Below are 141,479 nucleotides of genomic sequence, written 5' to 3'. Positions count from 1 at the left end.
ACAGCCCCGAGAATGACGAGCCAAGCCGAGCACTGGTTTGGCTAACGGGGGGGGGGCATTCGGGGGGGGGGGGTGGGAACTTTGCCTTGTTTTTTCTCTCGGTTGACAAAGATTCAGCTGAATGAGGCGCAAAGTCACAGTGAGTCCGGGCGACATCGGGAGCCCTGACCGGGGCAGGGGAGCGGGGCGGCAGGGGAGCGGGGAGGCAGGGCAGCGGGGGCGGCAGGGGAGCGGGGCGGCAGGGGAGCGGGGCGGCAGGGGAGCGGGGAGGCAGGGGAGCGGGGCGGCAGGGGAGCGGGGAGGCAGGGCAGCGGGGAGGCAGGGCAGCGGGGCGTTAGGGGAGCGGGGAGGCAGGGGAGCGGGGGCGGCAGGGGAGCGGGGCGGCAGGGGAGCGGGGCGGCAGGGCAGCGGGGAGGCAGGGCAGCGGGGAGGCAGGGCAGCGGGGGCGGCAGGGGAGCGGGGAGGCAGGGCAGCGGGGAGGCAGGGGAGCGGGGCGGCAGGGGAGCGGGGAGGCAGGGGAGCGGGGAGGCAGGGGAGCGGGGAGGCAGGGGAGCGGGGCGTTAGGGGAGCGGGGAGGCAGGGGAGCGGGGAGGCAGGGCAGCGGGGCGTTAGGGGAGCGGGGAGGCAGGGCAGCGGGGCGTTAGGGGAGCGGGGAGGCAGGGCAGCGGGGCGGCAGGGGAGCGGGGAGGCAGGGCAGCGGGGCGGCAGGGGAGCGGGGAGGCAGGGCAGCGGGGCGGCAGGGGAGCGGGGAGGCAGGGCAGCGGGGAGGCAGGGCAGCGGGGCGTTAGGGGAGCGGGGAGGCAGGGCAGCGGGGCGGCAGGGGAGCGGGGAGGCAGGGCAGCGGGGCGGCAGGGGAGCGGGGAGGCAGGGCAGCGGGGCGGCAGGGGAGCGGGGAGGCAGGGGAGCGGGGAGGCAGGGGAGCGGGGAGGCAGGGGAGCGGGGAGGCAGGGGAGCGGGGCGGCAGGGGAGCGGGGCGGCAGGGGAGCGGGGCGGCAGGGGAGCGGGGAGGCAGGGCAGCGGGGCGGCAGGGCAGCGGGGCGGCAGGGGAGCGGGGAGGCAGGGGAGCGGGGCGGCAGGGGAGCGGGGAGGCAGGGGAGCGGGGCGTTAGGGGAGCGGGGAGGCAGGGGAGCGGGGAGGCAGGGGAGCGGGGCGTTAGGGGAGCGGGGAGGCAGGGGAGCGGGGCGGCAGGGGAGCGGGGAGGCAGGGCAGCGGGGCGGCAGGGGAGCGGGGAGGCAGGGGAGCGGGGCGGCAGGGGAGCGGGGAGGCAGGGCAGCGGGGGCGGCAGGGGAGCGGGGAGGCAGGGGGAGCGGGGCGGCAGGGGAGCGGGGAGGCAGGGGAGCGGGGAGGCAGGGGAGCGGGGCGGCAGGGGAGCGGGGAGGCAGGGCAGCGGGGCGGCAGGGGAGCGGGGAGGCAGGGGAGCGGGGCGGCAGGGGAGCGGGGCGGCAGGGGAGCGGGGCGGCAGGGGAGCGGGGAGGCAGGGCAGCGGGGGCGGCAGGGCAGCGGGGGCGGCAGGGGAGCGGGGAGGCAGGGGAGCGGGGCGGCAGGGGAGCGGGGAGGCAGGGCAGCGGGGCGGCAGGGCAGCGGGGAGGCAGGGGAGCGGGGCGGCAGGGGAGCGGGGCGGCAGGGCAGCGGGGCGGCAGGGGAGCGGGGCGGCAGGGCAGCGGGGCGGCAGGGCAGCGGGGCGGCAGGGGAGCGGGGCGGCAGGGCAGCGGGGCGGCAGGGCAGCGGGGAGGCAGGGCAGCGGGGAGGCAGGGCAGCGGGGCGGCAGGGCAGCGGGGCGGCAGGGCAGCGGGGGCGGCAGGGCAGCGGGGCGGCAGGGGAGCGGGGCGGCAGGGGAGCGGGGAGGCAGGGGAGCGGGGCGGCAGGGGAGCGGGGAGGCAGGGGAGCGGGGAGGCAGGGGAGCGGGGCGGCAGGGGAGCGGGGAGGCAGGGGAGCGGGGAGGCAGGGCAGCGGGGAGGCAGGGCAGCGGGGCGGCAGGGCAGCGGGGCGGCAGGGGAGCGGGGCGGCAGGGGAGCGGGGAGGCAGGGGAGCGGGGCGGCAGGGGAGCGGGGAGGCAGGGGAGCGGGGAGGCAGGGGAGCGGGGCGGCAGGGGAGCGGGGAGGCAGGGGAGCGGGGCGGTAGGGTTTCTGCACTCCTCAAACACCCCCCCCCCCAGGATTGTGGCACAGAAGATAAACCCCGGGTCATCCAGCTGAGTGGCCAGCTCCTGTCCACAGTGCCAATTATTCAGCTTACAGAGCAGCGGGATGGAAGGAAAAAGAGAACGAGAGAGAAGGATGGAGTGAATGTGGGGAAGGAGGGCTGGGAAGCAGGAAAGATGGGGATCTGTATGACGTCACCCACATGCCACGGACATTTCTGAGACACAACAGTCCGGCCCGACTGAGGTAACGCCCCCCCACCCCCACCACCAAAGCTCAGGCAGGGTGACTAAGATCATGTGATCGCTGCCACCTACAGACTCAGCATCAGTGTGTGAGGCTCCATCCTGCTTTGGCTACCTGCTGTTTTTCTTTCCCCCTGTTTAGTGAGAGAAGCCCCCCCCCCCAAACACAAAAATAATTAGAAGCTCAGTCTGTCAAACACAAACCTACGTTAAACGCAATTAAAAACGCTCAGCAATGAACTGATAAACTGGACCAAAAAAAAAACAAAAAATTACAAAAAAAACAAAGTGCAAAGCAATCATGCAAAAAAAAAAAAAAAAAAAACTAAAATAAAAATGTGCTTTTTTGTGTTTTTTTTCCCCATTACAGTTATTAAATTCTGGGATTACAGATCGTTAAAAAAGTTGAAAAAAAGAAACATTCAAACGGCCACGCAAATGCACACGTTTCCACCCCGCGCCGCGGCTTATCGGCGAGGCCTATGAATTAAGACCACAGAGGGAAACAAACAGCACTTTTAAACGCTCACTACGGCTAAGTAGAAAATTGGCTTAGCGCGCAGATAGCGAACTCCACAAGAAAGGAACACGCGAACACGCGAAGGAGCCTGCAGCGATTGAAGCCTCCGTCTCTCTGATGAGCCCCCGCGTTTGATTCGCTCGGCGGTCCCCGCATAATACGCTAGCTTAATTTCACACCGTGGATCCACAGAACGACAACAAACACTTTAATTAGAAATAAGGTGTGGGGGGGGGGGGGTGGCTTTAATGCTTTCTAAGCGTTAAAAGCAGCAGTAGGTGAAGGACTATGATAAACAGCCGCGGAAATGTTTGGCGTTGCAGATTTTTTGTTTAGCGTTTATTTTCATGAGTAGTTCGTGGTGCTTCTTTTTTGTCCATGCGCCCCACCCCCTCCACCGCTCCTGCTCTTACCGTTAAACCCCTCATAGCTTGTTTGTCTTGCCTCCAAGTTGGGCTAGGCTGCTAACCCGCCAGCCATTTCCACAGGCTTTTGGGCGACGGTACCCAAACGGGCTCCTGTCATGTGACATGGGTCCACATGCGTCGCTCTGACCAATAACCCATCAGCCAACGCCAGAGCTAATTGTCGGACTGAAAATGCGGCACGACGGCTGCCACGTATCAGAAGTCTTTAACTAACTGAGCTTAATTAATTAACGAGGTTGGAGTTAACACCAGCATATGCACATATTGCCAGGAAGCTAGACCCAGACCTGTGGATGGCCCACATAAATAAAGTCACATGACACTACAGGTACAGGACTGGAGGGGTGGGGGCCAAGCTAACCTTGAGGCCGCCGGCTGCCTCCCCACAGCTCAGCAACACCAAGTTGGCCCGGTCGCCCTCGCTGGGGAACGGGGACCACAGGCAGGGCTCTTTGTCCACGGCCGGCCACCAGCACACCGCCATGTCCTGCAGGCCGTTCAGGCCGATTCTGCGGTCCAGCCGACGCCCTACCGGGCCGGGCAGGTCGGCGCAGGAGACCTGGAGGGGTGGTGGAGCAAAAGAAGGGGTAAGAAAGCCAGAAGGCATTCGCAAGCAAGAAAAAATACATGGACACCCCCCACTGCCATTTCACCCCAGATTTTAATATTTAATCCTTATTTCTAATTTCAATGTCCCCGAAAACGAAGGTGTTCAGAGAGAGGAAACAAACCCACACGTGACATACCAGGGGGGGGGGCAGGCTGCAGTGGAAACGATAACAATAATAACCAGCTCTTTTCTGCCAGCACATTCTGGGGACTCGTCCCCGTATGCTGAAGTCAGCTGCTCTCTCTCTCCCTGCGCATCACAAGGTTATGGCTGGAGCTGTGCAGTTGAGGGGGGGGGGGGGGGGAGACAGAACAATCTGTCCCCCACCAACCCATTATTGCATCAGCCTGCCTCCGTGGCACTAACATAGGTTTGAGTTTCACACGCTAGATTCCGCGCTGTGCAGCCAATGCAAATCTGCATTCTTAAATAAAAGAAAGAAAAATATTAATAGTTCAAAAAAAAAATGCACTCAGGTTCCCCCCCCCCCACCATCTCGCTAGCGGTTGCTGGTCAGCAATAATCAAAACCACTTTCGGGAGGATTAGACTGAAAGCTTAGCCTACTGGACCAAACCGTGGCGGGGGCCAGGGGGGGCCCCTTATCAGGACCCGGCTTCTGGAGCCAGTCGCACTGCAGGACAGATTGCTTTCATATTCCCGACCGCGGTGCGACAAAGGCTGACAGTAATGCGATAACGGCTGCGCGGGGGCCTGCAGAGGGCCCCGGCACTATTGTGCATTGTGTCGGGCCCGGCACGAATCGGGCTCATCCGAATCGCCGTCCCCCTCCCCTCCGCGCACCGAAACGGGGCTAATGCTTTCTAAACAAACAGCCAATCAAACAAACGAGCAAATAACCAACAAAGAGGTCTGCTCGATGTAGACGTGGCCCAAATCTTCGGCAAAAAAAGGCTCTCCGTTACGCCGGGGCGGGGCGGCCTTGACCCCTTTCCCATCCTCTCCGCTTTCCTGTCGGCAGAAGCCCAACTGACGCCACAGAAAGAAAGAAATGCCTGCAAGCGCCGCCCTAGTGGTGCCCCTGCGCCCAACAGCGAGGCTGAGGCACATGCATTCCAGTCGCTGGCGCCACCTGCAGGACGCATCATCGATGCGCGTTGAACTTTTCCACAGGCTGTTGGGCGACGGAACCCGAATGGATTCCGGTCATGTGACATGGGCCACACTCTGGCCAATAGCCTGCCAGCTGACGCGAGAATGCAGACACACGCAGACATACGGCCAAATAAAATTATTCCGAGATTAAGCTGTTCCAGTCTTTACCGGAAGTGGGAGGGCCGAGTGATCTCATTCAAAAAATTACGTAAATTTTGACCTAATTACTCCATACTCAGGCCTGTAAAAGGTGTCAATGATATTTCCCTGGATTTAGACAGGCTAGTGATGGAGCAAGGCATGCTGGGAGATAATCACCTTCAGTTCCGAGGGCGAGAGCTTCTCCACTCGACGGCTGAGCTCCGGTGAGCCTTGATCGCGTTTGTTCAGCTGGACCAGGCAGACCTGGTTCCTCTCGATGAAGGTGAGGAGAAGGAAACGCTCCGTTATCAGGGCTGGGGAGGCGGAGAGAGCCGGTGGCCTTGGTCAGCAGCCCGCAAGCACACACACACACACACACACACACACACACACACACACACACACACACACACACACACACACACACACACACACGCCCGCGTGCAGGAATACATGCACAGACAGGTCCGCATTTTTACAGTACCAGTCAAACGTCTGGACAAACCTGCCTTTAGTGCATTTGTCTCTATCTTAGCTATGTTATTCACCTTAGAGTAAAAGGCCTAAAGGCAGTGAAGTAACACATGTCAAGTATTGCAGGATCAAGAGAAGTGTTCCATATCTCAAAATTTTATCAGATTATAGACTCTTCAAAAGAGCCCCCTTTTGGTTCAATGACAGCACAGCAGACCTTTGGGATTCATTCAGCCAGATGTAACCACCTGGAATGCTTCTCCAGTCCTGAAGGAGTTTCCACAAGTTCTGACCATAAGTCGGCTACCTTACTCTTACTCTTCGATCCAACTCATCCCAAACCAGCTCTATAGGGTTTAGGTGGGGGGGGTGTCTAGACTTCTGAGTTTCTCTCACAGAATTATAAAATATTTTATTTCTAATTGTACCACAAGCAAAACACAGCAAAATTGATCACTATCATCAGCTGATGATAAGATGAAATGGAATCTAAATTAAGACCTTAAGTGCTGAACCCTGGACTGAAAAAAACATAAAGAGCAATGAAATATCACACCAGAAACGTTTACACGTTTCTAAAAATTTGCCTGGATCCAGTAGTTATTTTTCTCACACACACACACACACACACACACACACACACACACACACACACACACACACGCACACACAATCACTGGTCCCAAAAACAACATTTTTATGAGAAAGCTTGACTTTGTAACCCAACACCATCTTTCAGAGCAGAGAGATGCTGTTCCTTACCCCTGCCGTAAGCAGACAGCAGATGTGACGAGTTCCCGCCTAGTCCCCGGCCCCCCACCCCCCCCACCTCGTAATTAAGGTGTCCCATGTCACTGTGAGTGAACGGTAAAGTGCACGGGTGGGACTGCGTGCTGCTCTCGAGTGTCAAGCGATTAAGAGCGAGTTAGGGTGTAAACAAGCAATCGATTCTGAAACAATTAGGTGTGATGGGCTCTGCGGTCGTTCTTGCCGCCATGGTGCAGGCACCTTCTGTCACAGAGAAGCAGAGAATGGGAGGAAGTACTCCAGCCCCCCATTACTTATGGGGCGCTTAGACGAGAGAGGATCTACTGTCCATTATGTTTGGCTGTGCAGATCCCTCGGGGTGGCAGCACTCAGCGCCCAGGTGCATGCTGGGATAGCTGTCTTGGGGCGCAGAGGTGACTCACCATTGCTGATGGTGCCTGCTGGTATTCGGCCCACTAGGGCCCTGTCAATGGAGATCCGCTCCAGCTGCGGCCCAGTCAGGGTCAGGGTCACCAGAACCCCAGACCTCAGCAACAGCTGCAGGTAGGAGGATAGGCAGACAAAGAAGTAGATGGTAATGTTAAGATTGGTATAGGCAGACAAAGAAGTAGATGGTAATGTTAAGATTGGTATAGGCAGACAAAGAAGTAGACGGTAATGTTAAGATTGGTATAGGCAGACAAAGTAGTAGACGGTCATGTTAAGATTGGTATAGGCAGACAAAGTAGTAGACGGTCATGTTAACATTGGTATAGGCAGACAAAGAAGTAGATGGTCATGTTAACATTGGTATAGGCAGACAAAGTAGTAGATGGTCATGTTAACATTGGTATAGGCAGACAAAGAAGTAGACGGTAATGTTAACATTGGTATAGGCAGACAAAGAAGTAGACGGTAATGTTAAGATTGGTATAGGCAGACAAAGAAGTAGATGGTAATGTTAAGATTGGTATAGACAGACAAAGAAGTAGATGATAATGTTAACATTGGTATAGGCACCAAAGAAGTAGATGGATAGGTCTACAATGTTGTCCAACACAACAATACCATTGAGAATCTCTCTCCACCTGGAAATCATCCTGTTTTCCTCAAAGTCTTCATTCTGAAAACCATTTAATGATTTTTCCAGGAAGGACCAATAAGAAATGTGTAGCTTTATTTTCAATACAATCTTACTGGTGTTGTATCTAGATACCACAAACAATCATGGCCCTTCACTGTCAAACCTGACCAATGAGATCCTGCAAAGCCTGACCAATCACAGTCCTCTTTGTCAAATCTGACCAATGAGATCCAACAAAGCCTAACCAATCATAGCCCTTCAGTGTCAAACTTGACCAATAGCATTCAGCAAAGCCTGAGATCAAGCAAATCAAAGGTTCAGCGGATGGGTAATCTCTGCCCATCATTCTACCCCGACGGACGGTGTCCTCTCTTCAACCCCATAACCTGAACGAGCCGGAGGTCCATCTGCTGACTCTCCGTAACACAGTGCTATGTCAAGGTGAATCACTGACAGAGAAGTGTTCTTTCCACATGATATGCCATGTTTACCTGTATTTCAGAGCCTACACAAACTTATAAATAAACAGGTAAGAGGCCAGAGGGAACAGCTGTGCTTCTTTACCATCTTTTGGCAAAGAAATCTGTTTTACATGCTGGTTTTACGTCACGCAGTCCAGGGCTGCTGGTGACTATTGAGTGCATTTCATCTCAGTTTCTCACTTGGCTTTATTCCCTTTCAGTGCTGCCTTGTATCATGAAAACTATTTTTATAAGTAAATCCTTTAATATCTTAAGCAAATAAAATCCATCCACCGATCTTTCAACTACTTATCTAGTGCAGGGTCATGGGGGGGGGCTATCTCAGGCAATGCAGGGCACATAGAGGAACAGCCTGACGGGATGAGGATCATCAGAGGGGTGTGGATACCCCGGCAGATTCAGGGGGCCCAGCACCAGCCCGGGGCCTTTCAATATGTAAAATTATACTTGAAATTGAATCAGAGGGGCCCAGAATCTCTAGGTATAACTGTGTGTGTGTGTGTGTGTGTGTGTGTGTGTGTCTATATATATATATAGACACACACACACACACACACACACACAATGAGCAATTTATAGATTCCAGTTCACGTAACTGTGTGTCTTTGGACTGTGGGAGAAAACCCAGGACTCCAGAGGGCAAAGGAATTAAAAGATCCAATTTCAAATAAAACTCACAGTTGTATAACCTGATAATCATGCAGCCATTCTTCAGATAAAGCGTAAAAATAGATATTTTTATACATTATTTGCTCTGGGGTAGTAGTTGGGTATTAAAATGGCATAACTGACACCTGGTCTATTTAATGCCGACGGGCACTAGCAAGTTTTGGAATATATGGGGGTCGTTACCAACGAGAGGCACGTCATGCGACAGGACGCTTGTTACTCAGGGGTGTGAGGGGGCCCACATGGAGGAGGGTCTTCCTCTGTATTTTGGTGTATCAGAGAGGCTCGCACACACTTCTGCATAAAGATCTCGGCGCGTTTCCCCCGTACCTGACAGGTCTGCGCGTTCCGCCATCGCCAGTGGACATATGGGCTGGACTGCAGCAAGTCCTATCAGGAAGTGGGGGGTAGATCGAGAAGAAATGGGATGAGAGGGTCAGGTCAGCCATTCCCAGGGATGACCCAGGCTGCTGTGGTCTGGGGGGGGGGTCTGTTTCTGGTTTCAGAGCGGGGGGGCAGGAGGGATTAGGGAGGGACGCAAACACAAAGCTGCGTCTGTGGCGGGCTTTGGAGAGAGGCCACTCTTACCTGCGGCCCCCGCTCACTGATCCCCTCGCATATTAGGGCTGCTGACAGAGACGGGGGCCCGGAAGAGAGGTACTGATGTGGGGGCTTATTTACAGCAAATACCTCCAGCTCCTTGAGAGAGTCCCGCAGCTTCTCAGGACGCTGGTTCTTAGGGGTCCAGGAATACCCGCGACCTGGTGAGGAACAGAGGACAGCCATGAGGACAAGGTCTGTCCCCCCGCACCCCCAACCACCCCCCCCCGCTTCAAATCTCTAAGCCCAGCACAGCAACCCCCAGGTCCTGAAGCTACAGGAGGAGCATGGCTTTTCTCATGTGACTAGCAGTTAAGAGTCTGGAGGAACATCTCAGATAGAAGTGTCCTTATACCACGTCCAATTCAGCACTCTACAACAGTCAGTGATGACAGTCACTTAGGTAAAAGGGGACACAGCCATCAAACGGTGCTTTATCTGCCATTTGTATGAGTACATGTACATTGGAACCCTTCTTTTCATAAGATCCATGTTCTCCTTTGAGAGACACATACAAGAGAGATGGAGGCTTTAATTCCGAGCACAGAGTAATTTAATCAACATGCCTGGAGCATTTCAGGGGTCTAAGCGCCTTGTTAAGGGCCCAACTGACTACGCAGCCAGTGAGGGGATTTGAACCAACGACCTTCTGATCAAATGCACAGAGGCCTACCCTGCTGAGACACACATCACCCCCACTACTGCGCACTTATAAATATGAATAAAGATATAACTGGCACTCAAACATCCCGGTGTAACGGATGTCCACGCTCAGGGCAGAAAGCTGGGGAGCATCTTTGATGGGATGCCTGTCCATTTCAGGGCGCATACAGAACTGTGTAAAAATCTTAGGTCAAAGAAAATGATGTTTAAATGATCTTCATGTTGGTGTAAAACTATGTTATTATGCCTGTCAAAGTGTGTCAGCTTTGCCCTTTCAAAGCTTCTGCTAAAAAATCGCCCCAGTGTTTGCAGCAACCATCCAATACACACAAATTTTTTTATTCAACCACTAGCGCACCTCGTGTTAGCTAATCAATATCTCATTGACTTTTTAATTAATTTAGTGAAATTTAACAAATAAATGGAACGGCTGAGGTGCCCCTGATGAGCGGCGTTCATCTAACCATCCAAGTAGACATCAGTAACATTTTGGAGAACAGAACAAATTTTTACTAGTTTTTATTGCGTTACTCCTAATTTTCACATGCTATAATGCTAAATTCTGCCTTTTGTTCTTAGCAAAAGTGCACTTACTACCCGGATAAATAGCTTTAAAACTTTTCCTTTGACCGCTTTTTGACTTTTGCACAGTGCTGTACGCGAATACAAGATCATACTCTGGGTAGTTTATAGACACCAATGAGCCCGGCTGCATGTCTGTGGACTGTGAGGGAGAATCACCCCGTAAGCCCAACCAAACAGGTGAGAACTCCTCACACACAGAAAGCGGCGGGACTCTGACCCCCAACCCAGGGCGCGTCAGGCGGCCCTGCCGGCCGCTAAGCTCCCGTGTCATCCACAACTGCCGAGTTAAATGGTTTGCCCCATATCGGCGAAAATCCCCCATTTCCAATCAAGCCTCATGCGACCTCTGATGTGAATAAATATCAACAAATAAGTTAACAGCAGCCTCGGGTGAATTCTGCTTCTGAATATACATTAGCATTAATAAGGAAAAGGGAGAACACGCTTTGAAGATGCTGCAATCAAATCCAGCCTTTTTTTTTTTAAGCCATTAAGATTTTTTTTTTCCCCCAAGCGTGAAAACAGGTAAATAAATTAATTCATACTAGGGGAGGGTGGTGAGGCAGTGTGCCTCTTCTGATAAGGGTGCTTCAGTCTGCTGGGGGCAGACTGGGAGAGGCTGACTCGGAGGCGTGTCTGGATGACGGCCATACTGGTATCAGGGTAGGATGATTCAGTGCGTGACTCTGGAGCCTTCCTGCTCCCTTTCCGCACCCTCCCTCACCGACCTTGAGGAAGCCGTGCATTCTGGGAAACCGCGCAGCAGTTTCAGGCCACTAGTGAGCTGGAGACCGCCTCCTACAGGTCAGGCAAGGTCATCGCTGCTCATCTTCATATGATGGAGAAGAGAAATGAGCAGGATGTACCCTCTGCCAACTGCTGCTTCTCCTGAAAGTAGTGCTGCTCCAACAGGGTAGCTGAAATAAATGGAAACCACGTTAAATGTGTGTGTGTGTGTGTGTGTGTCTGTGTCTGTGTATGTGTCTGTGTGTACACACATGTGCTAGGGGAGCCCTCAGCGCCTCCCCTTGAACTCCGCGCCGTGGCCCAGTAGAACTCCTACCTGCCCCCCCCCACAACCCCCCAGACAGGAAGCAGCCCTGGCTGCAGTGCTCTGCCACTTCAGGACACTTCCAGGATTAATGGCATTAATCAGATAAAGGAGCTTTATGATATGCTGAGGGCCGGGGCACCTGCTGAGGGACAAGGGAGCCCCAACCGGGATCACTGCAAACCTAGAACACCCTCTAGTGGATGAAAGGCAAACTGCAGCTTTACTCCAACACAGAGTGCTTCTAACCTGGAATATATTGTGCGAATTTGTTTATACTGTGCATCCTGGGTCACAGTTTTTACTGAAGCTTAGAGTAATGTGCCTGCTTTGTGCCTGTACAGAATACCTGTGACTACCTAGCAGTGGGACATGCATGTTAACACTAGGCAAGAATATTTACCTGGTTTTCCCTTATCGTAGTACTGGTATGTTCCAATATCGGTGTCTGTAGAGAAAAGACAAAGGGAGACAAGCAGGTACATGGTTCTGGCATTACGTGACCCCCCCCACCCATCTCTTATCTAATAATATGTGAAAAGATGGCTTTCAGTCTGAATATCAGGATGTGTATTATTATTATGAAGCGAAATGAAACTGATGAGAACTCCTGCCAACCACAATGCACGTGCTTACTGACTGAATCGGAGCAGGATGATGAGAGAGAATGGGATCCTGCAAACCCAGGTGATCTCAAGCCTAGCAAGGAAGCCTAGAGGTGTGGGGAGGGGGGCAGGCGGGCAAATTACCCGAGACGTTCAGGCCGCTCCGGGTGGACCACAGATGTAACTCCGCCAAGCAGAACGCCATCGATCCCTGACGTTAAATGGACCCAAAAGACAAAGAGGAGACTAAATGAGACAGGGTATGTTTTTGTGGAATACACACACACACGCACACACACACACACACACACGCACACACACACACACACACACACACACACACACACACACACACACACACACACGCCAGAGTCACTTCAACCGATGGCAGGTGTGAACCCAAAAAGACGAAATGTTGTAATTAAATCAAAAGATGCTTCAACAAAATATTGGTATTGGTGCATAATTATGCAACCCGCTTCTTGTATGTTTTTTATTTTTTAGACTTTTCCCTAGATTTGTTTGTTTTTCAATCAAATTCTACAGATTATAGGTCACGTTAAAGGTGGGAAAAGTTTTTAAATAATTTTATCGTGGTTTTTTTTTTTTTTTATTTACGTATCTCAAAATCCTGGCATTTGAACAGGGGTGTGTACACCATTTATATCTACTGTATATATTTATATCTTTGTGGGGACCTTCCATTCATTTCTATGGGAAAACTCTAATCCCAACATGACAATCTTAACCCCTACCCAGCCCTAACCTTAACCAAAAGCAACCAAAGAAAATACAAGACTTTCGGGATTTTCCGTTTTGTGATTGCATTCACAGAGTTTTATAAAAACTGGGAGCCTCCTTGTGGGGACCAAAAAAAAGTATTCATAATGTCAAAATAGCAGGTTTTTTAATCACATCGTGGGGACATTTGGCATGGGTGGGTGCACATGGGTGGGATTATTCAGCTCCCCAGGTATGTGTGTCTATCACAGGAAAAAACACCATCAATACCTGACAGTAGGAAAAGGGAACGTTTGCAGTTTACCAGAGGAAAGGGAAACAAAATGCGGTACGCTGACCGATTACCGCTTCGAGCTAAATGCGAGAGACGCGACTCGAGTCTTCTGTCTTGCGGGGGGTACATTGTGTGCAGGCAGAGATTGCTGGCATCTCCACTGTCAGCCCCCCAGCCCTAAGCGCAACCAGCCTCATATCTGTGCCAACAGACGTCACACCGAGGTCAACACCACTAACGTCTCAGAGCAGATGAAATCGCCATCTTGTCACCACACTCGAACACCAAATACTCTCATATCTTACGGCCTCACTTAGGTTTTCACAACATTGGCTTAAACAAAAAAAAAATCATACGTAAAATATATAAGAAAATGCATCTAAAATCATTTCTCAAAAAAACTCTCCAGCAAAACCCATTTTCGAATTTCATTTCCCGGTCGAACCGAGGTCCCTGCTGAAAGACACGTAGATTATTTGGTGGCATGAGCGCCGTACCATAGAGGCTTCACAAGCTCTTATGGGATGTAAAACATGAAGATCACTGTCCTGCTCCTCTAGGGTGGTTGTGATAACTGAGAGGGATAAAGCCGGGTTAAAACTTCGACAGAGCCTCAGCCCTGGGCAGCCCAATCCTTATCAAAGAGCGACAATCTTAGAAAAACAACACTCAAAGTGAAGTGATTTAGCTCAAGCACATAGATTATAGTCTGAAAGCCTTTGGGGACCATAATTCAGGTCCATTCGCTACCTGCTGTTTCATGTTTCATGCCTAAGAGTTACGTGGTTGTCCACATCCCCCTTAGATACCTCTGTCCCATGCTGCCTGCGTAGCCCAGCCAGTGCAAGTCTGGGCCGTGGAGGGTACTTTCCAGTACCCAGAAAGTGCAAGCATGATTATCTAAAAAATCCCACCTCGGCCGTGGCGTGCAAGAACATAACCTGCCACCAGCACCAGCAGAAGATGGTGGCACTTTAGCGTGAGCTAGCTAGCCTTCCGTGACCACTCAGAAGGCGCCAGGATGCTCACACTGCAACACTCACTGCAGAAATAATGAAAAAAGAAAGAGTATTTTTTTTTTGTAAAGATACAGAGTATCCATGAGTACTCGTTTGATCAGTACTGACGGGTCATCTTCTTGCAGAAAATGGAGCAACCTGGCCATCCATGGCCAATTGTCTTTGCATGCAAAGAAGCATTCGTCACGGAGTATAGGGTGTGCGTCGAGATTCCCCGGATGAACAAAGGTGGGCGAGACCCTGCGCCACCTCGCATTCCAGCGGCCGGGACACCCAGCCAGGCCCGAACATCAAAGCCACGTCAGATCTCCTGTGACCAACACCTCAGCCTTGAGCAGAGATTTCCACTAGGCTAAAATAAACACGCACCAACAGACGAATGCACGCAAAAGCACTCCGATCTCAGGTGGAGTAAAGCGTTCAGCTTTAACTTGAGGATTGCAAAGAATTCATTTTTTTGTTGCTTCAAAAAGGAAACCGGAGACGAGGTAATTCAAAGCAGAAGTCATTCCAAACTGTCGTTTTCCGAACCTGTCTGTTTATTCAGCAACTTCATAGTAGTGCTCCCACTTCAAAAAGCTTTCCCACACACACACACACACACACACACACACACACACACACACACCTTGTCTACCTTCAGTGACAGGTTTGTCTTTCTGAACGCTTCGGTTCATGAAGAGGCCTGGTGTTTTAGCTTTGGGCCACTGGTAACCTGGAGCAACTCTGCAACATCACAGCGATTCTACGCCAGCCGGCACCTGTCAGACAAATTCTAATCCCAGTCCTGGGGGGATCCCATGCCTTTTGTTCCCCCCGGGGAGCAAACCTGACCTCCTACTTGAAGAGGCCCTGCATATCTATCCAAACTCACAGGACAGGATGGGAGGTGGGACTCAGTCTTCCTTCTCTGCAAGTTGAGGGCCTTCGACTTCAAAGACGACTCATGTCTCTTTCAAGTTGGGCTAAGAGACCTGAGACCGCTCTCCTTCCTGCCCTCGCTCATTGTTCCTCACTTCTGGCAGGACTCAACTGGGGAAGAGCTTGTTTTACAGGCCGTGATCTCCTGCCACATGCCCCACTTAGCCTGTCATCTTTTACAACAAGTCTCCACACACCTCAGGCACTAGCCGTGCGGAAGCGGCGCTGGAAGTCCGTGAGTGGCATGTGGCTCAAGCCAGCCCAGTAGCTCAATTTTGCTCATCTCGGGGGGGGGGACCTCTTCATTGTCACAAGGCAGGGAGGGTGGAATGGGCTCCCAGATTTATGCGGGCAGAAGCAAAACAAATTGATGTCTTTGTAGGTTTCATGTTGGTATAACCGAGACTTCGGACTCGGGGTTTCACAGGCTGTCAGACTAAGGTACAGTGTATGTGTAAGAGAGAGAGAGAGAGAGAGAGCGAGAGACAGAGAGAGAGAGAGAGAGAGAGCGAGAGACAGAGAGAGAGAGAGAGAGATGAGATGTGTGAAGCAGAGCAGGTGGAGTTCACTTCACGTTTTGATAAGAAGTCCAACCTCATCTATTCCCTGCTCTTTGTCTCTTTGTCGTTTGCCGTAACACAGAGGACAGGTCAATCGTGAGCATCACGATTCCAGCAGGTGTGAGGGAGCGGCGTCCCAACTACCACCTTGACCTGAAGAGACCCGTGGAACCTCCACGCTTCCCATTTAATCACCTACAGATTAAATTAATCACCTTCCCCGTTAACGGACTGTTTTTCTTTTTTTAACCTGCCGTCTTCCAGCTATCCGTCATCTTTAATTATGCCAAACATGCTGTGTCCTCAGTTTGTGCCAGCACAAAGCCCACCGCTCAGACTTCTGACGGGCACAAAGAGACAAGAGAGAGAGACCCGGGGAACTTCCTCGTCTGAAACCCAGAGAATAGAGGCTTCGGCTGGCCCTAGACCACAGAAACTCCGACTCAAGTCAAAGGAAAACCACCCTGCCCGACCTGAAGTTAAAACACAGGCTTGGAGGAAGACAAGAACGGTGACAGACATGACACCAGAATGACCTGGTCCCACACCTGAACCTGGTCACACAGCTTCCCAACCCCCCAGGCCTCCAGGGCACCCAATCTGCATTAACTCACCTATTGTGGGTGTGGTCTGTACATCACCTTGACAGACAGGTGCAATTAAAGGTCTAAAGACCTGCTTTGGTGACTGACTGCCAACGCTGCTCTCATCACGCAAATGGCGGTGCCTCTCCCATCCCCCATCACCCACAGCAAATCACTCAGGTTTGGGGGTCAAAGATGAGGATGTTGTTCATCAGCACACTTCCAGCAAAGGCTGGGGTGATGCCCACTCCCCTGGCTCAGATGGAAGCTGCCGTTTAGTTTCGATTCATGACTCAACTTTCGGTAAGATGGTACACTTGCCCTCGCTACACCTGCTAATCTTGATAGGTCCCATTCCAAAGATGTTCTAGGAGAAAAACTGGAATGTGGAGAGCAAAGTGAGATGTATGGTGAATGGCTGTTTAAAAAAAAAAGAGAGAGAGAAAGAAGAGTTTTGAGACTTTGGCCATTCGAGCATGTGTTTGTGTCAAGGAGTGGCTGAATGTCAAAGCTGCAGGAGCGTGAAAAAATAAAAATAAAAGCACGAGGGAATGGAGAGAAGGGGCAGCATGGTGGTGCAGTGGTTAGCACTGTTTCCTCACACCTCTGGGACCCGGGTTCGAGTCTCCGCCTGGGTCACATGTGTGTGGTTTGCATGTTCTCTCCATGTCGTTGTGGGGTTTCCTCCAGGTACTCTGGTTTCCAAAGACATGCTGAGGCTAATTGGACTTGCTAAATTGCCCGTAGGTGTGCATGTGTGAGGGAATGGTGTGTGAGTGTGCCCTGCGATGGGCTGGCCCCCCATCCTGGGTTGTTCCCTGCCTTGTGCCCATTGCTTCTGGGATAGGCTCCGGACCCCCCACGACCCAGTAGGATAAGCGGTTTGGAAAATGGATGGATGGAATGGAGAAAAAAGAAGCCTCCAGTGATTACTGCTATGTCATGATAAAGGAGGGAATGAGAGATGAGTATGAATTAATACTTTTTCGATTGTTTTAGCACAGGTACGTCATGAACCTCTTCAGGTGTGAACAGTGTTTCTCAAGGGGCGGTGCTAGTCTACTGGTAAAACTGACTGATACATGAGGTAAAGAAACGCTCTTAGTGGAAAACAAAATGGCGGAGCTAGGAAACCTCCTGCAGCCCCCCCCCCCCCCCCACCCTGAAATCCTTAATAGGTGGTTTGGGAAGGGGGGTATGTAGGTGAGGTACAAGGAAGGAACCCAGCCAACTGCTGTTAGCAGGTTTCCACAAAGGCAGGCAGGTGCAGATTTGATGTGTAGAGAGCGGAGTCTCTTTCAGATTTGATTATACAACAGGTCTCTTTAAATTCATGTAATATAACTTTTTGTCATTTTCATATGCACTATATGTAAGTCACATTCTATTAATTCCTTAAAAGGGCAAATGATTTGCTTCCAGGGAAATAAACTCAGCAACATATCATACCTTAAAATTAATTTTAAAAAATCACATGGGCCACTCTATTAAGAAATCTCCACTTCCTAATGTAAATGTGGAGTTTGCATGTTCCCAGTATCAGACTGGTTTCCTCTAGGTCTTCTGGCTTCCTCCTGCAGAACATGCAGTTATGCTCATTGGGGTCTTTAAATTGTCCATAGTGTGTGCGTGTGTCTGTGTGTTTATGTGTGTCTGTGTTTGTCTATCTTGTCTCTAAGATCCTGCATGCATTGTGTACACACTCTGCTAGAACTGAACAGACAGGCTCTTAAAGACCTTCAGTGAAGCAAAGTAATGAATTCCAGCCCAGGACCTGTACCAGCAATCCATGATGTCAGGCCCAAATCTACAAGCAACTTACAGGTGGGCCTGTGGGCCTTCCAGTAGATCAGTATCGCTTTGGGGTCAGCTGACTGACTGCCGTGGGAAAGCTCCTTTCCAGGGTCGAGCTGAGACAATCATGGAGAGACGCTTTAACGACAGAAGAGCTGCCAATGCTAGGTGCCTCTGCTCTGCTTCTATCCCAACCACAGACTCACGGGAGCCGTGATAAATGTTCAACCTTTGCTTAAACCCTGAAATCATTCCCTTTGATTGAGCCCTAAGTCCTTCTGTCGAGTTGGCTTGAGGTATCGGAGGTGAAGTAAACTCAGAAAATGGCGAAACCCTCACGCTTTTACCCATGACGCCCTCCTCTAGGCCACAATGGCAGAACGTCATCCTCAGGTCCAGTCGGTGCCTGGAGACCAACTGGAGATGTGGCAGAGAAGGCGGAGCAGGAGAAACAGCAGCACTTCCCTTCGCTGGTGACGGCATGGTGCGAAGAGGAGCAGACGTCTCCAGACCTTCAGCGGCACACTTCGGCAGCTGTGCTGCTTCTCCAGAGAATGGAGTGCGAGTGAAACCAGGCCAGACTCCATTCGTGGGTGACAAGGCTTGTCAAGATGACTCAAACACAAGATCTATGCTGTGGTGGCAATGTCCCCCCCCCCAACTCCCCATGCCCCTAAATCCCCACACATTCCTCCCCACACAAATAAACAAAACCACAATAGGCAGACAGGTCCCAACTTGGGAACACGGAGGTCCCGACATCCTGGGACACACCATCACATGTGGGGGGTGCTGGGCTGTCACAGAGAGTGTCACAAACCCCTACGTCAGACACAAAGGTTTGAGGTGTGCAAGAAGAGAGAAAAACATACTGCCACCTGCTGACAAAAGCACACATTGTGGTAACTATTGGCATATATCCCCCCCATGTCTCTGGGGAACACATGTGCAATCTAAAGTTGTATCAACGTCATTACAGTGGATACTCATTTCAGGGTGTATTTAATACCTTATTTATCCAAGAAAATTCTGATAGCATTGTGAGTGACATGTACGGACAGGATTTCGCAAAGGAAACAGTTGTTTAGGAAAGGGAAGGGAGAGATTTTTGTATTCGCGAAGGGTGGCGGCTGCCAAGTACCTGTCATCACCAGTGACAAACCAGTCTAACCTAATAGGAAACCGGGCAATAAATGGAAATTAAAATACTGCTTGGCATTGTATGCCAATCCAACAAAATTCACCTTGATGACATTTAAAAACTCCTCCAGTAAAAATAACTGTCATTCAAAACAGTGAAAGTTAATTACAGGGCAACACTACCAATATATATAGAAAATATCAAAGGATCGCCGAATGAACAGAGTATACAACTGAAGTAATGAAACTGATTTTTTTAAACAAACGACGCCAAAGGCGATTAATTCCAAAAAGATACAACGTCTCCCCCTAGCGTCCGAACATAATTACTGTTATTAGACAACTACTAGTTCGCGACGAGACGATTCGGTTAAACGACTGGCAGTGGGACCGAAAGTGGCGGGTCGCGGCCTGCTGTCTCCGAGCCGGCTAACCATGGCCACCGCCACGTACAGCGCCTCTGTTATAGATAAATGACGCTCTGAGGAATTTTTACCCAGCAGCCTGGTCATGCTGTCTGGGTTTGCAAGTGCAGACAAGTTGCGGTAGAATAGGAAACCCATTGGTTCAACAATGAGCCTATTATTGCAGTCCTGGCATGGCTCAGTCTGGCACACCGCACTTACGCCCTAGAACAGAAATCTGTAGCGTTTTACAGCACAATAAGTTCTATATTCCCGGTCTAAACAGGAGTGTCTTTAACACGTGTTGGGAGGTATGCGTACTACTTATGTAAACTACTGATTGCGCCGGTGAACCAAGGGAAATGAAAAGACGGACACCAAATATATTAAAGGCTAGAAAAAGAAGGAGCGAGGTTCTTATCAACATCGTCAATATAGCCAATAATTAAAAAACACTCGATTTTTCCACGCTCATTTGTCCTATTTATCGTATGTACATTGTATGCGGAGCTGTAAAGAAAGCTGTCATTTTCAGGAAATGAGGCATATAGGCAAAGGAATAACTTTGGGTTGAGTACTGGGGGGTTGAGGTCTCCACCCATTTAAGGGGGTCCAGAGGGGTGTATTGGCTGGTTTTGATTATTGAGGGGATTACAACCCCCACCCCACATTCCCCTCCCTGCGTAATGTATGCTCATGGTTACAGGCGAGCACAGACATCTTAGAGAGAAAGAGAGGGAGAGACAGACAGAGAGACAGACAGACAGACAGAGACAGAAAAAGAGACACAGACAAAGAGAGAGGCAGAGAGAGAGAGAGAGACAGTCAGACAGAGAGAGAGACAGACAGAGAGAGAGATGGAGAGACAGTCAGACAGAGAGACAGACAGAGAGAGAGACAGACAGATAGACAGTCAGACAGAGAGACAGACAGAGAGAGAGACAGACAGATAGACAAAGAGAGAGACAGACAGAGACAGAGAGACAGACAGACAGAGAGACAGACAGAGAGACAGATAGACAGAGAGACAGACAGAACACCCCAAGCCATCAGTCAAAAGCTGAGGGCATCCATTTCTCTCCAAAACAAGCAAGACCCTCTTTGCCAAATACCAGCAGGCCACTGATTTCTCCAGATGGGAGACTTTCTCTAGGAGATGCCAACAAACAAACAGAAGTATCTGCCATACACTAATTATCTCCTGCTATTACAATAATGAGGTACATTAACCGAATCGCTAAATAATAAATAAAAATAATATATGCAAGAATAAACCAACCTCCCTCGCAGAACAGCTATAACACTATAGCCGATATACCAACGTTCAGTAGTGCCTCAATGACGACAACTATTAAGTGACTGGTTGACATTAGATCCATTTTGTCATAATGGATTTTGTCAGGAAAAAACTATTGATGCAGTTCAAAAATATCTTTAATTCAACCAATTTCTGTAGTAATTCCTTGGCAGAGTGCCCTTCAGTGAACAAGAACCCAGAGACCCTGCTCTGTAACCCAAGCTCGGCCTCTTCTGCTTGAACGTTGTAATGACCCTGTAATGAGGTCTTGCAAAATTCAGAGGTGGGATCAACTGACATGACATGCAGAGGAAGGGGGGGGGGGCTTATCTGCCAATAAGAATCAGGGAAGATACTGGAAAATAAATCCAGTATTTTGGACTTCCAGCATCCAACCAAAAGGAAACAAATTTTCTCAACCAGTTTTCTACTCTGAATTAGTAAAAGCAGATGGTTCACAACTCCAGTATTACGAGAAATGAGTATGGGGGCTACACAGAACACAAGCCTAATCAGAGCAGTCGCCGTCACTAAAGGCCCATCTCACCCCAGCAACCAACTGTCCCCCTACCACCCAACAGGTGCTACAGGGCTATCCATACCCGCACCAGCAGCTTCGCTAGAACCTTCTTCCCAAGATCTAGCTCACAACAGAGCAGCAAAACCAAAAGGTGACATCTTACATAACAAATACAACAATGGGACATTGCAGATTCATCTACATTAATATTCATTGCGCAATATGCAAAGATGTGTAATAAAAGTTCACTAGACACAATTCAATAACCTGTTAAATTGTCACTTGTCACTCCTTTAGGTTTGTTGTTTATATAGTCCATTACTTATTACTTTAATAGCGTGACACCCTTTATATATTGTTTACTATTAGATATGATTTACTTCTTTGCATATTGTTTACAGCTTGCATATTTTTTTTTTACTTCATATTGGCTATTTCATTGGCTTGGGAAATCATTAATGCAATTCGGTTTTGTGTAACACAATAAACATCTGTGAAACTGAAATTGCTGAATAAATAGCGCTGGAATTGGCACACGTGTCAGAATAATCATTCCATTTTATAAAGAAAAAGAATTTGGATGAGGTTTACTTAAGTATAAAGAACTATTATGTGGTGAATTATAAAATATTAAGATGCACGGTAATATTATAAAGTAATCGAAATATAGGTTTTTCTAATCGATTAAGTATTCCAGGAAAATCAGGAGAACTTATTGGTTAATCCTCGTGAAAACAGAATCGAACTGTTTCATTCATGTTACTGATAACATAGTATAGATACTGCATACCTGCAACTCATACCAGTACACGTACTAGTGAATAATAAAGAATAGCTAATCTTTTCAGTAATGCTACTGTAATTTAGCTAGAAATTTCTACGAGTATTTCTGAAATTACTGTCTGCTCTAATTTTCCCCAACATTATTTCAAGAAAGTGCACATTTAGGAAACCATTTTAAATAAACACGCCAATTAATACCAGACAGATAATGAAACATCTTTGGCGTGGATTCATGAACTGGGAATAGAAGGGTCGTCCTGCCAAGTCGAAGCCCAAACAGAGAGCAGTGATCGCCGCCCCCCGGAGGACGCTACACGTGTGCGCAAAGCGGAAAGACACCCACACTTCTTAATGTTATCCGAAAACGTGCATTTTACAAGACGTCTAATTTTCCAGGCAGCTTTTAACTTCTCGATTTAAGTAAAAAAAATACAGCTGTTGTCCTAGAGTTTAGGTCGGTCTTAACTTACCTCCAGAAGACACGTATTCTTCAGATTTTACACCGCATCCAGATCATAGAAATAATATGTAATATAACCATCACACAGTTAACTCAGTCCTTTAGATGGGAGGCGAAAATTGTGCGGATTTAACTGGTGCATGCAGACGTAAAGGAGCCATTACAGGGAAAGCACTCCTCTTCCTCCGGGACCAGCGGTTCAAGGGGGGCAGGATTGAATCCTCCGTGTCTAAGCAACCGGGGAAGCAGGAGCGGTCCAGCCCCCAGGCTCGTGCCTGCAGAAAGCAGCGCCCTTTATCATAGTCTTCCGGGTTAAATATGGGCCGTTATATCGTCACAAAATCAGTTTACGCTGGCTGCCCAGATAATGGTTACATTACACAGAAATACATTTCGAATGAATTCATGATCATTTGTGTTTATTTTTTATCCATGATCAGATACATATTAAAAATATATCATGCACATATATGTGAAGTATTGATTGCAATACTTGGTTTCAGTCAGTTCACCAAGTCGAGTGTTAATAATGACCGGGACCTTCAGCTTCAGATTTCAGTAGCAGCTCTGGGTGTCCCTAACAAAGAGGAAAGTTTGCTCGTTATGCATCGCTTCGTACTGGGTAATGTAGTCGTTTTGAGCGGTCATCGTCGGTCGGCAAGTAGCGCTCAAACTACATTTCCCAGCATCCTCCCATCATCCACGTGTATGACGTCTGGCCACGTCGTTCCCCGTGACAACTTCGGAACTAGATATAGAGGTGACCCCTCCATCTAAGACGGAGTTGGAGAGAACTTGTCGTGAGCTAGTAATCGCGGAAATGGTGAGAGATTGTGTTTATGGTCTCCCTAAGTACTCTTGTTTTTTTTTTTAATGGAAGCCGTTATACATTCAATGCTAAACGTCTTAAAATAGCATAATTTGAAGGACGAAGTGGATGTTGCTTAGCTAGGTGGTTATCTAAACGCGTCTTATTTTTAACTTTGTAATGCCTTTTATTGAATTTTCCATAAATAGCTCTCTAGTGTCTAGCTACTTATAATGTTCTCTTAATGCATTTATATTAATCGGCGTAGTAGCATAAAATGGCTGACCTTAATTCGATGCATTATTTAGTTAACATGACTATTGCCCGTAACCGAGGTCAAATACGTATGTAGGCACCCAGGAAATTGGTGTTTTTGTAATTGAGTTTTGTGTCCTTAGTTAGATAACGGGATACGCAGGCCACCAATCGGCGTCCTCTGTAGCAGTTGGGAGAAAATGATTGGATGCGTCTGTTTTAATTAGAAATTCCATTCATTTCTTCATTCATTCATTCATTCATTCATTCATTCATTCATTCACAGTGTGTGGCCAAGTAGCTAAATATAGTTTGCTGGGGTGAAAAACGAGCATTTCTCACTTTATATTCATTTGTATTCCAATAACACACGCCTATTATTCATTAAGAAATTAACGTGTGCGCACCATATAAGTGTCAGGATATTGGTGATTTTTACTACAGTACTTAACCGCTTCCTACGTGAGTCGGATCTCATGATCCGTATGCAGAATATCGACGTCCTACTTTTAAACGCTCTATAGGCAGCCTGGACTGTTGCGTTTGCGCTGCTGAAGTTGTCACGTTTGATCGTTCTTCGCTAACCGTAAACCTTGTGGTATTCATAGTCTGCCTGTCTGTCTGTTTGTCTCACAGGCCGACCCCATTAGAGTTTTGGTTACTGGTGCAGCCGGGCAAATCGCCTATTCTCTTCTCTATGGCATCGCTAAGGGTGATGTTTTCGGCAAAGACCAGGTAATGGTTGCCTTCTGATGGAATTACTTAATAAGCGGCTTTTTTAAACGTCCTACCTACAATAACCACATAAACTGGACTCAAATGTAATGACAGCTTTTATGAGTTATTTGCATAACTACTAGAAAAGGTGTTGCAGACATTTATTTTTTTGTGTATTTTTAAATTCCTCTTCTACCAGCCCATCATCCTCCTCCTCCTCGACATCCCACCGATGCTGCCGGTGCTGGATGGTGTTGTCATGGAGCTGCAAGACTGTGCCCTGCCACTTCTGAGAGGTTGGTTTCACTCCCCCATCCCTTTTGAAGCCACTTTTCACTGTTTCCTTCACAAATGCAAAGCTGATTCTTGCATCTGTGTATCTGAAGGCATCTGTCTGTCTGTCTGTCTGTCTGTCTTCTTCTGACGCACATTCTCATTTCCCCTCAGAGGTGATCCCAACCGACAAGGAGGATGTGGCGTTCAAGGACCTGGATGCCGCCGTCTTGGTGGGCTCCATGCCCAGGAAAGAGGGTATGGAGAGGAAGGACCTGCTGAAGGCTAACGTGAACATCTTCAAGTCTCAGGGGGCAGCTCTGGAAAAGTTCTCCAAGAAGACCGTGAAGGTAACAAACCATCAGCGAGCCAGGATCAGACTGTGTTTTTCGCACAATGTTAATGGAATTTTCTAGAGTCACCTTCCCTACAATACTTCCCAGAGTTCTTAGATATTGGTGGAGGTGTTTTGTATTATTAATTTTTTCGCTTGTTTTTTATTTATTTATTTATTTTTTTAACAACTCAGGTTCTGGTTGTTGGAAACCCTGCCAACACGAACTGCTTGATTGCTGCGAAATCTGCCCCATCCATCCCCAAGGAGAACTTCTCCTGCCTGACCCGTCTGGACCACAACAGGGCTCGCTCTCAGGTGAGCGGCCTCCCGTATGGGTGAACCTGGCCTTTGGGAACTCATTCCATGCATACAAATGTCGTCTTACAGCCATGTAGAGGCGCAACAGTCTGGTTGGATACATTATTGATGAGCAGACCTTGCATCCACAAGGTTTATGGAATAATCATGTTTTATGGCTCTACCGACATGCTTGTGAGGCATCTTCAGGTGTCTCTATGACACACAGTCTACAGCGTGAGGTCACCAGGCTCACTACTTACACTCTAGGTGGCGATACGTGTGGGCGTGCCTGCGGACAACGTGAAGAACGTCATCATCTGGGGGAACCACTCCTCTACCCAGTATCCTGACGTGCACCATGCCAAGGTCAACATCCAGGGTTCAGAAGTGAACGTCTTTGATGCTGTGAAGGATGATAGCTGGCTCAAGGGCGATTTCATTTCCGTGAGTTGATTCTTCTGCCTACATTATATAAACACTTGGTTCTGTCAGTCAGCATAATAACCTTTTCCAGCATATCTTGCTTCTCTTTTGCTGCTGGTATGAACCCTCTGGGGTCGACGGCGATGCTGCGTATCTTTCTCGTGTATTTCAGTTCATAATTTGCTGAGATCTTATTGTAGAAGCATGAGAAAAATGCTGACTAAATCCGTAATCTGTCGCTTTTTTTTCAAAACGTCCACTGTCGGAGGTGTTAAAGTTTTTAAAATTAGGTTAAATCGGCTAAAAAGTAAACCATGTCGCCTTACTTTGTTTTACCTGCATCGGGGGCGTGTAGTGCCGCCCTCACCTGATGATCGCTATTCGCATTTTAAATAGCTGCATTAGCGCACATTTAAATCGCATTCGCATGGTAATTTGATGAATGACGCAACGGTGAAACACGATCCAGATACATCCTCATCAGCGCCATAAAAAAGGGGGGGGGGGGATGTGCCCAGGTGTGAATGGCTCATGGATACACATGAGAGCTCTGACATATTCAATGAAGGAGACCAGAAATAGTGACATGAGTTTGGTTTTTCTTATCCAACTGAATGTTGCAACTACACCATTTAGTCATCTTCATGTAGCCAAGACTTTGGTGATCAGATATCTGGGATCAAAACAAACTGCCACCATTGCTTACTATGTACTTTTTATAATGTTTCTGCAAGTGTTCCAAACTGCATTTCGCAATGTCTATACTTTTGATGTCAAATTACAAACTTCACATAAATCTGACATATTTACAAAGTACACTAAGATTAAGAGTTTAATGCCAAAACAAATATATAAGAAATAAACTTAATTCGTGGCAAATAAATTGATACTGAATGAAATGTGACCTTGGCCCAGTCAGTGAACCCAAACGGTTAACACTGCACATCTTGGACTTGTACAATGTAAGCAAGCTTGCATTGGGGGATATTTAATTCTGAGTACTATCCATAAGTCGAAGATATTGACTTTTTTTTTAGCAGCGTTCTCAAGGATTGCAGACATTTGAGGGAGACAGATAGAAATATGAATCTGTCCAGTATTGTAATGTCAGTTCTTTTGTCTGCTTCTGTAGACCGTGCAGCAGCGTGGAGCTGCTGTCATCAAGGCCAGGAAGCTCTCCAGTGCTATGTCTGCAGCAAAGGCCATTTGTGACCACATGAGGGACATCTGGTTCGGCACTCCAGAGGTCAGTTTCATCCACTGGGTGTCCCCCAGGTCACATGGGCCACCCGTCCAACAGTGCTGTTTCCCATTTTCTTTCACTGTCCTCTAGGGGGAGTTTATCTCCATGGGTGTTTACTCCAGTGGGAACTCCTATGGCGTTCCTGAAGACCTCATCTACTCCTTCCCAGTTGTGATCAAGGTATGGCTCATGAACTTCGCGAATGGTTCACTGTATAACATCTCTAGAGGTTCTTTCTCCAGGGACACGATAGCGATTTGGACTGCAGTCGATTATTGAAGCGTTGCCTGTTCTGGGAATAAGATCATTTTGGTCTGAAGGTCCCATTTCCCAGTGTCTTGGAATGGAGGTCTCTTACTTCCTTTCTTTTTTCCCTCCCTCCCCAGGACAAGTCCTGGAAGATTGTCGATGGGCTGCCCATCAAGGACTTCTCCAGAGAGAAGATGGATGCTACAGCAGCAGAGCTGGTGGAGGAGAGGGACACCGCCGTCTCCTTCTTGGGGGTCTGACTAGGACCACCGCAAATCTCAAAGCAACGTTTAGACCCCCAGAAACCCCCTGACTCTCGTCTGTAAACAACTCCAGCTGTTTCCTGTGTGTTTGTGTCATATGTTAAGCTTTAATTCAGAGAGTATTGTAACAACTGGTCCAGATGTGGGTCAGGAGCCTCTTGGGAGTTTTAGTCAAGTACTTTAATGCACTAGTTACTCATGACAGTGATAACCTGTTACATTCGACAATAAAAACACAACCCTACAAACATGTCCTGATTATTTTGTTGCCGTCTGGAGTTCCTGTTGTCAGTCGCTGGACTATCTTTGGCAATATTTAGTGAGTTACTATTGAATGAATGTAACTATGTAGGATTATACAGTAGGAGACAAATATATCTTTTGGCTGTAGAACAGGGAGATGGGAAAGTGGGTGATGCAATGAAGGAATTTCTTTGCTATCTCTGTGATATTAATAGCTATGTCATACAGTACAACAGCTGGGAAATCTTATCCAGAAAGGGCCGGTGTATTTCCGGGTTTTCACTGCAACTCCCTAATTAGATCACTAACTAGAGGACTGATTGGCTGAGTCGTCCTCACACCTGGGTGTGAACAGCTGACCTGAAGGTTATCCCAAAAACCTGCACACACACCGGACCTTTGCGGGTAAGATTGGCCTCTCCTGCAGTACAACTATATCTGACCATCGATTGTGAGTATGTTGGAGTATGAAGTGAGTTTAAGGGTTTCAGTGGAATATATTTTTGTATAGGATCTTTTACAACAGAGAGAGATGTTTTCCATGGGTGTTTTGTAATACCAAAATTAAAAATAAGGACCAGCTTCACTCCCAGTTTTATTTCCGACTTTTTGTGCTGGATCATAATATTGAGTCATTAAAATAAAAAATAAAAGGCCACACTTTGCGTCCTCGGTTACGTTTATGTCTTTTGAGATATCTCCACATGGATGTGTTTCGGCAAGAAGGCACTGATCTGAAACGCGTGTGTTTGGAGACGTTTAAGGATAAACCCCCAAGTAGGGAGACAAGAAAACCTCTGGGTGTCCAACATTAACTGGCTGCTGCCCCCCCCCCCCAGACCTGCTTGCTAAAAGCAAGGTGTAAATTGTGGTCAAGGGCAAAGTCATAAAATCCATGCCCCCCCCCCCCCCCCCCCCCCATCTTACAAACAGATTATGGAAAGAGCTGTAAGTTTGATTTTAACACCTTTTGACTATAAAGATTGGAAACACACAGATGTAGGATTTCTGGAGTACTGGAACCTGTTTCCTCACACGTGCAGTCTGGGGGGGGGCTGTCACATGACATAGATGTAAATCCCACAGTCCAGTGACGTGCAGTTTGATTAACTGTTTTCTGAATTTCTCAGTGTGTGAGTGTCTGTGCTCTGCGATCGACTGTGACGCTGTACAGATGTTTCCTGAGCACCAAGCACCCTGCACTGTATAAGCAGCTAGAAGATGGATTGTCTAGCGTTCACTAAAAATGCTACTACAAGCTTTCTAATTTTCAATTTCATGAGCAGTTTTCCTTTATTTATTTGAGAAACATTATTGAATGACATTTGAATGTGCATTTCAACATCTTGCAGAGGGTAAAAAGCAACGACTGGGAGAGTTTAGTATTGGGAGGGACAAAACTTAATAATTCAATGGCAAAAGTCAATTCATAGGGGTATAAATGAAGTCAAATTAAATATTGGGGGTACACATTCCCTCCAGTTGTTACTCGCCTGATAGCAAGCCACCGTTGGCGTTCGTATTGAATACCGGTTATTGTAACGCTATTCCATTACATTCCACATGGTGTCGCACGAGCGCTACTGAAAATAATTTGGTCCCTTAATCCCCATTATTCAGGAAAAGGAAACACGTTTCTCGAATTGTACTTTCAGTGGTGTATTTGCATGTGTAAATTTGTATGTATTACATTGTCGGAGCCAAATTTCCCATAATGTAATAAAACCCTATGACTTCTTACGCAGTGGGGACGTTTTTTTAAAAAAAGCGTGTGACTGCAGTCAAGTCAACAAACTAAAACCAAACTGTTTTTGGTTACGATTGAGGTTAGGGGTGGGTAGGAGTTAACGTTGTCATAATGAGGATTGGGGTTATGCCCATGGAAACGAATGGACGGTCCCTACAAATAATATTAGTGTATGTGTGTAAGACGCTGATTGGTTGCCGTTAAACATAAATTCTTGTGATTGGTCAGGTTGTAATTCCGAACGAGGTTCTTACTATCAACGGGCGTCTATGTAACAAGCATAAACTGTAATGTATCTTTACGAAGATAAAGTACTAAGTTGATGTTTCACGTGTTTATGCCAAGTCATCCCTCGGCAGTCATCACAAATTTCAAATCTGAAATAAAGGCAAGAATTACAATACATGCAATGTCTGCTTAATAAAATCGTTGCAACATAATTAAGGTACACCCATCAGTACACACAAATCGTAAAGTGTTGCGCTCACAATAAAGAATTTTAAAAGTCCAATACTCTAATACATACTCTCCTGTTTCGTTTGCTTTTTAAACTCACGCGTATCTTTACCGGGGGTGTTTCATTGCGTCGCAGTCACATGACGAATTCATGCGCGATTCGAAGGACCGTCGCAACACAATTTAGCTTCTGCTTGTTTTTTGAGTTCAGGATGATGATGTGCTGCTAACCTCATAAAAAAACAAAATACATAGGAACCACGGCACTGGCTGACTGCAGTTAAAGATAATTAGTGGCGGAAGAGAGGATACTTTCCTGCCCTACTTGCATACCTATGAACCGAGGATGGACTCGTGTGCTGATTGGTTCGCGCAGAAAACGCATGGAGAGATTTCATTGGTCCGGGTTTTTCGAGTTCGCTGTTATAGATAAATTAATAAATATCAACCACAGTCTTGTTATTGGCAAAAGTTTGAATCAATTAAAAACAGAATGCGGGCCAAAATCAAACAAGCGTATTTCAGGTGTATCATATTGCAACATACATATTGTTAACCACCCGCGACCGTATTATGCGGCAAAGATTGTGAATGGATGGATGGATATTAATAACCAACTCAGATATAGTATGGAATATTTTGATTTCACTACTGTATTTTTCATATACAGCCTTACAGATTTGTGTTGAAAAGACACTTGTCCAATGTATCTTCTGTGTTCTTGGAGACGGAAACTAAATACATAAATAATGAGTCACAAGTAAGTATGTGAGTTATTACCCTGTAAACCGGTTTACATATTTGTTTTAAGTACCTGTAATCTGGATGTTGTGGATCACATGGAAGTGCTACAGTAAAGCAAAAAAAAAAACACAACTAAATTCACATAAATTTCTTTTTAACGAATAGAAAAGAGTGGCTCGATAATTCATTTGGTATCACTGTTTCCCGCGTTGAGGGTTTGAATCCCGCCTCTTGCGTTTTCTCCACTAGTTCATGTCCCTCAATCATTACCAGGATAAGTAAGTGATCAATAGATGGACAAATATTGAACTGATTCACTCCACTTTCACTGCATTAGATCTGAATGTTCCTGCGTGACAGCCAATTAGAATACAAAATCTTCGCGTGTATTAGTATTAAACTTGGGCTCGCCCTCGATCGCCGGAGTGCATCCTGCAAAGCCACAGAAGATCGAGGACGCCTTAAATGTTTAAGTGAAGGTTCTTTTAAAAGGAAGGAAAAGGGCCTCATTTTCGCAAAACTTGAAAATGATCCTTCGTTTTGCGTGCTGCCTCGACGTAGTTATCTGAACAGGACATCCTGGACTCGGATAAGGAAGTTAGGTCAGCCGGCTGAATACAGCATTTAAAAGGTAGGTAAGTACACTCCCGAAAATGGCAGTTTCTCAATGTCTAATAAGTTTACAGACTGGAATGGCAAATGGGAATTGCATGATTTTCATGCTCCATTCCTGGAAATTATGATCTGACTCTGACTTACAGGTATGATGTAGGATGATGATGATGCTCATGGTATTTTTCTCCCTATTGATGCTAAAAGCTAAGCTGAAATGCAGGCTAGCTGGCTGTCTGGGGCTGCCCTGTGTTATAATAACACGCTCGGAGCGTCCGAGGCTCCGCCAATCCCAGTAACCTCCCGCGCTTCCTGGACCATTAAGATGGTTAAAGTGCCTTCATTGATTAACCAGGCACAGTAAGGGGGAAACGGGGATTTCTGCGTATTTATCATTACTGGGCGCCCTAAAAATGCGGAAGGAGAATGGGGGTAAGATGCTAGAGTCCTGATTGCAGGTAGGACTGGGAATGCTGCTTTAAAATGGGCTGAACTGGGGAGCCATAAATCAGTCGTAGGTGTTTGCTTTGCGGCCGCATGACACGCAGCTCTGCGGGGCCGCCGGCCGCTTTGCGGAGTATCGCAGCCGTAGTATTTCGCAAGGTCGTTTCGCCTTTTTACCCCCCCCCCCCCCTTTCTAGCTCAAGTGGGAGGAGAGAAAAATATTCCGATTATCGAAGTAGTCGTGTTTGTCCATGCAGATTTGTCAATCTGATATCGACACGCTAAATGGATGGTAATCTTTTTTTTTTTTTTTAAAGAGTAAAACGCCCCCCCACGTCGATGAGAGCTGCTTATTACTTGATGCTGTCAAAATGAAGAATTTTCTTTCCCGTCTCGCATGTGCACTTTTAAAAAGTTGCTCGGATGGTGCCAGTTGCGTGTGACCGAAACCAGCAGGCCGTCGGATGGTTTATATTATATATCTTATTTACGATTTATATTTAATAAGAGAATATTTCATTAAAACGCGGAGATACGTTTGAAATTTCATGAATTTGAGATAAAGGGATTTTTGAGATGGCTCTTTTTATGGAAGGTAAGTGTTTAAAAAAAAAAAGAGAGAAAAAATACGGGGTTTAAGTGAACTTTTCAGACCGATGTGTCTTTCTGGATGATCAGTGTAGGGATCACATGTATTATGCTATATATTAAGTGATTTGTAACAAGTCTGAAGACATCACAATGAGATCTGTGTGTGTGTGTCATATATATGCGCCACAATGCACCCTTTAAAATGTGCTGCTTACTTAACTTTCATGTAACTTCTGTGTATCATTTAATCTTTTTCTTTTAGCGTGTTATAAAATCGCCTCGCGTGTTTCTTTGTACACTACAGTTAGTACAGTATTTGTAGTAGATATTTACTTAAGCAAAGCCAATCTAAATCCATCCTCGTCTTATTATTTAATAATTGAGTCAAAGCCGCTCTCCTTCGCCCCCGTAAAGCCTCCTCATTCTTTCGCTTCTCATCTGAAGTGAAAACGCCTCATTTCTTGCAGCCGTTATAACCTGCCGGTCTGTTCATTTACCGTCGTACTGTATTTTGGATATACTGTATTTCTGAGCATATACGTTATAACACCTATATGCCAGGTCGACATTGTAGTCAATCTTCTGAATCGTAACCTTGGGTATTTACGCTGGCATCCCGTTCAGGGTCCCCTGTATCTGTGCTTCTTCGGATAGGCTTCAGGCTCCCCGAAACGTTGCATTACCTATGCTGTGCATGGATAGATATACTTTGAATAATTTAAATATACTTTATAATACATTAATGCATCCAGTTATTCAGAAACTCGTGCAATACTGGGTCACGACGGGAATGCAGGCTTTCCCTGAAAAAGCAGGGCATCTGCCAGGGCTGTTGTTATTTATAGCCTGTACCTGTAGAGATGTAGAGATCTTTTCTGCTCTGTTTGGATCGGTAACTTAATTCCCATTAGGTGTTGCAGGGCCACCCACGTTATGGCTGGATTGGTTTAGTTGCTCCTCTGGTGGCTTGTATCACCGGACCCCGGGCCATTAGTGCGATTGGAACCATTAAGCCCTTTAAAGGTACGCGTGCTGCTTCTGGGTTTGGGCACCAGTTCTGCATTTTGGGGTTTGGTTCTAATACAGCTACTAGTGAATTAGCCAGTACTGCGCTGTTTACCGAGCAGATCGCGAGAAAAATACAGATCGCTGAACGGAGCAAGTCTGTGTTCCAGGAGTGATTTGGTCGTTGAGTGCATTTGAGCAATGTGATTTATGGAAGCGCAACACATCTAATCTGGCACGGAATCGACCTTTAATGATACGAAAATGACTAGTTGAACAGTTTTAACGAGTAAAGGCTACGAAATTGTTATGGTTACTTGCAATTCTTACTCTGCTAATACACATATGAGAATCGTGAGTTATATGGGGTCCTGTGTTTTAATGGTCACTTGGAGAAATCGGCAAATGCAGACAGCGAGTGAAAAGAGTGAGAAACGTGACTTGCTCTAAAGCCAACGCTGTCCAACGCTGACGATGAATATTTTGTGGTAAAATAAGCTCCGTCAGAATACATGAAAAAAAAACAAATAGTGTCATTGGAATGAAAGACGATGGAAAGGATTTTGAGTTAGGGGATGCTTTTCTGAACTGTACCATCAGCCAGAAAGCTTAAATCCAGATGTGGATCTTAGTCAGTAATGCCTCCGACGTGCACTGTCAGAAAAAAACGGTACAGACCTGATACAGTTTTGCCCATTTCTGTTCCTTAAATTACCCTACAGCCAGGGTATAATTGGTAGCCCCAATGACAAATAATTGTATTCTCAAAAGTCCAAATTGGTGCTTTTTTTCCAGACAGTGTACGGGGGTTAGCAAGCGTAGTTATGTGACGTGTTAACGGAACCCAGCTGATAATCGAGGAAATGATAAGCAAATGCTGGAAGAATGCAAGTTCTGTTACTGGGGCTTGGTGTGTGATTCAGTGGCTTGGGGGGCTGGAACTGTGAACGGAAGGATTAGTAGAGACAGGTCTGGGTTTAGTGGCGGAATATTTTGTTATAATTTTGTCCATATCAAACAATATTGATAATTATATGCTGACAATTAAACGGATTCAAAGCATGGAAAAAGGCAACACATTGAACAGACTGCAAACTGAAATGCAATTTTAAAAAATCATATGAAAATAAGCTGTTTCTTGTGGTAGGGCGTGATACTTGAAAATGCGGTCTGTAGCTTTTGTTAGGTTTTTCTCCGAATCCCTCGCCGCTGTTCATACCAGGGAATGGGTTTCACTAGGGCCGGGCGCGATGCCCTAAAAATACCACAGCATTCTCGGGTATTTTTTACAGTATCGATATTCATCGCAATATTGTAAAATTGCGCTAATATAGGAAACGGAAAAATGTGACATGTGGTTTTGAGTTTATTAGTAAAACAATTTGGTGATCAGTTATGGAGTGTGTGACAGGTAAAATGATAAATGACACCAGCAGCAGTGTGAAAATTGTGCACTATAACTGTTAATTATGCAAGGAAACGAGTGCGTGGGCTACATCACAATACTCACGATATTCAAAGTGAGTACTGACGATATGAATGTTCATAATCATGAGCGATATGTTATCGATATGCTGCTCGGCCCTAGACAACGTGACTTCGTCCTTGGGCCCTTGAGCGAGGCTCCCAACTCCCTGCTTTTTGAGGGACCGTCTGACGGTGATTTCTCCAGAAGTCTCCGTCATTTTGGATAAGAGTCTGATAAATAATTTATTTTATTTAATTTTCGATTTAACCATCACGAACTCATGAAAAAAAATCTAAATTTGCTTGTTCCTAGTCGAGTCTCCATGCACTTCTGCTCACATCACCATCACCAGTCGCAACAAGCCATTGCAACAGGTCACCAATTGCAGTGACTAAATTAGTTTTTCGTCTTTTGGAGTAAATTTTATTTTTAGACTTTATGTGTGAGGTGTGTGAATGGACTGGCTCCCGTGCTTACAAAGGTAAATTCCGTGCCTATTGTAATTTTCCCTATGAGCCCTTCCTACATTGATTCTTTGACATTTAGAAGACAACGAGGTTTCTTAACACAATGTCCAGTACGTCTCAGTACGAAAGGTTGTCAGTTAATTAGGAGAGTTCATGCATATTTCGTCATAGCCTCAGGTGGCGTCTTGCGAGAAATTCTAGAATAGTTTTTCTAACCATACTCGTTTACCCCCGGTCTGTCCGCAGGTTTCAGTAAAGGTGTCCCCAGCAGTATGATGGCCCAGTTCCAGGAAGAAATGCGGAAACAGCTAGAGACCTCCATGGACAAGGAGCTGGAGAAGCTGCTCTCCATGTCCGAGGGGGCTGACGTGGAGGTGGGTGTGGAACACTCGGGGGGGCCCCCTTCCTGGCCCTTCAAGTGAAAACAGTCCCATTACCAGGAAACAAAAAAGTCATAATTAGTTATCTAAACATATAGGGTCCAAAGTCACCGGTTGAATGATTCTCTTGTGTCCACAGCGAATTTGCATTTTGGCATATGATGAGGAACAAGGCATCAGCTCAAATATCATTGGTTTTGGGAATAAGAAGCTAATATGATGCAGTCTCCTTCCTTAAGAGCGCACGCGGACTCGCAGGCTAATGCACAGAGGCTTTCTCTGTTCCCTGACGCTTTGGATCCGTGATCCGGCCTCTGGAACGCGCATATGTTTCCAGTTTCCTGGTCGGGCCTCCCAGGCGCGTGCCTCATCGCCCGCGGAAATGACTCGCGCGCTCCGGGTCCCACGTCAGCGCGGTTTCTCTCGTCTCGTCCCCCTGGTTCCGCTCATATGAGACTCTGCAGAGTTGCCATGTTAAAACAGGGAAACGGAATAGTTGTCATAGTTCATCAGACGAGACATTTATTTATTTTTATGACACACCCACAGTTGCCAAGGTGTAATCCAACATTTCGCAGTGGGCGTATTTACCTATCAAGCAGCTCCAGTTCCTGTGAAATATCTTGTAATATATAATTGTAATATAAAATGTTAAATTGCTAAATTGTAATGACTCATTCCGTCATTTACTATTGTTTTTGTTGGTGGGAAAGCATACAGAGATTCGTGGTACACGTGCAGTGACAATGAAGATATTCTATTCTAAATAAATTTCAATGCAAGTCGTTTCTTATCGGCATGTGTGTGTTGCTCCGTCCTAGTGCAAGGCAGTGATATCTGCTTTAAAAACCTGGCAAATAATTATAACATTTTCAAAATGTCTTAATACTGTTGCTTTAATATGTCATAGAATCGATTTGCTTTCTTGTTATTTACGCGTCCTCCGTAACACTTTCCATCCTGTTAGTCTGCTGTAATGTCCTTTTAAGTAACAGCCAGTCCATTTATGATGTTATGGTCCAGGAAGTGACCTCATTTATGGTGAGAAAACAACAGCCCAAAGATCGGTGTTGGTGATGAGTTTTTTTTTTTTTATTTTATGGTATGTTATAGTTTTAGATAAGTTTGCCACTTTCCACCCTGTTATTTAAGTATTATAAGAATGAATAATATACTATAAACATTTCAGAAGGTTTTTGAAGAAGTTTTCGCCCTTATTTCGGCACACTGGCTAACCTCCGAGCTCCATCCACACTGCGGAGATGAGATTAGAGTTACAGATTCAGACAGTCCTACTCGCTGAGTCGTGTGCGTCTTTTATTTGCGTAACAATCTTTCATGTGCACGGCGCAGTTACAGACAGACACGTTTGCAGTGTCACCCTGCCTACACAATTACGGTACGGTGGTACATCCATCTTCTCAGCGATGCCTCGCGTTTGAGCATATGTCAGAATGTCATGCTTCACGCTACTCTGCTATTACGCTACCTGTCTTCCTGTCAAGGCTCTGCTTTTGTGCTTAAAATACGGTAGAACAGACACGTTATTAAAGGGTCTGGAGCGTACAGACAGCGAATGGACTGATCTCGGCTCACCTGACTGCCTGACGTCGCCTTTGCTGCTCCCTGTTGCAGGTTTCCAGGAAGAACTTTGAAGGCTTCAAGAAGCTGTTCCACAGATTCCTGCAGGAGAAGGGTCCATCAGTGGAGTGGTCCAAGATTAATAGGCCTCCTGAGGACTCGGTCAGTTTCAATCAATTACATTCTTCTGCACCCCCCCTCCCCCCTCCCCCCAACTCATCTCACCTCCATCAACTTGGGCAGTAAACATTCCCTTTCTGCCACATGAGTTATCCGCTGCTGTCAGAAAGCTTTGGGTAAATTCCGAACGTGGCCATGGTCCATTCCTTGGCGTGGGGTACAATAGGTGGCGAGGTGGGGGCGATAAGCTGGACCTGAAAAACAGGAAGACGTTCCTGTTCTAACAAAGGCAAACCATTAAACTGAAGGATTCTTCTGTGTAAAAGTGTGACAACCAGTCACTTAGGCTTGACATGTTGGGTATTTAGGACCCACACCTGAGACGAGGTCCCCAGGTGCCAGGAAGTGTTGCACTTGGGGAGGGGTAGGGAGCGCCCAAGGGATGGAAGTGCGTTGCACCTTCACCTGGAAAATACTATTAGGGCAATGAAGACAAGGGTGGAACAGATGGATGAAGATCTCAGCAGCGGCAGTCCTTCAAATTCTGTAGCCTCCATTTCGTAGCGTTGACTTATCGGAATACTTAGTCCACTCTGTATTCACGGTACATGAAAAATACATTGGAAACAGGTTGTACTTGGTTTCTGATTCAGGAATGTAGTTCTCCCCCAAGGCACTGTGGGAAGTAGTATAGCCAGCCCGGCAGATAGGCAAGACTTGTGTGTTTACGCTGGACATCTGAGATTCATTTCCCTCCAGCAGTATGGAATGTGTCTGCTTTAGGCTGATTGTGAGAGATGACCGTGGAGGTATGTGCATCTGAATGGGTGTACCACAGTTGTAAGAGACACTTGGCATGCAGAAGAGCAAGAGATGTTTTGGATTTCGGAGTTCACCTGCGAGGAACTTGCAAGAGCAAAGGGACGGGCAGAGGTGAAGAGGCACAAACTTCTAGGAGCACCTTTGATTTTGCCTTTCATTGCTCTGTCATTCCCTAACCCCCCCCATCTTGGTGACTCGTGTTGTTCCAGATTGCCAACCAGGAAGCTGTTTCTGTGCCTCTGCTCTCATGCATTAGTCAGTTTCGTTGCATGAACGACATTGGTCCTCGCCTTACGTCTTACAGAAGTCTGAGGGAGGGGCGGGTTTTAGGGGTGGGGGGGGGGGGGCTGGGCTATATTTATCTCCTTTGTCTAGTGCGTCAGACATCCATCTTCCTCACGTCTTCAGTCCACCTGCTGTCATGGCTTCTCCCTACATCTCCCAATATGCTGCCCCCCCCCATCCATTCCATTATTGCAGCAGGTTTAAACCTCCAGAGAAAAACCTACTGACTGAGTGAAATTGTTATCGATGTCCATTTAAAGAAAATCAATGCAGGGCTGCTTTCATTTTTTTCCCTGCTGTCCTCTAGCGGACTGGAGTTTTTTATTTTCATTATCCCATCCTGGGGCCCTCGGAAAAGGGCTCTTTTTTCTCAGGGACCCCTTCCTGTTGGTGTTTGGCTTGGGCTCGTGACCCCGACCCTCTGAGCGCGAAGGTCCCAGTCTGCTCTGAAAAGTGCGAACATAAATCAGCATTTTCTTTTCTGTCACCCCCCCCAAGAATGAGCCGATATCAGCATTCCTGCTGAAGCGGAAATCCCAGCTTGGAACCAGCTCCATTTTTTTTTTTTTATTGCCAAATAATCTCGTGTGATATTTTATTTGAGGTATCTGTAAAAGACCGGCTGAATGTGCACCTTGGCCACATCCTCTTTGTCTTCAGACCGTACAGGGTGTGATTACTGCACTCTGCTGTTATGGTAAAGCAGGTATAAAACTGCGTGGGCATCCTTAGCTCCAGGTGTGTGTTTGCCGTCTACCATAAATGCTTTGTGCTGTGGAAATGTCAAGTGGGAGGGGAAGACGCACGCTAGGGACCAGAAGGGCATTTGCTGGAAAAAAAATCTTACAGATTATACCGGTCAACAATTTATTTTCTTTTTGTTTAAATCAAAACAGATGATTCTTACGGTACCGTCTGTGCCGGATTCAAATATCTAATCGTATATTGACAGTATATGTGTAAGCTGGAAGTGACTCACCTTAAAAGTAGAAGTGTATGATTTCGTGCTGGTCTTGGCCTCAGGAACGCCCCTCTTTAGAGGACAGACAGCACCCTAGGACTGTACTTGGGGGGAGAGGGAGAGGGAGAGGGAGGGAGAGAGAGAGATAGAGAGAGAGAGAGAGAGAAGGATCCTCCCCACATGTCCAAACGTGTTACAGCCTGTAAACTTTGCCACAACAGACTTAACAGTACTTTGTGACCCTTGTACACAAGTAATATATTAAATCCTTATTTCTATCGATATAACCATACATCATCGAAAAAGTACGGCTGAGAGCAAAATCCTGAGCACATTTTTTAAATCGGCATTAAAAAGTACATAAGACGTCGTTCTGTGGGGGTAAATAAAAAATCTTTGTTGACCTGTGTTATATAAAATATCCATGTTTATAAACGGTTTACAATTAGAATTTACAGTAATTTATAATACGTGAAGATTTCGAAGTTCCTGTGATCGGCGTCACAAAATCTGACACCAAGGATTAAAAAGGAAACACAAGCCTTATAAACCAGTGATACCTGTTTTATTGGTCGCAGAACGAAAGTGGCCGGTTGCATTTACTGGTACCCCCCCCCCCCCACTGGAATCTCACACTGGCTCCTGACAATAGATAAATGTGGGTAGGGAGCAGTACTGGCATTACAGTAACCAGTAGATCCGGTGGAGTAAAGCTTGTCACATGACTAAAACCTGAGAATATACTTGAAAAGCGTGACGTGCATCTCTTACCTAAAACTGGCACCCTTGGAGGGGTTGGGAGGGGTTAGTGTGTGACAGGAATGCGGCTAAGACAGGTCTAGGGATGGGCAGCTGGGTCTTCATATGGATTTGCAGCTCATTTCTTATGTGAATGTTTGGGTAAAAAGTTGAAGGTGATGAGGCACTTTGATCTTGCCTTTCATTGCTCTGTCATTGCTCTACCCGGTATGGTGCACGGGTCATGTGACGCGTCCTGGATGGAATTTCCCAATGGGAAATAGTAAAACCGGTTTGGGTGCCTTTGTGGAGTAAGTCTCGCTTGGTGTTCATTTATTAATTTTTTTTTTTCGGTCAGAGGTTCTCTCTGAATTTAGGCAGTTTCAGAGTCCGGCCTCAGGTCGACATCCGCAGAGCCCCTCGCTCTGCAGGTCCTCCGACGCGCTCTCTGCAGGAGACGGAGTGTGTGCAAAAGCTGATGGGGAATCCCCCCCCACCACACTGGCGGAAGATTCCCGGCGAAATGCACGCCGTCACCCCCCCCCAGCCTGACGTTGCTGTTTACATACCCTCCCCCAGCTTCCCTCGCCTGGGTGAAGGTTTCCGTTAAATGCTGAGCATTGGGGATGGTGTTTTTTTTTATTTTTGGGGGGGGGGGGGGTTTGAACTGCTCTCTCCTGCCCCTTTGGTGACAGGGAAGGTCATAGCTTGAGCGGGGGACTCGGCCATCCTCCGCGTGTGGGGGGTGTAGCTGGACCCCCATCTCATGCTCACACACATCACCCCAGGGGACTCTGCGTCTCTCTGTTTGGACAGCTGCTGTCCTCCCCCTACTGTCCCCCCCCCATAATTGTCATTACACAACCAGGCTTCAGTCGTCCCCCCCCCCTCCTCCAACCATCCTCACATGGTATGGACTTGCCCTGTTGCGTCGTTCAGGACGATTCTTCAGAATCTAGCATGTGTCACGTTTACCAACAAATTACCTGAGCATTACAAAATGAGAGCCTAGTGTTTTGATGTTTTATTGAACATATATGAGCTGTATTTGGCTCGGCTCAGAGCAGACGCCCCCCCCCCCCACACCCTGTGCTAAACTACCCCTGGAGGAACACTCCCAATAACCCTACACCCATACTGTGATCACATTCACTCTCCCCATGTCTAGAGGGAATATGGCCAATCTGTTATAATTCATTTTTAAGTCTTATGTATTTTACTGCTCATTTAAAGGACAGTTTTATTACCTGCTACACCTATTGCTGTCAGGATAGACCGCCAGCGAACACGAGCGTCAGGAATGCCGTGCTGGAGTGCACGCACGCACACACACACGCACGCACACACACAGCCGCCTTTACAGGTACCTTAAAATGGATGCACTCTGCAGCAAATAAATCAGACAGCTAGTTGTATTTCTTCTTAACGAGCCTCCAGAGGTCAGTTCAGATGCCCCGCCCACCACAACACCCCCACAAGATGAGGTTTAGAGCATGGGGGACAGTTTGTCAGGCCCTTAGACATGGTAGCGTGGGGAGGGGTGGGGTGTTATGTTTTCTTCCTTTTGTGTCAGCTCTGTAATCCCATCAGGTGGATCTGATTACACATTATCAATGGACATGGCATCCAGTAGTAAAGCTCAGTATTTAATCTTAGCCTTACATTCGCCCCATAGCTCTCGAAGCTATTGTGACCAGTGTAAAAAGATACCGGGTTTACCCGGTTTGCCAGCAGGATGTAGGTCTGCGATACTTGAGACTGCTGCCGGTTTGCTGCTGTTCCTCTTCTGAGCCACTGAGGCGGCACCACCGAGATATTTGGTTAGCATCCATACCACGTCGTCTAAGAGGAAGAATCTGGATGAGACGCCATTTCCTGCTACTCCATCAGATCTCCCACCCTCCCAGACTGTGGTAACGCCACTCGGGGAGGACAAGCCCCCCTGAACGTTCCAAAAACCTCCCTAACATCTTGACCCCACCGACTGCAGATCCAGCCCTACGACAAGATCAAAGCCAAAGGCCTGTCGGGCAACGTGGCGGCCATGTTGGACAAGCTGGCAGTGGTGAAGCTCAACGGGGGCCTGGGAACCAGCATGGGCTGCAAAGGGCCAAAGAGTCTCATCAGCGTCCGCAATGAGAACACCTTCCTGGACCTGACGGTGCAGCAGATTGAGGTATGGTATTGGTGCCCCCTACAGGCCACCAAGCACAGTGCGCTAATGTCAAAATTGTCCCAAAGTTCTCGAAGAATCACGGCAGGTATAGACGGGATACGGCCAATGAAGGACATGGCAGCGCTAATAAAGCAGAAAATGCTGCAGAAAATGTATAAGTATATAACGGCATTGAATTATGTGCCGTTACCATTTATAATGAATGAATAGCCTTCCAGCCTGGATAAACCAGTCTATTGAAAAACCCACATTTCTAACAGAGTCGCTCTAGTTCCGCCACTGTGTAATTTATTGTTACACCCACGCTTTCCTATTTGTCTCAGCTGTCCACCCATGCGGCCCCAGAACCACGATCTTGCCAAGTAAAAAAACTTGGGTGGATTTTTTTGTTTTTAACCCCTTCGACACTGATTGTAAGGTGGTGAAACACCCCAAAATTACGAAAGAAAACCTCAGTACAAGGCAACATGCAGATTGAAGGTTTAGAATGATCTAACGTTCAGCCAGCTTGCCTACTTGCCTCCGTCAGCTAGTAATAAGGTCTTATTTCACGGATGACGCATGAAATTGTGAGGCTTCAAGGATGCGAGGCTTGTTCCACTGGACAAATCTCAACTGAGAAGTAGATGTTTGGACTTGTTTTATTGAAGACTCTTATTTTACCTTTATCTATCGAAACATGTAGCACAACCTTTTGTGACATTTTTTCCTCCGAATTGAAGAAACATTGCTCGACCCGTCATGTAACGCAACTTCAAAAAAGTCCACCAAAGACGGTCCGCCGAACTGAGAGGGATCAGGGCTCAAACCTTCAAATATTGTCATTCGTTGTCATGCTTAAGTTGGCAGTAATAACCAAAGTTGGGATAATAACCAAAACCTTGTATTGGTAACTTAATCGTGCTCGCTTGCAACGCCAACTCCCTTCACAGCACCTGAACAAGACTTACAACACAGACGTGCCGCTGGTTCTCATGAACTCCTTCAACACGGATGAAGACACAAAGAAGATCCTGCAGAAGTACACGCACCACAGGGTGAAGATCCACACCTTCAACCAGAGCAGGTACAGACCACCCGTCGTTCCCTAACATTTTCTCTAAACGGTTCATTCCTCATTCATTGTTGTAAATACCATATTCGTGACTCATGCTTTTGGTAAATACCAGCAGCGTAATACCTGATTCTAATCTCTCCTAATAAATCCACGCATTACCGCCGCAACCTTGCCTCCCCTCTGACTTTTATCAGTGGTACAGCCCACCTGTTTCACCCCTCTCACTGTAACTAACATAGTACAGATCCAGATTAACTAACGACAGACACCCTGTATAATATCCTGAAGCCTTTCATGATTAATCAGATTTTAAAGCAGTTCTGCTGTATTTCTAACATCTTGGTTTGGCCAGAACCACAAAGACTAAACAGGTGAGTGGTGTTGAGGCTGAATCCTCTTAACATATCCCAGTGCACAGACTGGGCACAGCCCACGGGGGGGGGGGGGGGGGAAACCAAGCCTTTGTAGCTGCTCTTGCCAGCCTGAGCTGTATAGCACTCTGGCTTGTGTCAGACGGCCAATGGAGACGTAACAGCCAATTAAAGATTAATGAGGACCCACCGCAATAATGGGAAGGAATTAATATTTCATCTGGAGTTGGGGGCTCAATTTACCTCAAACCCTGCCTCCTTGTGGATAAAAATATCTCACCTACCCTCTGTGGAGCCTGCGTCTGGCTACGCCGACAGACCCTGGCGGTGATGTCACTTTGAATCCCCTGGAGAGGCGTCCCCCCCCCCCCCCCCCCCCCCCCCGCCCTGCCCCCCAGCAGGACATTTTGTAGTTTTTAGAAGTGACCGTGTAGTGGAATAAAGGTGACATGTCATTTGCTGAGCTTCATTTGTTCAGTGGGGCTGTGTGTGGCTCTGCGTTCGGAGTGGGGGGGGGGGGGCTGATCCCATGACTGGAAGGTTGTGGTCCAAATCCCCGCATCACCACCTGGACTATTTTTTTTTTTTTTATCACTGGGCCCATGAAAAAGGTCCTTAGCGACCAATTGTACTATGTGAGCCTGCTTTCCGATCCCCAAGTGAATAAATGATACTGACCCAGTATAGGACAAGTGGGTATAGAAGATGGATGGATGGACGGATAATAGTTTGTTGTTGAACAGACCGTTTGTTTTAAATGTCCCCCTCACTCTCGTACCTCCCCCCTTTTCTGTTTCTGCATCTACCAAAGAATGGCTTTAATGTGTCAGTTTGATCCATGACCCCCGCAGCCATGACGTCCACCACCCTGACCCCCCCCCCCTTCCACTTTAAACACGTACAGTTATGTTGACGTACAGCCTCCCATCCCCCTGCTCCCAATCAATGTTTTTCTGCGCCTGACAGGTTGTTTGTTTTTTTTTTTCCCTCGCTTTCCTTCTGACCAAGGTCTTCCCGTCGGAAATAACTCAAACGTTAACCCCCCCCCCCCCCCCCCCCCCCCCGCGCCTCAGGTACCCGCGGATCAATAAGGAGTCCCTGTTGCCAATGGCGACAGACTTGGGCATGACGGGCGAGAACGCAGAGGCGTGGTACCCGCCGGGCCACGGCGACACCTACGCCAGCTTCTACAACTCGGGCCTGCTGGAGCGCCTCCTCACCGAAGGGAAGGAGTACATCTTCGTGTCCAACATCGACAACCTGGGCGCCACTGTGGATCTGCACATCCTGCACCACCTGATGAGCCAGCCGAACGGCAAGCGCTGCGAGTTCGTCATGGAGGTCACCGACAAGACCCGGGCCGACGTCAAGGTGAGAACAGTGCCCCCTGCTGCCCAGATCGGGTGAAACATGTAGGAAAATGATTAAGATTCCGGTTAGCAGGAATATAGGAAAATTGCTGCCAGTCCCTCAGCCAACCAACTATAGCATTAACTAGAAAATTAAATAAAACTACCAGACCGAAAGGGCTAGTTGGGTGGGCGGGGGTTGTTGTTATAGGCAAAATAATATTAGAGAGCCTGATATGCATAGATGAAATAAAAATTAAATAAATAAAAATAATAGCCACAGTTCTTAATTATTTACCACAGTCAAGTGGTCTTTAGCTGAAGCCAAGGTGACTGATATCGCATGAGACTTGTGGTTATGTTTTATGGCACCGTAGAAGACATGACATGAAGTCTAGTGAAGGAGCTTCTGTCTGCCTGGGAGGGGGCGGTGTGGGGGTGTCATTAAGGGCGGGAAGTTAGTGGAGGAGTCTGACCTGGCACCGGTTTGACATGGGGTGTAGGGTAAAATAAGGGGGCGGGGTTTACGCGGAGTGGAGAGCGTGGGGGTGGAGTGACAGTCAAGCACTGCTTCGATTATCACGTTGGTTAGAGACGGCTGAATGTGAGACACCTCCCTCCCAGAGGAACGGGAACAGGCACCAGAGGCTTAATCCACCAGGATGTTTGAAAAGTAGTCAGCGGGTAAACAAATGAGTAACCAGCAGAACGAGGAAGAGCGGTGGAAATGGGAGGCACTGAGAAGAGCAGTCTGCATGTGGAAGATGGTTTTCGCATTGCGCTCTGACGACACAGTGTGTCCCCAAAGGCTGTCTGGGTCACTGTTCAAGCAGCTCCTCAATCAGTCCGATCCCACAGAGCGTCCCTGCCCAAGTCTCCCGAAGGAATCCGCACAGAATCCGTGGCACTGTTCAGGATGTAACGGCGCACAGCAGGGATGACCCGATTAGGCCCGGATGGATGATGGGGACTCAGCCGTTTGCTCTCCCGCTCGCAGGGCGGCACGCTGATCCAGTACGACGGCAAACTGCGGCTCCTGGAGATCGCCCAGGTGCCCAAGGCCCACGTGGACGAGTTCAAGTCCGTCAGCAAGTTCAAGATCTTCAACACCAACAACCTGTGGATCTCGCTGGCCGCCGTCAAGCGGCTGCAGGAGAGGAATGACATGGACATGGAGATTATCGTTAACCCCAAGGTGAGAGGCGGCGTAGGGGGAGGGCGCCCTACTCATGGACAGGTGGGAGGGACAGGCAGGGGAAGGGAGTACCGGGATCCTTTTGTGGTTGACTACAGTAACAGTAGACCTGCTTATTTGGCAGGTTTAAAACATGCATTTGAACGCTGTGATGGCATGGTGGTTAGCGCTGCTGCCTCACAGCATGAAGATTTTGGGTTTAAGACGCATTTCTGTGTGGAGTTTGCATGCTCGCCCCATGTTCGCGTGGGTATTTGACGCGGGCTTTGATTTCCTCCCACAGTCCAAAAGTGTGCGAGCTAAGTTACTTGCTGACTAAGTTGGCCCCGTAATTGTGTGTGTGTGTGTGTGTGTGTGTGTGTGTGTGTGTGTGTGTGTGTGTGTGTGTGTGTGTGTGTGTGTGTGTGTGTGTGTGTGTGTGTGTGTGTGTGTGTGTGTGTGTGTGTGTGTGTGTGTGTGTGTGTGTGTGTGCGTTACCGCCTGCCCAGGGTTGGTTCCTGCCTGTGCCTGTTGTTCCCAGGATAGGCTTCGGTCCCCCAGCGCCCCCAGTTGGGATTAAGCGGTGATGGAGGGATAGTGGGGTGTTGTGATGAGCTGGTTGACACAGAATGAGACATGGCTCCCACTTTACCATAAAAACAAACCCATTATACACCAGTACACTTAGAGAGCGAGAATAGGGAGCAGCTGGGGAGAATTACCAGGAACAAGGAGGTTACTAGACTCATCTGCCAGAGACAGTCCACTTTGGGTGGGGGTGGGGGTGGGGGGGGCAGACATCCATCTGTATCAGTTGTTTTTCATTCCCAGTCCAAACTGGGTCTGTTCCAGCTTAGCTGTTAATTTATTATCCAGCACTGAGATGTTTATTGAATAAGTCACTCGAACTAAATTACTCTGTTGTTAAACCGAATTTGTGTAAAGAGCACCGGTAATTGACAGGGATGCAAGTGATGTTCCTTACGGTTTTTTTGTTCTTTGTACCATAAAATGAATAATTATTTTAAAAAATCTTGCTTTAGCCCTTGGGGCCGGGGGGGGGGGTTGTGCAGAACACCACTCTACGATTACGTTACGTAGACCAACTTGAATAGCAAGTGGGCCGATTTATGAAAATCAGCGGGGGTCCGTGGGTCTCACAGAATATTTGTCAGCTAATGGCTAAAAAATTACTCTCGATGATATATTAGTATGAACGAATGACACAAGTGCATTTTCTTTAACTTTAACACTTTCACATAAGGAGCTTTTTAACCAAGGTCCGTATTTATATTTTGCTACATTCAAGATGAACAAAACAAAGCCATCAGACCAAAAACAAATGGACTGTTTACAACATAACATGACAAACAATTGCAAACATAGCAGGTCCATACCCACAGGCAAATGTATTAGAGCTGAACAGTAAAAGAGACGAACCAAATAATTAACATAAAACATAACTGTTGTCACAGAGACGACATGTTATATTCTTTCATGACAGATATGCATTCGTTGCGCAGTAAACGGACCAGTTTACTCGTCGCTGCAGGCAAAACAAATAAATATTTGTCCGTCCATTCGCTCTGGAACTGGCAGATTTCCAAATCAATTTTTTGTTTTTTGGGTTTTGAGAGCCACATGTTGTTAGTTTAGCTGACTCTGAGCCCTTCACCTCTCAGCCGGTGATCAGAGCTGCCGGTATACCATAATTATACAGGGTGGGCCATTTATATGGATACATCTTAATAAAATGGGAATGGTTGGTGATATTAACTTCCTGTTTGTGGCACATTAGTATATGTGAGGGGGAAAACTTTTCAAGATGGGTGGTGACCATGGTGGCCATTTTGGATCCAACTTTTGTTTTTTCAATAGGAAGAGGGTCATGTGACACATCAAACTTATTGGTAATTTCACAAGAAAAACAATGGTGTGCTTGGTTTTAACGTAACTTTATTCTTTCATGAGTTTTTATGAGTCTTGCGGGCCATAAAAATATCAAAAGGCCACATATCCGGTCCACGGGCCGCTAGTCAAATAGGCCTAACATAGACTCTATTCTTACAACGGACTAGTGACAGACCGCTAAAGCACACGACAGCCAGAGAGCACAAAGAGGACCCGGGGGGGGGGTGGCGGGGGCACATGATACAGCTCATTTAAATGTGGCATCCACCAAACTCACCCACGGCATTGGCGTTCCATGTCTCACACCAGTTAGCAGAAGGGCTAATGATATGTTTGAAATGTGTGAGTGACAGGTGAATGGGCACTCTGGCAGCCAATCAGCTTTCAGCGCCACTGTGGCCCCACCCCTTATACAGCCCCTGTTGGGATTGCTTGGAGGACAGAGTCTGTCCTCACCATCCACCATGTCCGAGCGAGAAAGAGCCTGGAGACAAGGATCCGGGTCAGTGGCCCCAGCGATCGCCACGCCGCCGTTTAAGACACATTTGCGTTGCCGTTCCAACGCTTTCAGCCTAGAACAACAATAGAGGTAAAAGCTGTGTCATCAGAATTAAAGTTATCGTGATGGGCTGCTGAATAAACAGAAGCCCACAGGTGGTTTGGTAGAGGGTGGGGGCTGTACAGACGCACCAGGGCACTGGCCGCCCAGCCCGGGTCATGTGACTCACAGTGCAGTCATTCATCCTCTCGCTAATCGGCTGGAGTCGCACTGAATTCATGCTCCTCTGCATGAATTTTGTTTGTCTTATAGTTACGTTGGCAACATCTCCTCCAAACCCCCCCCCCATCGACCCAGTTCATTGGCTCATTGGACAGGAACCGGCCCACTACCAGACACAGTGTACTTGGAAAGCGTGTTTTTTCCACTGTTCAGTGCCGAAGCCCTGGACTCTCTCTCTGCCGCACACAGTAGGAAATTAAATCGCAGCGCTGTTGCAGCCTCTGTGCCGAGAGTCTGCTCTCCCCTTCACCCACAGCGCAAATTAGGATCTCCTGCCTTCAAGCGCTGTTCGCTCTCCTAATTTTAGCTCTTCCACAACTACTGAATATTCAACTAAGGTCATTTTCACAAGTCGCCTCGCTTGCCCGTCCGCAAATAAATCATTTACTAACCCAAAGGTAACTCCTGAGAAATGGCAGGGATGGAGTGCGGTGTTGTGCCGTTCAGAGGGCGGGGATGTTGGGAAGGTCGCTGGTTCTGATCTCAGAGTTGGCAGAGTGATTTACCTACTGGGATGCCTGACCAAGGTCCTTAAGCCCCCCAGATGCTCCAGGAATTATCGAATCCTGCTTTCTCAACAAAAAAAATGTATTGCTTTGGGTGAAAGTGTCCCTAAGTAAAAATGGATGGAATTCCACCATCTTCCTGATGCTGATTTTTCCTGCGATACCTGCTTGGCATTTATCCCACCTCTGCGCACATCTTCTCCCCTTTGCCAGACCCTGGATGGAGGCCTCAATGTGGTTCAGCTGGAGACAGCTGTGGGCGCCGCGATCAAGTGCTTCGACAAGGCGTTGGGCATCAACGTGCCCCGCAGTCGCTTCCTGCCCGTGAAGACCACGTCCGACCTGCTGCTGGTCATGTCCAACCTGTACAGTCTGGAAGCCGGTTCCCTCACCATGAGCCAGAAGAGGGAGTTCCCCACCACTCCCCATGTCAAGCTGGGCAGCTCCTTCACCAAGGTACTGGGAACCACTCTACAACCTCAACATCTCCGTCCTGCATTAGCAGTCAACCCTAGTGTATCTCATAGCCTTTCCAACAGCGTGAGGGGATCTAGATTAGCACAGAAGCGGAAATGGCGGGAGCTGCATTGGCAGAGAGCGAGTGCCGACCTACACCAGGAACCTGCCCCCCCCCCCCCAGAACCCGCTGGGGCCATCCGCTCTCCCCCAGCACATTAATAACAGTCAGTCCACATTAATATTGATGCACACTGAGCAGCATTCGGGCCGCTGTACGAACAAGTCAGCTGATATCAGAATCCAATCGCAGGAGCTCTCCCCACAGCCTTCTGAGCTGGATCCAGCCGGTATCGACCGGCTCCGCCATCACCTTTGATGTTCATTGTGGGCCTAACGTAAAGGTTTTTTTTAAATCGTGTTGCATAATTGAGTCCCTCATTCACCAGTCCCCTCTCCTGCGAATGCGCCGTAAGGATTTCACCATGTTCCTCAAAAACGCTGTTTAGAACAGCTACTTAACCAGATTTCCAAGGTGCTTCTACTCCGGTTCCCCGCCTCGAGTCGTTTATCGCTGGATCCCTCCGCCCTGACGCTGCGGCTTCGGTGTTTTCCTACAGGTGCAGGAGTACCTGACGAGGTTCGAGAGCATCCCCGACATGCTGGAGCTGGACCACCTCACCGTTTCCGGGGACGTCACCTTCGGGAAGCAGGTCTCGCTCAAGGTAGGGGGCTGCCGCAGCGTCCTTACCCCCGACCGCATCCCTTCGTGAATTTGAACTGAATTTGAATTGCAGCTATAACAATACACATTACCATCCAAAAGACGACCCCCCCCCACCAAACCCTTAAAAAAAAGCTACGACCGGCTCCTCAAATATGCTAATGCAACATAAAGATTTAACTATGCAAAAACAAATGAAATATGTGCCCTTGGAAAATGACTTGGAGGGCCGATATAACCCAGAAGTGTTCTGTTAGAATTGAACATGCAAATATAAATTATACCTCACTCACATATACATAAAGATCATTTAAACATGATTTCCTTTGGGTACTAAAGACTTTTGCACAGTATGTTGCATCTACCGCTTGTACGATTATGTTTCCCTGCATTCCTGTATTGTGCGATTCGCCTTGAATTCTTTTAATTGAATTGCAATGGATTCAATTCTTCTTCCTGTCATTCCAATTCAAATTCCCGTTCATGAGTGAAATGGGGCACAGCTCATACATTCTGAGTTTTGGTGGACTTTCATTCCAGGGAACCGTCATCATCATCGCCAACCACGGCGACCGGATCGACATTCCGGCAGGCGCCATGCTGGAGAATAAGATTGTATCTGGCAACCTGCGCATCCTGGATCACTGAGGCCTCAACTGTAAAGCCTTACTGCCACCAACCGGATGGCCCGGTCACATGACACACTGACAGCCCCCGTGATTGGCCGCGCCCGACTGTGAAGGGAAGAGGGTGCTGCGAGCTCCCATCGTGATCTTGTGTCAATGTCGTCCTTGTGTTCGATCGCTTCTTTGTGAACCACGTGTCCCGCTGGATCCCTTAGGGTGGATGTGACATTTTCACACCCTTGTAAAGGTCCTTAAAGGTCCCCCACCCACTAAAGGCAGTGCGTCACATTTCTGCCTTCGATAAACCAGAATAAAGTGCAATACGGATTCAGTCTTTCCGCTGTGCATATTTTCAAATGCGTTTAAGGTCAACAAAAGGAAGAAAGTAAATCACACTGGATCGCTGCTTTGATTCCGTGACCAAACCGGTGACAGTTCTCTCTACATGATATCTCTGATCTTCCCACATCACTTTCTTAAAATCCAAAAACTCAACATCCTTCAGGGCTCCCTCGGATGTCAGCCACACGTGTACGTGTCCCAGTGACGAGCCTGTTCAGCGGCAGCGGTCCCACCATCACCATGGTTCTCCGCGTCTGGTAACAGCTGGGCCCCAGACCAGCTTTCGGCCACCACCCCCCCCCCATGACATCTGCTCCGAGGATCTTCGTTAAGGCGTCTTTATGCCTTGTGCATCCGTGTAACCGCAAGGGTTGAGCGGCGCGATTTTCAGCATCATTGACGACTGCATGTCCGAACGTCTGCCGCGAGATTCCGCACGAAGCTGTGCGCTTCGGTCACACTTCGGCAGCGAAGACTACGGAGGCCTTCGACTGAGTCACGTGAAGCGATCCACCGCTACCCATATTTATACAATCTGTCCTTGGAAGAGCAGAAGGACGTGTGCAAATTTCTGACGTGATGTCACCCAAACCTTCTGCAAACTGAATCCCAGTGAGCTCAAATAAATCCTAACCCTCCCCTCTGCTGTAAGTCGCTTTGGACAAAAACCTCAAATAAATGGATAAGATGTAAAATGCAAAGCGCCTGCTGTCCGTGACCAAGTCCACAGTCCGTTTGGTTTAAGTATAAATGAACATTTTGAGTCCAGAACCAGCCCACACACGCACCACACTGGTCCTCAAAGACCCCCCCAAACCCCCAGCCCCTGTGAAATCTCCACACCAGACCTCCATACTGTGTAGCACGGCTTTGTATTTAAAAAAAAAAATAAAGTCCACTTTCCTGTTACTGTTATTTGCTCGGCAAACGGCAGCACTTATTTGCCTAAAGCACGGTGGTAAAACATTCATTTTCTGAACTTCTGCCACAAATCCAGCTGTTTGTCCGTCTTAATACACAAAAGACTTGAAATTGCTTCAGAGAGGCCCTTTATTTACCTAAAGGTACACAATGACGCCTACACTCGGTGGATAAAAGCACAAAATACATTTATCTAGCCTTTGTATCCCTTGAAAGGCTAGATTAGTATTCTGCTAGATGCACCATATCCTCACCAAAAAGCACTTAACTCTATGGTACCTGGGTAACACGGAGGGGTGAATCCTATTGGTTAGATTTTACTGCTGTTCTGTAGGTCTCTGCCTTTCTGTTTGGAATGTCAGGTGTACATTTTTGTAAATTATTTATTTAACAAATGCTTTTATCCAACGCGACATACATTTTGACAAAGTAGGTTCAGTCAGACCCTGGAAGAACGGGGGTTATTGTGTAATCGGCCTGCCAAAGCTGGGATCTGAACCAGTGGCCTCTTGATCAGAGGTGGAAATTTCAGGTTCAGAGAGTACTAATCCAGACCAAATATAAAGAGTCACAGTCACAGAGTACTCAGCTGGTTGGTTGAAACAAAATCTTGGCCTGGATTTGTACCCTCTGGACCTGAAATCTCCACCTCTGCTCTTGATCATAGGCACAGCACCCTAACCTGCTGAGACGCACAACACCCCCATTAGTGGCGCTTGTAAAATTCACAAGCGTGGTAGATTCCACCGAAAGAGGATTAATGGCCACCTTCAGCTTCTAATCAGGAATCATGATCAATGCACTGGGCCAAATAGTGCAGGCGACTGACCCACTCAATGTTCAGAGGCAAAGCCTGAGGTTTTTCGATATTTCCTAGGACTGTCGTGGGATGCTGGCGTTTCTCTCGTGACGAGCGATTTCTCCCAGGCCGAGGCTAGAGGCAGGCTACAGTTAAAAACCGATAAGCACAAGGTCGCGCAGAAGCTCAGCAAAAACTCGCCGATCTGTTAGCGAGACCCCGATCTTCAGCGTGGGCTGCCAAGGCGGACAACCACGGAAGGACAACGAACACGTAGCGGGCCAATCGGCTGCCCCGAGCTGAAATCGAACTCTGAAAGTCATAAGAGGTCATCTGTGGAGGAGAGGGAGTGACAAAATATTTACACTTTTCACGCTGTATTTACCGAAGTATTGCCAATCCAAAGTGAACAGTGGATAATGTGTGCAACAAAGTATGGACAGATAAAGATAAGGCCAAGCCATCACAGCAGAAAAGTGCAAGAAAGAAAGAAATATTTAAAGAGCTCTAAGATCTTAAACATTCATCTTATCCAACTCTTTCATACCCCGGGGCCAAGGTGCTGATGTAACAGCTTTGACCTTTAACTGGCAGCATCAGAAAACTTTGATCTGGCCTCTTTTAAAACCCTTTAATCTACATCGTCTCAGAAGCCTTATCTCCAGTCACGATGATCTTGGCAGAGAAAGGGAAGCCCTTTGAAACAGATCACTTGGTTTCAAAGGAAGTCCCCCCCCCCAACCCCAGCTGTTATTTAGCTGGTCGTAATTAAAAGGCACCCGCTTTTCAAAACCAAGCCTCGGCACTACGTGACCCGAGTGCAACAGCGACGCTCTCCTGGCTACATTTGCAAATCTTTGCCTCCAGGCAAAGCCTCCGTGTTTTGAGAGGATTGTCTATAGGAGATGGACTGCTGCCCCCCCTCCTGAAAGGAAAAGAAGAAACTGCTATACACTCACACAGCAGCCATGCTTGACTGGGAAATTCTAATTCTGAAAGGCAAGCATGGCTAACGAACGTCAAGCTGATTTTATGACAGATGTCCCAGTAATTGAAGCACCACCTAGCAGGGGTATTCCAGACCCACAGGCTGCAGCAGCGGTGGGGAATCGAGGGTATTGCAGCATTCTAAGCCGTCCGTGCTCCCTCGCGTCTAGCTGAGGTCAGCTGACATGTGTAGCGCACTGGGGACCTCACAGGCGTTTTATTACGGGTGTTTCAATTGAGGACGAGCGAAAACCGGGACGCAGGTGCGTCCGGTGAGGTTTGCTTCCACCTTGTGGCCGCTCGTGGTACAGACGCTGTAAATTTACAAGTCTGGCAGTAGCCCATAAACATAGCTTTAGTCTCCGTCCTGGCTGGGTTTCGGTGCAGAAGTCTGTCAATTAGCACAATTTCCAGAACCACAAAGGACCACGATGATCCCAAGTCTGTCCAGGGAAACATTCATTCCATAATTTAAATTTGCTTTTTGACAAAAGTCCTTTTTTGCTAATTAATTAGATAAATGCAGAACCATCATCGAAATTAAACAGTTGGCAGAAAATTTTTTAAGTCAAATGTTTTTCTGAGCTTCGTTGTTTGCCCCAAAACACCCTGAGAATTCCTCAGTACTGCATGAAGGCCCTTCTGCACAGGTGAGGGACCCTGTGGTTTGGTGGGCTGAGCTGCAGTGCCTGTGAGCAGGAGGTTGTCGGTTTGAGTCTGGCCTTGGTAAAGCGGTCATGCCTTTGGGCCCCTGAGCAAAGCCTTTAACACCCCCCAGGTCTGAGGGCAGTGCTGCCAAGCTCGCTCTAACTTCTCTGTGTCACCGGGTAGGTGAAAAAATGATTTAATAAGGTGTCAATATTATAATTGATATTCTTATAATTGGGGTTTTCTTGCTTCCCCCATCTCGCTCTCTGTGGACGAGGGCAGGCTGGCTGAGGGGCAGCTACCCATTGTGGCACCCAGGGACCTGGGGGTGAAGAACTTTGCTCAGGGACCTGCAGACATGCTGAGGACCCTGATGGCCTTCTGATCACAAGCACAGAGCTTTAGCCCACTAAGCCACCCCCCTCGTAGCCCTCATTTACAGTCTATTATTAAGAATATAAAAAACACCAGCAATAAATTCTGGTCTCATTTTTCCACATCTACAGCTAACAAGCTAATATGAGCAGTAATGACATAAATACACAATTCTGCACAGGCTACGCCTCACTGGCGACTTCGGGTTTCCAACCAGCTGCCGCAGTACAGGCTTCGGTCCACGGCTATTAGCTTCAACTTTAAACCACAAAACACCTCATCATAAAACTGCACTTGGAAAAACGGAATTTCACGGTAGCCATATTGGCTGTGGCTCAGGAACGTTAGTGCCGATGCATCCTTACACGGTGAGACAGCGATGAAGAATCTTGAATAAAATATTTTCAGAAGGACAATCATCGTAGACACGGGGTTTGTTCTGTTTTAGCCGAAGTTGAGGACGAGTCAATCGGTCTTCGCCTGACATGAAACACAACCGGACATCAGAGTGAAATGTTTATTTCCACTTTATTGTGAGTATCTAGGTACAAAAAAAAACAAATTCTGGCCAAACAATTCCGTTATCGATTCCCTTATAGCAGGGGGGGGGAGATTCCAGGACAGGTGATGAAACACGTCGATGACAGACCATGGGAGTACGACCACTTGCAGTGTTTGGGGGGGAGGGGGGTGCACCAATGATCGGGCCCTTTCTTACAGGACATCCCTGCAGAGAGGCCGTTACAGTCCGTGACATTTAGCGACGGCGCATGACGTGACATGCAGCTCACGCATGCACACTAATGGCAGCTGTGAATGCATGTGAGCAGTCACAGCTCGCTCCCTGAGGTGAATAGTGCTACAGTGCCTTTCACCGATGACAGCACCCATCATGTACAATCACACACGCAGATACAAACTCACATTCGCACAGACATCTGTGGGCACCTTGCATGGACTTTTTAAACTGATAACCCCAAACGCACCCAATTCACATGAGATATATTGGCAGGGATGTTCCAATGATATCCTTTGTTACCCGATTTCCTTAGGTACAGATGTAGCCCCCCCAATATCAAATTCCTCATGGCTTAATAGACATGAACACACACATACACGTGCTGTGTACATAAAATAATCCTCATCCTGCCCAGTCAGAGTTCAAAGTCAGTTAATTTCCCATATACTATGTAACCTATTCAACAGATTACTGCATTTCTGTGACATTTATGATTCCAAACACAGCAGGTTTCGAGCACCCAAAACGAAAAAGTATGCTTCCAAAGGTAAATTCAAAACACTTGAAACGCGTGTGCATGTGTGTGTGCGATCAATGGCCACTTCATTAGGTACACGTGCTCGCTAACGCAAACAGCCAATCATGCGGCTGCTCCACAGTAGCCAATCATGCGGCTGCTCCACAGTGTTGGGAGGTTCACCTATCACGTGCCTAAGCATTAGACACCTGATCTATTTTGAATGTGGTGCAATTATTGGTGGCAGACTCTCAAATACATTTTCACACACTACAGTAACCACAGTTCACAGAAAAATTATGTGATAAACTAAAAACAGCCAGTGGCGGTTCTGTTGCAGAGAACATCTTGTCAATGAGATGTCAGGAGAGAACGGTCAGAAGTTAACAGGAAGGCCACAGTTGCGATAACAGCACCATTAAACCGTGGTGTGCATAAAGGGCTCGCCGAACTCACCTACCCTTAGACTGGTCCTGGAAGCGAAGTGGGTCCTACCCAGCAGTAGTTAGGCGTGCCTAATAAAGTAGCCACTGTGCATTATAGATATATCTGAGACACTATTGCATCGATGGCTGCAGAAGAGCGACACGCTCCTGGTGGGTGTTAGCATGAGTCAAATTTCACACAAAGCACCAGTCAAACAGCCATACAGGTCGTGTGTCTGGGCCCGTGTTCAGAAGCAGAAAAAAACAAACAGCTCAGGATTTGCTGTGAACACGAGCCCAAGTTACAGGAACGGACACCCTGTCCCAGGCCCCACCCCCGGTCCTGCTGCTACAAACCGAATGACATGGCGACCGTTAAAAATCAGATGCTTGTGATATAGAAGGGAGGAGACAAGGCGTCTGAAGAAAAGGAGGAGGAAAGATGCACTTAGGATATCAAAAAGGACACAGAAAACCTAGAGGAGAGACTCACTCAGCCTCAAAAACTGACAGAAACGGAAGCGACACAAAAAACAAACAAACCGCAAAGCCCAGCGTTTACCAAGACACTCACACGGTTTCCAAAATATTCACCAGGATGCTAAATTTCCTGTCAGTGTGGCCTCACATCATTCCCCGGTGATGTAACGGTGCAGCTAATATCAAACACCTTGAGAAATGCACAGTCTTCGCGTTAATATCCCCAGTGCTCAAAAAAAACAAAAGTCCATTTAGCTGTAGTCGCTAAAAAACTGTAGGAAACCCTCACTGACATTCATACTGTATTTAAAAACATTAACAAAGAATATCTCAATTACAAATATAAATGCTTTCCAATAAACTAATATAGTTTGAGTTTGACTGGTAGTATTACTGTTTATTAACATAAATAGTCTGAGGTTATTTTTCTTTGAAAAAGTGGAAAAGAACAAAAACAGACCCGAAAACACGTAGAAGAGCTTTGAAAAGTTGTACGATCGATATTGCATCAGTGAAAGGGTGTTAAACCTTAAATCTAAGTACATTAGTACATAAAATCTTCAGCTCCTAAAATAAAAAAACGTTCACACAAAGTCCACGCGAGGGTAAACCGGCCGTCTTCCCTCTTTCACACAAAAATATAGCAAATCTGTTTTCTTTATTTGTACAGAACTGGAATCACTTAAATGTCACTTTACAAAAGGACGACAAAAGGTCCAAAATTCTCAGCAAAAGGTTGAAAGGAAAAGGATATCGGTTGCTAAGGGTGACCAGGCTGCGGCCTAGCAGCGAGGCTGCGGCCTAGTCGAGGGGGCCCTGAAATATGAGCCGGATGTAGGCCTGCTCGGCGTTGAGCTGCTGGGCACAGAAGGGGCAGGCTGCGTGGTAGGTGTGCGTGCCGTGCGGCAGCGGGATCTGCCCCCAGTACGTCGCCGTCTTCTCTGAACACACGTGGCCGCAGGGGCTGAAGGCGTGAGTAGGTGGGGCGGCATCCAAGTAGAATCCGGCCTCGCAGCCCAGCCAGAGCGGCACGTAGGGGCCACGGGTACGACACATGGGGCACTCCCGCTGCCCGCTGGGGGCCTGCTCGGCACGGTTGCCCCAGTCGTGGTAGCCGTGCACGTGGCCACAGCGGAGGTAGACCCAAGGCTGCTTCTCGTCCACCACGTCCTTGCGCCGCATGCTGGGGAATGCCAGCGTGTTGAGGCCCACGGGGCACTGGGGTCGCGCCGCGTTGATCTCCAGCCGCAGCGCCTCCAGGTGCTTCAGCGTGGGGGTGCGCGACAGCCCCTCCGCCGTGCGCCACAGCAGCGTGGCACCACACAGGTCGATCAGCGAGCCGTCCACCAGCTCCTGGGTCTCGTTCTCCACCTGCGGGGGGCGAGGAGGGGAAGGACATGACACCCGGACTCACCTGGCACAGCTCTCAAAGTCGGGCTGCAATCCCTCTATTCCCCTCTAGATGCCACTAGTTTCCTGTACATTTTTTAAGCGACGCCAGTGGTGTAAATTTATGGAGCGTAAGCTACAGCACGGAGCAGCTGAAGTGAGCCGGAGCAGACATTTGTCGGGGGAGGCAATGCCAGCCCTTAGTGAAAACACCAGCAGTCAGGTTCCTCTGAAGTGAATTTTCCCAGTTTCCCCACAGAAAGGTGTCCTCGCCGACCTCGCAGGGGAAACATCCTCACGGCCCCTAACACAGGCCCCTCAGCACAATATCCCAGCATCATTTCACCGAATATGTACAGAATGACCATCAGAGACCATCAGTGAGTCTAGGGAGCATCTGAAAATTAACAAAGAAACACAACCAATCTCCCCCTTTTCTTTTTGCTACATCTAAAATCACTGCAGACGCCCCACCGCAGAAATATTTCAGCAATGCCCGTTTCCCTTTGACGTTTTTGCTTATTTGCATTTCAGAAAAGAGTGAAGACAGTTCTATAAACAGCTACTCGCCAAACGTAGGGAAGAGCAGAGAGCGAAACAGCCACTTAGGCATTACCCACAGTTCCCTGGTGTAACATCTGCACCGCGGAGCGGAGCTCTCTCCACCCATGCACAGGAACCCGTCCAGCAGGTCCCGGGCCGCAACAGCAGATACCTTCGGTGGAGTCGCGTTACATCCAAAGGACACGCGCCCACAGTCACATCTGCGAGGTTGCCACAGGAACCTCGCCCAAACAAAACACACTGACGAACCCAGCTTACGGCTTTGAAATCCATCTTGTTAGTCAAAGGAGGAATTTAAGAAACAGCGGGCGGGGGGCGCTCTACAGGAAGGAACACAAAAACCCCCTGCCCCCCAGCCTTTTCTGACCCCTAGTGGCCCATAAACAGAATTTCCCATTTGGAATCGAACTCATTATGTTTCACGGCACAGGGATTTTCCCGGGTTCCGCCCGAATCCTGACTATAATCCGCCTCCTGGCCGCGGGTCCGACGCCCATCTCGCGCTCAGCCGCGGGAGCGACCGCGCGTCACAGCCCGCTCACCATTTTGCCCCTCTGCTGGGCGGAGCGGGTCTCGCGCAGCGTGAAGACGTTGCCGCAGACTGAGATCTCGCGCCACACGCCCGGCTTGGAGTCCTCGGTGAAGCCCGTGCGGGGGTGCATCACCAGCACGCCGTTGGTGGTCAAGCCGTCCATCTGCCCATCCGACGTCTTCCACTTTGCAGCCTTCTCCTGGTGATGGGGGGGAACGCAGTTTAAAAATGATCCCGACTTCTCCACCTGCCCCCCCCACAAAGGACCTGCCACTGCTCACCGGAAGAAAATTATTCTTCAGTTGCTGATAAACACTCCCAGTCTCATGGTGCCCCATCTGCGTTCACGCCCCCCCCCTCCTCCCTATCCCAGCATGCCTCTTAATTACTCAATCAGCACTGTGGAGGTTTGAGTATTTCTGGGCCTTTTGTATTTACGAGTAAGTGCCAATTAGCCTAGTTGGACTGAAGGAATTGAATCGAGCTTAAAAAAGACAGAGACCCTGACAGCTGTACTTGTGGACGCAAACGTCGCCTTTAAAACCCGCGAAACATGGAATCCGAGAGTTTAGCTGAAGATAAGCTTCTATTCTATTTTTAGGGCATGGTATTCTAGCTAGTTTGTAACATTTACTGGTAACTTATGAAAACACATCAAGTAGTCAGAGGTATAGCAGAATTACTATGGCGAGATCTTTTTATGTCCAGCAGGCCCCGCCCACCATTTCAAGGCGCTCACCCCCAGGAAGATGTTCTTTGATGAGTCGAAGCCAGCGGCATAGATGCGCGCAGTGTGGGGGGGGCTCCGCTGGCACATGATGCGGCAGGCGAAGCGCGAGATGGTGCTCTGAACAGTCTGCAGGTCACCTCCCTCACTGCCACCCCCGCCGGCCGGACTTCCAGGCACTGTGTCCATCACCACAAAGTCGATGGGACTCTCTGTGGAACGGCCCACCTGTGGGGGGGTTACAAGGATCAGGGTAACTGCGCTTGTAGAGTACATTAAATTATCAGGTCGACACATCAAAGTGATGTCATCAAAAAGCATCAGAAAGGAAGCATGAAGCCGACTAGGGCTTTCTCAATACCAAGGAGGTAAAGACCGTTCTTGTGGTCTTGGCAAGAACAAACTTGGGGTGCAATGAATCATGGGATTGGTCTCATTCGGCGAGGATGCAACTGATGCATCCTTGATATTTGGAGCGGGGCGAGAACGACATCTGGGGATTTCGACGGTCCTCTTTACTTCTGTTCTTAGTATCGGAACTGGTCTTCGGCAAAGGTAGATGACATAGAACGACGGCACGAGAACATAGTACGTTCAAGTACGCATATTGAGAAACACCCTATAAAAACACGAGCACCATCTGAAGGTAACAGGCGAATCTTAAGTTATAAAAATAGCCAAACTGAGTTTCTAGTGTTTCTGTATTGGATATGCAATCTAATTACTAATACTAGTACCATAACTAGTATTGTTTTATATCAGGGATTGTAATGAGCTGCAGGGGTGGATGATATTAGTCCTAACTGGGCCAGCCAGGACACTCAGGGTGAAAGGTTACAGATGGAGCCAGCATGGAGCTAGGTATTCATTCACGGATGGAGGTCATCTGTGCGGACATCACCTGGAACATGTCCACGACGCTGTCGTGCGTGTATTCCACCACCACGGTCTGGGCGCGGGACAAGGTGAAGGAGATGCTGTGCTGGTCCTTGTTGCTTATGGCCTGGGGGGGGGAATAGCAGTGGGGGAGGGGGGTGTCAGTGGGGGCGGAGCCTGTGAGGTGATGTGGGAGGAGTCGCCGCCGGCCCTGCCGGACCCTCACCTTGGCCGCCTGTGGTGTACAGGCCACGTGCACCGTGCTGGGCTTCACCCCATTGGCCTTGGGCCTCCTGAAGAGCGCGAAGCGGCTCTTGCGCCTCCCACGGTCCCCGTTGGGCAGTGAGCCATTGTACCTGCGGGCGGCATGGGAGTCACGACGGGAAACCATCAGTCATCACAGGAAACCACGGAGGAGCCCCATGGGGATGTGAGGAGAACATGCAAGCCCCCAAAGGCTTGCTGACAGAGCCGGACGCCAGATTCGAACCCATGACCTCATGGTTCTGAGGTGATGCTGTTACCAGAGCATTGCATCATCCCATGTCTAGTTATGTGAAAGTGGACTTAAAACCAAAAATGTAAAAGCTAACGGGTTTAGCGTCAGCCAGCATCATTTAGAAGATCAGCCTAACATCACAACAGCGTCATTGTTTACAGCCCAAGCTCCCTCTAAGCAGGCCTGCAGCTGTCTGATTTCCAAACCAGAAAGTGTGCATTTTTACTACCAGTAGTCAACAGCAAAGGCGCACACCCAATAACAACCCAACAACCCTTCAAGTAAACAACATTCCCAAGGCCCGCTCTGCCCAGACTAACCAATAAGCTCCCCCACCCCAATTCCACAGCACCTCGGTTTCACAGGTTCAGGGAGAAATTCGGGGTGTGACTGTGGAACCTCAGGCCCAGAAGATGACAAACTTGCACCTGCCCTGTTCTCTGGTACCTCCTTGGCCTCCAGAAACACCCACCCTCCCCGAGACTTAGACTCTTAAATTTAATGGATGTTTAATGGAATATAATGGAATCCCACTGAGCCTAATCATTTTATAATCAAATCTGATGTCTTAAGTTCTACCAATAAATCAAGATGACGTCTTCAGCCGTTACGCCTAACTGGGGGGTTCTCTCCTGACCTGGTGGGGTTGATCTCTACCTTTCCCATCTCACAGACTTCCATGCTACTTCACAGCGACTCACAGGTGTCCTCATTGGTTCACGAAACCCCACCCCCCCCGCCCAACGAACCAATCACATGATGGCAAACAACGAGCCATCCCGAGACCCAAAGCCGGTCAGCCCTCACCGAGATCCGCAGCTCCCTCTAGAACTTCGAGTCGCGGCTCCAAGCCACGCAAGGGCGAGACCCTTCTTGCTCAGAGCCAGATGATTTTAGTTTTGCGGCCAAATGTCTCATGAATAAAATATGACGCTACATATTAAATCACCGGCGCGACTAGAGCTTGGCAGCGATCCTGTGGGCCCCCCACGCCACATTCACCCTCCCCACAAAGCAGCATTCTTTTCAGGACACAACAACAACAAGCCATTGTTTGGACCTGACGGCGGAGCTCTGAACGAGGAGTCAGGCGCAATAAAGAGAGAAAGAAGAATCACAGCGCAATACAACAAATGTTCCGATCCTGAAAACATTACTGGCACCGCAGAGATAAGATCTCGTGAAACTGACACAGAAAAATTACATATTTATGGTGCCGCTGGCACAAACGCGGAGTTTTTGCGGGAGACATGAGGTTCAAGAAATGCAAAAAAAAGTAAAGAGAAATTAATAAACAAAAATGCATTTTTAAGAATGAATCATCATACGCTGTAACCCAGAGCCTGTCAGAACATGCCTCCGTACTGTCCTCTCGAGAAAGCTGATGCATAATAGCTGAAGCTGGATTGCGGGAGAGCCTGGGGGGGGGGGGGGGGGACTGGTGAACAGAGAACCCAGGAAACAGGACGACGAACAGCGAGGGAGGGGGAGCTTCTCCCGGCTCTGCCCCTGGGACCTGCTTACCCCAGTACAATCAGCTCCCCATATTTCACTGCTGCTTTGGTGGAGGCTGTGGGGATGTTTTCCTGGTCGGGGGAGTACATAGTACATTAGCACAGCTTCTTCGGGAGGGGGTGAGGGAACGGGGGGGGAGGAGGAGGTGAAGACCAGGGCTCCTCAGGGCTCCGTCGCTCAGCGGTCCTCCCTCATGACTCCTGTTTACGGAGACAAAGCACAAGCGCATACGAGTCAGCAGCTATGACAGAGAGCGACGACTGACACATGCTGATGTGTGTGACCAATCACTCGCCCCCCCTCAGTGTTCCCAAGTCTGTTTACTGAGGAGGGGAGGGTTTAGTTCCAGCTCATAGCTAATTAGGCCTCAAGCTGGTGATAGACGGAAAAAGCGGGATTCGGGTCACCGTTAAAGAGATTGTACCCGTTAACCAATTTCAACTGCATTGAGGTGAATTTCTGTTTATAGAGCCATACAACCGAACCATTCATTTTGTGAAAATGTGTCTTTTAGCACTGGAACAAGCCCAGAGTTTCTTGTGAAAATTAGTGGTTAGTATAGCTTGTTATTTTTACATTTTCAGAGATGCAGTGTTTTTATTGTATAACATTCATTCTGTAAGGACAGGGGCTGTTTTCCGGAACAAACTGGAAAAGATTCGCAAGCCCTGAACTACTAGGCCATCTGCTGCCCGTCGATCCCCTTCCATCCATATTGAGATCCTGTTTGAAGGCATAGGCCTGTATCTCCCATCATGCACTGCTGTTGCCCGCCACTGGTATGTGTCCTCCCTATGGCTCACAGACACTGAGACAGAGACCCTGCCTCTTCAACATGGCCGCCACTCTTCTTGAGGGGAATTCCACAGTCTGACCTGGTCTAGGCCAGCCCCGGTGAAAAGGGACCAAGCGAAACCAGCGGGGGGGGGGGAATAATCCATTCCTCACTAACCCATAGGCCCATGTTAATTATGAGGCAATGCTTTAAAAATTATCTGCTAGAATGAAGAGCCTGGATTTGGAAGGACTTTGTGATCTCGGATGATTACGTACCGCATGGCATCCTCCCACAAGCGATTAATGGTAGAGAGCTCATTCTAAGAGTTAAGCTGCACCAGAATCATTTAACCTGTCAACGGGTGTCCAGTGTTCTGACTACGGATTCATCTTCTAACTGCTTATTCGAGATGGAATTGCAGGGGTACACCTTGGATGGGATGCCAGTCCAAGGCATGGGGAGAACTAGATGTAGCTGTTTGTATAACTCCCCACACACACACACACACACACACACACACACACACACACACTGGAGACAGGGTTCGAACCCCTGTCCCTGGATATGATGCAAAGTATCACACCAACGAACCTGACGCCATCCCGAAAGGGGACCACGCCTCCTGAAAACCGCAACCACTGCCGTGAAAATTCATCTTGTTCTATGGAAGATCCAAATTATAAATAGCGCATGCTATTTTTGTCTCCTTTTTGCATGTAACATTATACTAAGAAAAAAAATATGGATTTATCAGCATCCCGTGGAACAAAGGGGAAAAAAACTACTTTAAAAGTTACACGGTAAGCCTGACGATCATCTTCTCTGTTACAAGTGACAATATAACATCCATCGTGACCCACACTGCTCCATGAATCACACATTTTTCTCACGCACAACTTTTCAATAAGCGGATTAGAAGCATTATCGATTAGCTATAATATTTCATTTCATCCCCCGTATATTCATTCATATATTCACAGGTCGATCTCGCGCTTCTGCTTATGATGCGATTTCTTCAACTTGGGCAAAAAACACAGCAGCCCCTAAAATCAGCTTCTCAAAATCACCAAGCGAGAAGCAGCCCAGGACCTGCTGCGTGTTGGCGGAAACGAGGTAAGTGGTACGCAGTTACGCGTTCTTTCGGCTGCAATTTCTCACGGTTTCCTGCGGCACAAGTTTGATTCTCCGCATGTTTGGCTTAAGCGGCCGTCACTCCGATAAGAAGCGATAAAACCAGCCAAGTATCGCGGAAAGCTCTGTGGGAATGGCTTTAATTTGTCCTGAACCCCCCCGCCAAACATTTAGGCTTTATGACTGAAGCAAAACAGGATGTCGCACCCCATATGTAAATTGCAAATAGGATATTTCTTAAGTACTTTCCCTAGAAACCAAGCTGGCTTGTGAATGTTATCGATCACAAAATGAAACAAAACAGTTTTGCTGATTAAATGCAAATTCAAATTTTACCACTAATGTTCGACTGTCGCGCCGTTCTGGCAGAGGCGTTTGATAAAGCAGCATAATTTAGCAGAAGAAAAACAAATGTAGATATATTTTATTTTCATTTGTGCAAAAACATCATTATATACTTACACTTGCCATACTTTCCAGACATCGTAAAACTAACATTCATTAAATAAAACGTCAAGCAATTGAAACAGTGTCCATACAAAAGGGAAATGGAGATTGTTTGTAACTAAACGCCTTCATTTCTTTGCAATACTATTTTCTCTGTTTGTTCAAATGTTATTTATTGGAGTGGGGAGGGGCTGACATTTTTTGTCAATGAGAGTTTGAAGGATCTTTAATGTAATAGGATCTTAATATGTGCATATCCTATGCACTGTATGGAAAACAAGCACACAAATCAGAAAGATTAATGATTGTTCAGAAAGGGAATGAGAATTACACAAAAGTTATAAATTATGACAATCGCATGGCCTTAGGGGGCACTGTAGAACAGCGAGAGAGAACAGGCCCAGTACTGCATAGAATGGTGTCACATGATCGGGAAGAGCCAATCACAAGACCCTCAAAACAGTGACAGCCAATCACAAGACCCTCAAAACAGTGACAGCCAAACAGTCTGGAGCCTATCCAAGAGGTTATGGGCACAAGGCAGGGACCAACCCACCGCAGGGCACACTCACATACACCATTCACTCACCCATGCCCACTTATGTATTTTGGTAACATGCAATTAACATGCAAACTCTACCCACATGGAGCCAAGGTGGAGACCCGAACGCTGGTCTCAGAGGTGTGAGGCAACAGTGCTAACCACAGCACCACCATACCGCCCCCACCTTCATGACAGTCACAGCCAATTGTCCACGTCAGTGTCTGCAGCCCTTAAGCACTTAGCAAAAAGACGGTGAAGGATGCGGACTTCTGATGGGCGACCATGGAGGAGTCAGAGAGGGGCCAGTATGACTGAGGCTGGAGGGGGTCACTTCAGGGTCAATAAGGGGCACAGCGCTTGACTCGGTGCTAGAACACCAAGCCGCAAGTCTGCATTCAACCACGTTTTCATATGATGTGGCTGCGTTGAAGGGAGGGGGGGGGGTTTGGTTTTGCCTCTATGGTGCCCATATGTAGACCACTTCCTGGGGGGGGAAGGATGTCCGTTCCGAAGAGAAGATGAGGGCAGATGAAGCCTGGCAGAGGAAAGAGAAAGCCGGCTTGGTTTCACGACTTGATTGTGAAAACACACCTGAAAGTCACGCTGAACACCCCCTGGTATATATAGCCGCAGCAGCTTCTCCCTCAGTCCAGCTATTTTTTTCCCCTCTTTCAATGGAGCGGTTGCTTAAAAACTGCAATAAATGCAGAACTCTCTGTACATTCAATTAGATCACACACAAAAAAAAAACAGATCTCCAGTCTGGGCCACACACTCGGCATTGACAGGACCCGGATTTACCACCGAAAAGCCACAAAATGAACAGACGGCTTAAGCTGTTGGACCCTTGAACAGAATCCTCACAGCTTCCGAAACACAAAAAGCGTCGCGCTTTTACATCACGAGTCGGTTAAGCTGTACACAAATACACATGTAGCGCAATAATAATTGCTCCATACGCAACGCGATGACAGGAATTCCAGGTCGCCATAAACAGGTGTTGTCCAAGAAGAGGAGCCAGCAGGGAATGTCAGGCCTCTGTTTGTTTTCCCTGTTTCCAGGGCAAGAGTGAGATCGAGGTTGTCGGCTCGCGGTCACATGCGAAAATGAGGCTTATGGCGCGTGACCGACTGGCAGGCCGGAAACGCCAACCGAGACGACCGCCACACAGGTCACACTCAGGAGGAGGAAGACATTGAGCCAGACCGATTCACTACAACCCCAACACCAGCTCTCTCTGTTTTGGGGGCGCCGAGTGCAAAAAACACCCCAATTTACAGGACTTATCCTTTAGCTGCCCCCTCTCCATTGTGACACCTGCATCCTCAAAACTTCACTCCCCCCCCCCCCCCCCCCAACAACCCCTTCTGATCCCACGTACCAAGATCCTGCTGCCTCCCAACTGAAACAATACATAAAAAGATTAAAACCAAGAGAGATGAGATCAGCATGCACTAGAACAATGACATCACTCCCCCCCCCCGTTACACAAATCCCCCTCGGCTGTGCTTCTGGCCGAACAGGGAGGCCAGATGTCCTCCGTCAAGCCGCTCGGCCTGCCCCAGTTTCTCACAATGCCGACACCTAGGGGTGCCACAGGAAACAGACAGCATGTGACACCAGACGGGCAAACTGGGCCGAAACGACAAAGGGTTCCGCAGTAAAGACCACGGATCTGCTGGGGTCTCCCATGGCTCAATCATCACTCATTGTAGGGTATAACCCAGCTTGGGTCAAGCCTATGCCGGTCACATTCATGGGCAGGGTGCCATTCGGGAAAGACCGGCGATGACACAAAACCTGCATAAAAGCCCAGAACAAGCCCTAGATCTGTGAACCGAAGCAATCAGGAAGCAGATAAGGCAAGTGGAGAGAACGATGAAACTCATGAAGGCAAGCCAGTCATTCCGAACTGCTGGTGGCTCAGCCATCAGATCAAATATAACCACACTTCTGTTACCAGAAGCATTTCTAGGTTACATGCTTATCTGGGGTGGAGCACTGACTTACAGGGTGTCTGTTGAGGAAAAATAACCATATTGTTACCATGCAATTCAATTTGCCTTCAATTTAAGGAGGGTCACACACACTCCCCCACGCTCGGTTGTTACCGAACATTAGTAAAACATTCGGCAAATTCTTCAAAACAATAGCTATTTTAGGACCGGAAGTCCGTACAGCGCCCGTTTGTTTCCGTGGCAATCAAAAGATTTCGACAGTGGCGCACGGGGTCAAGCTATCAGCTCGAAGAACATCTTGTGAAAGCGTAGGTGTACGTGGGGGTGGTGGTGTTGGTGGGGGGGGGGGGGTGTTTACAAGCATCAGCCTTCATAAAGGGCTGAATCAGCCTGTCATAACAAAAATATCCCCGCAACGTTAAAATAGAACAAGGAGGAAAGGAGACTGAGATTGAAAAGGAACCACATCAATGTCAGCGTGGGCAAGGGCTCTGGCTCAGAGCCAGCTTCAGCCACGGCGCCCCCGCAGGTAGCTGCGAGGAACTACACCCCACTGCACCGCCACTTGACAGCCCACCCTCGGACAACCAGGGGCTGAAAGGAGGGAAAAACGAGGACGAATGACGGCTGAAAACAATTTCAGTGAAATGAGAATGTCCCTAAATCACAACCCCGAAGCAGCTACGCTACCATGACAAATAAAGGCCAGATTCTGCAAGAAAACGAGACGAAACTGACCAAAACATCATGTACTTATTCTGATCGCTTACACATCTTACACAACACCAGCCAGGAAACTCCGGCTTCTGACTGTCGATCACCAAGACAAACAGCCCTACATGGTCCTCCACCCTGTGACTAAAAATAGGGATCCACCCACATTTCATCATGCTGTCCTCACACGTCGCCACTTAATTACTTAATTGAAGTGACTAATAAGAGAAGGTCATTTGACCTAGTTAGTACCGAAACCAACTGGCTTTTGGAAACTCAGGTTGAGCTTGAGGGAGATGGAGGGAGAGAGAGCGAGAGAGAGATGTCCGCTTAACCACCTATACGATGTGCAGTTTACGTAAACATAACGGCGGCTGCTGTCACCGGGAGAGAGAGCCCTGGGCTTGGCCTCAGGTGCTTCTGCTTGCTGATCCAGTCCCATACCCAGTGATGGGGGGTTATAGGTTAGAACAGGAGCCCAGGGGGGAGAGAACAGCAGGATCTGGGAAACCCCCCCCCGGGGCCTAACTGTACAGTGAAGAGGCACAACTGATGTGACTGGAGACAGGGAAAATTTAATTACAGCCAGCATCTAGAGAGATGGTGTGTGTGTGTGTGTGTGTGAGAGAGAGAGAGAAGGGAGAGAGAGAGAGAGCGAGCGAGAGACAGAGAGGGAAATTGAGAGAGAGAAAGTGTGTGGAGGACAAGGTGCCGATGACTTCATCCACCTGCCAGTGACACAATTACATCAGTTCCACTCCACACTGGCACCGAACTGGCACTAAAGGAACCACAGACGGCTCCGCAGACCCCCACATGACCCAGAATTTACATTTTATTTGCTTAGCAGATGCTTTTACCCAAAGCAACGTACATTATTTTTAAGCAACTGGCATTTACGGTACCAAGGTAAAAATTACTGCCCGCCCTGGGACTGGACCTGACACCCTTCCAAATGCTGGCATGGCGTCCTAACCCACCGAGCTACACCCCACCCACCAGGAAGGGCAGGTAACTCGGTAACCTTCAACACAACCACAAAAAGAACAAAAAAATAAATAATAAAATCTGTCTCTTTATCTCCAGGAAATGCAATATGGGGTAAAAAAAAAAATTCAAAATTCAATTTCCCTACTTTCTTGGCTCTGCAGTTGGCCATTTAAAGGCATCACCCCAGGGTCTGCGGGTGTCGATGGGACTGGGAGGTGCCTGTGGTGGGGGGTGGGGGGGTCATAAAGTTAAAACAGACCATATCAAATGGGGGCGGGAGTGGTCCCTCCAATGTGCACCATGGAAACCAAGAAAATAAAGCAGACAAGCTGAGCTCACCTACTACAAAAACTAGTTTATTAACAGAAACACGAGGGTCTGCTTGCTCGAGACTCTGGATGTCGTTTTGGTCACACGTCCATATCCACCAGGGAGGGACGCTTCCCCTCACACAACAAGCCATTCCAACAGAAACAGGTCAAACACAGGAAGGAAAAAAATCACACAGAAATTACCCTGATAACTCATCTGTTCAGGCAGAATCTGGTCCCGTTATCTGATAAGCTTTTCAGCCGAAAAGAGACGCCCCTCCCTTATTACTCACCTTCCTTGTTCCAAGAAGTGACTGTTTCTGAGCAACCCATCAAGTCAATAAAATGACTGTGCATAAGTAGGGGTGCATGGATACAGAAATTATAACCGATATTGAAATCGATTTGTTTTTGTGAGGTGGGCAACGCTGGCAACGAAACTTGTCGGTGTACAATCTGCAGGCCAGATATAACGAATGAAAAACCTGCCGTGTCGTAATACTGATTAAGTTTAGATATCAGCAGAAATATCAGACAAGACCGACACCTTGATTTTTAACGAATATCGGCCGACAAAAAGCTTTGTTAGTTATAAACGGGCAGAACTCGACACGCAGGAGAAGGTCGGGCAGCGACTGGCACCAGTCACAACAGCGCGGATCTTGACACACTTCCCGACACCCCCCCCCCCCCCCCCCCCCGCAGGTGCTGGGGGAGCCGCGTTTAGCTGCACAGGAAACCCGATTTGGAGGCAGTGAGACACACTGCTAACGGCTTACCGAACACCCTGCTTAACTCACGGGTGGGCAAAGAAGACGTCTTCGACTGACAACGACCTGCATTTATTAAGAATTTGCCAAGCCTAACGAGTTCAATAAACCTAACTAATAACTTAGGCAATGACCTTTCCTGTTTTCAACAGCTCAGCCAAGAGTCGACAGTAGACGGACACTATTTACGTCTCAGAAACTAAAGCAGCACAAATGAAAATTTAAACGACAAAAATGTGGCACAAACGACTGAGACCAGTTTGGTTAAAATCTCAAACATATGCGGGTCAGTTTCACAGAGGATGGCATCCTGCTAAGCTAAGGGCAGCTAGCCATGTCTACCTGAGCCTTTAGCAAACTACGGATCTACATCACATTTACTTTGCAGATACAAAGCACAACTAGGAAAGTGGGGGCAGACAGTCCCCAGAGCTAACGGCTTGAAAATTTGGGGTTAAGGATGCCGCTCAAAGGTCCAACAATGAGACCACTCTGCGAACCCTGGATTTGAACCAGCGACCTTCCCATCACAGGTAGGGCACCCTAACCCTCTGAGCCACATACCACAGGCATACATAAACATCTCCCCCGTTACATGGAATCCTTAGCGCACAGTCCCCTGTAGACACACAGTACAGAAAACCTACCAAAAAAAAAAAAACATTATGACCTGATAATGTCACTGCTTACGACATTATGACTTTGGATAATCAAGCAGTTAGGGAGTGAAGTTCTTCTCATGCACCGCGATGGAAGGAATAAAAATCGACAAATCAGGAAGGCAGGGGGGGTTGTCAATACCGAGATCAGACAAAACGCAATTTGCAAACTCCACAAATTTAACTCTATTTAACTCTATTTCAGTTTGCGTTGGAAGTCTCCAGAGAAGTGTCTCCCTAGTAATGGCAGATGGGTGAAATGGTTTACAAAAACAAATGAAGCGCTTTGGGACACCCTACAACATGGACGCTCACTCCCGCTGCCAACACCAAAGATGCAATGATTCTTTATACTAACCTCAAAACAGTTTGATACTTCTAATACTACCCCTTATATGTAATGCTACTATCAGAAGGTTACTACTGACCATCTATCCATTCTTTTATTCTTTCATTCTTATTTAAAATCATATATTTTCTGTAACATCTACTGGAAACCTGCCTACTCAGGTTTGTTGTAGCCATGCGATGAGAATGAAAGGAAAATCAACTCAGCCCAACATCTCACCGGCTCTGCGGCGATCTTCATGGCAACCAGTGGGGGTTTCGATGGTTCTCTGTTCCACCCTTAAGGATCTATGGACCTTTGCAGCTACTCAAAACACACTTTGGCTGGTTTTTCTCCACCTGGCCGCCGAGGCAACCGGAAGCGTGACAGACTTAGCGGGATTCCGAAAGTATTTTGGGCAGCTAACTGGCAACTGCGCCACCCCTCACACCCCCCCCCCTGCCTCCCTCGGCTGGCAGAATACACAAGGGCTCCTTCATAATTAGTTTTCCAGCTGAACTCCACCCCCACGGGACGTAAGAATATCGGGACCAGCAGCACCGCTTGCCTGCATCTCCAAACTGAAATGCAGTGTCGTCCGAAGCCGAACCGCAAAGCACCTTTGTGAAGGCAGGTGGGACCCAAACATACGACCCGCAGCCGGCGGCAGGTTCCCCACGTCACACACCCACGCATGTGGCTCCACCCAGAGGGTTACCAGGGTACCAGACAGCATGACTGCCACGACACCTCAAACACACTGTTTGTTTGTGTGTGTCATACATAAATCATGATCGACAGCAAAATACAAGCCCGGAGGGGATTACCAGGAACATTCCAGAGCTAAAATTCTCTTAGGTAACCTTCTGAGGAGATACAACCCAAGGATTATCAACAAATCTCAGTGATTAATCTATGGGAAAACAGCATCAGAGGTCATATCAACCATCTCATTCCCAGAGCTGAAAGCTGTAACGGCTACATGCTACGATCACTTTTCCTGTGCTCTTCCCAAATGACCTACAGCACCATCTGGATGCAGAACAAAAACAGGGGGCCATTTAAATATGGTACAAAAAAGGTGCACACAGGGTGGGACAAGCGAGAACAGCAGACATTAATTAAACTGTCCATAAACTGCCTCCATGGAGCAGAGACCAGCTTTCATAAGGCGTTAGCAAAATTAGAAGAATTAGTGTCATTAGCGGCAGGTGTGTGTGTCGGCGGCGGGTGGGGGGGGGGGGTCAGATTCAGGCTATTCGATGAACTTGCCAAATTGTTAATGACCAGGAAGTGACAAGGTGGAGATCGCACCTGTGAAAAGACGACAAGCGTCCAACGTTTTCCAGACAGGGGGCACGACATAAGCCCTTCCGGAAAGTGATCCGTTGGCCCCAATCGGCTAATGGCCCAACAGGTACCTGCCGCTCCAGAATTAGCAAAAGCGCAGTTTATACTCACTGCATGGATATCAAATCCCCAACACCGCAGCATTACAAGCGCTTCAGAAAATGAAGCGATTACTGTTTAAGGTAGCAAAAGTGTGTTTCTTCATAGAGTTAAGCGCCGAATCGTAGGATTTAAAACATTAATGTTTCATAGCTTTATACCCAGGGACACAGAAACACACGGGGGGGGGGGAGGGGGGAACCTACCCCACTAACGACCATTCTGGAAACGGCATAAACTTTTCCTGGAACAGGAAATACAAAGAATCAGAGCCTGTGCAGGCATGATAAGGACAAGCTCTGCTACAGAGTCACAAGTACAGTCAACCTTTCCGTATTTTGACTCTTTCGAGGCAGCACATTACACAGAACAAGGTCCCCCCCCCCAAGGCTGACATTCCCTCATATATGAGGCTTGCCCTTTATTAGCAAAGGAAGTCTTTACCACTTTCAAAATCGCTGTTCAATAAGCAGATGATGGGTGGCAGAGACACCCTGACAGGATCTACGGGTGAGTGGGTGGGGGGCTCACGTTCCTCGGCAGCACACGCAAGTGCCGCTGCTTTCTGGAAAACTCCCCCCATCAGCAGAATGATTGAGGAGTTTGTCGACGTGCTCCGTCAGTCGGCAGCAGGCGTGGGTGGAGTATGCCTCAGCTCGTCCAAAGGCTAACCCTCCCCTGTTGTAGTCTGCAGATCCCACTCCCCCCCACATTCACAGCCCCCCCTCCCCGACATAGCATCGCACGTGCCCACCACCTGACCTACTTTCCACATACGAATAGGCTTCCTGCAAACCCGCCTGTAACTGCCTCCTCGGCTTTGCCCCCCCCCCCCCCCCCCCCCCAGGCACTATGTGGCACAGCTTCCCGGGGCGGCCTCCCCAGCTCACACCCCCTCCCCCTAACCACCATCACCTCCCAATCCCAACCCCCCGGGAAGCAGGAATGCTGCATGACACCCACCTTCCGACCCTAAAAGGCACACGCACCCTAAGCACATACCTCTTAAAACTAAAAACTGCCACTGCATTCAAAAAACAAAGACGACAAATAAAAACACAGACCACCGCATAAGCGGCGACACCCATAACCATGGCAACTCAACACACAAGTCGGCGTCTACATCCCACCGCGTGGAAAGACCTCGCTTTCAAACAAGGCGGGAGAACAGCCTTCAATCAGAGCCCCCAACCCCAACCCCATCAATCTCAGCGACCTAGGACACAGAATTCCAACATGGGAAGAGGACCCAGAAGGCCCCCTGACATTTCCTGCAATACCAGCAAAACCCTCCATTTGAAGACCCACTGTACCTCAGACTTTGCTGAATCCCAGTTAAAAATACATGCAGACCTTGTTTATAAATAGTCAATAAATTTTAAGACTTTCCCGATGCTTGTGGTTCAGTAAATGGTTTGAAACATGTAGCATTACCTCACCTGAAGTAAACTGTCCAATTTTTCAATTACCATCAATAAACTTCTTTAACGTTGCAAGAGTTCTGGTACCACGTTCAACAGACACAAGCCCAGATCACAAGTCACACGAATCCACAAGTCGATATTCCATACAGCCTGGACATTCAAAACAATAGTGGGAAAAAAAAGAGTACCATAGAAGGTCCCTGAAGCACGCTTGACGTCACCAGCTGCTGGATCGCAATGGTCCACGGGAGGAAGTGACATCACACAACAGTCTGCCAGCTGTTGACGACCTCAAAGCTATGACCCACAAGCTGGGTGCAAAGAGCGTCGGGGTCTGCACACAGCTACGGGGCAGATGTCACCCAACCAATGTGGATAATGACCCTCAGTGCAGAGTGGGAGAGGCCAACAGCCCTACATCATCATTCAGTGCACGTGAACACATGTACAGCGACACATCTGACCATCCGGCAGGATCATTTTAAGAGGGACTTCGCATTTCTGGGTGCATCTATCAGAAACCCACAAGCAGAATGTCATCTTCCTGCCACACACACACCCAGCAAAAATCCTGTTCTGGTGGAGGAAACACGGCCCCCCCATTATGATTAGGGGATTTCATACTAGCCCAGTCACTCAACATGACCGACCCAGTGCTGTGGTGTTGGGCATGAGCGTAATTACTACAAATGACACAACAGGGACGTGGTAGAGCCCCATTAGATGAAGGCAACGTCGCTCTGTGATGCCACTGGCATTTCATGGAATTTGTTCCTTTATTTCAGCCCCTTCATCAAGCCAAGTTGTGCTTGTGTCTGCATTGTTTTTGTGCCTTGGGTGGGGGGGCCCCTAATAAATGGATTACGGAGCCAGAATTCACACCCCAGGGAAAAATCACACACGAAGGTTCTGTTCCCAGAACGTAGACGTTTTGTATATCTGGGATAGGAGATTCCCAAGCATATCAGACAAGAGGAACGTCAAGCCATTCAAGGAATGGAAGCGTGACATTTCTGTGTGATTATTCACAACTTCTCCCCCAAACCCATAAAAACCCAATGAAGAAGGATCGTTACAGATGAAGTCATGGTCTCCAGTCTCAGTGCAAAACGCTGGAAGAATATGGGCCTGTCAGTCGTTTTCTGGAAAAACGAGATCAGCCTGCCAATAGGGTGTCATACTCGGCTTACTGTTATAAGTGCACAGGGCACTTCCACATAGAGGCGACTGAGGGGTTCTTCACAGAAGCATGGGTGAATACGGAGGACAGTAAAAGGTGCCAAAGCATCACGGGACAGATGTTCACAGGACAAGATGCAGGCAAAATATTCATTAAAAATAACAGTCTAAACTCTCCTGGGGAAAAAATTATGTGCAAAAGTATATTAGCGCTGTCAACACCGCCCGAAAAGTCTTGGGAAGTCTCAAAGCAGAGGCGCAAAACAAAGAAAAAAGTGTTAGAAAGAAAGAAAAAAAAACTTCGCTGGCAAGCAGTTAAAATGCAGACGGATTTCCTGCAGGTTATGGGTTACAGCTAAACCTCGCTGGCTTACAGATAACGTCGGGGTGAACTAACGCAAGTCGGAAGACTGACATTAAAAAAAAAGATTTTCATCAATGTATAACACTTCTTTCTTCTGGTTCCAACGGCGAACAAAACTGATTAGCAAAGAAGGTAACAAGAAGTGCGCTGGGTGAGATTGCGTGCGATCGGCACCAGTCCGCCTGGCTTGAAATCCTCTTATTTGTAAAGCATGTTTAAAGGAGTCTATAAAATGTCCCCTGAATAAGTACTTACAATTGACGAAATGTTTAATGGAATACAGTCACCTGGCAAGCTAAAGACAAGCGGCTGGGAAGCCTGTCATTCTCTATGAATATATTATAACAACAAACTACGAGCTCCACCAAGCACCAGGTCAAGGTTAAGGAATATTTAACTGGGTACTTATCAAACACTGATACCACTAATAGCAACGCCTTGTTATCACAAAACACAAACACAGCGGACTGAATACCTGCAGATTAAGCTTCTATCAAGCTGCCACCTGCAAGGTGGATTTGGAGCATTAACGCTTCTCCACATATAATCCGAGCGCTCTTTTTACGGGTACCCCAAGTAGACAGCATCTGACGTTTGCAACAAAACGTGCCACATTAGAGAAATGGGAAAAAGAGAACCGCTGCCGCTGGGCACGGTACTTACGGCGGCTCCGATCGCGACGTTCCCGAGCGCTTGAGTCGGTGCAGCGGGGCGCTCCGAGTGAAACCAGCGGACCGGACTTGGCGCGCCGATATAACAGATAACTGTTGTTATAAGATCCCGTGGCGGTTTTGTCAGCACCACTCGCCGGCAATAAATTTACTGCGAACCGCTTTGTTTAACCGTTTGCTTGAATTGCATTCACCAGCCGCTGCTGCACAGTAAACGCCATCTGATCATAATAGTAACTGCCCCCCTAAGGTTTATAGGCATAAAAAACAGTCGCGTCAGAGCGATCACTTTGGAGTGGGTTATGGGTAATGTGGTTTCATTTTACATGTGCCGGGGTTGCCGAACAATTTTTCGAATACAGTTCCCACAATGCATCGCATCGACACATCGCCTTCCAACTGCTTGACTGCTCGACGATGTGACTTGCTTTATCTGTAATTATATGCTTCGGTGCTGAAATGAATTAAAGATGCATTTTGCAGTCATCACAAATAATATCATGGTTACAGTACATTGTAAATCATTGCTCGGACGTATATTATGTTAATATACTGTAGGTGTTTTGCGTTCTGTAAAAAGACACATTTGTTCATTGAAAGTCTGATAGAAACCATTGATGTCAGCAAAGAATGTTCTGATTGTTGGAGAAAAGTCTGTTTATTAAAATTTTTATTCTTACATTCTTAATCCTCAACGAATGACACATTGTCTCAGGCATTATGCAATTGCTGCTCAACAGGCTTTTCATTGAGTCATATAATTTAAAGCGCTTTAAACGAGAAGAGAACTGGCTTTAAAAAATAGTGTAGCGCGTGTTGACATAAATTTTTCTCTATTGACAGTAAGCTACACGCAACCCGTGAGTCAGTCCTCATACAGTTCTTTCGTTGTAACGAATGTAAAACTGACTTTCTTCTTTCGCCATGCCAAAAATTCTGAATCAACTCTGTCTGCATTGCAAATAAATCTTTATTGTTCAGCAATTCAGTATTATCGTAAAAAGTAGCATAAACTGCATAAAATATACATATTGCTTTCTCACTATAATGAAGGGTTAGTGTCAGTTTATTCTTGCTTGTGTCGATGTACAAAATACTTATAGTGAAAGCTCGTAAAAACTTTGGCAAGAGATTTATGTCCATTGCAAACGAGAACAGAACTTGTTACGCTTCAGTATTAAATGCTTTGGAATATGTTTTCTTGTGAGGCGCTGGTGCATTCAGTGCATACAGTGGGTGACTATAACTGAGTTCAGTGTTCATCAAAAAAAGAAAAATAGAAAACACACACTGTTTTTTTTTCATAGTTTTCTTTTTTGTTTCACATATTAAGACCAGATGTGTATGTTTCCCTGGGGACAGAAGGGAGGTCAGGGTTATACCCAGTGATTGAGGCTGACGCGAAAATGAACGATACACGCTAGTGAAACCATTGGGATCTTTCACTCCATTTCAAATTTAGGGAGAATTGTACTCAGTATTATGTCAACCTTCTCCTTACACGGATCAGAAACCTTAAAAACAAAGCGGAGGATTATATCTTGGTTTATGCTTTGACAGACAGGGAAATCATGTTTTCTTTTTGAATTTTCACCTTCCCCATACCGGAAGTAATCATTTAAATATACTTTGTGGGTTCCGAAGTATGTCCATGTGATCCTTAGAGAAAGGCATCAACTCTGTTAACATTCGTTTTCTAAAATAAATAATAAACATTGTTAAACGTGCGGCTATCTGAGTCGTAAACGCTCCGCTTGACTGTCGGAATAAAAAGTTGTGATAAAGCAGCATGTGATATTTCCGGCGCTGACGCAGACACGCGGGAATAATGCTCCACAAGAAAGAGCACGCGCTTTTATTTCTGCACCTGCCAGTGGCACACGGCGGTCACTTGTCTCCTCAGCAGATCAATATCTTGAGGTCTTCCCACAGTTACTCTCTAGTAAGGGGGGGGGGACCGGCTAATGATTGGTCACGAATCTTGATTGTGCCCCTAAGTACGGTTGCCTCCAGATTGTCCACCTCAAAGCGATGCTGATACCCCCGCACTCCTGCCCACTGGCCGTTGCTCCCCAGCAAACAAACCTTCTGTCTCCATCTTCTGGGGTTTGTGAGGTCAGAGGCCACCTGCAGTCCTGGAATACTGTAAACCCCTCCTTATCCAAAGCTGTTTTTCTGCTGATTATAATGTAATTCTGCCCTTAGCTGGGCTCCATCAATTTGATTTCTGCAAGAAAAATGCCTGTTTCAGTGCCATTTGTTCATTTTCCCAGACAAGCACCCCCATCAACCAAATACCCAAATTTACAATAATTAAATATAAGACCAAATAAGGGTCATACCACTGTACCGTGTTTTGCCACACATTTGGGAAATTGCACTGAATGGAGGAGACGAGAAATTAGACTAATTTATCTCGGAGCAATGAAATTACAAGCTGCATTCCTGTAATTACATGACAGACTTAACCAGCAAAGGTGAATATCACAATGCTTGAAGCTGGCTTTCCAATAGGAAAGAAAACGTTTAAAGTGTGAGTCTATAATAGCAGGCAGCTGAATGCAAAGCAGCTTTGTGTTTTAGAGATCAGTTGCAGGGTTTGGTGCTTAATTCCTTGCACTGTTATTTTTTTTGTTTCTGGGGAGACGGTATCATATCAAGTAAAAGTTTGTACTTGATATACACACATGCACACACACTTACAGCCGGAGAGTCTGCCGTATCACGCTGACTCTCCACAGAGTGCCTCACCCTCGCTTCGTAATCTTCCTTGGCGCCCAACTAGTTGTCTTGTGCCTGTTGCCATGGTCACAAAGTTCCAGGGACTTCACCGTACTTTGACAGCATTCTCACCTATAGGAGTTGCACAGGAGGACAAATTGTACCCCACCCCCACCAACCTCGCCAAAGAAAGCATGGTCACGATGATTGATGGATGGCAAATGCGTTTTGTCTGTAAGTCAGTTGAAGTTACGTCTGACATGCTAGCATCGACATATCCAATCATTTAAACGAATTAGATTCTGTCCTTCATTTATACCGAACTTTAATAAAACAAGCATGAAGTCAAAGTCAAAAGTCAAAGTCAAAGTCAAAAGTCAAAGTCAAAAGTCAAAGTCAAAAGTCAAAGTCAAAAGTCAAAGTCAAAAGTCAAAGTCAAAAGTCAAAGTCAAGACAAAGGCTTACCTTGTTTCCTGTGTCTCAAGTTCTGTGAGGGTAGTAGGTATCTTTAGCCATGCAAAAGCTTATTTTCATAGAGACGTCATGTATGCAAGTGTGTTGTTGTTGATTAAACATAAAATAACATAGCAACAGCCACCTTGGTGAGTTGAGCAGCACAAGTGGGCTGGCAGAGAGGAAGAGTAAAGTGCGCCGCGAGGTCAACCTGGGTGCAGCAGGACTGTGCAGCAAAAAAAAAAAAATGTTGCTTTCATGCTAAACCAAATACTACATTCGCCAACAGTCGAGTGTTTGGAGGCCAGCCTGGCTGCTGTTGTTGGGGAACCGTGGCAACAGTAACCATGTACACAGACGTGTTTACAGAATGTTTGAAATATCACAAACTTGTTGGGAACGGAGAAAGCGGACGGCTGGGTTTTTTTATGCATGAACGCTGCCGGCATGCATGTGTGCACACGTGTGTGTGTGTCTGTCAGTTACATATATATTACATTGTGGGGACCAAATATCCCCACAATATAACAAAAACCTGTTATTTTGACCTTGTGGGGACATTTTTTTTGGTTCCCACAAGGGGAAACTCAATTTTATAGAACTCTGTGAATGCAATCAAAAAACTAAAAATGCCGAAAGTCTTGTATTTTGTTTGGCTACTTATGGTCAAGGTTAGGGCTGGGTGGGGGTTAAGGTTGTCGTTGCTGATTAGTCTTTCTCAAAGAAATAAATGGAGAGTCCCCACAAAGATATGAATAGAATGTGTGTGTGTGAGGGAGAGAGAGAGTGCATGCTAGATAAGCATGAAAAGTGTAACTTTGGTGGCTTTCAGGCTAGTTGTAGCAGATTCTCCTGCTGGATTAATTACCCTGCATCCTTGTTGTACATGCATGTGACACGAAAAATGGATCATTTCCTTTAGCAGGGTCCAGACACTCCTCTGATATACTTTTCTTGAGTTGTGGGTCTAACCAGGCGCTGTGGACCTGACAAGAGCTGCGCAGATTTTTGCTGGCACCAGTACAGCAGTATGGCAGTGGTCCCACTGGTGACTTCTGTCTGAGGATTAGCACCACAGGTCCATGCGCATATCTAGCGACACGCTCACTGGCAAACAGCGACGATAAGACTCCCTCATGACTCGTGTAGGACATCGTGACGCAGGTCGTGTCACCTGGCAGGTTGGGTGGGGATCAAAACTGCCGTGAGCTTCACACTGGAATGGGGGGAGGGAGGCGAAGTCGATTTGGTGGTAAAATGTGTTTGTGAGCAAAAAAGTAAGACTCATGTCTGTGACCAAGGAATATGGGCAGCCCTGTCGGTGGGGGGCTTGGACCAAAAGGGGCCTAGAATTAAAGTTATACCATAAGTCTTAAAAGACAAATGTATTACTGGTCTTTTCTGTTACAATTTCTGTTTTTGTGTTTACACATAATCACAGTAAAATCTACCGTAAAATTTTTGTTAGGGAACTAGCTACACCCATGATAGGTACTAATAAGTAACAAACAAAAAGCAAACTCGCTTTCACAGTGAGCGGAAGCAGTTATAGAGGTAATAAAATGATGATGAATGGTGATGGAAAAATAATGACGCTGAGAAATATATATCCCATTACGAGTGACTGTAACCTATGTCATGGGCTTTACAACTAAATTAAATAATGTTTAATTAGCGTGGCTGCAGACTTGTCCCACAGGGGAAAATCTCCACTGACTTGTTGTGGGGGGGGGGGGAGACGGGACCATATCAAATGTGATGGGGGGGTCAGGATATGTAAGGAGAGGTTGTGTGTTGTTTTAAACCACAGCTGTTCACTGCATTATTATGGGGAATATTGAGTAATTATGGCGCTGAGGGCTGTCCCACATCTGAGAGCTGGCTGTTCTGAAATGCTAACACTAAAGAGGGGATGAGGGCCAGCATTGGCTGGGTGGGGGGGGGGGGTGCCGGTGTTATGGAGCTGTAGTTTATTAGCATCTGCAATGAGTATCGTTTTTATATTTCTTTAGTAGTCATAAGCAAAAAGTCGTCATGAAATCGACAGTTTCAAAGGCGTCACGGCAAACAGACTCAGGAATGAAAAGCAGACACTCGCCGGAGGAAAAGCGAGACCCAGTAACATTTCATACAGAGATTTATTGTTTTGAAAGTGAACAGAAAGGAGAGATTTCCCAGGAGAGCATCTGTAGACACAGCAGATGCGAGAGGGGACTGGCTCCCAAAACACCGTCACAGCGAACACAGCGCCAAGGCCACCGCAACCATGGAAGGACCCGGCTGCGCACCCCCCCATTTACACTCCTCCGAAGGAACCATCAGCAAGACAATCGGAGGCAATTATTTCCCCGAGTGATTAATCAGCTGATTAACTGATTACAAAGACCGCATACACGCTGCACCCCCCCCCCCCTCCCAAATCCCCGGTCCCCAGGAAGTCAGTGCCATGTCAGCATTGGTATCTGGGTAAAAACATGAAGAGGGAACATGACACCATGCAGAGGAACAGATTGCTGTTATTATCTCATGAAAATAATGCAGGGGGGCGGAGCAAAACAACAGCGTTATAGGGTTAACTATCATGCGGCGCGACACACTACAGTGTGTCATTTGCAACGCATGATGAGAGTCCTCACTGATCCGGGACCAGATTGGGCACTATGATATCCCGTTCCCCACCCCTCTGTCGGTGAAAGTCAGTCCCCAGCGGTCTTGACAGTTTAATAACATTCCCGTCCCATCAAACGTCCCGAAATACATTTGGCTTACAATTACGTATATTCCTCAGACTTGTCAGCTGACGTGAGTCTTTAAAAAGTGAAGAATGAATTTGCTTTGTTATGTTTAATAAAATTCTGAGAAAAATGAATTAAAAAAAAAAAACGGATGTTGGAAAACACACAAGCAAGGCTCAACTTTGGACCATTGGACTGGCACCAGACCGGGTTCATCAGAAGCTGCCTTCGGCCTCGATGGCCCGGCTGTAAACATGGTCAGGGCCTCTCATTCCTCAGTGGCACAAAGAAATTCAGCAGATATGAACTCTTGAGAGATAATTAACATAACGTTATGTTTTTCTGTGATGAAAGTTACAGGCATGGGTACGCTGCATTACAGTAGATGCTGCATTACCACCAACAACCAGAGGGGGCGCCACTATTGGTGAAGACAGCCAAATATAAGTGGGGCCGACGGGCACAGCAGCAGTCTGTGAGGAAGGGGGGAGTCATTGTTAGCGGTCAGTGGTCACAGACGTAATGTTTCCATCATCTGGTCTCACCAGGACACATACATTTCTTTTCCCTTCATCATTTCACAGCCCTGCACCATATAAGGAAACTCCAGACACAGAGACCCACCTACAACCGGGCCGTTTCCATGGTGAGATCCCCTGATTGGCTAATTGTTGTGCTGGCCTGCACAAGAGGAACGTCGTACAGAACGCCGTTTTGCATGTCCATTATTGTACTTCTCACCCGAGGTTTGTTTAGTATGACATGAAAAACATTTATCTTCGTACTCTACACTTTCAAATCTTTACCGCTAGCTGCGCCCTGTAATTTTTAAAATAAAAATCCATCTGATTCTTTTTGCCTGTGGTAAGCGCCAGGAAATTATTAGCTAGGTTACTTTTAATTTATGTAGTAATTTTAAATATAGCTGGTATTTGTGCTTTTTTATTGGGTTTATTGCTGGTTTCGTCTCAAAGCACTTGGATGCTGCATTATGAGGTCAATCAATACAGCGACTAATCATCGAGGGACGGCCCCATTACGCGTGTCATGGTCTTGCGGTGAAAGGTCCAGTCTTGGTTCCTGACACAAATACATGAATACAATCCCGGTCCGGTTCTGTCCTGTTTCTACTTGGCACCATACTAGAAAACTGGCATCAGGGTCCAATGCCGTTCTACATGCAATTAAAAGGCAGATTTTTAACGTCATTAGACTCTTACCTTTGGGTGTCACCAGAGTACAATATGTACAAATGTAGTGAAAAAGGAATATATATTTCTGCCTCTCTCTATATGTACATTTTTTATTAGCTACAGTAATCAAGTCCTCACACCTAAAATAGCCTTTGTAAAATCAAACGTTTTAAGGCTGACAGGGAAGTCCTGAGGTAATATATGCCAATAATTACACAGCACCGGACCCAGCCAATGTGGGCTTGAGGAGGGAGAAGCAATGGGGGTGAGGGGTGAATACCCCACCCCACCCCACCAGGAAAAACAAGAAGTTTAGCCAGTGAGGCCTGTTCCACTCTGTGAAGCCTGCACCTTTCCTAGCGACACTCCCCGACACCAAATGTGCCCACGACGGCATGACGTTCCCCAATTCCGCCCCTCAGGTACGCAGCTTGAGGATGACCATGGCCAGGATCAGGAAGAAGGTGTTCCACCCCAAGGTGACCACAAAGCCGCGCCACACCATCATCCGCGACAAGTCCCACCCTGCGGAACGACAAAACCACACACCTCAGTCTTTAATTTATAGAGACCCAACATCAGGGCTGCCAACCTTGGTCAGCTGGCCGGCGTGAGATTTTCAATTCGAGACAAGTCTGTACACACATTTACATGCATATAAGAGTTCATTACCTTTTAAAAAATCTGTAGGGTTTGCAAACTACCCCAAATGCATTTGATGTAGCTAATTTTAGGTTTAGATTAGCTGTAAGATTTCTTGCGTGACAGTGAGAGTCTGAAAGCGCGAGCGTCACGCCAGAAGCGTGTGAGTTTGCAACCTTGCTGTCTGTGACAATCCCCATGAAACACCTCAACGGACATCACAGAAATCTAATCCAATACAAATACATTCGCCACCTCAGTTAGGGTTATATCAGCCGTTGGCTCCCTGTTTTTATATAGATCTCATTTATAGGAACCTATACTAGCATAGGATTGAGTATCTGACTGACAGGTGACTGGAACAGCTTGTTCACAGAACGGCCTCGTTAATAAAGCAGAATGACCTTTGGACGTAATTAGGCTCCATGTACGAAGCAGGGGAAGCGGCTGTTGGGGGGGGGTGGTCGCGGCCGATACAACCGCATCGCTTGTCATCGACCGTGTGCTTACCTGAGTTCAGCCATCTGAGCTTTCCAGCTGCCATTTAGAAAATGTTTCCTGACGTCACGGTTGTTGTGACAACAGGGGCCATGCACCAGATATGCAATAGGGTAGAGGTGTGCACAGCGGGGGGGGGGGATACTGTACCAATGAACACGGACCCCAGCTGACAGCGAAGACTTAAATATTAAGATGGCTGTTCAATAATTAACATGGGGGGGGGGAGCATAACAAAACCCAGCGTGATGACACCCAGAGAAACGAAATATCCAAAGAGCATGGCTGGTGGTAACGCAGTACTGACCTCCTTGTTAACTTGTTAACTGATAGCAGCAATAGCAACAGTAGCTGTAATGCATGCAAACAAAAATAACAACTCTCGCAACAGCGAGTCTGGTGAAGCTTTAGAGCCTAAACACATGCTGGCCCAGCACATTCCAGCTGCAGCAAGGCCGTTTATATTAATCATGCTCGCAAAAATTAATTTCTTTTGTGGGCGAGTGCTTTTGGAGTCCTCCTGCCCGCTAGAGGGCAGCATTTCCCAGGATATTCATCTGTTTTTATGCACCATGTGGCGCTGTGCTAATGAATCACGCATGGCAGTGGTACTGCACTATGCTGCAAAAGAAGGTCACCTCTATACATGATGCAGCGCAGGGCTTCAGAGGCGTAGGTCTGGGGCAGGACCAGGCTCAGGTAGCGCAAAGGGTACGGGATACACTCCACAGGCCAGATGATACCTACAAAAGTGGAAGAGAAAGTCATGACAGAAAGCTCTGAGTCTGCATGACGTACCAGGTGATTCCTGGCTTGCTCAAAATTACCATTATTCAAAAGCATTAGCAACAGGGACCCACCACTGAGGATGAGGTTGGGGTAGAAGACGCCCAGGGCAGCCTGGTTGGCCGACTGCTCGTCGTCGATGGCCGCTGAGATGACCAGGCCGAAGGAGATACCAGTCACACCCTGTAGGACTATCAATGCGATGACCAGCACCAGCGAGCCTTCATTGGGAACCTGCCGCAAAAAATGTGCGCAAAGGTCACGGCTACGAATATCACAATTCTTCCACCCAGGCGTGGACTGGCCATTGGGAAGTTTGGGAATTTTGCTAGTGGGCCGGTCTTGGGAGGGCCGGTCTTCCTTCCCCAGGCTTGCAGTATAGACCCTATATACCAGGGATGTCCACCCTGTCCATCGATCCCAGACTGTATCCAGGCCGACTGCAGGATCGCGGAAAATAATTAAGCAGGTTATGCTTTTTTTCCACTGGTGGAGAACCGGTTGATCGCGATTGTTATAATATACCCTATAGGAACCCCCTCCCAATCAGCGGCAAAATATACCAAGGAGGCCACTCCCCCCCCCCGGTCAGTGGTAAATTTTGGGCTGCTTTGTGTTACCAGACTGCCCCAGCTTTTGGGCAACTTATTTGCCATTTTATTGTATCAATATTTCTTTTTTCACCTGGATAGAGTCTCAGATATTTAAATTACTACCGCTTCTGTTGGCTTGTGTTCATCCGATCTCTCTCATCGTAACAGGTGAAGTGAAGGGAAGGGGGAGTGGTTGTGTGGGGGGGGCATGGGTCATAAATAATGTAGCCCACCACGGGAGGGGCGTGGCCCGCAGTCTCGTAGGGTTCAGCTAACATGACAGAAATAGAGCAGAATAAAGGGCAGCCCAGCGGTCGCCACAGCAGTCAGGCTGTTGTCAGGGCGATTACTATACCTTTGCTTGGTTACTGTCAAACTAGGAGCAGCTACTTGGAAAGCGGTGCCTGACGCCCCTCGCAAATTCCCATCGAGTGCCGTTACGCTTCGATTCCCTCCCCGCGGTGTCAGTTACGGTGAAATGTCAGTGGCGTCTATCTGTCTCCGTCAAAGCCATAAATGTCGGCCCCCCCGCAAGCAGGCCGTGTTGGCTCCATGACCCTCTCTTTCCCCGCATCTCCATTTGTTTCCTCTCTCCACTGGAATCCATCCCACGTGGAAGCCATGACCTCGCCGGTTTTCCCAGAAGCCCTCACTCCAGTCTCCCTGTGGTAGTACTAGTGGCCAGCTGGGTTTAAGGCTACAGAAGGGAGGTTTCCACTGCTTACCCCCCCCCCCCACCCTCGCCAAATCTGGTGTAAACCCTCCATTGGAGCCCTAAGCACTAAATAATATTACCAGCACAAGATAAAATATAATCATATGTTTGCTCACCTAATAATTTCATTACAAACCAAAAGTAATGCATTATTTTTACATCCAGGGCACCTCAGTGAATGCTGTACATGTGGTCCAAAGGTAAAAAAGCAATGACCCTTAAAAGCCCTAAAACAAAAACATTCTAGTTACAGGTGTGTGTTCTTAACCGCTATTTTGTTCTACCTGCTCCCACTGCAAACTGTTCATATGACCCACCCCCCCACATCAGGCACCATGTTTAGTACAGGAGTTACCAGAGTCCCTCCCAGACAGTGAAGGTACATTCACATCTTTGCAATTCAGGCCAGGAAAACAAACTGAACGCGGTTTCTCTCTCATCTCTGGTTCTTCTGAGCGAAAAATCAACTCTTTTACTGCCAGGCTAACGACCTGTCGTAAATTAATGAGCGAATCAGGGCAATGGTGGTAGGGGGTCCACGGATGTGATAACGCAGCCGCACCTGTCTGTGAGATGTGGTGGGAACCCTGGGGGGTACGTGAGCGTAAGTGTGGATTCACGAGAACCTGAGCCGCCGCGTGAATCTGTGCCGCCGCGTGAATCTGTACCCGCACATTTCCAGACACACCTTGAAGACTAGGAAGATGAAGAGGAGCATCAGGGATATCTGGACACTGATGACGAGCAGCTGGGAAAAGAGGTGAGCCAGCATGGTCTCTAGGGAGCTCACACCTGCAAGACAAGACCAGTCAGGATCACTGAAAACACCCCACTCCTCACATGCTAATCTGCTCTGATCTCATGCCAGTGGGACCCTTTCATTTGTCTTCACAGTGTAACATCGAGACCTATGCAAGATTAAATAGGCATTTGAGAATTTATGTGGGTTCTACTCCCCCCTAGTGGACACCATTTAAAATAACACTGTAATCTAAAATATTACATTATGCTTTTGTCCAACACATGTACAAACTAAGCTGTGTTAATTAGTCACCACTTTTTAAATTTTGAGCCTTTTCATCAAGAGTGGAGGCGACTCGGGAGGGATCGTTCCGCCACTTAGGGATCACAAGACGTTTGACCCCTCAGAGATTGGACAGCTGTACGGCTTTAGGATGCAGACCGCAGACATCTCAATGGAGTTAGGATCTGATGAGACTGAATAATTGACAAACGTTGTACGGCTCATGTCGATATAGATTCCCACCAGCAGATGGCAGCATTTCTTCACCAAGAGGCAGTGGTATTTCTCACCTGCTACACAGCACCTGTCGAGAAGGCCCTCCTTCCTCTCAAGCACAAAGGACAGGGCAGTCAGCCCAACTGCCAGGTAGAAGGTAATGCTGAGGAGACAGCAGAGCCCTGCGTCAGGCATTTGTCAAGCAGTAAAACACAGCTGCCAGTTTCCCTGTCTGAAGGCCACGCTGATGAATCAGTACCTTAGGACGGCTCCGGGAGTCACAAATGTGGTAAAGTCTGTGTTCTTGCTGCCGTAAATGGGCTCTTCGAACTGTGGGCAGTGCATCACAAGTGGGGGGGGGGGGCTGTGGTTACCATGGTCAAAGTCAATTTTTCAATGGTTCACGAATCAATCAGCTGACTTACCTTGATAGGCAAGGAGACCAGGTATGACATGGTGCCCAGTTTGCTGTGGACGAAGGCCTGAGAAAGAGCACCAAGGGTAAGGGGGGGTGGTGGAGAACCGCGAATACGTTAATGAAGTATGGATGTATGTATGTATGTATGTATGTATGTATGTATGTATGTACGTATGTATGTATGTATGTATGTACGTATGTATGTATGTACGTATGTATGTATGTATGTATGTATCTATCTGTCCGTCCATCCGTCGATCCATCCATCCGTCCGTCCGTCTGTCCGTCCGTCCATCTATCTATCTATCTATCTATCTATCTATCTATCTATCTATCTATCTATCTATCTATCTATCTATCTATCTATCTATCTATCCGTCCGTCCGTCCATCCATCCATCTATCCATCTAGATGGGAATTCCAGCACAAAGCCAGCTCTGCAGCAGTCCCAAGCTTTGCAGCACAACCTGAAAGCCCCCTTTAAATACCTCAAACGCCTCCTGGAGCTTCTTCTGAAGCATAACGGCAATCTGTCGATCTGGAAGTAAAAGAAAAGCATCACAGCCAAATTAATTAACGCGCATATTAAGAGAGTTGAAATAAGGGGCTTCAGCAGAGACACATTTTTCACTTTATTTCTCTGGCTGTTTTATCCCATTGGCTTGTGTGTCTGTGTGCAAACAGCACCATCTAGAGGCCGGAGTAAAGTTTTCTTGTTTTTGATGGAAACTTGAACGGAGCCAGAGCAGAAACTCACTAGTCAGGTCCAGCCACACATGAACGGAGCCTCCCTCCACAATGTCCCTCGCAACTCGGGTTTGCAAAATTCTGTTTAAGAAAGAAACACTATGAAAGACACCAGTCTATACACGAGAAATACAGACATAAGTGCAACTCGGGGCCCATTAATAATGCACGAGCTTTCAGTTCCTCCCAGTTTTATTCAGTCAGACGAATGGCTCACTTATTAAAAGAAGGAACATGTGACCGGATCATGTGATCAGAACATGTGACTGGATCATGTGATCAGAACATGTGCGTCAGCAAGAACTGATCAGACTGGACTTTTCACCCCAGGCTGTGTGATACAGATCAAATGCCTCCGAACTCCTGCACCAGTGTTATTGACAACACAAGTCTGCATGCCCCCCCCCACCCTAGCAACAGAAGGAGTTACCCAAACTGGGCAGATATTTACCAGTGCCCTCCCCCCTCCGCACATAGGAATCGCACATTCCTAGGAGCCCTGAGTTTATCATCTCCCAGGGCACATGATCTTTGCTCTGCTGACAAAGGTGGGGCTTCCCTGCCGATGAAGACGACAGCATCACCTCTTCATTAAGTAGCTGGAGAAGTTCTTTCCAAAGCCAATGACTGCCCAGTACTGGCCATCATTAACCCCGGCAAAGGCCTCTGCGTGGGACAGCTCCACCTGCAGGTGGGGCAGATACATGTATGATTCACACATTCACTTTACACTGTCTGAAACTTTGAATATTAGTGAGAGTCATTTATACTGTGTGAGTCATTTACGCTGTACTGTTTAATTCATTTGCATTGTACTGTCTGAGTCACTGATGCACTGTACGGCATCTTTCACTTTATACTGCGGGAGTAATTCAGTCACCATCTAATGATCAATCAGCACATTAGCACGTTAGCATAATTGTATACAGTGTAATGACATAAATACGATGACTCCAATGGGTGAGCTACTGCTTTACCCAAACCCAGCAGCGGGCGACCCCTACAAAGGCCAGGTCCTAGAACCCATTTTGAATCATCTCTGTTCACAGTCACATCAACATAAAACAAGTCAAATGCATCCGGACATCCGAACACCAGCGGTGGCTTGACAACTGCTCTGCAGGCCTGATGTCTGCTAGCGAGGCTTTGCGGCAAAACCTGTCAGAATTTAACACCCTCGCCTCCCACCCTGAAAAAACCCCACACCTGCTGAATACTGGAATTATCCAGGAAGGAAAGCAGCGTCCTGCTGTAGAAGTCGCCGCTGGTCTCATTGTTGACCACGGCCACGGGGATCCCCCGGGGATCCCCGCCAATGCACAGGCACATCAGGGAGATCTGGATGACAGGCAGCAGGAACTGGAAGCACAGGAAGCTGTGGAGATGGCGACACATCGGGGTGCACGCTGAGGTCAGGTTCAGTGTCGTTCCATGGGTGCCTGTGTCTTTAAAGCCTCATTAATTATGCAAAAGGCAAGAGTCCCGACGGGACGGTTGAGCCGACGCCTCCCATCCCCTCCTCACCCTGGCAACCTCTTCATCCGCACCATCGTCTTGATCATCAGGGCTGTGATGTTGCGGCACTTGGGGGTCATGTGCCACACCCTCACCTTCCAGTCCGCTGCAGAGACGCACAGTCATGCACGCAGGCCAAAGAAAAACACAAAATTGTGATCAATAGTAAGCATGAACATTTCAGCATTTTACACCTGGCACCACTCAAAAAAAGACACTTAGGTCCCTATTCATGCATTACTGTAACCCAGAGGGTCTCAAACTCGGTCCTCGGGCCCCACAGCCCTGCTTGTTTCCCAGCTATCCCTGCCCCACACACTGCTGATTACCTGGATCAGGTGTGTTCAGCCAATCAGAAGCTGAAAGACAGCTGGGACTTGTGTGTGGGGCAGGGATAGCAGGAAAACAAGCAGGGCAGTGGGGCACGAGGACCGGGTTTGAGAACCACTGCTGTAACCGTTGGAGTTGCAGGGGGGACCGGAACCAACCCTGGGCAGTTTGCCAACACACCACAGGGCCAATTTAGACTCGCAAACCAATCTATCCTGCATGCTTTTGGACCATGGGAGAAAACCGGAGCCCGTGGCAGAAACCCACATAAATAAAGGGAGAGCAACTCCACACAGAAAAGACCCGGGACCGACCCCAAGACCTTCTGGCTGTGAGACAGCAGCGCTAACTACTGTGCCACCATGCCACCCTGTCAGGCCCTTCATAAAAACTAAATGAAACATCCATCCATCTTCCAAACTGCTTATCCTACTGGGTTGCGGGGGGTCTGGAGCCTATCCCGGAAGCAATGGGCACAAGGCAGGGAACAACCCAGGATGGGGGGCCAGCCCATCGCAGGGCACACTCACACACCATTCACTCACACATGCACACCTACGGGCAATTTAGCGACTCCAATTAGCCTCGGCATGTTTTTGGACTGTGGGGGGAAACCGGAGTACCCTGAGGAAACCCCATGACGACATGGGGAGAACATGCAAACTCCACACACATGTAACCCAGGCAGAGACTCGAACCCGGATCCCAGAGGTGTGAGGCAACAGTGCTAACCACTGCACCACCATGCCGCCCCTAAATGAACCACTTAAATTAAATTTACTGTATACACACTGAATACTATTGCACAGTTTCATCGTACATTTCATTCACACACAAAGATACCCTTACTCTCGAATTTTACTGTCTTACTTTGCAGTCTAATTTTCTTGTTTTTTTTAATCAGTACTGTTATCTTATTTACTGCTTTTTTTATAATTTCCTTATAAGCATAATCCTGGATGCAGGTGGACAGTGGAATCTCACTGCGAGGATGCGCACTGCATGTCTGTGCGCGTGATAAATAAAACATACGTGTGAGTTTGGAGTTCTGGGCGGCGGGAGCCGGCGCCTCACTCAGGATGGGCTGGCTCTCCTCCCGACTGCCCTCCGACGACTGGCTGTCCTCTGTGCGCAGGTCCTGGGGGCTGCCAGTGCAGGGCTTGTGGCCCGTCTGGTCCGAGGACTCGCATAGCTGCAGGAAGACGGCCTCCAGGGTCTGTGACACAGCACACCTGCTGTCAATGGGGGGGGGGGGGGGGCTTGAGCACTCTCGCAGCTCGGCTTATTATTATACTTTATGTTTAATGGTTACATATCAAGCTCATTCGGGTTTGTTCAAAGGCACAGCAGCAGATGGACACAAGGTTGTCCGCTTTCCGGCAGGCCTTGATCACGTAAGACGGCATGGACATGATGAAGGGGGGGGCAGCTCACTAAAAAACCTCAACCCCCATCCCACCCCGAACCCGGAACCCGCTCCACACACCGTCACGCTGTGCTGCTTCATTAGCGCGTCCGGGGGGGCTTCTGCCAGCAGACGGCCATTACGCATCAGCCCTACCTGTGGGGGGGGAGACAGACAGCTTGAGCCCCCCAGAGACAATGGCGCACAGCACGTGTCATACTGACACTCATTGTCTTAAGGTCATGTGAACAGTGCAAAACAAACACTCTTTTAAATGTCCTTCCTGGATGTCAGTCTAAATGCGTGTAAAATTTACCAAAAACACACTGAGGTTAAACAGAGTTACCAAATTGCCTGTAGGTGTGTGTGTGAGTGGATGGTGTGTGATCGTGCTCTGTGATTGGTTTGGCGCCCCATCCTGGGTTGTTCTCGGCCTTGCGCCTATAGACTTCGGACCCCTGCTACCTTGAACAGGATAAGTGGTTTCAGAAAATGTATGGAAGGATACTGGTAACCAGTTTCACATTTTGCCAAAAAAGACCATCATGACACCTTAGGACGGGACATCACCGACACCTTAGGACGGGACATCACCGATACCTTAGGACGGGACATCACCGACACCTTAGGACGATACATCACCGACACCTTAGGACGATACATCACAGACACCTTAGGACAGGACATCACCGACACCTTAGGACAGAACTTCACCGACACCTTAGGAAGGGACATCACTGACACCTTAGGACGGGACATCACTGACACCATAGGACATCACTGACACCTTAGGACGATACATCACCGACACCTTAGGACGGGACATCACTGACACCTTAGGACAGAACTTCACCGACACCTTAGGAAGGGACATCACTGACACCTTAGGACGGGACATCACTGACACCATAGGACATCACTGACACCATAGGACATCACTGACACCTTAGGACGATACATCACAGACACCTTAGGACGGGACATCACTGACACCTTAGGACAGGACATCACCGACACCTTAGGATGGGACATCACTGACACCTTAGGACGGGACATCACTGACACCATAGGACATCACTGACACCATAGGACATCACTGACACCTTAGGACGATACATCACAGACACCTTAGGATGGGACATCACTGACACCTTAGGACGGGACATCACCGACACCTTAGGATGGGATATCACTGACACCTTAGGAGGGGACATCACTGACACCTTAGGACAGGACATCACTGACACCTTAGGAGGGGACATCACTGACACCTTAGGATGGGATATCAGTGACACCTTAGGAGGGGACATCACTGACACCTTAGGAGGGGACATCACTGACACCTTAGGACGGGACATCACTGACACCTTAGGAAGGGATATCACCGACACCTTAGGACGGGACATCACTGACACCTTAGGATGGGACATCAGTGATACCTTAGGAGGGGACATCACTGACACCTTAGGATGGGATATCACTGACACCTTAGGATGGGATATCACTGACACCTTAGGATGGGACATCACTGACACCTTAGGAGGGGACATCACTGACACCTTAGGAGGGGACATCAGTGATACCTTAGGAGGGGACATCACTGACACCTTAGGATGGGATATCACTGACACCTTAGGAGGGGACATCACTGACACCTTAGGAGGGGACATTACGACATTATGACATTAGCACAAGCTACGCTGAAGCTAAGTTGGCAGGGGATAGATCTCCAGGAGCAGTGCTGGGCAGACATAAGACTTTTGCGATCAACATATGGCTACAGCCAAAAACCTTATTTACCCCCAGGTATCAGCTGACTGAGGCAGAAAAATGACTGGTTCTTCATAAAAACAGTCTGGTCAATGTATCAGTAGGCCACATGGTATCATTCTTAAAGGTAATGTCCCCATGGCACAATCCTTAAAGGTAATGTCGCATGATGGCTACCAGTGCTGTTCTCCCACCAAGCGGAGGAAAGCTGAGATGGCTTCAGATGCCAAGAAGGGTGCACTCTGCGTGTTTGATGTCACCTCCAGGTGTAAACACCACTATTTAAATTTCCCTGGAGTTTCTTCATCTACTTGGGCCTCATTGTGTACTTGGGAAAGAAAAAAAGAGTTTTGCAGCCGCCTGAAATCTTGGCCAGAGGGTGTTTGAGGATAGCGGCGCAGCTGAAGCTGTGAGGAAGCGGTCACCCGCACAGATGACTTCCGCGTCATAATCTGTCGAACGCTTTTGTGCCGGACCAGATGGCCTCCATGCAGAGATCTGGCGACAGCGGAAGCCGACCAATAAAACCACCAGGAATTTCAGCTGTCACCTCAGCCAGCACCTGCCTCTGTTTACTCTGGGACGGGGATCGCGGTGGTCGAGCTGCTTGACCTTTTGTCCCTCTTCTGTCAAAAAATGCAGTGGCAGCATGTGCCACCACAGTGGAGATGTGCAACCAGCACACTGGGTCTCTGTGAAGATCAGCCGTTACAAAACTCAACCCAACTGCAGCCCGTAAGAACACTGAAGTGATTTCCTCAAACTAGTTTTGCTTCTGCATTTTAATTCCCCCCTGAGCACAAAAATAGCTTCCTTCCTAAGATCTGCTTTCTGCCATGTGGCAGCCAGTAAACTTCTCGCTTGTGAATCTGCACCCTTTTTCGTGCATTTGGGCACAGTAACCCCTTCACGTCTCACGGTGGGTGCAAGAACAGGAAAGACAATGCCGGAAAAAGTGAAAACACATCTGTGGGCGTTGTTTTCTCCTGTGAAGCACCCAGCGGCTGACACCTGTTAAACGAGCCATTTCAAAAGGTTACACTCGAGCTTTTCTTTAGCAAACGAACGTGTGGACATGATTTTATGCTCCCCCTTGTTCAGATGTGTTCTGCGTTCTGTGTCTAGCTCAGGACGCAAGGCAGGGGACACGCTGAAGGGGATGCCAGGCCATTGCAGGGCACACACTCACGCACACCCACACACACTCACACACTATCATACAATTCAGGCTCACCGGTTCACCTAACTTGTTAGTCTGTACGTTTTTGGGCTCTACATGGAAGAAGCCTGAACACCACTGGGAGAACATCCAAACTCCACTTGCACACAGCTACCCTGGGGGCCACCACAGAGACAGCATAAAGGGACAGGGGCTTGGGGCGCTCCCACTTACCACGTGTGCTTGGCCGGCCTCCTCGATGTAGTGCGTGGTGATGATGACGGACACCTGCCCGTCCTTCACGATCTCCACCAGGTGCTGCCAGATCCTGAGTGTGTGGAGGCGAGGCATGGGTGAGGGGTGACAGCTTAGCGAGGGGTTCTGAAAAAGGCCAGTGTCCTGCAAAGTGTCTAGGGCAGGGTTTCCCAGGCTGGTCCTCGTGGACCCACAGACAGTCCACATTTTTGCTCCCTCCTAGCTCCCAGAGGGAGCAAAAACATGGACTGTCTATGGCTCCCTGAGGAGCAACCAATGTTTTTAACCCTCGTCCTGGTGACACAATCACTATTCTCACGTTCTACCGAAACTGCCATAGCTATTTATGCTTTTACAATGAAATGGGTGGAGACCATGCATCCATTAAACTGCGCACCCATTACAATGAAATGGGCGGAGACCATGCCTCCATTAAACTGCAAACATAACTGCGCATCCAGTTCCAGATCACTGCAAGCCTGGAGCCTGATCTAGGATGTACAAGGCAGAGAACTCCCTGGATGTGAAGGCAGTTCATCACAGAGCCCACATTCACAGTAAACAAATCAGAATCACTAACTCCCCCAAGCCACATGCCTTTCCCTGTGAAGAAACACAGAGTACAGTATAACACAGGGAGCAAATGCAAAGCCAAGCAGAGGCAAGGCAGGCCACAGCCCAGGAAGTGTGAGGCTACAGTTCTACACACTAAGCCACCATTCAACTGAGTTTTATGTGACTTAAAGTTGCTAAAGGCTAACGAACAGGCTATGGGGGTGCTGTGTGCTCAGCGAGTTAGGATGCGGTGCCTATGATTGGAATGAGTAAATTCACCATTGGACCCCCGAACAAGACCCTTAACCCCCAGCTGCTTCCGCTACTGGCTGGCCCTGCCTTCTCAAAAATATAAGTTGCTTTGGATAATGGCGTGTGCTAAAAATGTGAATGCTCAAACGCAGGTCCTATTAGAGATCCACAATAGGCACGCATGTGATAAATCGTGTAAGGGGGATTTATTTCATCTTGCATATTTAATAGCATAAAGCGCACTTGGGGAAACGAGTAACAATTAAAATAAAATGAAAGCCCTCCAGCAAATTATGTAACAAAAGGGCAGATTTATGCAAACGGATCTCAATACTCATGTGAGCTGCCCCAAGTTTCGCACTCGCCGTACGTGTCGTTCATTCAGCCAATGGCAGAAAGTGACTGGAAAAACAACTAGTTCGCAGAGTACGTCACAGGCTCACGGCTGGAGAGGGAGGCCGTCAGGATGGAGACAAGCTACAAAAGCAAGATTGGGGGTTAGGGGTTAGTCAGGATGCGGGGCAACTATTGAGCAGAGCAGAGGCATGCAGAAGAACTACAAGCTGCACGGAGAAGAAGTGTGCATGGCAATGCTGAAGGAGGTCATGCTAGCAGAAGAGCTGACCATCTGTGCGGCCAAAACATAGCTGTGCGTAACGAACAGAAGTGTGTAAACAGAAGTGCGTAGCGTCAACAGACGATCTCTGTATCGCAGACAGAAGTGTCCGTCGTAAACTAAAGAACCGTCCATCGTGAACTGATTTGTGCGTCATAAATATAACTGCATATCATAAACTGAACTGTGGATTGTTAACAGAACCACGTATAATAAACTGAACTGTGTATCGTAAACAGGAGAACTGTGTAACGTGAACTGAACTATCTATCGTAAACATGCGGACAGTAGTCATTAAAACAGAAAGCGGACATGTTGCATATAGAATGCTCCTCAATTAATCATGCCTCAAAGCCCCTGCCATGACGAGTCCCCACCCGCCATGCGTATACATGAGGGTCAGGCATGGGAACTGGGACCTGAGATGAACTCTGATGGGTTGGGGTGTGGCGTTTAGGGTGCAGGTATTATCATGCTCTGTGATGAAGGTGTGCAGGGGGCACCATGCAGGTTTACTTGCAGATGAGGCCCAGTGATGGGTGTGTCATGTGACAGTGTGGGCGGGGAAATGTGCAGGATAGAGAGCATGGGGGCAGAGTCCAGAATTGTGGGTGTGGCCTGCTTATAAAGCAAGGCTGGGAGCACTTACTTGGCACGTAACACGGGGTCCACCCCTACGGTGGGCTCGTCCAGTATCAGCAGCTCGGGGTTTTGGAGCAAGGCAGCACCCAGCGACACTCTCCGCTTCTGCCCTCCACTGTGGGGGGGGGGTGCGGGGACAGAGACAGAGAAATAAATCAGTCCTGATTCCTTAATTGCCTCAACACAATCCTGGTCTTAGACGACAAGCTCCTGTCAGGTCCCGTAGCTCAGCAAGTACAGCATTGTGCCAGTAACGCAAAGGGTTGTGAGTTCAAATACCAAGGAGCACTTTGGCATTGTGACCTTTGAGTGTAAGTCCCTGAATGAATGCCTCAGGTAAGACCATTGGTATAAGTGTCTCGCTGGTGATACCTGAAAACCAAAGAATTCCTATGTGCTTGTACGCATATTTTTTTAAAGACTTTTTTTAGGTTTTGACTTTTTAAAAAAATTAACAGTTGTACTACATAGCACCTTTAAAGCTTCAAGCCTGCAGTTCGTTAATGCATTCCATTACATGCCCCAGGTAACAAAAGTCTGGCTTGTTCTTCGGTGAGACTTGAGAGACAGCCGATTTTCCCCAGAAGGTCTAAGTGATGAGAGACAGTGAGAACCAGCAGAAAGCTCCCGGCTCCGTCAGCTGAGCTCGGCGCTCAACACTGCGACGCCATGCCAAGCATTTTCTTGCAGTTTATGAGTGCCTCAAAGGCGTCCCTGAAGATGTGAGCCAGAGGCTGCGAGAATACCGAGGCGTCCGGCACGTCAAGCTGACGCCACTGAAAGTGTGCCCTCCAGGGCGATGTCCCAGTTTTTTAACAGGACGGGGAAACAATAAGTCATGATGTACTGGCGTCGGAATGATCCACTAATGAGGCCGGTGCTCCTTTTACTGGAAAATGAGCACAATAGAACTCTTCTAGATCCTGTTTCAAGCCTGTGGGAAAATGAATGGGATTGGTGGCTTCTGAGGAAAGGTTACAGACAGTCAATGCCCTGATTGGATGCAAATGAATGAAAGGCTGAAAGGCTGCTGGTGAAGGCGACCTCTTGTCTCCCACGCCAAGATGAATTCCAGTTGGGCAACATGAATATGTCACATGGTCTAAGATTGAAAAGCCAGGCCACCAATGACAGCTCAGAGATGGCAGGCTGGGGGCGGGATAAACCGGAGATTTGATCTGGGCCAGGATTTGTATGTGAATTCAGACTGCCGTTGACCTCACCCCCAGACACACTGACAAATGAAGTAATTATTAACCATGTTCCATAAAAATTTACCACTCCAACCCCCTCTGTCAGCAACTTTTACCGTCACAACGCCTCAAGCATTACTAGTGCATGACATGCCTCCCTCTTTTCTCAAAATGCGGCCAATCGTCACCCAGGAGCCACCCTGATCCACAGCTTATTCCGAACAACCACCGCGTCCGCACCTTCCAGTATTAATCACACGGTGCAACTTCTCAAACATCTGCAGGACATCTTGTATAACATCCCATACAATAATCTTACTATTTCTGGATGATCTTAGGGACAACACGGCTCTAATGGCACAAAAATGACCACGCGACCCAGGCGGATTGACGAAAGAACACAAGTGAAGACAAAAATAGGGCAGGAACAAGAATAGAAGCAGGCGCTTTACCTGAGGTTTCGGATCAGGATGGATTTCTGAGGCAGATCCAGGAAATCGATGAGGAATTGCATCCGGGTCTGCGTTTCCTTTCTGGAGAGGCCATGGATGCGGGCGAAGAACCACAATGTATCGCTGATGGTGAACTCGCTGTACAAGGCCAGATCCTGAGAAGGACGATTGAAATGAACTTCCACTTGGAGGTGTGGACTATGTACGATTTAGGTTTAGGAGCTTTTAGCTTTTAACCAGCTCAGAAGGAGGTGAGGAGACTGACAGACTTAAAGTCACAAGCAAACATGACCTGAGCGATCACTCTCAGACTGTGAGAACATGGTCTCACTTGCTCTATCGGCTCGTTTGAACTTGCTGACCCCTACCTGAGGCATGTACCCGACCATTCTACCGGGCACCCCGTGTCCGGGAAAGGCAGGGGGCTTCCCCAGCACCGTGATGTGACCCCGTGAGATCTTCAGCATTCCCACAATGCACTTCAGCAGCGTGGTCTTGCCGCAGCCGCTTGGCCCCAGCAAGCCATAGCTATGAGAAGGAACAAGAGTACATCAGAAGGGCAGATGTGCGTGTCAATAAGATATTTTAGTGCTTCCCAATCCGGTCCTTGGGGACAAACAGACAGTTCATGTTTATGCATCCCAGCCAGAGACGAACCAGCCTGGCATGTTCTATGCACTATACGGGGGTGGGCATTTTCTTTCAATGTTAAACATAAAGGCATGGACTCACATTTGTCCCTGTAGCACGGTCAGATTGAGGTCGTTCAGTACCCTCAGCTTGCCATAGGACCTGCAGACATCCCTGCATTGTATAGCAGCTGTTCCAGATTCCAGCGTGCTGCCCGACTCAACATCGCTCTTCATCCTGCTTGGGACGGTCTTCAATAAAGGCAGAACAGATACCATTGGACAGCAAACAAACCCAAAAATGCATCTTTTTTCTGCAGTTTTGAGCTGAGTGAATAATCAGGTTAAAAACCTGAGAGCTAAGCACCTGCTGATTTGCCAGAACGATTTAAAGTGGCTCTCTTTTGAGTTTCTAAGTGCCGAAATTTACCGGAAGCCATGCCCCCCTCGAAGAGCACGTACCCCCAAAAAAAACTATGCAGGGCACAGTTGTGCAGCCCAACTAAACAGCAGCCAGTTCTTATTAATTATGCAGTTTCCTGTTAGATATGAACCTGACAGCATTCAAGCATAAGGTGCCATTTAAACCTGGGCAACAAAACATGGGTGATGTTCTGATCTCACTGGACGGTATCATAGCAACAGATCCGAATCGTCAATCACCGAAATTAGGTCATATGGATCATAATCCGTAATCCTTAGTGCTTTTTCGCCAAATGCATTCTTTTGTCGTTAACATTTCTTCCGTGAACTTTTGAGCCCAACTGTAGTTTAAATACAATTTTAAATCGGGTCGGTTTCGCTTATAAAAACACAGCCTGGAGCTGTAGTGTTGATCTCGTTTTCTCAGACTGGCACAAATCCCAATAGGAACTTTCAGTTATCGGTTCACTTAATTTTCACTATATTAAAACCTGCACCTGGCGGGGCACGTTAGTGTGACTGTGACTGTAGATACGTTTCACTTTTATTAGCAAGCTTACTAATATATCGACAACATAATGAAACACGCTATCAGATTACGTAATATTACATGAATTTAATTAAGATGCACCAATGAGGGGTCACCCTGACTAAACTCACCGTGAAAGAGGGCACCCGGGCTACCGAAGCTGCCGAATTCCAGCGGCGGAGCGACCTTCCAGCTGATAGCCCCAATCTAGCTGCGCGACAGTGGCGGAACAGGTTGTACTGATATGCGCAAATGTTCGCATGTTCCCGACTCACCTGCTTAATTAACTTAGAAAGACGCCCGATCCGACTGCACGCAATTCCGTCCAGGTCTTTGTAACAGCTGCAGTATTTTCTCTTTGTTTATTCGATTTAGTTACGCAGATTCTTACAAATAATCTGCTTTACTTTAATTTATACAGGTCTCAGCTGCAGCAAAATAAAAAGAGGACACTTGGCCCGGTAATGTGTCCCTAAATTATAGGTATGTTACACTGGAGTTATGGCAAGATAAGTCTCTTTTTAAAAAGCGATTAAAAAAATTCTGTCTGAGTTATTTTTAAAACACATGAATCGAGAAATGCTGCGCCACCCGTACAGAAAGTGACGTTTGACATTCAGATTTATATGCGTTCTTTTCTCTTTCGAATGAGGTATTTCCCGTTTTGGGGGCAATGCGTCATCGCAGCATACGCGTGTTTAAATCATTCATATAATAACATAGTCTTTACGTGTAATACTCCATATTTAAATATTCATTATTAATTTCTCCTAAGCATTATTCGGTCCCGCTGTCGGGGCATAAATCCAGCTTGTCGGTTGCTTAGCCGATCTGGCACGTACATATAACCGTTTACATATATGAACATATTGTATACGTCGATGTATTTCGTTACGACATAAACATTAACCGGCGGGGATGCATATTTCCTTTACCCGTTCGTCCATCTCTGTGTCTTCGAGCGGTGCTTTCGGGGCATCACCGGCAGCATCTACCGCCATCATTAGGGGGGGGGGGGAGCAAAGGCACGCCGGAGCGGAGGGGGCAGATGCGGGCAGGTTAATGCGCTGGAGCCGCTTCGCGATACCAAGGAGAAAACCGTGATAAGCAAGTACAACGGTGTAAAAATATGCAAAACCTATCGCGACGATCATCATTTTTATATGAGGACTTGCAAAACCCCAAAGGTCAAGTTCACACTTTCTTTTACACCGTGTCGTTGTTTGGATAGGCTATTCATATCCTTTGAGTTTCAGTAATGAAACGCGCCGCGGTCTTTCTCCCCCCCAGTATCGTTTGCTGTGTCTGCTACATTTACAGTATCCTGTGTCCCACCTGTCGATAGTATTACCGACAAGTTTCATCTAATTACTAGCCATTCCATGCCATCGGGAACAGGCAATGCCCTGGCGTGCATTTCACCTATGCGTGAAATACAAGTCATGGAAAGTGATCGGATTAAACAGATTTATGTTTAAGTAAAAGTTAAATATAATGCACACAGTGATGGATCAGATTCAGAAGTAAAACTGTACTTGTAATGTCAACACCAAACAAAAATACGGTTCAATATAAAGAAAGTGCGGACTCAAATTTGCCTGAGACATAAACAGAAAAGTCGGTTACAATGATAATTGGCATATAGTGATCGATTTCACCCAGACAGACGTGATCACTACATGCGGTTTCCACTGTATATGATTGGGTTGTTTCGGTTTGTTGGAGATGTTACTGCATCCCCCACAAGCTCCATAACAATCATTATTCCCTCCTGACAGAAGCGGTATCCTTCAGTGTTTGTTTAATGTTTAATGTTTCCAAGACAGTAGCTTGAAAGCAGCCATTTTGCGGTTGTTTGTGAATTGCTCTTAGTGACTTTAGTTCTCCCAGACTTAGGTGCTACTTTTAGCGCTAAGGGGCTTTGTGAATTACTCTTAGTCAAAAAAACCTACATTTAGGACTGACACGCCCATTATTTTTAAGAGTTTCTCTTCTCCTCCTTCCAATAGGCAAGTTAGGAGCTTCTTTTAACATTAAGATGCTTCGTGAATACTGGCCCAGGTATGCAGAACCATAGCCTGAAGAAGTACAGCTCACGGAGTGGTATCCAGTGGTAACCATTAAAAATTGTTTTTTTTTTTTTTTTTTTTTTTTTTTTTTTATAAAAAGCACTCAATTCTTAAGTTTTTGATGACACAAACACGCACGCTGAGGGACAGTTACAGTACAAAATCAGCAAAGAGGAATAGAGAAAGCAGAGGTATCAGATCAACAAAATAAGAACCTAAAAACTGTTTGGTGGAGGAACATAAGCAGCTCACTGTATTTTGTATTTACCGATAATCCCATACACTAAATGTCATAATATAGGCCTAGTTCAGTTTTCTAACATATTACAGTATGTATTAGTGTGAAGAAATAACCTTTTTTTTTTACAATATGCTGCTTTTATAACACAAAAATGTATCTTTATGTTTAAGACGCTCTTCTAAAAATTACGATATTGTGTGCTATACAGCAGCTCGAGCCCAGTTGGCACGAGGGAGTCCCGTCAAAGTCCCTGAGCGGAGAAATCACTCGAGAGGGACCCTCCCCCATAGTCGACGAAATCTATTGGGGGAGCCCCCCCACCCCCCAGCCCGGGGTACAGCTAGAGGTTTAGGACCCCACTGAAGCATATCTTTTTTTGTCCCCCAGTCTGCACCAGTCCAATTATTTTCCAATTTTATTACGAACTCCTCTCATTTGGAATCATCTTAAGTCCCCCGTTACAGTGCCTCTGCCCCCCCCGGAAATGTATTGACTCCGAGTCAGCCTAGAAGGGTCCCAGAAAAAGCAAATACGTTTTTGTGCTTCATTCTTTAATTAACATTAATTAACTTTAATTTCTTGGTTTTAGTAGCCTATAATACCCGGTGACAAGCTATCACCACTGTATAATATAATTAGTAACGTAGTACTACCCTTGGGGAAAACAATTTGTTTTAAAAAAAATCATGGTTAGATCGTGTTTCACAGCCTCCACCGTAGCGCAAAGCGTTAAATCGGTGCACTGGCAGTTCCCATTGCAGTCCTCTCATATTATTCTTCCTCCTTTGCAGTTCCATTCCTTTGCCACATGGGGGCAATATCTCACTGACTTTTGCTAATAAGCCTACATGACTATCGTTTCTATGTAGTAAACATAAAGTCAAAGAACGTCGCGCGCGGGGGGAACCTCACTTTAAAGTATCCGTATCCTACGGCCTAACAATACCATATATTGAGCTGTAGAATTCATCAGTGCCTACATAAAGTAATTACATTACTAATGCATCTCAATATCCATCCATCCATTTTCCAAACCGCTTATCCTATTGGGTCGCGGGGGGTCCGGAGCCTATCCCGGAATCAATGGGCACGAGGCAGGGAACAACCCAGGATGGGGGGCCAGCCCATCGCAGGGCACACTCACACACCATTCACTCACACATGCACACCTATGGGCAATTAAGCAACTCCAATTAGCCTCAGCATGTTTTTGGACTGTGGGGGGAAACCGGAGTACCCGGAGGAAACCCCACGACGACATGGGGAGAACATGCAAACTCCGCACACATGTGACCCAGGCAGAGACTCGAACCCGGGTCCCAGAGGTGTGAGGCGACAGTGCTAACCACTGCACCACCATGCCGCCCCCGCATCTCAATATCATTTCTCAATAAATATAAAAAAGAAAAAAATGTGCTTATAGGAAATACAAAATGATAAATAGTAAATATTACGTATGTACAGTAAAAGGGAAAAGTATTTGGGTAAAAGAAATAGTAAGGTCCCACCCATATTATTCCAGTATAAAAATAAGGCGTTTGGCCATTTATGTTTCGGATCGACACGGATTATTGGGCAGAAAAACGTAGGAGCCCTGGGCGTCGCTTGCTTGTAGTTCCTCGTTGGGTCTCTAGTCCAACACCTTTCGGGGAGCAGCTCAAGTCCCCGCCACGCCGCCAACAAATTCCTGAGCTGCTCGGCCTCCCCAGCTGATAACCATCCTATGCTATTCTGTACAAGATGGCGGTTTCGGGCACGGAAAAAAACGGAGTTGTAAGTATATTGCGAGAAAGCGGATCTTATTGTTTCCTTTAAATAGATGGTGGAAATGGGTGCGTTGCAACTGCGATCGCGATGAATCTATGCATGTCATTGTGGCTCCTGAAATATGTAATGCAGCTGCAGAAATGCACTGGGCAAATGCATCTACGTGCATGTGCGGGTGGTTAAAAAAATCAATGGGGCTTCTGCGGTTTTTGACTCGAGGTGCTGGCACGTTGGCACGGTCTTGACAGCATCGTTTATGAATTTATGTTCCGTGTCACGACTTCCAGCGCCGCGGTACGCGATAACGACCAGGATACAGTCTTGCCACATGTTTTTACACGCGTCCGGTTTGTGTATTGTTTCGTTTCGCCATTAATTCTTCCATATTATTTTGGAATCCCCGGTTGATTTAAACGTCAAAAATGTCTCTCCCCGCAAGCTCGTTTCTTACTCCTAGCAGTGCAACGTTTTCTCCCGTTTATGTTTCTTTGTGCTGGAACAGTTATATATATCCACTGACTGTTATCTTCGTATTGATATTTTTGCTTGTAATAAGAATACGGAAGATGAACATCTGAACAACTCACTGACCAATCCTGGTCTGATTTCTCCCGACAAAGAAGACATGACACGCTTGCTGGTAATGCAATTCTGGTCATTTTTAAGCATGTTAAAGGGCCCCTACTTATGCGTGGTTTGGATGATAATGTGAGAAAATACCGTGGCTTCCACAGACTGTTCCGTTCAGCGGCCGTATCAGAGGGGGCATGAGGCCGGGGAAGAAGATCATTGTCATGGGCATTGTGGATCCCGACCCCGAAAGGTAAATTTACTGATAAATCATGTGCTAACATCGTTTTGTATTTCTATTAACGATGTCGTGCCAGTGGCAGCTAGTATTTCGGGATAAAAAATTGATAAGCAGATATATTTGACTTATACTTACTGATAGATTTGACTTTTAGTCTTAGTTTTATATTATTTCTTTGACCGGTGCCTACACGACAATTCCTTAATCTCAGTTTTGCATTGCTTACATAATTGTATGTCATTTTCTCTCTTTTACTTGTTTAAATGTTTGTCTTACCATAGTCGATTTTATTGCTCAGGACTTTGATACTTGTGTTTTTTTTAATGTGCTTTATAAATAAAGATGGCTTGACTGTTTTTTATTGTAATGAGTTTTAACATTTAATGCAGTTTGGCATTAAATCTCTGCTAACTTTGATTTCAATTTATTCAAATAAATGAGTTTATGGGCAGGTTAAAGATTAGGCCTGGAAAGATTGAATGGGGATCATTGAAATTCACACTGATAGGGCCGAGGTGGCCTCCATTCGGTTTAAGCCGAAGATATTTGCGTGACTCTCGAATGCATCGTTCAACAGGTTGTGATTTATCTGTTCAGTCATTTACATATTTATGATCGGAAATGTTATAAGGTGTTTTCCATGATTATATTCAGAAGCGTTTCTGTACTGACAACACTTTGCGGGAAACTGTCTAGCAGTGACATAAGAACAGAGGATTGATCAGTTTTTTAACAATAAATAAATTCTCTATTAATCTGTAAGTCTTTCGATCAAGAGATCTTATTACTCCTTGTGTGATATCCAAAGATGCACAAGATGTATGTGCTGAGTCTTAAGCACTATGTAAAGCACTCTTAAGAATGTATGTATCGCTCCTTGGTTTATGCTTGGGGAAGTCTGGAATGTATTTTGCTATTTTATTGCTTACGTCTAACGTTTTTAAAATATGATTTTAAGGCAGGCATTTTACTAGAAGCAGTGTGGGTTGATTTATTGGTGAAGGTGCTGTGTGAGGTTTGAAATGGCATTCCTAGTGGGACTTGAATCTAGAAGCATTGAAGTCATAAATTTGTGTCCTTCTGTGATGCTTATAGCACTCCTGGAATGGAGATTAACCAAATGTCCTGCTGTAAAAGCCCAGCCAGGATTCAATGAATTTTGTAAGATATGTGTTATATGTATCATAAGTCAGCTTGGAGCAGATGGACGGTGTTAATGTCCCCTTGTCCCTCAGCTTCTGCGTCAGCCTGACGTGTGGGCGTGGCTCGGAGGCGGGGCCTCCCAAAGATGTAGCCCTGGAGCTCTGTGCACGCTTCGCCGATAGGCAGTTCCTGCGCCGGGCGTGCATCTCCGGCGTGTGGGGCGAGGAGGAAGCGGCCATCGCCTACTTCCCTTTCATACAGGACCAGCCCTTCAGGGTATGCCGCCCACCCCCCGATTCAACTTGAGACTGAGATGAGATACTAGAATCATCTCTTTACTTCATTCCATCTTTATCTCCCCAGACATGTATATACAGGTGAGAGACATTTTAAAGGTCACAGCCAGGGCTGGAAATGCAACTCGCCCACTTGACCTGGTAATTAACTAGCAGAGGTGCACAGTTCAGGCCCAGAGAATATAAATCCAGACCAAGATTTTGTTTCAACCAACCAGTTGAGTATTGACTGTGACTCTTTCTACTCAGTTGGTTGGTTGAAACAAAATCTTGGTCTGGGTTTGTTCTCTCTGGGCCTGAAATCTCCGCCTCTGGTTCCATCATATGCACAATTTTTCTATGTTTCCTGGCATTTAAACCCGTGACTTTGGCATTACTAGTACAATCTGCTACTTGTTGAGTTACAGGGCTGGCAAAATATCTTTTGCCAGTTTACACCAGGTTATTGTAACTCGGGTGCTTCACCTGCTCCGGCGCTGCATGAATATCCAGACAAACACTTTGACAGGCTGCTGATGTAGGACTGAGATCCACTTGGCAGAAGAATAATGAGAACTGGGAGGTTATCTGGCAGGAGCTCCACTCCCAGTACGCCGGGGGGGTGTGCTGGTTTACGTCCCAGCTGAGCTCTCAGTTGCCGTTTTCTTGCTTTGAATGAGCTGAATGAATGAATCTCATCCTACAAACATAATCGAACACATTAGCTGCGATTCATTTAGCTATCAACCGAAAAACCTATTTTCATATTTATTCATGTTTAACTCCCTGAAGTCGTAGCTCATTATTTGTGAACCGGTGGTGACTTTGTTGTTTTAGTAGGTTATAAACGATTGAATGGTCTGTAAAATGCTGGATCATTTCGGAAGAACTACATAAAGGTGGCACATTTTGCCAGGATTAGGGTTTGATGTGAGATTATGGGTTCTTAGTGTTTACATGATAAGGGTGAATTTACACTAGCAGTGAAGGACACACGTGTTTCACAAGTACATGGATGGGCGTGAACCTGCGTTACTATCGCTGTTGTGACATTTAAGTGTAAAGGTCCAGGTCACCTCTACCCCCCGATGTGTGTCTCCGTGCAGATGGAGGTTCACTGTGAGCACCAGCGCTTCCGCGTCTTCGTGGACGGACACCAACTCTTCGACTTCTACCATCGCGTGGCCTCCCTCCTGACCATCGACTCCGTGACGATACGTGGGAGTTTGCAGATCACCAAGCTGGGATAACCCTGCGTTCGGGGCACGCCGGGGGCGAGGTGGGGAGTTTGGGGGGGAGGGGGGTGTTCTCTCACTCTGAGTCTGTTGGACCTGCCGGAGCATCAACTGTGGTGCCGAGACTGAACCCCCCCTCCCCCTTGACTAAGCTGCACCTCTCATGCTCTCTCACGCCAGGTGGACCTACGAAATCCACCGCTCGATGTTCCCACCCGAAGGGGTGGGGGGGCCGGAGAATTCACACAAGTGCGTCTCGGTCGATCGTATGAATACATAATAAACAAAATTGAACTTAGTGAGTCTTGACAGGATGTATCGTGTGCTAAGTCGTGCCATACCGCCGGAGAGCTTCCCTGTGGAAAACGACCTTAAAAAATTACCTGGAAGTGCATATATTAATCATTTTTGTTGAATTAATAAGTATATAGACTCTCAGGAAACAGCTAAAACTGCTTTTATTTGTAACATGCATTACTAAGATTTTCAGAGAAAGGTAGCGGCGTCAAAGGGAAAGGATGGGATGATTTGGGGAATTCTGTCTCTCTACATGGGCATTTTAAGCTACGAAATTCGAGGGCTGCCAGCCCTACGGTTGGTCAGGTGACTAAGGCACTTCCAGGTCAGAGTTTTGTAAATACGGAGTTCTTGAATTTTGTTCGCCTCGTCCGTTTGACGTAGCGAGCGACGCAGGGGTTGCGTGCGTGCTAACACAGGCAGAATTTCTTTGGGGGTAATAACGGAGGTGACCGGTTGACTTTGCCTGGTGGGGGGGGGGGTTCTGCAGTGGGGGCTACGCTGTATATTTCAAGTCAGGCGTTCATGAAGACGCGAGTCGCTGGACAAGAGCTGCCTCGTGTATGACGGCCTCCCTGTTTCCTCCCAAGACATACAGGGACGGCACAACAATATGCAATTTAAAACACCTAAAACAGACGACCCTGTGACAAGCTGCACCCTATGACAGTTGTTACCTTCCTGAACTGCCTGAATGTAAAATATTTGAATAAATATTTTTAAAAGAAACCACAGTAGCTAGCTAAAATGTAATAATTCTGTCACGGCTTTTGAGTAGAACGTAGCAGGCTGCAAATCACGACAATAACTGTAGCGTCTTAGTAACTTTTCCCATTTTTTGCTCGACAAAGAATTATAACCCATTACTGTATTTTTAGCAGCATAGCATCCAGTCGTGATTTTGTCGAGTTTTTGATTTTGTTTCTTACCACAAAGAAACGCAGTAATCTTTTATTGGCACTTACACTGTTAGAGGTTGGTGACAGTGGCATAGTAGATAGAGCTGAGCTGTTAATTTGTTTGTGTGTTCTTGTGTAGTGTGTGCGGTTTTGTAGGTATGGAACTTGGTGAAGGCAACCGATCGGCTGGTGTTTCTCTCGTGCTGTGGTGGCGTCTGAGGTTTTCCGCCCCGCGCACCGCCCGTCCTCCGCCGCCACTTAGGTGGATCGCCTTTACTCCAGCTTCCCGTAGGCGCTGCCTCGATGAAGGATTTGTTTTTTGTTTTTTTTTTTGCGCACAAACATGCCAGACGGGTCCAGTTTGAGGTGGAGCTATTGACGTGGAGGGCGATTAACGTTTACACCCCAGGTGGAAAATCAGGTTCATTAGCCACACCATTATAATTATACCGTGCTGCGGTCCCTTTCCGGTGTTCCAACACTCCACATTACTTCTAACTGAGCTTGATTTAATTTGTTTTGGCTAGTGAACAGTAAGTCACAATGCATTATATATTAATTCCTAAAATAGATCAGTTCGGTTACAGTGCAGCTTGGATCTGCAGATGTTACATGAGAACTGATGAGATAAATATGATTGATCACGTCGGCACTGGGGTCAGAGGAGGACCAGTCCATCCCCAGGATGGTTTAGGAAGGGCTGATTAATACTGGAAGACTTCCAGTGCTAGAAGGCATTATGAAGGACTATAAAAAGCTGCTTCAACATGCAGTCAGAACTACATTAAACCTGAAGCATGTTTCTTAAGCACTGACCAAATCTAGCTACTAAAGTCCAAAAGTTGGATAAAGTATATGGCACTATTAAATCCAGATTAGTGTGTGTTAGTTTTGCTCGTTAAATAATTCTGTTTAACCCATTTTAGATCGTTTTAGACAATTTTACACTAATTTATTGACTTTTGAAAAAACTCTTGAGGTACGGTTTTGGTCTGTTTCAAGCAGCCAATTCAACTGGACGTGAATGCAGCCCTTTTTGTCCTGGCCTCATATGCAAGGTCTGCTTGCATCTGTTTTCAAATGCTTCCAATAAAAAGACTGAAGGATTATGATGAAGGAAATGCTGAATTGCAGCGCTGCTAAAACCGTTAGCTGTCTGGCTCTGAAAGGGGGAGTTCAGACGGACGTCGCCGTTTCCTGATTGAGACCAAACCTTTCCGTGGTCGTCTCCATGGCCACAGTGTTCGAATGCTAAACAGGGTTACGGACTGACGGCATCAGTGTGGTGTTTTGTACCGAGCGAGCGCGCTTCATAATTGGACAATGGTGTACTGTGTTCCCCAAACGATTTTTTTTTAAACAATGGTGTTTTTTTTTTTTTTTTAGTCAGTTGAGTTTACGTTTGCTTAGTGACACTAATGCTGTTCCTGCTCTGTAAACAGGTCCAACACACATGTTAAGGCCAAAATCTTTTTTTTATTTAAGAACGTATTCATCAAGGGTACGATGTAAGCATCGCCCTGTGTCATTGTCATTTGTCATTGTCACTTGTCTGCTTGTTTATGAGAAGTTTCATATAATCACTGCATCATCTGTGATATCTTAACTAATTTGTGTGGCGTTCACAATGGTGGAAAAACATCTCCCGAATTTGCGTACCAGTTGAGTTAAACAATATTTCTTTCTATGTTTTGTCTAGAGTTTATGGTTGTTGTAATTATTGAGTTTGCAGTTTTATCATAGCTAATCCATATTGTCTTGATGTCATTGAAAAAAATTATTGTTTCTGGACTACATGGAAAAACATCGCACGCCTTCCAGCCTTCCCAGGGCGGGTGGTGATTCTTACTTTTGTGCACGAGACCACAGAAATCAGGCATTCAGGTTTTCTGTGCGAAAAGTGTGTGCGCCCATCCTGCACCCCCCATCCCGCTTGTGCGGCAGCAGGATCGTGATCCTCAGTCTTACATCATCTAAATGAAGGACAAGTCCATATTTCTGAAAGAAAGCTTTTGGGGAATGTCTGTGTTGGTGAGTTTCATATTGCGTTGAAATGTGTTGTTTTTTGTTTTTTTTTCTCTTCGAATTTATGAACTAATAAACATATCAAGTGGAAGTCTTGGTGGCGTGAATCTCCTTTCTGAAGCCACTAATCCGTGCAAGTTGGACAAGTGGCCTGTTTCAGAACAAGAAGACCTCGGTGTGGCCACTTTTTCTGGAATGTGGGATGCTTCAGTGTCTCATTTGCTTCGGATCAAGCAGCCAGCTTTTTGGTGTTTGACGGGATCCTCGCAGGTGACACACGACAGGCAGCTCAAGGTGAGCTGATCCATCTTTTCAGAGGCTGCATATCGATTGACGTTAACTGTTTGCTTAAGAAAAGCCCGAACTTCTCAGCTTGCTAAAACTTCCGAGTATTTTTTTATCATCTTAATGAAATCATCGCTTTGGGAGACTTAAAACCCGCTGTTGTTTTGTCAGTTTTTTCATTTCTTAATCTAAGTGCCCTAAAGAAAATACCATGTATCAGGAGTGGAATGCAGTTTAGCTATAAGAAAACGCTACACTGGGAATCTGGTGGCTCCAGCTGAATGAGTAGGATGTACCAATGGGTGCTGACCGTCCTTTGTAATTTCCAGGCTTACTGGACTAAAAGTTGACTGAAGAATGTCAATGAGCTTCATGGGAACCCGGAAGGTCTGGATCATGCAAACTGCCAATGATGGCTCAGGACCTGGAAATTGCTCTGCTGTTTATGAAGCCTGGATTTGTCATTCATCCATGGACGGCAGTGCTTTGATGTTTGCGCTTTGTGACATTGTGCAGGACATGATTACTGGATATTTTAAGTGCCCTATTCAAAGCCATACATTGGCCATGTTAACAGATTCAGTCAGAGGCTGATCATAATATCGGTTTGACAGCTAGTTTGACTAGAGACAGGAAATCTTCTGTGAAGGAGGCAACTGTGAATGACTGTGTTTATAGGGGCTATATAAACAAGGGTGCAAAAATTCATTGTCGCCTCACTGGTCACAGTTCAGTTTGGGCTATTATTGAATCACTCCTCATTTTAAAAAAATTGTAAGTAGTTTAGCGGAATTGACTAAAGCACTGTACTCTACTGAGTTCTCAGACCAGAAATTTCCTAGAAATGAGGTTTTCGAGCATCTATTAATAGGCTGGCAGAGTGGAGAAGAAGAATTTAACTAATATGTTATTATGCTTTATATTTAACTTTGGGTCTTTGGATATTTTAAGATCGCCGAGAGAGAGGACAGTAAAATGAATTCGTAATTTGGTGGTGAAAAACATATAATGTATGCAGATATAAGATAAGGTTTCGTTCGGTCTCACGGTGACCGTGAAGTAGGGACGTCTTTCAGTGGGATGTTGGGATGCCACACATCGCCCGCGGGGGGTGGTAGAGTCCCTGAAAGGAACCCACATAATCACACAGAGGGTTGGGACAGGGATTTCACCCGCAGTGGTGGGGGGGGGGGGTGGTACTGAATCACCATGTTACATCACCAGTTACTTACCAATCACGTCACACAAATGCGCTTTATTTTCCCATAACAGAGAAGTTCAGCAATAAATGATACAGATTCTGTATATTAAGGGTAACTTTCTGTGAGTTATGCTCCTATTTGCCTGGATCTGAGGTCTGTCGCCACATTGCTGCCAGTCCCATCCTTCTCTGTACCTGTCTATATGTGTCCTGCCACCTCCTCTCTCTGCAGGGCAATGATCTGAAGTCATTTTAAAAGAACTTCCCTTGCGGTTTAACTTCAACAATAAATTATAGTAACCAACTCATGAAAATGTATCTAGAATCAGAGAAATAGAGAATAATTATACATTGTGACACATTCATGAATGTTTTGTATATTATCATATATAATTATAATGCAAGTATTTTACATAACTAATTATATACTTTAAAATGACCAATAAAGGCATCTGTATCTGTAGAATTGGTACAGCCTGGTTCCAAATAAATAATTTAATTAGTTGAACAATTCCCTGGGGAGCGGTGTAACACTCTCGTTATTCACAATGAAAGATTCCCAAAGAAAAGGTAACATTTATTGCGCTGGCCGGTTTGCCCGCTATCCCTGTTAACGGTCTGCAAACGCACTGTCGCCGCGGCGATGCAGCTGCTCGGCGCCCGCCCGGTCCCGTGATTCACCAGCAGTGGGACGCGGCCGTATTCAGCCGACAGAAGGCAGCAACAATCGCGCTATTGAGGAGTACGAAGTGCCGGGAAAGTTAATACCCACAAAGAGACAAGAAAAACACACAGCCGCTTTCCATTTTTGAATGGAAAAAAATGAAGTTTAAGCCAATGTAATTACTTTAATGACTTTTCTTATTGCAAGATTAGTTGGCAAATGCTGCAATTCAGAAAAACAGATATACCAGGAGCGCTGACATCAGAACAGTCACTAACTCATATAAAACAAAGTTTTGAAAATGTTATTAATTATGCAGGTCAGCGTGGTGACTCAGCAGGTAGCGCTGTTGCCTCACCCCCCCAGGGGTTACGTTTCAAGTTTATTGTCATATGCACTCTGCACAAAGAGATGTTTAGTCAGACGCCGCCCACGGCTATTGACGAATAGCAGTAAGCGGCAGCATCACACAATAAGGGCACAGGACCAGTAAAGAATTTGAACTATAATGATATTAAATGACACAAAACGTTGCATCACAAAACAAACAGCAAATGAATGGTGGTGATAAACTTTACAAATGACGGGAAGTTTTGAAGCATGTGCTCGTGTTTTGTTTCCAAACCAGCTGGCTGGTAAATAGCCTTATAACAGGTGGGAACTTTAGGTTCGAATGCTGATGTGTCTACACCGTCTTCCAGAAGGGAGGAGGGACAAAGGGTGTTTCCCCCCTCTGTGTGTGAGTCGCTCGTACTCCCCATGTTGTGGGGGTTTCCTGTAGCTACTCAGCTTTTCTTCTTCAATCCAAAGATGCAGTTCAGCTGATTGGTGCCTATTAATTGCCCATTGTGTGTGAGTGCATGTGTCCTGCGACTGGCATCCCGTTCATGGCTGCCCCAGATTTGTACCCTCTGCTGCCTGAGGTAGGCTAAAGGCCCCCTGTGACCCTGTCCAGGGTAAATTGGTAGAAGATGTATGGATTAAATTATGCACTAAATAACTGTCACCGACTATACATTCATTTTCCATGCCTTCTTGTCCCATACAGGGTTGCAGGGGTCCGGAGCCTATCCTGGAAATTACAGGTGCAAGGCAGGGAATAACCCAGGACGAGGCACACACACACACACACACACATAGACATACACAGGCACACACACACGCGCACACACACACAGACATACACGCACACACGCTTGCTTCGTCTTGAGTATGATGTTAATCTACATCCAGCCCTATAAGGAGGTTCTCCAACTAATGGGGAATAACTTGGGGGTTGGTGGCAGGACTGACACCCCAGTCATCAGAAAAAACCTCACACTGGTCCATTCGGATCACCCGCCACATGGCTGCACTCAGGTTCTCATCCCTTTGTCATGTGGTGGGTGTGGCAACTCACTGTATCAGTGCACGCTCCTTACCTCTTAACCCCTAACCAGCCCTAACCTTAACCAAAAGTAAAGAAGTTTCAGGTTTTAACTTATGTAAAGTATGGTTATTTTTTTTAATTATAATCTCATTTTATTTGTTCTTCCTTGGTATTGTGTTCCTTTCTGGTTTCAGGTTTTATTTTGGTCCCCAAATGATATCTTTGCAAACCCACCCACCCACACACATACACGCCATTCACTCCTATTTGTAAGCTGGTAACTCCTATTCACCTTAGTGTGCTTTTGCATCATAGCAACCAGAGAAAACCCCACACTGCCACAAGGAGAACATGCAAACCCCGCCCACGATGAGTTGGGGCAAGGAAGCAGACTCGTAACGTTATCATTAACGGCCTGATAAAATTCAGTATCATATGACGTGAAACCGAAAAGAACATGACAATTACATTCAACAAAAGTTTCACATACATTCTAGTAAATTCGCATCTCAAATGCATACTTTAAATCGTTACGTTACCATCCAGTAAAAATACAATAGTTGCTAAAACTCTTTCCATATGTGGTGAAATTAACTTATTTCATGTATGGTTATTTTTTTATTATATTCTCATTTTCCTTGTTCTTCCTCGAGCATTGTATTCCTTTCTTGTTTATTTCTTCTTGCAAAGATTACTCCCTGTATTGCTACAGTGAGCTATGTCCTAAGACGTGTTTGTAAAAATATATGTATATAGTATTGCAATGGGGAAAAAATATTACGCTGAAGAGCTCACCATCCTGGACCAAACGTCAAGAGAACCGACTCGAAGGAGGCTTGGCGTCAGCCGGAAGTGACGCAGCCCACGACCCCGCCCACTCAGGCGTTTTTGTTTGTTAAAAAGCCCTTGCGTGCCGCTTAATCAAGCAGGAGGGAAACAAACGAGGAGTTTGGATGGCAGGCTGAGTGGACGTGAGCCTGGCTCCGCCGATCCTCATTCACTGCATCAAGTGCGCTGTCCTGAGCCGCAGCCTATGGCAAGGACGACATGCATCTCTCTAGTCACACCTAGCATACTGGATTTAAAGGTAACCCATAAATTAAATGTTTTTTTTTATTGCTCTGTCAAGCCTAAGTAGGATGATGATGATGGTAAAGGAACTGGGAGAAAATACATAGAGAAATCCAAACATCAAGCCCGCTGTCATACTTATTTACCGTATTAGAAATGAAGTCATACATAATGCAGAATATTATATTTTCGATCTGTGATCCACGGTGTCAGGATCTAAAATAATTCTGGTGGTGATTATTTTGCCTGAATATATACGTTTCCACTTTGCATGGTGAAATGTGTTTCGCGGCGCAGTTTTTCGTGTCAATCGCCAGCCGAAACGGGGTGCAGGTTATTATGGCCTGTGCCAACTCGCAGGCATGGACCCGACGAAGTACTGGCTGTCCGGCCTTGGGTGTCGGTAACAGCGGCACACGGCTGCTTCTGTCCCATTAACGGTGCAGATTGGGAAACATTAAATCCCCTTTGACTGTCATAGTGTAATGCACACGCCTAGATCGACTGCCTGTGCTTTCGGGCTGAGAGATTAACCAGTTTGACAGCTGTCACTGGAGTATCCCTGCCATGTGTTAATGTGTTATAAAACATAATCCTGCAACGGTCTCTGTAAGATTTAACTTTAATCCCCCTCTGCCGTGTAAGAATACTAGTACGATCGCGGTATCTGTGCAAAAAACTGCATTCACGCACCAAGTCTTGATGCATAACCTATATAATAAATTTTTCGTCCTATACTTCCCACTAATCCCAACGATTTGTCAGTTTATTTTTCTCGAGTCGCTGTTATCAAACCACCGAGAGGTGTTTACATCTCCGGCCTTCCTCACCATTTCCTGCGTAACATGGGTGAGGTGCTTGATAAAATCTCGATAAAATTACTGACAAACTGCACCGTAGAGGACTTTGACAGCTGCAATTTTGCAGTGTTCTCCAACAAAGAGGCATTATTTTGACAGCGGTTTCACTGTAAATGATTTTGTCTTACAGTACTAACAAATCAATTTCTCCTCGTAATTCCTTGTTTGTTTAGCGTAGTATTTACTGTATTAAGGGGAGTAACTTTGTATTGCGTTAGAGTTGTTTCGTTGGGGGGGGGGGGGGTTTGCTTTGATTTTGTAAAAATGTTTACCCTCTATATATAATGCAATGAGCAGCCTTTTTATTCTCATGGAAAAGCAAGGTATAAAGTACGACCTCCGTCCCGCAGAGTTGGGGATATGAGTCTCACCCCATCTGTCATTCTGCATGCGTGTGGAGTTTGCATGTACTTCTCATGTTTTGAGAATGCTACATTTTCCAGCAAATACTTGCAAGATATGGAAAAAAAGCAGTAAAAGTGTCTTATGGTCATCAAAGCAGTAGCTGAACAGCAGTAATTTCTAATCATTCATAATGGAGCCCTCAAGTGTTGTTCCATTTCCCGCTTGTCGTGATCACTTGCACTTTAAGCTGACGTCCCATTCCTATGCACTTATTCACTCAAGGCAACACTTTAACGGTTAGTAGCTTGACACATCGGCCCTCGGGCTCTTGAGGAAAAGCGCCAAAGTGCAGAGCGTGGCGTCAACTAGACTGATACTGACGGTAATGGAGATAAAGAGATCAAGACCTTTTTGATCAGCTAAAACAGAACAACGCTTCTAATTTAGTTCCTGGATATCGCTGGGGGAAAAATTAGTCTGTCATTTAATCCTGGGTGTAAAGAAGTGTCAGGTGTTAGCATTTATAGTGTGCCAGGTCCGTCAATAATTTAATAAATTACAAATACCGGCGGTGATTCTGTTGCTTATTGCCAGCGTGTGTCCTGCGCTGGCAGTAAGTGCTGCGCCTTCATTCTGCAGCGCTGCATCTCTAGAATAAGACACTAAAGCGATTTGCTTTTCCAGTCATTTGAAATTGGATTGTGGAAGTTAATATTACATCTAGAGGGTTTCTCCTCTCAAGGAAAGCACTGAATAGAAGGCTTTGTGTTTGGTAGGAAGTCAGCCCAATACCAAAAACACTGGGGAAAAAAAACAACTGATTTGACAAAAAAAATGTAAGCAAGTCAAAAAAAAAATCTAATAAAATTACAAGCACTTGTATTAGTTGTTTATGTGTTTACATGCTGTGCGCATGAACGCTGGGAGCCTTGGAGTAGTCAACTTTATTGACATTGTGCACATACACGGTGTAATGGTGTAGTGGGAGCCTTCAGTGCGAACCTCCCACATAATAATAGTGCTAAATCAGACAAATAAATTGAAGAAATCACATGGCACGGTACAGGGGAGTTCGTCTGGCATTCAACATATGCAGACGTTGTGTGAAGGCAGGCCTCCATTTACATTCTGCAGTTGAATGATGTTGTTGTCCTTTTGTAAATCTCAAGTTCCTTAGATTTTAATTATAATAAAATGTTGGTCCTGAAATACACATTGAATTTATCAAAGGTCCAGCAGTTAAGGGTTTAGCTGAGCTTAACTGCGTTTTCTTTCTTTTAGGTGTGAATGTGAGGCTGAGAGCCACGCCCGTTGCACTATGGAGCCAAACGTGCGACACGTGTATTCCTCATCTCCACCCGCCCTGGGCGGGGGGGTTGAGGATGACGACGAATTTGGAGATTTCGGGGGTTTCTCCGGGGCCAACTTCACCGAGCTTGACATTCCTATTGGCTTCTGCGATACCCGCCCGACGGAAGCTTGGCGTCTGGATCACCTTGGCAACGGAATAGCTGGGCTTGCAGGTGTGAGCTCAGGGTATCCCTGCAATGGGGATGATGTGGAGGTTACAAAATCATACATTGGCAACATCCAGGCCTCTGGTCTGGGTTTCCCCCAGCCCAGGAAAACCATCCATATAGGGGACTGGAAACAGCAAATGGATCCGTGCCGCCTTCCCGAGGGCAGGAACTCTAGAGCAACAGAGGTGAACTTCAGTCAGGCTGAATCCTGGACCTGCAACGGTGATGTGGCACACCCTAAGGCCGTCACGAAAGGTCATGTCCATGCCCCCAAACGTGGATGTACAATCGCAGACCTCGGGGAAGGGCAAGGTCCATCCCATCCCGAGGAAGAGTTTGTAAATCTTGCTTCTCCCTCTAACTGTGGTTTGTCCTGGGGGGGGCGACACATTTTCGATCCTGAAGAGAACTCAGATTTGGACAAGATGGAGAAGGATTGGGCCAAAGGGAAAAACCTGGGAATGAACGGGCTGAGGAGTGTCGGCCACATGCCGATGGCCACTGTGGCCCTGAGCAACGGGTACGGGGAGGGGTCCGAGCCAGAGGGCGATGGACATTACCCTGGAATGACTCTCAGTCAGAACACTATTAAGCTCTCCTGGGAGGTGCCAAGCACTGCCAAAGAGGAGGCTGAAGCAGAGGATCGTGGGAAAAGGGAGAGGGTTGAGCTCACTGCTGGCAGGAGGAAATGGGAAGTAAGCCAGGTGGGCAGCAGGGAGACCAGAGCCTGGGACATGGAGTCCACTTGTGAGACCCGAGTCTCTGTCGGTGAGAACATTGCGTCCTTCTGTCCCACTGATAGGGTTGAGAACCTCAGCGACATCAGCTCTGATGACACACGGGACTTGAGGATGGTGCAGGACAAGAACTCTGAAAACTCCAAGGGCACGTGCTTGAGCCAGGCAGAGTCCGTGAGCCAGGCGGCGGTGGTGGATTTTTGCGCCATGTTGTCAAGGGAATCGTCAGATGTGGGGCAGGTCGTAGGGGCAGTTTGTGGAGGGGAGGGAATGACCGAGAGTTTGGCCGGCTTCCCTGGCAGCGACAGCTTTGCGGACTTCAGCTCTGCTCCCTTGGGGGCAGAACCAGGTCCGGAGTGGGATGCCTTCGGAGAGCAAGGCGGGGTACAGGCTGCGGGTGACTCCTGGGTTGCATTTGGAGTGGAGGAAAGTGCTGCTGCTTCCTCAAAGGACAGTAAAGCAAGTTGGTTGGATGTTTTGAATGCTGCCTCCACGTCGCCCTCTTCCGAGAGCCCGTGGAACTGCAGGAGGGGCAGCCTGTCGGTATGTGTAGTTTCCAGGTTCCATCAGCCATGCAGGCTATGAAACAGGCTATCATTTCCCTCTGCATATATTCAGCAATCTGCTTCAGTCTCCTTGTATCTCCTAGTGCTCCTCCAGATGACACCAGCTTAGCTGTGAGCATCAAACACTTGACGTTTGTTGCCTTAAAATGTGCTTAAGATTAAGGTTGTCTAGGAAAAAATTAAAATCAGTTCTGCTGCAACAATAGTGCCCCCTTGTGGTCAAGGGTAGGCAGCTATAAGTTTTTTTTGCAGGTCATTGGCACTTTTGCTTTGCATTATAGCGATAAAATTGAATCTGATCACATCTGATCTCGTGCTCGTCTGCCCTCAGGCGTCTCTGAGCAGCTGCCTGGAGCGGCTCTTCCAGACCAGCTTCCCAAAGGTTCAGACGGCCGAGCCCCAGGACATGGTGCCCCCTCTGGGGGCCTTGCTGCAGCAGCCTGGGGAGCAGCAGGGCACCGCCACCCCTCGGTGAGACGTCTCCTTCCTACGGTCACTTATCCGCGCTGACGGATCTGACAAATGGCTGGGGACGCGGTCAGGCAGGTGACCGTCTGGAATGTCCTGCAGGGCACCGTGGGACGTGTGGCAGCGGCTGCAGGACATCCACGGTGCTCTGGGCCTGCGGCACCAGTGGGGCGGTTCCCGTGGCAACAGAGTACTGCTGACGTCCCTGGGCATAGACACCAGGAACGCTGTAAGATCCACCGCCTTCCCCCCCCCCCCAGCAAAATCCTGCAGTGTTTGTGCTTTTGACCGTTATTATTTCTCCCATGGCCCCGCCTTCTTTTGATTTTCCTTACCGTGCCCTCCCTCCCCCCATTTCTCGTCACAGCTGTTTGTACGCCGGAACAAGCAGCCAGGCACAATGTCCTTGGCACCGCTCGGTGGGGGGGCAGGTCCCTTGTCAACCTGTGATAAGGCTATTCTGATCAGTGTTTGTCTTGCATGACATGGTGCCATGTGATCTGGCTGAGTGCATAAAGAAAATTATCTCTCCCGCTGGACAGAAATTATGGCGGTGGGACATTCATATTTAATGTGCTGACTTGTGAATGGAGTGGCCGAGCCCACCCTCTCCGTTTACCATCTGTGGCGAGGTTAAATGTGCTTTCTCCTGTTGCTCTTGTTGATGCTAGGCCACGTCAGAGTCCTCCAGAGAAGCTGTCAAATCAATCTCTGCGACGGAGAAGATCCCTTGTACAGCACAGACACCTTCTGTGTCCCCAGAAAAAAGCACTTCCTCAACAGATTCAACCCAGGCCAAGAAGTAGTTAAAGACTATAAGTTTTTGATGGATCAGAGTTGATGGGAAGGAATGTTTTGGACATATGAGTTGCTGTTTGACCCTCCCCACACTAGGTGGCACTCTCACAATTCATGTTCGACTGGAGCAGTAGTGGCCTTATAAATCCTCTGGGCGGTACGGCCCTCCGTCGTGCAGCCTGCGATCTCCAGTTCATGCAGAGCCCCCACTCCTGAGTTATTTATTTTATTATTTTGACTTATCTCTTGCCATCTCCAAATGTGACAGCCCAGGTTCCCCCTCATGCTGGTGAGGCTTCTGTCGCCCCCCCCCCCCTTTAGTTTTCTGCCTCTGATTGGCCGTGTATCCCACCGGACGTTACTCTGTGATGAACTCAAGTCCAAAAAAAACAAATAACTTCTACTCGGTTATGAGCATCTCGGTTACCTTCTTCACTGACTGTTTTACACGGGGGGGGGGGGACATGTATACCTGGGAATTTACCCACCACCAGTTTTGCCAACATTTCCCTCATGTGTGTCTACAAAATACAATGACATGGTTGTAGCATTTTTCTCTTGATCTGAGCAGAAGGTAGAGATACGAGGCTCCCATGTTTAATGTGTCTGCCTTTTGAGCAAACGCCTTTTTAGGGAAGCGTGTTTCTTCCGATACCCCCGGTATGAGGGGAAGTCTGAGGTTGGGGTGTGGGGGGGTCATGGGGGGGGGGCTCACCTGCTGTTGTTTTTTTTTCTGTTCAAGCTGCTGCCTGGTGCTCAGTAACAATCTGTTTGCTCGCAGTCTGTCACTTCATTCCTTCGCTAAAATTGAAGGGAAACAATATTTAAATGAGCTAAATTCTCCCTCAGTCTCTAAAATAACTCTGTGGAAGAGAATAAAGGTGGTTAATCTGCACCTCTGCTCTGTGTGTGTGTGTGTGTGTCTGTGTGCGTGTGTGTGTGTGTACTCCATCTCTGGGTATTCCGGTGTCCTCTTGCAGTCTAAAGACTTGTGGTTAGGCTGATTGGCGTCTCTGAATTACCCATAGTGCTTCTGTGCATGCATGTGACCTGTGATGGATTGGTATCCCATCCAGGGTTGGTATCCCCCAGCCTAGTGCCCTGTGCTGTCTGGGACAGGCTCCAGGTCCCCTGTGACCCTGGAATGAGGGGTTAGAAGATGGATGGGTAATTAAAGGATTATTTCCCTTTAATGATTTCAGTCTCATAATGAAAATGCTTTTCTTTGAATTGCAATAAACTCCTCTTAAAAACTGCAGCATTGCCTCAGTAATTTTGTACAGATGTGAATACAAAAAGATCAAATAATGCATTGATTGAAGGTCACTCCCATGGCTTAATATATTTTGTAACACAGATACATTCAGTTTGTTTATTCATTTTGTGTGCTTATGACTACGATGGGAGAAAGTTCTTGTGGTTGAAGCTTAGAGTGCTCACTATTTCCCGTTGGGTTCTACCGCCAACCACGTACGGAAAATGGCAGGATTAACCAGCTGGTGACTGTGGTATTGAGGTGAGTCGGCAAACTGGTTTTCTTAGGCTCAAATCTCCTACCACTTCTTGCTGTGTCTGTTTCCACAATGGAGGCTCATGGGAGTTTTACTTACACAAAAATGTTCTGAGGAGAGAAGGAAAAATGAATGATTTGGAGGGATGACCAATCAGATTCTAGAGGTGGATCCAAGCAACCAATAAAATGTCTTGGTCCAACCTCCTCACCTTGGTCCCACCAATTTTTCCTTCTTGCACAAAAACATTCTTCTGTAAGACTCCACTTTTGTCCAAAGTGATTTCCATACTGGCCCTCGACCCCCTAACTGTCTGACCCTACCTTCAGTTGTACATCAATTTGGACAGAAGTGTCTGCTACAACAACTTACTACTTTAAGCCATGAAATAATTATGTATTACCTTGAGAACAAGGAAAGAGATGGAATCCTCCCTCGACATAAACCCTATAGAGCTGGTTTGGGATGAGTTGGATCAAAGAGTAAGAGGAAGGTAGCCAATTTGTGGTCAGAACTTGTGGAAACTCCTTCAGGACTGGAGAAGCATTCCAGGTGGTTACATCTGGGAGCTGATTGAAAGAACGTCAAGGGTCTGCAGTGCTGTCATTGAAGCAAAAGGGGGCTAGGGTTAGGGTTAGGGTTAGAAGAGTCTAAAACTTAAGAAAATTCTGAGATGTTGAACACTTCTGTAGATACTGCAATACTGTGAATAACATAACTAAAACAGAGATGTAGGTAGGGGTAGGTGTATTGTGTGTCCAGACTTTTGACTGGTACCGTATGATTATTCTCAGATACTAAGGCCTGTGTAGGAAAACACACAGGAAAATACTCTCATCCTTTCTCATACTTTCTCATACTTTCTCAAACTTTCCTTCCTGTGTCTCTAGTTAGCTGTCCTCTGTTTTTACTTACAGTAAAAACCATCTGAGGTTCTCAATCTTCAGTTTTTCCATGAAAGAGATCCATTCTCCGCTGAATGTACACCCCCCCCCCCCCCCCCGGGCCCATTGGCTCCAATCCTGGGGAATTCCCTGTTTTTTTTCCTGGTATTATTTCACGCTGGATTGAAGAATCACACGGTCAACATCCAGCAACATCTGGAGCGTGTATCCTTCACTTATACCTGGAGAATTCATCCCAGTTTTATCCTGGAGCCAAACGTTAGTCCGGTCCAGTGAGTTTTCATGAATGATGAGGAAAGAAAAGAGGAGCCACACCAAAGTGCTTCAGTGTGAAAGGGTGGGGATGGCAACAGGCAGGGATGGACAGGGATTAAAAACCAGCCCGGACTCTGGGGTCCTCCTTGGCCCCTTTTTAGATGAAGGGGATTCCCCATGAATAACATTTGCAGAGTGATAAATTTTACCGAACAAGTGGGTCCCAGGATAAATTTTGCCGACCCACATGACCATCTGCCCACCAGATTGCCAGTGCAGCACTGTTGTGCCAGGGATCATGGTAGGACTGGTACAGTTAGCAATAGCCTCAGCCACAGTGGCGGCTTTGTGGCACTGACCTGGCGACGGTGTGACGGTGTCGACCCGAACTCCGTGAGCCGAGCAGAGCAGCCAGTAAAAACACGGGCGGCCGACCAGGCCGGCCTCCAGAAGACGATCAGCTCATCCAGCAGCTCAGCCCCTCAAATGCTCCATTTCACTGCTCATTTCCTGTCTGCAAAACAGAAGCAAAATTAGCAGTGAAAACTGCGTGCTAATTCCGCGATGATTCACTGGGGGGTGCAGGACTTCCATTTTTCTCACCATTTGTGCTGATGTAATTGGGCCTCTTTAAGGGGAAGTGGTGGAACTAGATTAAAAAGATGAAAGACTCTATGGTTGAGGTGATGATGAACTGGAATTACCACAAGCAGCCAAACAGGAAGTAGTGGGGGCCAGTGAATAACTAAGCTTGGTTGAGGGTGACGGCTGTGGCCGCCTCTTCCCTGTGACTATGAACAGAAGACCCAGAGGGGGGCGATCCTGAGCAAGAAGGCTGCCAGGGTGGTCGAGGGGCTGCCCAATGTGCCCAGTCCTTCATGGAGGGCAGATTGCTGATCTCCTCCAAATTGTCCACGTTGGGATGCCCTGCCCTCATGCCCACATAACCCTCCCCCCTCAACAGAAATCTTGTCCTGCAGTGGGATTGTTCTTCGTTGCAGCTGGGGCTGTATGTGTCTAGGAACGCCTGTTAACCTGACGTACAATTCAGCACTTACAGAACGGCTGTCACTCTTCCTGTACAGTGAGATCACTCCTTCTCCTATTGCGTGGTTATATTGTCATAGTTTTATAGACACCATGTATTAGATTATCTGCGATGGGTTGGCACCCCATCTTGGGAGACAAGGAGCCATCCTGTGTTGGTACATCTACTACACACAAAGATATCAGAGCTCTGTATTGATTCCACCTGCGCTGGAGGCTTGATGCCAACTTTTACTCAGTTTACCTCTGTATACTTTTTTGTGAAAGTGACTTAAATAGAGGGAAACATGGTTTGCTGTTGCCCTGGACTGTACAGTTGTATGTGTGGGATAATTTGTACAGAGAGCAACCTTTAACTTAGAAAGCCTATATGACAGTGGAGATATGCCTCATTTTTATATTTGAATATCTACACTTATACAAAATGAAGTCCTTTTATTTTCACAGTGTCACCGGATGAGGAAGACCGCCTTGCCTTCATCTTGACTCCTTCGCGGCGAGCTGGCTTGTCGTTAGACATTCATGGGCGTGCTGGAATGAGAATGAAACTCCCCCCCGGGGAGAACATGCCTCTGTGAGGAGGATGTCCACCCGTCAGGGGAAAGGTGGATACGTATTATACTGCCGGCTGAATCACAGATGGCTGTGAGACTAAACTGCACAACCTTTATTAGAACAGGTCACCATAAAATGACTGTGTGTGAAACGGTGCAAAATGCAAGTGAGCTGGAACCAACCGAATAGACGCCTGCTATGGTGGCCCAGAGTGCAGCCTGATTTACATTGCAAGCCTTTTTCTACATTGTCCCAGTAGCCTAATGGATAAGGCACTGGCTTCCTAAGCCAGGGATTGTGGGTTCAAGTCCCATCTGCGGTGGTTCACTTCTACTTTAAATACATTTTCCTCTCGGATCAAAGAAGCATATCTTACCTAAAGGTATTCCTGTGGGTCAGGAAAAATGTGTTATAATTAAGATGCTTTTATGTTATTTCCAGTGCATCCCTGCTTTTGCTCAGCATCCTCCCCAATGATCAACTTTTCAGATAATTTGAAGTTAAAGTCGTCAATAAAGACACTGTAAAATTCACAGACCACCCCAGTGCACGCTGTTGGACAGTCCTGTGCTCCTCTTCCTCGTGGCCTTGCTCTTCTGAAGTGTCTGTGTCCAAACAAGCATCCCCATGACACTCTGCTCTGGCTAGGTTACCTTTAAACTACCCTGGTGTTAATGTTACTGTTATCACCATTACGGTGTGGTTCCTGTTATCCAGGGGTACTTTGGAACACAAGAGTGGTGTCTTTGCATCACAGACGGGAATTCTAATGTCAAGTAATAATAATTAATTTTTGAAAACTCTGCTTACAGAACTTCTCCAAAGAACAAAGGAGAACACGGCTGAACATCTTAGCCAGCTCTTATTTACTGGGTCATTCTGGGTAATAATGCTAATGCTGCTCACTGAGCGTGCGGCTCTCTGCTTCCCGGCCTGCTACATACCCTGCATTGGGCGCCCAGTCCTGGTCCTCTGGGGTCTCAGCATTCCACCTTGGACCATGAGCAGGTTCCTGAAGAAGCCACGTGGCCACTGGATTACTCCTGAATGAATGAATCAGGTGTTTTCAGGACTGTGGAAGGGTTTACAATAGTTATATTTGCATTATGGGATGTTAGCATAAAGGTATTCTACTTAGGGACCTTACTGAAGAGTATGACAGGGGCACCTCCCCAGGAGAATTTGGTTATGAGTCACAGTCTCTATTTATCATCCTACCTGCAGTGTGATTATGTGGTTGAACGCTGTTACAAAATCTGTTATTACACTGCCTAGCCAGCCCATCCTCCCCCTCCCACCCCAGAGCTCCAGTGACAAGTACTACAGTAGCTGTTCTGCTATTTGGTCCAGCATGGATTCCCGCTAAGTCCCAGGCTGCCGGTCGCTGCTCTCTGCACTCACAAAGAACCTGCCAGCCTCATCTAGTCTTCTGCCTTTTTAGAATGGGAAGATCCAGTGGCAGCAGGCCTCCTGCGTCAGCACTGGTGGACTTGTAACATTAACTCGGGGATACACTTTCGCATAAACGCGCGAAGACAAATAACCACTCCCCCCTCCCTGGCACAACAACTTTTGTTTCCCCTTCTCTCGTTGAGGCCATTCACATTCCTGCCATCAGGGGGCAGCGCCGAGCAGACATAGGCATTACGCAAAACACAGCTGATTGAGATGGGAGTGTGTCTCTGCTGCCTGGGTAGGCGTAGAACGGGACCATTCAGACAGGCGTTGCACAAAGAAATCTTGACAATCATAAAGGAGGAGGGGGTGGTTTGAATGGGGTCAAGGCTAAGAGATTCATTCAATAACCAGTAAAATGGTGGGATCTTGTGCCTTGTGGGAACAGACCAATAATTTCATTTAAATCCCTATGCCTGATTTTTCACACACGTGACTGGAATGACAAGGCAATGGCTGCTCTGGGCCTAAAGCTTTTGACACATGACAACCTCAAGACGACACCCAACCAACTTCCACAGCGAGCCTCTTCCCAAGATTATCGGCTCGTTTCAAAAGATAATACCTGCGCTCTCCCTTTAAGAACACGAATGGCGGTGTCTGGGGGCACCCTGGGGTTTTTGGAGGGCTTGTCTAGACAAACGAGTCCCGAGGCGGACACTTATAGGCGCACCCCGAGACTCCCAAGCCCCCCCCCCCAGCGCCCGTGTGTCACACCCATGCTAATGGACGCTAACTGCACATTGACAAGCTTTTAAATCCAGAAAATCACACTGGAATTGATGTACGGTATCTATGACCGCTGGGTTTGTCACACTACTGAAAACACAATCTCCACCTGATCTTCGTGGGCTGAAGGAAATGACATAGATCCTCACCAGGTAGTTTCCACTTACATATGAACGAAGCCTGATTTGCGTCATCAATTTTCATGTATTTATATGGGACCAGTGCTTATACAGTACGAGTTAAAAGTCTGGGCGCACCTGCTTTTAATGCATTTGTATCTATTTTAGCTGTTATTCACCTAATAGTAAAAGGTTCCGAGGCGATGAAGGAAATCATATCAAACATTGCAACGACCTACAGAAATCTTCCACGCGTCTCCTCAAAACAGCCCCCTTTTGGTTCAATGACAACATTACAGACTTTTGGAATTCTTTAAGCCGGCTTCCAGATGTAGCCCCCTTTAGGTCATCTGTCATAGAACTCCATCTCTTTCCCTGTTCACAAGATAATACGTTACATAAATGACCTCGAGGTGCGCTTAGGGTCATTATCTTATAAACCTGCCTTTAGAGAGCCCACTGCCTCTAGAGGCTCCCTCAGATCCATTAAGGCAGCTGCAGGACCTGGATTCCTCTAACCTGCTCTTTGGCAACAACCAATCAGCTTAGAATTCCATATTTCTAGCCAGTATGCTCAAAAATTTAAGGTATTTTACTTGCCAACTTTGGTCAGCTGGCCGGCGTGAGATGTTCCATTCCAGACAAGCCTGCACGCACATTTTACATGTATGATAGTTTCACTACCTGGTAAATAGTCTGTTTGCAAACTACACTAACGGTTATGACATAATTTTAGGTTTATTTGTTTGTTTATTTGCTGTAAGATTTCTTGCGTGAGCGTGAGTCTGAAAGCGTGAGTGTCATGGCAGATGCGTGAGAGGTTGGCAACCCCGCTTATAATGAAGTACACCAACCAACATTATACACAAATGAAAAGTTTAGGTCTACGATTACTGGCAAAGCCTGTTCTGGGTGAGCTGTTAGGAGAACTCCTCTAGTAGGTGTGGATTTAACAGTACCTGATGGAGTTGTGGTGGCAAGACGGCCTGCCTCGCTGTAGGCCAGCCTCTCACCTCCCATGCTCTGCAAAAACGGGCCGGCTGACCCACCATCCCCTCCAGCTGTGCATTCCCCCTCGCATGCTAAAAATAGCACATCCCCAGCCATTTTGTATTGCATGCTGGGCCCTGGGAGTGGGAATCACTGTGCCACCCAAGTCAAGAGGTGCATCGCTTGTAAAAAAAAAAAGGGCTGGAAGGTTCAGTAGCATTTCATCATATGAATGTCTCTTTTGCATGGGGAGGGGGAATTAATAACACAGGCAGACAGTTACAAACCCAGTATGTGCTAATATGTACAAAATTTTCACCAGAATCGACCAGGCTGTTTTCATCGGTTTATTGAATAATATAAAACTACAAAAGTAAGAGTGATTCAAATTCAGACGCGCTCGTCCATTTTTAATACGTCCAACAGTCCGAAATATGACGCGGATACAGCGACATGACATCGCGACCTTTTCGCACGGCCGATTGTTGGTAATGTCGATTTTCTTTTTTCCGATCAATCGGATTATATATATTTAATATGTATATATTGCATAGAAAAAGGCACAGCGCCCAGGTCTGGAAAAACACACCCACTTCCCACCCCCTTGTTGCACACAGTCACAGCGGCCGCAATAACCAGCCCATGTTCCTGCATATTGCCTGCACAGCTCGCAGCTGAGACATCAGTAATGACGACTTTAAATGAAATGCAATCAGTAAAAGCCGAATAACACAACAGACCAAACAAGAAGTCCTCAGAACAAAAAAAATAACGCTTGACTACATAGTATTTCTACATAAGCTTTGGATTCCAAACCTGATGTAAAGGACCTTGACTTTTAAAAATGCATTTCTGGATACCATAGCTCTTCCCACAGACAGGTTCATGGGCATAAATAATCATCAAATCAAGGTTAGAAGGAGACGTCAGGAACCATCCACCTCATTTCAATCCTTAATATACATTCCTACAGCGCGATCTGTACAAGTTACAATCCCCATGTTAGCGTCACATTGAAAAATAAATATATTTACATTAGAAACAAAGAATAAATAACTGAACAAAACAATCACTGCAAAAAAAATCAAACACTTAAAAATTATCATTAATTATGAATTAGTCACGCTGCCTGCTCAGCTCTCCCCATTGACCCCAAGCCTCCAAACCCAGACGGACTCAGGCCGGTCACCTCGCAGGGAGCTAGGTTTCCCTGCTACGGCTAGCGCCGGGAAAAACGCTGTTAACGTTCTGATTTCTGTATTTTAAAGAAAAAAACAGTCGAGCTATGGTCAGGGCTGACGAAAATATCACGATCGATTTTGGGTGCAGGTACAAAACGAGCATAAATTTCCCTTATATTAGCGCAGCTAATAAGGCCGAGAAACCTAGAGCTTTCTGGCCTGAAGCCGGCGTTTTATCGTGGCGGTGCAGACAGCGCATCGATCTGGCAGGTCGCTTTGCTAACGATGCCTCGGAATGGATTTGAGGGACTGTACGCTCTGAACCGCCAAAGCAAATAAAATGCATTTGCATTTATCATAAAACATTAATCTGGTCCCTGGAAACACTTCTCTGAGTTGAGGACTGACCTTGAAAATCACAGGCCACCAGGCTGTGCTAATAATTTAGATTACGAACGCGCACCGTGCTGTGGCACGTGTGGCTTCAGGACCTGCGCATCATTTATACCAGTTTACCCCCAGTGGAGCAAGACAGCTGCACACCTCGAACCGAACTGACCATTTTTCGGGCGCCCAGCACCCCTGCAATTAGTAAGTGCCGGACGAGACAAGGAGAGAGCGGAGAGCTTTAATAGTGGCCGGATGACATACTGTAAAAAAAGCAAACAGACATGTACGTAAATAAATAAATTAATAGAAACAGATACGTATACAGTCAGAACTGAGATTTTTCCCGATGTCAGAGGTTTCACGTACCGACGAAACCATCGAAAGAAAAAAAACGCCTTGGTAGGGTAGTATTTCGGCGTGTTGTCGGACTTTCATTGGATGGATTCCCGGAAGACCAGCGACCTTCGGCAATCAGACGCCGAACGGCGCAGCGTGACTCGTTCTTAAAAGTTCCCGAGTTTGCCTCGTTTCCAGTTCCTTTTTTACGCAGCGCGCCCAAGAAATTCCGTAGCGTTCCCGATACTGTCCTGTAGTGCTTCAAATGCTGGAAAGCATTTTCATTATTTTCCTGCGTGAATAATAAAATGCCTTTTTTTTAAAAAAGTTTTTTAAAAAAAAACATTTTCTGCTTTGGTTGGGAAAAAGTTACATATTCTGGTTAGTGTACGATTCTGTACATATATCATTAGTTATGGCTATTTCAGGTTTATGGTTGTTAATAAAGCCTATCCTACTGTATTCCCCCCAAATAAATATTAAATTTGAAAATGAATCCAATCTAAATGTGTGCATATGGAAAATGACCCCCCTACCACCATGGATAGGTGGTGATATGCACAATTTAACATGCATGGGGGGCAGGAATCTTCTAGGAGAAATATTTTTCTCAGAGTTTCAAGGGGAGGCAGTACCACGCTCAGTCACCAGGGTGAGGTACAAATTGAGCTGTATCACCCCACACAGTACCAGGATGGAAAGGCTGGGCCATGAATTGGTAACCAACTGCTGGTGGAACTGGTGCCCAGTTGAGCCATCCCAGAATCCCCTGCTCCATCTCAAATCCACATGAAACTGCGTCAAAGTACAAAACAGTCTTCTACGCAGCAACAGAAGATCCAAATAGATGAGAAAAGCAATCCCACCCAAACATAAACTTAATACAATGCCAAATCTCTCTCAGGGAGACCGAATACTCATCACCAGGAAATAAAGGAAGACAAAAGAAAGAAAGAAAAAAACACTTGCTTTGATCATTTCTGAAAAAGGGAAAACATAATATCATAAAAACATGCAATTTTTCCCCCCCATATAAATATTTGTGCTTGACAAGTAAAAAGTTCATTCTTCCAACAGAAGGAGGTGCTCTCCTCAAGAAGCGACTAAATACGTCAGCGAAAGTACGGTTTCGCGGCGACCGGAGAAGGGAAAAAGAGGGAGAGACCAGAACAAACAGTAGTTCACAGATCAAGGCACCGGTATCTTCCAGGAGCCGCCGACATGCCGCGTTTCCTTCATGTCATACGTTCAGAGCGGACGGCCGAGGGGCAGCACACAAGCACCGTGTTAACAGCAGGTCTTAGAAAAACAACGAAACATTTTTAAAAATACATAAAAACGGCTATTTGTTCTCGTACTGGAATTTGATTCCTTTTGCGCAGTGGGGGAAGAGACGGGCAGGTCAGGAACCCACCAGAACCTCCATGATATGGTCCAGTTCTGCCAGGTCCATTTTGAAAGGTTGGCTCGGGCCGACCGAGGGTGGCGCTGGACCCCGTTCCGGCGTATGGGGACAAGCTTTTTAGGAGGTCATCGGCAGTCACCATGGGGGCCATCTTGCCGGCACCACCAGCACCCCCCGAGGCGGACGCGGTACAGGCATCAAAGTCGTACATGGAGGTGTCGATGTCGGCAAACAAGACATCGTCCAGGGTTAGGTCGGTGAGGAAACCGGAGGAAGAGGAGGAACTGATGTCCAGTCCACTTGGGAGCTGGGTCTCCATCAGCCGGGACTCTTGCGCCCCCGCTGCAGGCTGGCCCTCTGACAGCAAAGCCGACACCCCCGGTTTTTGGCTGCAGGGCTTGGCCCCGTCTTTGGAGTCTATCCCCATAGGGGCCACAGAGGGTAGGTGCGGCAGCGCCCCTGCAGGGCTGGGGGGGGAGGTAGCAGTCGGACCCTGCGTCTCACAAAGGTCCTCAATCTCATCCAGGGCTGAAGAGAAACTGTCTTTCGCAATGATAGGGGTTGGCCTCTGGGGCGTGCTCGTGGGCAGCGGAGTACATAACAAGGGGGTGTCATCCTCCAGCAAGGAGGCGGGGGTGAGGCAGGAGTCTGGCGGCACGGGGGCGAGGCCCGTGGGCGACAGAAAGGGCGTGGTTGCGACAGGCGGGACCCCAAAGGCTGGCTGAGCCTCACGAAAACCCTCCCCTAAGGGATGGTGGTCAGATGGGGGTGACGGGGGGTGCAGGAAGAAGGCCTGAGGCCCGCCTTCCTGCTTCAGCTCCTCCTGGATGCGGCGTAGCACGTTGTTCACCAGCAGGCGGCGCTCCAGACTGGGCTCAGCTAGCGCCCGCGGGTGGTACAGCTTCATCAGTGAGAGGCTGAGGACCGTCTGCCGCTGGAGGCTGTAGGACAGCTTGGAGGAGGGGTCCCCTGTACTCCCCGGCCCACCCTCCACCAGCACTCCCTCCGCCAATCCTTCTTCATCTTCGTCCAGTTTCCTCTTTGTTCCTTTGCCCAACATATATCTGGGGGGGGGGATATAAGACAGAGTTAATAGCAGGACAGCAAGAGAAGCCCCCTTCCCCAGTTTACAATCACATTCTCCAGCGCCAAAACAAGTTTCACGTTCACTAAAGCCATCGAGATTCAGAAAAACTTGCTGGAGCACACAAATGGTTTTCCCCCAGTGGACTCCCGAGTCTCATCTGTGGTCTGGGAAGCCACACCCGATGAACAGAACGGTAAGCAGCAACATATCCCAGAAGCTTGGGGGTGGGGGGGGGGCATGGATGGAAAAATAATGGACCAAGCTTGCGAGGTGGGGGCAAGGGCTTACAAAAATTCTTGGGTGAAGACGACATCGTCGGCAGACATTCGCTCTGCAGCTGTGGCACGTGTGAAACAGTGTGATGCGGAGTGTGAGCACGGCGCCTGCCCTCAGAGGGACGACTGGACGCCAGGCCCAGGGCAACCACTGTCCGACCACAGCGTGCACCCGTGCCTCCACCATAAACAGCACAGTTTGTAAATAGGTTATAGAAAACCCCTTTAAGTTTCATTCGGGGTGGGTGGGGGGATAAATAACGAGAGCCAGCAAAGAATGGCTGCACTCCACCCAGGGGGAACAGCTCTGGGACATTCCTCGGAGAGTTCAGCTGGCAGAGGAAAGCAAAGGAAGTCCATCCTGCCCAGTGTAGCCCCACCCCCATAATCAAAGCACCGCCCTCCACAAACTGTGATTGGCTGCCAGGGTACTGGGTGCGTAAAGAGGGAGGGGCTGGTGGTATGCTGCAGGAGTGGCCATTTCGGATTGACAAGATAAAATAAAAAATAAAAATAAATCCCCCACCTTCAAACTCAGAGGGGAAAAAAAACAAGTGTATTAAACAACGTTTTTGTGAAGTGTATTTTGCAGTCATTTCCTGTAAACAGCTACCACATACTGAACTGAACAGCAGATGATACGGTTGCTGAAGACTTTTATTTTCTTATTTTTAAAGGTATCCAGCTACAATAAGGATGCAAAGCTTAAGTCACTTCACCCCTGTAGCATTTGGTAAATGAGAAAGTAACAAATATCTGATTGCTGGATTAACTGGGCCAACACCTCCCTGTTGGGAGTATTTGGGAGTATCAGACGATACCTTAATACCGTTTATCACGACGCACTTGATTGTAAGTGCTTTCAGCGAGAGGTCCTCCATTCTGTCCCGTCGACAGAGCCACTAATAAAACAGATAATTATTCGGTTCATTAAAGGGCACCAGCAAGCCTCCCTATTGATGTGTAAAGAGGTGGGCAGCACACAGAGGTTCAGAAGGTCGGGTTTCCACTGATATTTTGATCCTGTAATTGTATATCCATGTCGCCAGGTCTGCAGCCAAGCCCTCAGCTCGGTGCTGTGATACTTTAGGTAATAATACACGCAAACTCACGCGTACACACACACACAGACAGTACGCTAGGGCGCTGATTAGATGGGCAAGGGAGAGAGGGACGCATCGTCTGTGCAGTGCACAGGGGGCTGAAACAACAACCTTCCGGCGTCATCTTACAGTGAAACAAAGGCCCCCATCCCCTCTCCTGCCGCAGCCGGCTCCCCGCCCGTGCCGACCCTGCGGTTTCCGAACCCGTGCAGTGGGTCCGGATCTCACACCAGGATTCCCCGCGGGCCATCAGCGACAGAATCCCGAGCAGAGCAAGATGTAGGATGTGGGAGGAAATAAATAAATAATCCGCCTACTGGAAAGAGAGGAGAACGACTCTGTCTCGCGCCAAAGCCTCGGAACTGCGGAGGCGTGCGATTAAAAATAACGAATGAATAATGGATAAACGGACGAGCGGCAGTGTGTTCTGCGCGTTTCCCAGAACAGGCCAGGAGTCAGGTTTGGTCGAGGACCAACAACTGAAAGCTGAAGATCATGAGCAGCTCCATGGATGAAGCTGCACTTCCTCCATGCAAGCCAGGGTCTCCACAGAACATAGCTGGAGGTACGACTCATGCACTAATGACCCAGCCAAGATTAAGTCGGGTGGCCTCGTCTCTTCACAGCACACAGACACCCACACACGCTAACGGAAGGAGGAGAGAGTTAGGTCACTGTTTGAGGGGGACTCACGCAGCACCAAGCGGCATGTGGCCCAGCATGTTAGGGGGCTACTCCTGTGATCAGGAAGGTTGTTAGTTCAAAACCCAAAGCTAACAGAATCATTTTACCACTGGGCCTCTCTACACGGCCCTCAACTGCGGTTCTGAAGGAGCGTGGTTCAAAAATATATATATAAAAAAGCTTTCAAATTAGCCAAAATGGACAATTTCAAACTGGTGCACAAGCAGCTGTTGTGCCGTTTTTACATAGAATTTACCCTAGTGGCCAAAATTGTGGGAACACCTCGAATTTTTAAACACTGCAGAAATTTATTCAAGTGTTGCTCCAGTTGATGATTTATTCACCCAGAATATGATATTTGTAACATTCTTCGATTATCTATAAAAATTACCGCCAATATCCGTGCAGTAATTCTTCAAGCGCTATGTGAAACTCCTAGGCGTTTCCACAAATTTGGCCACTACTGAACATCATGTAGATACGGTTCTGCAATCTAAGTATGATTTAAAGAATGTGTCAGCTTGGGAATAGGTGTTTATGCAAAGTAAATAGGCACTTATATAGGGTCCTGAATGCACGTGGTTTTGGAATATTGTGGTAGGTTGGGAACCAGTCGACCACATAAGATGTGAGAGCACTGAAAGTTATAATTTATGCAGGGGGGGAGGCAGACTACGGCAACAGCAGCAACTGGAGGACTGGTACTTCAAACCAGTCAGAGCGGTGGAACAAGTGGCTGGGTGTAGCACAGAGTACCAGGCAGACAGGTATGCACACCTCTGCTCTGCTGGTGGCCTCGGGCAGCGGTGGAAGCGATCAGCACCTGGATGCAATCGCTCTCTAATGAATCATTTGTCGCGTGTCACCAGTAAACAGTAAAGAAAACATAAGGACCAAATGAAATAAACAGATACCTGTTTGGGGGGGGGGGGGGGATGCAAAAACTTTGCAACTCACTATATTACCTCTGATGACTCCTTTTGAGCTGGTGCTCAGTAAGCTTTGGAAAAACTATGGGAGAATGTTATTCAATAATCATCATACAAAGTGTTCGCCAGATAAAGAGTGGGTCCTGCCAGCCCCAAACGCCCCACCCAAAAGATGTCTGTCAGGACAGAGACACCGTGCAGCAGACTGCAGGGAACACCAGCTGATTGGTGCACGAGGAACTCACCCCCCATTGGTCCTACAAATCACTTATAACATGTGCTCTGGAGATAACCTGCACGTGTGTGAGCCCCCACAGCAAGACTGGGAGGGGTTTCCCAGTCCGGTCCATGGGGACACACAGACAGTCCACATTTTTGCTCCTACTGGGAGCCTGCAGGGAGCAAACATGTGGACTGCCTGGCAGGGAGCTGGGAGGGAGCAAAAACATGGAGTGTCTGTGGGTCCCCGTGGACCAGATTGGGAAACGCTGAGCTAAAGAGCAGAACTGTGACATGGTAGAGGCTGGAACTAGCCCAGATTCTACAGGAACTTCACCTTTGCAGCACATAACCAATAGGATCAGAGTTAGGGAAAGAGCCTCCCTCCCACTTATGATGACTGACAAATCTGCTGCCTATGGGGAAAGTTTTCAAGGCCAGCATACTAAGCTGCAAGGTTAGGAGGCTGGGTGTTTTACACAGGCATGCGGGAGGATGGACCCCTGCCCCCCCCCCCCTCACATGTGCGCGGCATGATTGCTGGACTATGACACCCAAAGCCTGGTGACAGGACAGGGAGGGGGGTGGGCACAACCGTGCAGACCACCATAGGCTGTAAAAACGTCATTTACCAAGTATGGGGGGGGGGGGATCCAGGGTTCGTACTGCATAGCACCTATTCTGCAAACTGGGGTAAATCCATTTAATCAAAGCAGTAGCTGGTTGTCCTGTATTTGGCTCCTACGGAATATTTCTGAATCAACCCTGTCTTCCAAATCACCTTTGCGCCATGATCATCCACGTCTCTCAGAACCAGTAATCTCAAGTCTTCGTGGAGTATCACAAATACAGTCAGCTGAGAGACGATTCAGCGTGACGACTAACAGCAAACCGGGCACGGGTACATTAACAGGAATAGGATATCTGGTTCAACATTCTCCCTTCATTACTGAATGAAAACTTACTTGATTCTAACTTGGCTTTACGGGATAAAATGGGAGGAAGGGAGAGAGAGAGAGAGAGAGAGGGAGAGAGAGAGAGAGATGAGAGAGAGAGAGAGAGAGAGAGAGAGAGAGAGAGAGAGACGACAAAGCAGTCATTAACCATTTTAATCACAAGCACTCCTTATCTAGGGCACGTCCCTTCTAATACATTATCGTTAACCCCTAAACCCATTAAACTAAAAAGAGGCATTTCCAAAAATTGTAATTATCTTCTGGTTCACAGGAAATTCGAAACAGCACAGTCTGCTTCAGGGATGCCGTTATATTTGCGAGTTTATGGGCTTCGCAAGCCCTGATCTTCCGTGATTTGCGGGATGCAGAAATGTGTCAGGGATTTAAACGGCATGCTGACACGTTTTACTAAACGGAGCGATTTCATTACGGTTGCAGTAATGTACGCGGGGAATTTAATAAACTGCGCTCACACCGACTAACGCCAAATGTCATCCGTGTGCATGACACACACACGCACACACACACACACACACACACACACACCAACTACGTCCAGCCCGCTGGACGCTGAAACCCACGTGACAGTTCGGATGATTAGCTGGTTAGATCAAAGTTGATCGCTTCACCAAGACCCGGTCAGCCGATCGCTTCCCTAGGTGCTCAGGCAGCTCAACGCGGAAGTTCAATCCGAACCATGACCGTAACGTCAACGGAGATCCGATAACCCGTGTGCGACACTGATCAGCTTGACAGAATAAAATTAACCCACCCCCCAAAAGATCACCAAAGGCGAGGTAAGCAAAACAAATCACACTTTTCCTAACAAGATCTTGCTTAGTTTTGGTTTTAAGCGATACGTGCCGCAAGAATTAAACCCCCCACGCATCTCCTTTAAGTCCAAAGTCATAATATTAGTACCCCGATTTCCCCCGTTTCCATTCATAGGTTGAGTTTAAGGCACCTACTTACCACATCTACATCTAGCAGGGATCTTAAATGAAACATCGGGGTCACTACATTGCCAGTGTCTCCACAGCCCCCCGGCTCCTGGAAACCAGCGTCGGTCAGACCCCCGGCGTCACTTTCATTTCCATCCGCAGCATACGGAGACTCCCCCCCCCTTCGCTCTCAATGGGGGGATCGAACCGAAATACTCCACAAGCAATTAAAAAACGCCGAGACGGAGCTGCCAGCTGCCCCGGTATCGCGACAGAGAAGAGTGACGTAGACTGAGTCTCCAGCTACGCTACAAGCTGCGTGCTTTCGCTGAGGTCCGCCCCTCATCCCTCTCTCTCTCTCTCTCTCTCCCCAACCCCCACCCCCACCCCACTTACCTGAGTTTTTCCTTTTTCTCGCTCCCTTCTTGCACTTGGCAAGGGAAAGGGACCCCATGCATCAGCAGCAACAACCAGGCAGCGCTTAGTGCCTCCGCCGCTGCAGCGTTTCTAATCCATCCCCGTCCCCGCTACCATGGCCGCAGACTAACGCCGGTGTCACTGTGTTACAGGCCAAATACGCCACGGTGGTAGAGGAGCATGGTCACTTTGTCACCAGCTGTATTGTTATGGCAGGCAGCAACGAACGAGGCACAGTCTGCGGGCATCGTCCGCGAACGACCCCGCAGTGCGAGCGAAGCGACCGCAACTATGCCAGACATCCGAGCTATTCGCCGAACTGAAACCGGTCAGCTGTTGACGCTTCACAGCGCAAAGTGCTGCATTTCATACTCAGTCAGTCAACAGCGTCGCTCTTTTGTGATTCGGACTACTCAAAAATACCATCTTATATATACGTGTATATTTTTTTATATATATATAGGCTACACATATTTTAAATACATCAGAGTAATGTGACACAATGTAAATGTCCGCTGCTACTGCAAGGTAATGTGTAAGAGATTGGATTACAGGCGTGTTGCACTTTGGACTACAGCACGATGATAAATGCAGAGGAATCTGTTGTACCTTTGTTTATTTGTATAGACTAAATCTGAAAATGCTTTTCAGATATAATACTGGATAAACAAACTTATAATTACTAACGTAACACCTAAGCATTATTTTAATCCTCGTGTCTTTTGTGTGTGTGGTTTTTTTTTTTGGGGGGGGGGGCGCGGGGGGGGGGACAGGGGTGAGTGTCAAGTACATGCAGATGCCGACTGATGGCGCGATTCAATGAACGGGACACATGTCAGGCATCTGTCAGATGGGCACGAGCGCGTGAAGGAGCCGTGGGAGCTGCTTTTGCGGCAGATGCTGCCTCAACAGGACAAAGCCGAGGATACGCCCCCTGGTACACGTCGGACCACGTGACCAAGCTCCGTATCCATGCTGCTCAGGAGAAAGTCAGAATGTTTCTGATAGAAAGCAGTCTGTTTGTTTGGTGAGTCCATGGCTAACTGGTTAATGGGAAGAATAACTGGCGAACTGGATATTTGTAAACCTTTGCAGCATGCGCAGTTCAACCTGTTTATATATCTGTTGATATTAGAACCGGAAATTGTGATGAGTTTGCGATGATGTCAAAACGTGCAGCTTCTGAAGTCAAATTGGACAGATCGTCTCATGACTAATTCCTTATTTTCAGGTTCTGTTGCGGTGACGGGAAGGAAAACAAACAAATAACTAGTCGGACAGGTATTTTCTGAATGCCGCGGTTTAAGCGTGCCAAGAGGAGATCTTCAAAGGATTCTTTGTTTGCTAACACTCACAGAGAGCGGCACAAGGGAACTCCACACTTCTCATTGTGTTTAGAAGTATATGAGAGTTAGTGATCTCTCCACAACTTGGAACATGCCCACACCTCACATCTGACCAACCAACATAGGATCGAATGCAGGCCAATCAGAATGAGGCTCTTTC

At 47.4% G+C, this 141,479-nt stretch overlaps 8 protein-coding genes and 2 long non-coding RNA genes across 22 annotated transcripts in view; 4 read left to right on the top strand and 6 right to left on the bottom strand.

Moving 5' to 3' along the window:
* The window catches only part of LOC125739485 (WD repeat containing planar cell polarity effector), a 33,567-nt gene extending 10,607 nt beyond the window's left edge, over nt 1–22,960 (bottom strand). The window contains exons 1-9 of the mRNA XM_049009655.1: nt 22,668–22,960; nt 12,305–12,371; nt 11,959–12,003; nt 11,371–11,421; nt 9,347–9,417; nt 8,987–9,046; nt 6,865–6,979; nt 5,378–5,514; nt 3,696–3,893 (exon numbers count right to left, since the gene is read on the bottom strand). Of these exons, the coding sequence (XP_048865612.1) occupies nt 3,696–3,893; nt 5,378–5,514; nt 6,865–6,979; nt 8,987–9,046; nt 9,347–9,417; nt 11,371–11,421; nt 11,959–12,003; nt 12,305–12,365 (738 nt within the window). The 5' untranslated portion in view covers nt 12,366–12,371; nt 22,668–22,960. The remainder of the gene's footprint in view (nt 1–3,695; nt 3,894–5,377; nt 5,515–6,864; nt 6,980–8,986; nt 9,047–9,346; nt 9,418–11,370; nt 11,422–11,958; nt 12,004–12,304; nt 12,372–22,667) is intronic.
* A 386-nt stretch (nt 22,961–23,346) lies between these two features.
* mdh1ab (malate dehydrogenase 1Ab, NAD (soluble)) lies at nt 23,347–27,773 on the top strand. Its single transcript, XM_049008942.1, has 9 exons — nt 23,347–23,480; nt 24,357–24,455; nt 24,637–24,733; nt 24,885–25,060; nt 25,240–25,362; nt 25,615–25,791; nt 26,903–27,016; nt 27,104–27,193; nt 27,400–27,773. The coding sequence occupies exons 1-9, from the start codon at nt 23,478–23,480 to the stop codon at nt 27,520–27,522; spliced, it is 1,002 nt and encodes a 333-aa protein (XP_048864899.1). The 5' UTR covers nt 23,347–23,477; the 3' UTR covers nt 27,523–27,773.
* A 3,275-nt stretch (nt 27,774–31,048) lies between these two features.
* Nucleotides 31,049–51,647, top strand: ugp2b (UDP-glucose pyrophosphorylase 2b). Of its 4 annotated transcripts, none has more exons than XM_049006805.1 (10): nt 31,049–31,350; nt 35,549–35,676; nt 37,318–37,425; nt 42,180–42,365; nt 43,298–43,431; nt 44,867–45,164; nt 46,140–46,337; nt 49,728–49,970; nt 50,591–50,695; nt 51,235–51,647. In XM_049006805.1, the coding sequence occupies exons 2-10, from the start codon at nt 35,575–35,577 to the stop codon at nt 51,340–51,342; spliced, it is 1,482 nt and encodes a 493-aa protein (XP_048862762.1). In that variant the 5' UTR covers nt 31,049–31,350; nt 35,549–35,574; the 3' UTR covers nt 51,343–51,647. The 4 variants fall into 4 exon arrangements, with proteins under 4 accessions (XP_048862762.1, XP_048862761.1, XP_048862763.1 ...); XM_049006804.1 differs by having other exon boundaries at nt 31,052–31,346; XM_049006806.1 differs by lacking the exon at nt 31,049–31,350 and adding an exon at nt 31,606–31,785.
* Nucleotides 51,648–55,895: 4,248 nt separating this feature from the next.
* On the bottom strand, nt 55,896–77,611 carry peli1b (pellino E3 ubiquitin protein ligase 1b). Of its 2 annotated transcripts, XM_049006808.1 has the most exons (8): nt 77,365–77,611; nt 65,025–65,094; nt 63,665–63,855; nt 61,868–61,997; nt 61,667–61,768; nt 60,778–60,993; nt 60,049–60,237; nt 55,896–58,924 (listed from the first exon to the last, which is right to left on the bottom strand). In XM_049006808.1, the coding sequence occupies exons 3-8, from the start codon at nt 63,742–63,744 to the stop codon at nt 58,355–58,357; spliced, it is 1,287 nt and encodes a 428-aa protein (XP_048862765.1). In that variant the 5' UTR covers nt 63,745–63,855; nt 65,025–65,094; nt 77,365–77,611; the 3' UTR covers nt 55,896–58,354. The 2 variants fall into 2 exon arrangements, with proteins under 2 accessions (XP_048862765.1, XP_048862764.1); XM_049006807.1 differs by lacking the exon at nt 65,025–65,094.
* Nucleotides 77,612–79,380: 1,769 nt separating this feature from the next.
* LOC125738907 (uncharacterized) lies at nt 79,381–80,814 on the bottom strand. Its single transcript, XR_007396931.1, has 3 exons — nt 80,559–80,814; nt 80,076–80,225; nt 79,381–79,599 (listed from the first exon to the last, which is right to left on the bottom strand). It is a non-coding gene; the product is annotated as an uncharacterized LOC125738907 (long non-coding RNA).
* Nucleotides 80,815–82,665: 1,851 nt separating this feature from the next.
* On the bottom strand, nt 82,666–102,886 carry abch1 (ATP-binding cassette, sub-family H, member 1). 7 transcript variants are annotated; one of them, XM_049008541.1, is made up of 21 exons: nt 102,774–102,844; nt 101,970–102,049; nt 100,990–101,138; nt 100,626–100,785; nt 100,258–100,412; nt 98,620–98,727; nt 96,527–96,620; nt 93,445–93,519; nt 92,991–93,174; nt 91,638–91,734; nt 91,320–91,488; nt 90,698–90,798; nt 90,124–90,194; nt 89,855–89,904; nt 89,374–89,430; nt 89,208–89,278; nt 89,023–89,111; nt 88,397–88,500; nt 86,475–86,634; nt 86,253–86,357; nt 82,666–84,999 (listed from the first exon to the last, which is right to left on the bottom strand). In XM_049008541.1, exons 3-21 carry the CDS (start codon nt 101,121–101,123, stop codon nt 84,893–84,895), a joined length of 2,091 nt encoding a protein of 696 aa, XP_048864498.1. In that variant the 5' UTR covers nt 101,124–101,138; nt 101,970–102,049; nt 102,774–102,844; the 3' UTR covers nt 82,666–84,892. The 7 variants fall into 7 exon arrangements, with proteins under 7 accessions (XP_048864498.1, XP_048864499.1, XP_048864495.1 ...); XM_049008542.1 differs by lacking the exon at nt 102,774–102,844 and adding an exon at nt 102,569–102,572; XM_049008538.1 differs by lacking the exon at nt 101,970–102,049 and having other exon boundaries at nt 102,774–102,886.
* lgalslb (lectin, galactoside-binding-like b) lies at nt 101,959–114,255 on the top strand. 3 transcript variants are annotated; one of them, XM_049008547.1, is made up of 7 exons: nt 105,524–105,921; nt 106,472–106,555; nt 106,650–106,738; nt 107,962–108,145; nt 109,251–109,423; nt 112,687–112,894; nt 113,215–114,255. In XM_049008547.1, the coding sequence occupies exons 1-5, from the start codon at nt 105,889–105,891 to the stop codon at nt 109,392–109,394; spliced, it is 534 nt and encodes a 177-aa protein (XP_048864504.1). In that variant the 5' UTR covers nt 105,524–105,888; the 3' UTR covers nt 109,395–109,423; nt 112,687–112,894; nt 113,215–114,255. The 3 variants fall into 3 exon arrangements, with proteins under 3 accessions (XP_048864505.1, XP_048864504.1, XP_048864503.1); XM_049008548.1 differs by lacking the exon at nt 105,524–105,921 and adding an exon at nt 101,959–102,071 and having other exon boundaries at nt 109,251–112,894; XM_049008546.1 differs by having other exon boundaries at nt 109,251–112,894.
* A 2,751-nt stretch (nt 114,256–117,006) lies between these two features.
* Nucleotides 117,007–123,742, top strand: LOC125739229 (aftiphilin-like). Its single transcript, XM_049009111.1, has 5 exons — nt 117,007–117,206; nt 119,677–121,195; nt 121,550–121,689; nt 121,789–121,915; nt 122,358–123,742. Exons 2-5 carry the CDS (start codon nt 119,714–119,716, stop codon nt 122,490–122,492), a joined length of 1,884 nt encoding a protein of 627 aa, XP_048865068.1. The 5' UTR covers nt 117,007–117,206; nt 119,677–119,713; the 3' UTR covers nt 122,493–123,742.
* On the bottom strand, nt 123,529–125,681 carry LOC125739230 (uncharacterized). The gene is made up of 3 exons (XR_007397099.1): nt 125,515–125,681; nt 124,399–124,595; nt 123,529–123,623 (listed from the first exon to the last, which is right to left on the bottom strand). It is a non-coding gene; the product is annotated as an uncharacterized LOC125739230 (long non-coding RNA).
* A 4,702-nt stretch (nt 125,682–130,383) lies between these two features.
* On the bottom strand, nt 130,384–139,842 carry sertad2b (SERTA domain containing 2b). Its single transcript, XM_049006800.1, is given in 3 exon segments — nt 130,384–133,455; nt 133,457–134,426; nt 139,588–139,842. Coding segments are annotated over 2 exon segments (1,062 nt in total). The 5' UTR covers nt 134,423–134,426; nt 139,588–139,842; the 3' UTR covers nt 130,384–133,359.
* Between the last annotated feature and the right edge of the window lie 1,637 nt (nt 139,843–141,479).

The sequence above is a fragment of the Brienomyrus brachyistius genome, chromosome 3 (assembly GCF_023856365.1).
Source record: "Brienomyrus brachyistius isolate T26 chromosome 3, BBRACH_0.4, whole genome shotgun sequence".
In the NCBI taxonomy this organism is placed as follows: domain Eukaryota; kingdom Metazoa; phylum Chordata; class Actinopteri; order Osteoglossiformes; family Mormyridae; genus Brienomyrus; species Brienomyrus brachyistius.
The sequence above is the reverse complement of the archived record's forward strand: the minus strand, read 5'-3'. Positions and strand labels throughout refer to the sequence as shown.

Coding starts and splice junctions, on each gene's coding strand:
- mdh1ab (XM_049008942.1), top strand. Junction 24,734..24,884: donor TGCCCTGCCACTTCTGAGAG/GTTGGTTTCACT, acceptor ATTTCCCCTCAG/AGGTGATCCCAACCGACAAG. Junction 25,363..25,614: donor ACAACAGGGCTCGCTCTCAG/GTGAGCGGCCTC, acceptor CTTACACTCTAG/GTGGCGATACGTGTGGGCGT.
- ugp2b (XM_049006803.1), top strand. Junction 45,165..46,139: donor AGACCCGGGCCGACGTCAAG/GTGAGAACAGTG, acceptor TCCCGCTCGCAG/GGCGGCACGCTGATCCAGTA. Junction 50,696..51,234: donor GGAAGCAGGTCTCGCTCAAG/GTAGGGGGCTGC, acceptor CTTTCATTCCAG/GGAACCGTCATCATCATCGC.
- peli1b (XM_049006808.1), bottom strand. CDS start 63,744: ATGTACTCCCCCGACCAGGAAAACATCCCCACAGCCTCCACCAAAGCA. Junction 61,998..63,664: donor GGGGAGCTGATTGTACTGGG/GTAAGCAGGTCC, acceptor TGCCGCCCGCAG/GTACAATGGCTCACTGCCCA. Junction 60,994..61,666: donor GCGTCGTGGACATGTTCCAG/GTGATGTCCGCA, acceptor ACCCCCCCACAG/GTGGGCCGTTCCACAGAGAG.
- abch1 (XM_049008538.1), bottom strand. CDS start 102,842: ATGATGGCGGTAGATGCTGCCGGTGATGCCCCGAAAGCACCGCTCGAA. Junction 91,489..91,637: donor CGGATGAAGAGGTTGCCAGG/GTGAGGAGGGGA, acceptor CCATCTCCACAG/CTTCCTGTGCTTCCAGTTCC. Junction 86,635..88,396: donor TCATCTTCCTAGTCTTCAAG/GTGTGTCTGGAA, acceptor TTTTTGCGGCAG/GTTCCCAATGAAGGCTCGCT.
- lgalslb (XM_049008547.1), top strand. CDS start 105,889: ATGGCGGTTTCGGGCACGGAAAAAAACGGAGTT. Junction 105,922..106,471: donor GCACGGAAAAAAACGGAGTT/GTAAGTATATTG, acceptor GCTTGTAATAAG/AATACGGAAGATGAACATCT. Junction 108,146..109,250: donor TACAGGACCAGCCCTTCAGG/GTATGCCGCCCA, acceptor GTCTCCGTGCAG/ATGGAGGTTCACTGTGAGCA.
- LOC125739229 (XM_049009111.1), top strand. CDS start 119,714: ATGGAGCCAAACGTGCGACACGTGTATTCCTCATCTCCACCCGCCCTG. Junction 121,690..121,788: donor CAGGGCACCGCCACCCCTCG/GTGAGACGTCTC, acceptor AATGTCCTGCAG/GGCACCGTGGGACGTGTGGC. Junction 121,916..122,357: donor GCATAGACACCAGGAACGCT/GTAAGATCCACC, acceptor TGTTGATGCTAG/GCCACGTCAGAGTCCTCCAG.